Raw genomic sequence first — 115,052 nt, 5'->3', positions numbered from 1 at the left:
AGTACATTCCATGATAAAACAATAAAGACAAGACATTGCCATGACTCTAGACTCACCCAAAACCAATGTGCACTAGATACTAGAGAAGTCTATTTTTTCTTTGGATGGGAGACCTAGACCAGCCACTGCAGCCACATTACTTTCCTAAACTAACCCTCAGCATCCACTCTGGACCTTGCCCAACACAGAGCAGGCTATAGGGCAGGAGGTTTTGTTTTGTTTTTTTTAATTGGAATATAGTTGATTTACAATGTTGTGTTACGTCTGCTGTACAGCAAAGTGACTCAGACACATGTATACATTCTTTTTTATGTTCTTTTCCATTATGGTTTATCCCAGGAGATTGGATACTGTTCCCTGTGCTATACATAAGGACCTTGTTGTTTAACCATTCTATTTTTTTTAAAAGTTTTTACTGAATTTGTTACAATACTGCTTCTGTTTTATGTTTTGGTTGTTTTGGCCGCAAGGCATGTGGGATCTTGGCTCCCTGACCAGGGATCGAACACGCACCCCCTGCATTAGAAGGTGAACTCTAAACCACTGGACCACCAGGGAAGTCCCTAATCCACTCTAAATGTAATAGTTTGCATCTACTAACCCCAAACTCCCAGTCCCTCCCCCACACCTGCCCTCCCTTGGCAACCACCAGTCTGTTCTCTGTGAGTCTGTTTTGTAGATAGGTTCATTTGTGCCATATTTTCGATTCCACATATAAGTGATATCATATGGTGTCTGTCTCTTGCTGACTTACTGCACTTAGTGTAATAATCTCTAGTTGTATCCATGTTGCTGCAAATGGCATTATATCCTTCTTTTTTATGGCTGAGTAGTATTCCATTGTATATATATACACCAGAACTTCTTTATTCATTCCTCTGTCGACAGACATTTAGGTTGCTTCTATGTCCTGGCTATTGTAAATACTGCTGCAATGGACATTAGGGTGTATGTATCTTTTTTTTTTTTCACACACACACACTGTATTTTATTTTTACAAGTGATAAATAAACTGACACCAAGCATTGTAAATGGATGACCACAACAAAAGCAACAATGATTGCAATTACCAAACACGAAACACACTCATACTATGTCATAATATTGACATTCACTAGTAATCCTCCACTGTAACAGCTCCTTTACTTTGCAGTGAAAACTGATTTGTATATTTTTTGCCTCTGAGTCCTTGTGGGATTTTTTTTTTTTTATTCAAACAAAGTCACAAAAGTTATAATCATCCTCAGTTCACTCAGTCCCATGTAATTAATTTTTTTTTTCATCTTGATCTTTTGTTAGCACTTTTATGAATTCATCAGTTTTCCATTAGAGTTCTGAAAATGCTTATTCAGTTCAGCAGTATAGTCAGTTACCAGAAACCTGTACTTGTCAGAGTCTTTTCCATGAATTCCTTGAAGATGAAACACTTTTATAGGAACATTTTTGCAAAAGCATCAGAGTATACCCAGAACTGTCTGTAAATGACAAAAGACTTAAAAATGACCACGGTTAAAGATTTGATGAAAGTTCATAATAATGCAATTGACAAGGAAATTTAGTTATTTCTGAGATATACGTTTTAAAGTAATAACTAGAATTATGACTTATTATACCAGAACATATAAGATTTTTAGAAATTTCATGTATGTCTGAAACATTTATATTAACATATTTCCATACAAATAACCCAAAGAAAGTTTAGTATTAGTTGTTTTGTTTTATACTGCAGGTTCTTACTAGCCATCAATTTTATACACATCAGTGTACACATGTCAATCCCAATCGCCCAATTCAGCACACCACCATCCCCACTCCACTGTGGTTTTCCCCCCTTGGTGTCCATATGTTTGTTCTCTACATCTGTGTCTCAACTTCTGCCCTGTAAACCGGTTCATCTGTACCATTTTTCTAGGTTCCACATACATGCGTTAATATATGGTATTTGTTTTTCTCTTTCTGACTTACTTCACTCTGTATGACAGTCTCTAGATCCATCCACGTCTCAACAAATGACTCAATTTCATTCCTTTTTATGGCTAATATTCCATTGTATATATGTACCACAACTTCTTTATCCATTTGTCTGTCAATGGGCATTTAGGTTGCTTCCACGACCTGGCTATTGTAAATAGTGCTGCAATGAACATTGGGGTGCATGTGTCTTTTTTAATTATGGTTTTCTCTGGGTATATGCCCAGGAGTAGGATTGCTGGATCATATGGTAATTCGATTTTTAGTTTTCTGAGGAACCATCATACTGTTTTCCACAGTGGCTGCACCAACTTACATTCCCACCAACAGTGTAGGAGGGTTCCCTTTTCTCCACACCCTCTCCAGCATGTTACTTGTAGCCTTTTTTTTTTTTTTGTAGACTTTTTAATGATGGCCATTGACTGGTGTGAGATAGTACCTGACTAGTTTTGATCTGCATTTCTCTAATAATTGGTGATGTCGAGCATCTTTTCACGTGCCTATTGGCCATCTGTCGTCTTTTTGGAGAAATGTCCATTTAGGTCTTCTGCCCATTTTTTGATTGGGCTTTTTTTTTTTTGGTGGTGATGTTGAGTTGTATGAGCTGTTTGTATATTTTGGAGATTAAGTAGGGCAGCAGTTCTTAAGGTGGGGGTCCAGGGGACCTCAGACTGGGGCAGGAGATCCCATGAAACTAGTTTCATAATAAGAAGACATTATTTTTTTCACTCACACTCTCATAAATGTACAGTGGAGTTTTCCAAAGGCTACATGACATGTTATATCACACCAGATATGAGATCAACCCATTTCCTATTAAGCCAGACATTAAAGATGTTTGCAAAAATGTAAAATATGCCACTTCTTCTGGAAAATAAGTTTTTCGTAAAATTGTTTAAATCCAATGGATCTGTCATTAACATAAATTGTTAAAATTTCCTTAAATCCAATTTCAGATAGGATAAACATCGAGAGATATAACCTACATAAACAAAAGCTCTCTGGCATCCTCAATTTTAAGTGCAAAGGGGCCATGAAACCAAAAAGTTTGAGAACTACTAATCCAGAGAAGCAACAAAGTCTCGGAGGGCAGATGTCTCTAGGAAGCCGTGCTCAGGGAAAGCAGTTTGTGGAACAGGATACATGAATATAATGCAGGACACAAAGCAGCCAGTGAGATTTTCTGCTGATAACTAAAGATAAAGTTTAAAAATATGAAAAGTCACTATAGACAGCAAATGACAAATAGCAAAGTATGTTGATGGTTATTAGGATAAAGACTGGTTTTAAGACTAATGCCTGTTACACTTGAATTTTCTCTTGAACTCAAGTTGAATAACACAGTTGGGAAGAGGAAAAGCTATCAGGATTTAAGAGGCTGTGCCTTATAGACCATATTCTAGAGCTTAGCACAGTGACCAGCATAGAGAAAGAGATCAGTATTTGTTAAGCAAGCTAATGATGAATGAATGATGAATGAAGTTATGAGGTTGAATAAGGTTGAGAGCAAAATGGCTATATCAGGAAAGGCTCATAACAGGGGGACTTGTGCTAGAATCAGTTTTCAAGAGAGATGAAGAAATGAGAGTAGCTGCAATGCAGAGCCGTCTCACTACCCCCCAAGAAACCTCCCTCCCCTCTTTGCCTCCTCTTGATCCTCTTCACTTTCCTTTTAAAGTCTGATTAAAGGGGGGTGTTAGCAATCATCCCATCTCAAGCATCTTAATATCCTAAACTCAATATGACCTGAATAGAACTCTTAATTCTAACCCCACATCTCCCTCATAGAAATGTGCTTCTCCTGCATACTTCAACTTCATATGGTTCTTGATTCTTCTTTCCCCTTCATGCCTTCCACGTAATCCTCTGGCATGTCCTGTGATTCTACTCCCAAAGCACATACTGAACTTATCCACTTCTCTCCATCCCTACTTGATGACCCTGGTCCAAACCATTTGGATTAATCCTAATAGAACGTAGCTTGTCTCCATGTTTCCCCTTTGGTGCCTCTCCCTTCTCCCAACAATCTATTCTCCCCTGAGGAGCCATAGTAGTTTCCTAAAAATGCCAATCAGAACATGTCACTCCCTTTTTAAAAAATCTACAAAGTTTTCCCACTATACCTAGAATAAAATCCTAACTCCTTACCCTCATCTACAAAGCCCTCTCCATCTGGACTCCCTACTCCTGCCCCACCCCATTCTACTCCCACCTCATCTGCTCCAGCCACACTGGTCTTTCCTATCTTCTAAAATGCAAAACTCCTTCCTAAGCTGGAGCCAGCCTGAGGGCCTAGCATTCTCTGGAACACTCTACCTAAGAATCTTTACTTTGCTGCCCCTTTTTGGCCGTTTAGTTCTCGGCTCACTGTCACTTTCCACCTTTTCAGCAGCCTTTCAGGTCACTGTCGCACCACTTCCCGTTAAACGTCAACCTAGAATTCTGGTTCCTTAATAGCATTCATGAGTTGAAATCTTCTTATCTATTTACTTGCTCCATGAGAATAGGATCTTGCTGATCTTGTTCATTATTGTATCCTCTAAGCCTAGAAAACCGAGAACAGTGTCCAATCCACAGGAGACATTTAATAAATATGAAATATTGAGTGAATTACACACTGCTGTTACACTCAAAGATCTTTTTTTCCTGGCAAACTGATCTCAAAGGAAAAGCAAGGTATTTACCGCACATACATACATGTTACAGAATCTTAGACTTGGCTTCGGAAAGCTTAGGACTAGGTCAACGTACAGAGCTATTCTCTGTATCAAATTTTACAACTGATCTTGATTTTTGCACTGGATAGCGACTTCATTTCAATTCTGCAACCACTTAAAATGACTAACATATACTAACAATGTTATTATGTGCATATCTTTTTTCAACAGTGCTTAAAGCTTAATAGATATACTAGGATCCTCTGAGAAACTGCAGTCAATATAATTTTTCTGGAACATAGTAGTATTTCAAAAAGTATATTCAATGAATAAGATTTTAATGTGTTCTCTCTATACAATGTTACCAAAGAAATATTCTTCTCTGGCTTCAAATAAGGTAATACCCTTTGAAGTATCAAAAATAAACCAACTCTTACAAGAAGACAAAAGAATAAATGGAAGCTTTTATTAGTGAAGCAAGTCAATTTATTATATTTCCAACATGGCCTTCTTCCTCTATAATGAAACAAACTACAATACTTTACAACATAACTTAGTTTTTTAATATTTCAGAAGGGAAAGATTTCTTTGGGAATTTAGGAAAGCAAATATTTTGGGAAGAATAACTACAAGAAGTTATTTTTTCAACTTTAATACAGTAACAGCTTGCCCACCAGGTATATTACCCAGCATTTTTCCTTTTAACGAATCCATCAAGTATTAGCCAACAAAGAACCTACTTTTAGAAAATGAGGCAGAAAAGGTTTATATTTAAATAGGAAACGAGCAATCTAAATACCAATCACATGTCACTTTAACAAGGCAATTTATTTACATAATTAGGTATAAATTATTAATTATGTTGATGAAGGTCCTAGCAAAGATTCAATTGGTCTATCTCAAGTTCAAACAGCACTCATCTGGCTATGAAGGTAGACATCATAATGGAATTGGGCCTGTTTGAATAAGGGGAAAAAATATCTCTTCATTACTGCACACTTTCTGTCATTAAAAACAAGGATTATTAAGTCAGGGACATCTTGGTTCTGAACCTCTCCATTTTTGTTGGAAGAAGACTCACCATCTCTTTGCTAAGTTCTAGTTCAACTTCTATTTCCTGGGCAGCTTCAGGGTGCTTCTCACAGTAATCAACAATAAATTTGTAATGTTCCAATGATGTTGCCAAATTTTCTAGCTCTTTCTTGGGATCTGCAGTGATGATTTTGCCATAGAGACGGGCAACTCGAAACTTAGCTAACATGGCAGGGCGAAGAACATCTTCCCCTATATGCTCAGGAAATACTTTATTTGGGTCTCTCAGGGAGTCTAAGAAGAGCTGGTAGTACTTCAGTGCTGACTTATTAAGACTATTTATTTTTTTCACGACGTGTGAATCAGGATCCCTCAGCTTGTCAGCTATGGCAATCTTCAAATCCATCATATCATAATAAGCATGTGCAACTTCAAACTGAATCTGTCTGTTGACCAACAAATAATACTGTGGATTCAGGTCCACAATTAGGGGCTCTAGCATAGCTATTCTGCGTTTATGCATCTTGCACCGTCTCTCCATGTCAGTTTCAAAGAACGCAAGCACCTTAAACAGAGCACTGTGGTCCTGGACAACTTCAATATGGTCAGTGACATAACCATCAATCTGAAAGAACTCTTTTGCCTCAAAAACATAGTGCTGACCCATTAAGAAAAGCTCTCTGGCTTCTTCAAAATCTGAAGGTCTCAAATAGCTCACTTTCTCTTCCACTGCAGAGATGGCATCACACAGTTCGCCGGTTCCGAACTGCACAGCTTTTTTCCTAACACTTTCTTCCTCATCTAGTTCTTTCTTCCTTAAAGCTCTAAGTTCAGATTGTTTATCAAGATCAAGCTCCCCTATGTTGTCCTGAAAGAAAAAATAAATTATGGTTGAGGAAAGACACTGGTCTCCTGCTGTCAATACTACGGCAAACTTAAGAGTAAAGATAAGAAAACCCTCTTCCCAGCCTGATTTAGGGAGGTGATATAATCACATCTTTTAAAACTTCTTTCTAATTATATTCCACTTATATTAAAAATGAAAGAAACTAGGAAAAAGTAAAACTGCTTATTACTTTCCTCTTTGGGGGAACTAACTCATTTATAGTTACTCTTTCAGGTAAGATAAATGCATATGAAAACTGTAAGAGCCGTGAAACAGTATATACATCTAATACATTATTAGTAGTATTTTAACATTAGAGTAAGATTGAAATCTACATCCTAAAAATATTGTACAGAAATGCAATTAAGATTAACAACATGATGTTTATGCTAAGTTATTTACTGAAATATATTACAGAGAAATGCTCTAGGTCTCTTAAAGATACTAAAATAAAGACAGAGTTAAATCTACTCATAGTTAAAGTTATCTCCCCTACCTCCTGGGGTCAAAAAAAAAAAAAACTAAGATGGTTAAAAAAAAAAAAAAAAAAAAAAAAAGACTAAGCTCATTCTCTTCTTCCTAGACAAGAAAATTAAACATCAGATCCCTCAGTGGACAGCCCCAAGGCCTTCTCTTCTTTTCATTTGAAGTTGTCTCTCTAGATCTGCATTGTTGGAAACAGTAGCCATTTGTTGCGTGTGGATGGCTATTGAGCATCTGAAATGTCCAAACTGAGATGTGATCAGTGTAAAATAATACATAGCCAATTTCCAAGACTTAGTACAAAATTTAAAATAGCTCAACTCTTTAGTATTGATGACAAATAGAAATGATTATATCTTTTTATATTCTAGGCTAAGAAATATAAATTTCACCTGCTTTTTTCCTTTTCTAATGTAGCCACTAGAAAACTTAAAATACCAGCCACGTATGTAATTTTATTTCTATTGGACAGCACTGCTCTACACAGGTGACTCCATCCATACCCACCGCTGCAACTACCATCCATGGGAGGAGGACTCACAAATCTACAGGTACGACCTGGACCTCTTCTCAAGCTCCAGACCCATAACTACAGCTCCCCACACAACATCTCCTTCTCTCAGAAGACTCAGACACCTCATCCTCAACAGGTCCACAAGGGAACTCTTACTCTTCAGCAAACACGTTCCTATTCTAGTCGTAGTTTAGTGAAGGACACTCCATCGATCTGGACAGCCAGCAGTGGAGGAATCATCCTTGAGATGTTCCTCTCCTCTCCCCTTTACCCCACACTTCCAATCCATCACCAAGTCCTTTACATTTTGCCCCCTAAATACCTCCTGAATGCATTCTTTTCCACCATCTCTTTTGCCACCATCCTACACCAAGCTCCCTTCACATCTCACCTCCACTGTTCCAATGGTCTTCTAATCTCCCCCATCCACTCTTGCTTTCCCTCAATTCATTCTCCATTCTGCTACCTAAGTGATCAGTCCAAAAACTCCATTCATTGAAGGCCCTGCTTGTTCTATCCCATTCTTTCTTTCTTTTTTTAAAATTAATTAATTTATTTAGTTTCGGCTGCGTTGGGTCTTCGTTGCGGTGTGCGGGCTTCTCATTGCGGTGACTTCTCTTGTTGCCGAGCACGGGCTCTAGAGCGCAGGCTCAGTAGTTGTGGCGCACAGGATTAGTTGCTCCGCGGCATGTGGGATCTTCCCGGACCAGGGCTCACACCCGTGTCCCCTGCATTGGCAGGCGGATTCTCAACCACTGCGCCAGCAGGGAGGTCCCTGTTCTATCCCCTTCTAACTCTATCGTATATCACATGTGCTCCAGCCTCACAGGCCTTTGTTCCATCCCTTCTAACACCATGCTCCCTATGCCATAGAACTTTTAAACGTGCGGCTTCAGCTCCTCGGAATGCTAGGCCTTCTCATTCCCAGAGCTTCCTTCAGATGTTACTTCCTCCTACTATGACTTCTCGTATCATGTGTCTCTCCTTTGTGGAACTTACTAAAATTACACTTTCATACGAAGTAAAAAAAACCAAGTCTATTTTTGTTCATCATAGTACAATGACTACCATAGAGCTGGCAGAAATAACTTATATTTGTATATGTTATTAAACTTGAAGTAAAGAAGGCTTTTCAGGTAAACAGATGATCAAAGGATAAAGTTAAAGTAACAAAGCCAGATTAAGGAAAATCTGAGTAATTTAGTAGCATGGCAACTATTTGAGTTTAAAGTAACCAGATGATAAACTCTAGTGCCCAGTCTGGAAAACATCAACTAAAGGAAGGGTAAGAGTTAAATCACACAGGGTGTTTTGCTTGACACAATTACTTCAAATGCAGGCCATAAGTCTCTAAATCTTGTTTACTTAATGTGCTTCCTGGCTGCTTGTTTACATGCTTTCTGAGCAGAAGAAAGCTGACAGATTTTCCTGGCAACTTCTCTACACATAAAGCTCCCTAGTTTTTCTCCCTACTTCCTTTCTTTTCCAAACATGCCTCATCTTTACCCTCTACCTCTAAAGTGCTCTCATCTTTGAAAGACCCATGCTTCTGGGAGTTTGTGGCTTGTTTGGTTTTATTTTGTTTAGTAGTTTCACAAGGTTCTATATTTACTAAGACTGATTATACTTCAATGCATGTAAATAGAAAAGCAGCATAATAACTCCTTCAGGAAAGTCTCCAATGTATCTACACTTAGTATGGTGCGTCCAAATGATTTATTTTCCTCTGTAGTGGTTAGGAACTAGAATCCATTAGGTATGGATCAGTAATAACAATACCAATGATGACAGTTAACTTATTGAGGACTTGGCTATGTCTCAGGCACTTTTTCTGAGCCCTTTATATATATTTAACTCTCACAGCAACACTATTAAGTACTATTATTACCCCCATCTTACTTGTGAGGAAACTGAGGCAAAGAGAAGTTAATTGCCATGAATACACAGCTACAAACTAGCAGGGCTGTTTCCAGATACATTTATACTCATACTTTTATCAAATATATATTTACTCTATAAAGTATGTAAAGATTAGTAAGACTTCCTGCCATCAAGTTGCTTATAGTCTAAAAAGAGGTAAAGGAATAAGATAAGAATATGAATAGGGATAACAGGGATAATACAAAGTCAAGTGACTTAGGTAGGGTTCTATGGAATTTAAAGGAGGGAGAAGATATCTGTAGGGGATGAAGAATTATACATTCAATAATTTTTGAGAGGGGCTTCCCTGGTGGCGCAGTGGTTAAGAATCCGCCTGCCAATGCAGGAGACATGGGTTCAAGCCCTGGTCCGGGAAGATCCCACATGCCACGGAGCAACTAAGCCCGTGCACCACAACTGCTGAGCCTGCGCTCTAGAGCCCGTGCTCGGCAACAAGAGAAGTCACCGCAATGAGAAGCCCGTGCTCCCCACAACTAGAGAAAGCCCGTGTGCAGCAACGAAGACCCAAGACAGCCAAAAATAAATTTAAAAAAATAATTTTTGAGAACCTGTTGTGTCTGGAGATTAGTATACGATACGAATAGGATGAAGCCTCCCTCTCATGGAGCTTATGCTCTATCCAAAGGGAAGTCTTGAAGGAAGAGGTGTTATCTGAGATGGCCTCAATTGATGAGTAAGATTTGAAAAGGGTGAGATGGGGAGAACAAGAAACAAACATATATGAGAGCGTTCTGCACGCCTTGAATAATACACAGGCAGTAAGCCCAATGAGCATACTCCCCATTTTAAGTTTTTACTTAACATCCTGCTATTTAAGAAAGAAAAGACCACTTTTGACTGTATTACCTGCATGGAAAGTTGGGCATTCTGCATGAGAGTCAAACAGTATTTGATCCAGCATCTTGCTATTTCCCCTTTTCTTTGGTGATAAAGCTCTGGCACATCTCCTTCAGCTTCAGTAGCTAAAATGATACATGATTTGTATAAGTTAATGGTCACAATTGTAATTTTCATTGTGTACTGCTTTCTTTTTTGTATCACTTCCCCCCCCCCCATTATAAAAGTAACAAGTCCTCACTGAAGCAGTGGGGGAAAAAAAATTCCTACCACCCAGAGGTACTCACTATTATTTGTATATTTCTTTCTAGTTTTTTCTTATGTATTACCTATAGGTAAAAACTAAGGTCACCATGTATATTAAATTTTGAATACAGGCATACCTCAGAGATATTGCAGGATTGATTCCAGACCACTGCGATAAAGCAAGTCACACGAATTTTTTGTTTTCCATAGCATATAGAAGTTACGTTTGCACTATACTGTAGTCTATTAAGTGTGCAATAGCATCATGTCTTAAAAATGTACACATCTTAATTAAAAAATACTTTATTGCTAAAAAATGCTAACCATCATCTGAGGCTTCAGAGAGTCATAAACTTTTTTGCTGGTGGACAGTCCCGCCTCAGTGCTGCTGGCTGCTGACCGATCAGGGTGGTAGTTGCTGAAGGGTGGGGGGGCCGTGGCAATCTCCTAAAACAAGACAGCAGTGACGTGCGCTGCGCTGATGGACTCCTCCTTTCACGAACAATTTCTCTGTAGCGTGCAATGCTGTTTGACAGCATTTCACCCAACGCAGAACTTCTTTCAAAACTGGAGTCCATCCTCTCAAACCCTGCTGCTATTTCATCAAGTAAGTTTATGTACTATTCTAACTCCTTTGTTGTCATTTCAAGAATCTTCACAGCATCTTCACCAGGAGTAGATTCCATCTCAAGAAACCATTCTCTTTGCTCATCCATAAGAAGCAACTCATCTGTCAAAATTTTATGAGATTGCAGCATTTCAGTCACATCTTCAGGCTCGACTTTTAGTTCTCATGCTATTTCTACCGCATCTGCAGTTACTCCCTCCACTGAAGTCTTAAACCCCTCAAAATCATCCCTGAGGGCTGGAGTCAGCTTCTTCCAAACTCCTGTTAATGTTGATATTTTGACCTCTTCCCATGAATCATGAATGTTCTTAATGGCATCTAGAATAGTGAATCCTTTCCAGAAGATTTTCAATTTACTTTGCTCAGATCCATCAGAGGAATCACATCTATGGCAGTGATAGCCTTATGATTTTTTTCTTCAAACAGTAAGACTTGAAAGTCGAAATTACTCCTTGATCCATGGGCTGCAGAATGGATGCTGTATTAGCAAACATGAAAACAACAACAATCGCATTGTGTATCTCCGTCAGAGCTCTTGGATGACACAGGTACATTGTCAATGAGCAGTAATCTCTTGAAAGGAATTTTTTTTTTTGAACAGTAGGTCTCAACAGTGGGCTTAAAATATTGAGTAAACCATGTTGTAAACAGATGTGTTGTCATCCAGGTTTTGTTGTTCCGTTTATAAGGCACAGGTAGCATAACTAGCATAAAGCATAATTAGCACAATTCTCACGGGCCCGAGGATTCTCAGAATGGTAAATGAGCATCAGCTTCAAGTTAAAGTCACCAGCTGCACTAGCCCCTAACAAAAGAGTCAGCCTGTCCTTTGAAGCTTTGAAGCCAGGCACTGACTTCTCTCTAGCTATGAAAGTCCTAGATGGCATCTTCCAATAGAAGGCTGTTTCATCCACATTGAAAATCAGTTTAGTGTAGCCACCTTCATTAATGATCTTAGCTAGATCTTCTGGATAATTTGCTGCTTCACCTTGCACTTTTACGTTATGGAGACAGCTTCTTTCCTTAAATCTCATGAACCAACCTCTGCTAGCTTCAAACTTCTCTTCTGCAGCTTTCTCACCTCTCTCAGCCTCCACAGAAATGAAGAAAGGTAGGGCCTTTCTCTGGATTAGGTTTTGGTTTAAGGGAATGTTGTGACTTGTTTAATCTTCTATCCAGACCACTAAAACTTTCTCCATATCAGCAATAAGGCTGTTTTGCTTTCTTATCATTCATGTGTTCACTGGAGTAGCACTTTCAATTTCCTTCAAGAACTTTTCCTTTGCATTCATAACTTGGCTAACTTGTGCAAGAGGGAGTATCTTTTGGCCTATTTTGACATGCCTTCTTCACTAAGCTTAATCATTCCTAGGTTTTGATGTAAAGTGAGAGATTTGCAACTCTTCCTTTCACTTAGAGATCACTGTAGGGTTATGAACTGACCTAATTTCAATAGTGCTGTGTTCTCAGGAAACGGAGGCCGGAGGAGAGGGAGGAAGACATGGGGGGACAGCCAGCCAGTGGAGTAGTCAGAACACACATTTACCAATTAAGTTCACCATCTTATATGGACACAGTTAGTGGCACCCAAAAACAATTTCTTAGACCTTAGAACAGGTACATGTGGGTGATTAATACCATTATTAATCGAATTAGATTAATAAAAGTATTGTTCATACAGGTTTTTAGAATACTTTAGGATAAGAATTCTATAATTCATGTCTACTTGGATTCTTTTTTTTTTCTTTTCCATTATGGTTTATTACAGGATGTTGAATACAGTTACAATAGGACCTTGTTGTTTATCCATTCTGTATATAATAGATTGCATCTGCTAGTCCCAAACTCCCAATCCAACCCTCCCCAACACCATCCCCCCGGCAACCCCAAATCTATACACGGATTCTTAAGAGGTAGGTTGTTGAAAGCAGTTTCCTCTAATTGTTTAAGCATTTGCTTTTACCACCTTGCCTATGCTATGGTCTCTGTAAATGAAGAAATAGTGTTGAACAAGGTGAAGGTTAGCATAGCTCCTAATCAATATGTCAAATTCCAATTTAGTAGAAGCCAAATTGAAATGGATTTTTCATAAATTAAAAGCAGTCCTGAGTGGAAAGCATCCCCCAAAACAATGTTTGGAATGGTGGGGGTGATTTAATGGTCAAATATTCCATTTTGTAATGAGTCCCACGTCCAGTTTTACCAAAATACTGTTACATCTGTGGAAGGAATTTATTTTTGCAAAGAACAATTTTTAAATTTTTCATGGTTTAAATTATTTTGGTTTTCACTAGTATTTAAAAAAAAATCCTTCGTAACATTTTCAGTCATCATGTTAGATTTAATGCAGTATTGCCATTAACCTGTGTACTTTTCTCTGCCTTTATAATCTTCCTTTTTCCATCAACATGGGTGTGACACAAATGCCAAGTACAGCAGGCACTGCCCAGCTCTACAGGGAGAGAATCAAGCTGCTCACCTCCCAAGCAACATGGAAGCACAACACTGATGTAAGTCACCAGTCAGTTGGATCGTCTCCTTCAGGTGAACATTCAGTTCCGTAGAAAAAGTGGTTTTTAATCCCAACAGTAAAACTTGGATTCTCTTATAAGGAAACAATGTATAGCTGATTCTCATTGGTCCTGGTAGTTATGTTCTATACAGTTGCTGTGAACAGTGAATTAGGGAATGCTAAAACATCACTCCTAGGGCAAATACAGGGTTACGTTCTGATGAGCTTCTGGTCACAATATTTTCATCAACTGATCAATATATAACCTTATTTTAATGTGTTTCTGTTTAAAGACACCTTATTTAATGTATAATTGACTCATTAACATTGACATTAACATTGAACTCAGGGCCAATAGCACTGTAGCTTGTGCCTAAATGAAGCTTATCTAGCACTGTATTTTCCCCAGAAGGCACATCCCAGCCTTCATGTGCTTAGGGACACTAGAGACCACCTCAGCACTACACTTGGGGGCCATTTTAAAGAATGAAATCACCAACAAAATCCAAAAAGAATGTGAAAAATGTGGCACTGAGTAATTTAGACCACAAAAAGGATACCTGTTTATAGGATGAGAGCTGAAACAAGAAGGTAGATCGTTGCCTTGTTCAACCTCAGCTGGTAATGTGCACCTCAGGTGCCTCAAATCCTTTGCTGTCTGCAAATGACCACATGAGTGCCTTGAGTACTGTTTTTGGGGGTTATGAGTAAATTGTGTCAAGTAGGCAAATTCAAACATATGGAATCTACAAATAATGAGGATTGACTGTATTTTGGAACCTGCACTTACATATGAAGTCCTTGATCTTTCCTTTTCAGAAATAGCTTATGGATCTGGGTAATTGACTTCCTTAAGGTTTGGAAGCAAAAGTTACTGGATTGTATACCTTACTAAAATGTGCTCAGAGGTCCTGGTGGGCATATTACTGATTTTATTTATTTTTTGAATGTTTATTTTATATTGGAGTATAGTTAATTAACAAGGTTGTGTTAGTTTCAGGTGCACAGCAGAGTGATTCAGTTATACATAGGATATATTTATCCTTTTTCAAATTCTTTTCCCATTTAGGTTATTACAGATTTTTTTTTTAAGTCCATCCTATGACAAAGGCTTTACTGACAACTTTCCATACAGTTAGTCAAAAAATAAAAAAATACAAAACACAGCAGACAGCATCTCACACACTAGAAACCAATATGACAGGAGTCCCTTCTCAACACTGTAAAAACAAAACAAAACAAAACCAAAAAACCCAAAACTGAGAACTTAGTTTTGGTGGGGGACAGAACTTTGGTCCCCTACCAAATGAACTGAAATATCCCAGCAGAGAATCAAACCAAAGTGGTAAGATGGGGGTGGGGGGTGGGTGTCAGATTTTTAAATAACTGCTTTTGTGACAAACGAGCTGGAAAAGACAGGTTTGGGCTAGGCTGAGTCCCTTACTATAACTATCAGGTTATTACAGACTATTGAGCAGAGTTCCCTGTGCTATAGAGTAGGTCCTTTTTAATTTTTTAAAAAATATTGATTTGGCTGCATTGGGTGGGTCTTAGTTGTGGCACGCGGGATCTTCGTTGTGGCCTGCAGGATCTTTTGTTGTGGTGCGCAGGGCTGCTTTCTAGTTGTGGCGGGCAGGCTCTAGAGCAAACAGGCTTAGCTGCCCCGTGGCATGTTGGATCTTAGTTCCCCAACAAGGGATTGAACCGGCACCCCCTGCATTAGAAGGCGGCTTCTTAACCACTGGACCACCAGGGAAGTCCCTGTAGGTAACCTATTTTAAATATAGCAGTGTGTACATGTCAATCCCAAACTCCCAATCTATCCCTCCCCAGCACCCTTCTCCCCGGTAACCATAAGTTCGATCTCTGTGAGTCTGTTTCTGTTTTGTAAAAAAAAGTTCATTTGTATCATCTTTTTTAGATTCTGCATATAAGTGATATATTTGTCTTTCTCCATCTGACTGACTTCACTTAGTATGATAATCTCCAGGTCAATCCATGTTGCTGCAAATGGCATTATTTCATTCTTTTTAATGGCTGGGTAATATTCCATTGTATATATGTACCACATCTTCTTTATCCATTCATCTGTTGATGAACATTTAGGGTGCTTCCATGTCTTCGCTACTGTAAACAGCACTGCAGTGAACACTGGGGTGCATGTATCCTTTCGAACCATGATTTTCTCCAGAGATATGCCCAGGAGTGGGATTGCTGGGTGGGTCATATGGTAGCTCTATTTTTAGTTTCTTAAACTTCCATACTGTGCTCCCCAGTGGCTGCACCAATTTACATTCCCACCTACAGTGTAGGAGGTTTCCCTTTTCTCCACACCCTCTCCAGAATTTATTTGTAGACTTTTTGATGATGGCCATTCTGACTGGTGTGAGGTGATACCTCATTGTAGTTTTGATTTGCATTTCTCTAATACTTAGCAATGTTGAGCATCTTTTCATGTGCCTGTTGGCCATCTGTATGTCTTCTTTGGAGAAATGTCTGTTTAGGTCTTCTGCCCATTTTGATTAGGTTGTTTTTTTCTGTTGTTGAGCCACATGAGCTGTTTGTAAATTTTGGAGATTAATCCCTTGTCTGTGGTGTCATCTGCAAACATTTTCTCTCATTCTGTGGGTTGTCTTTTTGTTTATGGTTTCATTTGCTGTGCAAAGCTTTTGAATTTAATTAGGTTCCATTTGTTTATTCTTTTTTTATTTCCATTACCCTAGGATTTGGATCGAAAAAGATCTTGCAGTGATTTATGTCAAAGAGTGTTCTGCCTGTATTTTCCTTTAAGAGTTTTACAGTATCCAGTCTTATTTAGGTCTTTAATCCATTTTCAATTTTTAAAAAAATTTTTTTATTGGAATATGGTTGCTTTACAATGTTGTGTTAGTTTCTTGCTGTACAGCAAAGTGAATCAGTCATATGTATACATATATATCCACTCTTTTTTAGATTTCCTTCCCATTTAGGTCACCACAGAGCACTGAGTAGAGTTCCCTGTGCTATACAGTGGGTTCTCATTAGTTATCTACTTTAAGCATTTTAAAAGTCTTAGTATTGGACAGATGAATAGATAAAGAAGATGTGGTGCATATATACAATGGAATATTACCCAGCCATTAAAAAGAATGAAATAATGCTATTTGCAGCAACATGGATGGACCTGGAGATTATCATACTAAGTGAAGGAAGTCAGATGGAGAAAGACAAATATCATATAATATCGCTTAAAAAATGATACAAATGAACTTATTTACAAAACAGACTCACAGAGAACGAACTTATGGTTACCGGGGGGGGGGGGGGCGGGGGGGGTGACAGATTGGGCTTGACATGTACACACTGCTATATTTAAAACAGGTTAACTACAAGGACAGGGACCTCTGCTCAACAGTCTGTAATAACCTAAATGGGAAAAGAATTTGAAAAAGAATAGTTACATGTATACGTATAACTGAATCACTTTGCTGTACACCTGAAACTAACATAACTTTTTTTTTTTTAAGTTTAAGTTAACTTTTTTTTTAATTTATTTATTTATTTATTTTTGGCTGTGTTGGGTCTTCGTTTCTGTGCGAGGGCTTTCTCTAGTTGTGGCAAGTGGGGGCCACTCTTCATCGCGGTGCGCGGGCCTCTCACTATCGCGGCCTCTCTTGTTGTGGAGAACAGGCTCCAGACGCGCAGGCTCAGTAGTTGTGGCTCACGGGCCCAGCTGCTCCGCGGCATGTGGGATCTTCCCAGACCAGGGCTTGAACCCGTGTCCCCTGCATTAGCAGGCAGATTCTCAACCACTGCGCCACCAGGGAAGCCCTAACATAACATTGTTAATCAACTATATTCCAATATAAAATAAAAATTTTAAGGGACTTCCTGGCAGTCCAGTGGTTAAGACTCTGCACTTCCAACGCAAGGGGCGTGGGTTTGATCCCTGGTTGGGGAACAAAGATCCCACTTGCTGTGCAGTGTGGCCAAAAAATTCTTTTAAAAAATAAATAAATAATAATAATAATAAAAATTCCAGAAAGTTCCAAAAAGCAAAACTTGAATTTGCCATGTGCTGCCCATTATTTACATAGCATTTACACTGTATTTGGTATTATAAGTATATTCTAGAGATGATTTAATGTATACAAGAGGATGTGCGTTGGTTATATGCAAATACTATGACATTTTATATAAGGGACTGTAGCATCCATAGATTTTTGGTATCCATGGTGGCCCTGGAACCAATCTCCCATGGATACCAAGGGATGACTGTACCAGTAGTAGAATTGCTGCATCATACATAGCTCTATTTTTAATTTCTTGAGGAACCTCCAAACAGTTTTTCATAGTGGCTACATCAATTTACAATCCTACCACAGTGCACATGGGTCCCCTTTCCTCCACATCTTCACCAACACTTCTTATTTCTTGTCTTCTTGATAATAGTCAATCTAATAGGTGTGAGGTGATAGCTCATTGTGGTTCTGATTTGCTCAAATATACATGTTAACTGTGATTTATAAAACCAAATGAAACACTATAATTAAACTAGATATTTGGACATATCACATATTGTACTCCAACCAAAAATGTATAATCTGAATCTCAGTGTAAAGAAACAGCAAACACCAATTGGAAAAATCTATGAAATAACTGGCCTATATATTTTCAAAAATATCTGTGATGAAAGGCTGAGGAACTGTTCCAGATTAAAGATGACTAAAGAGATGTGACAACTACTGTGGAGAACAGTATGGAGGTTCCTTAAAAAACTAAATACAGAAACTACCATATGATCCTGCAATCCCACTCCTGGGCATATATCCAGAGAAAACCATAATTCGAAATGATATATGCACCTCAGCGTTCACTGCAGCACTACTTACAATAGCCAGGACATGGAAGCAACCTAAACGTCCATCAACAGAGGGAATGGATAAAAAAGATGTGGTACATATATACAACGCAGTATTACTCAGACATAAAAGAACGAAATAATGCCATTTGCAGCAACACCGGTGGACCTAGAGATCGTCGTACTGAGTGCAGTAAGTCAGGCAAAGATAAATATCGTGATATGGCTTAGATGTGGAATGTGGAATCTAAGAAAATGGTACAAATGAACTTATTTACAAAACAGAAATAGCATTACAGATGTAGAAAATAAACTTACAGTTACTGGGGGGCAAGGAGGCGGAGGGATAAATTGGGAGATTGGGATTGACATATACACACTACTACATATAAAATAGATTAACTAATAAGGACCTACTGTATAGCACAGGGAACTCTTCTCAATACTCTGTAATGCCCTATATGGGAAAAAAATCTAAAAAAGAGTGGATACATGTGTAACTGACTCACTTTGCTCTACAGCAGAAACTAACACAACATCGTATATCAACTATATTCCAATAAAAATTTAAAAAAGAGAGATGTGACAACTAAATGCAACCTTGAACTGGATACTCTGGTACTAGAGAAATTGCTATAAAGGACATTATGGGGACAGTTACTAAATATGAATTATAGATGAAAGAATTGTATAACAGTTACATTTCCTGTTCTATGATAATATAAGAAAATACTCTTATTTTTAGGAAAAACACTGAAGTATTAGGGGGTAAAGGAACCTAATGTATGCAATCTTCTCTCAAATGGTTCAGAAAGAAAAAATGTGACTACAAATGAGGCAAATACTAAAAATTGGTAAATTTAGAAGGGCATATGGTAGTTCTTTGTTTCTGTTCTTGAATTTTCTAAAGTTTAACATGATTTTAAAATAAAAATTTTAAAAAGCTATGTAATTAAACACGCACACCTAAACTTACTGTCTTCTGTGGTTCGGATCTTTCCAGTTTGACCAAAAATGACATTAGCAGCTGATAAACAGTGCCTGGCCTCCATAAAGCATTGCTGTTGAGGAAATAAACAAGAATAAATTATCACAAAACCTTATTTGCAATAGACACTTCCATTAAAGTCTTAACAAAATCAGGTAGAAACCACTACTAAGGAGACCCTATATAGTAACTAAACAAGAAGGTATATATTTTAGTATTATCTGGTTAAAAAAAAATCCCTTAAAGATTAAAATAACAATACCCCTAAATTCTTAATAATCCAAACTGGCTAAAAAACAACTGCTGATTGACTACTGAAGGAGAGCTAACTTTTAATCAGCATACAAGAATGGCTATCATCCTAGACTCAAAGTACCTCACGGTCCTTTTAGGTGCAGGCTAAATAGCCAAAGTTCCACGCATGATCAATTTTTAGACCATTTACATTCTGTCAGAGGACTTGAAGATTTAATCTTTCTTAGGCTTAGAGATCCCTTTTACATCCTACCATTCAAAGGCAAACAAGATAAATTTTGATAGAGATATGTCTTCTAAAATCTTTGGAATTTACAATATAATGAGGCTTCCCACCAAGTTTTGAAGTCAGCAGATTTCCACAGATAAACTCTATGGAACTGCTTTACAAACACAGTTAAAGACTTCATAATTCAAACTGGGGCATGGTAAACTTCTCAAACACTTTGAGAACATCTCCTTGTTACTTAAATGCTTTACATTTGTCACGTAAGTCACAGGACTACTCAGCAGAATTACCAAGTCCAACTTTTAGTTGGAAGCCACCCTCATTAAGTATGTCTACTTCATATTAGTAACACTGATTTTTGCTAAGAGGATTTTTAATGGTTGACTATGACTTTAAAATCTCAGCATTAAATGTATCTCCCCATTATGGCAAATTCAGAAGCCATCTTGAGAACAGCTGGGTACCATGTGTAGTATTAGCCCAGCAGTATCTATAGATCAAAATGTTGGTGTTAAACCTCAAACCAAAAGAAAGTTACATAAAGAAGTTTTAATTGTTGCTCTATAATCCCTTACTCATCATTATCACTTCAGCTTTGTCCAGACTGGCTATCTGAAAGCAACCACTGTTAGAAAACAGTGAGTGCCCTGTGCCCTCTAGGTGGCTGGTAAATGTGGGACTTCACCTGCAAGGCAGGGACTCACTAAGTAGCAAAACCTCATGGAACCAGATGAAGATGATAGTGATATAAATGACAATTGCATTTTTAAAAAACATGGATCAAATCTCTTTTTGCAGTATAACTTACCTAGTTATAACAAAACTTGTAAAACATTTTGGTAAAAAAAATAAAAGCACAGAGTGGGGAGGTACTCATGAAATTTACTGCATGCTCAGCATAAGCAGTGCTTAACAACTTAAAATTTTTAATTACACTTTAATATCTAGATATCTTAGTACTGTTAGAATCCGTGGAGTTTTAAATGTTAATTAAAATTACAGCAAATATGTAATTTGAAAGTTGCTAAACAAAACAAAGGGCCTCTGGAAGCTATTTAAAAAAAAAAACCATAAAACGGTGCCACAAGCAGAAGCACCAGGTAACACTTTTTGATGATGATCACAATGAAATGGATTCATGAGATTTAGATTTAACTGAATGCTCTGATATATGCAGTAGCGTTACTTACACGCTTGATCTTAGACCAAAGTCCTAGAAGCGATGCTGCAGTCACCACAGCCCTTTCTCTCCTGCTAATAGCTTTTCTGAATGAAATTCTGTGGGACAATACTTTAAACATAGGGCGCATTTATAGAACCAGCACTAACAAAAAAACTTAGAAAGGATAAAGGCCCAGTAAGGATACAGCAGCAGGTAAACAGAGATCTAAGAAGAAACTCTGATAAGCAAAGAATTACTAAAAGTTCAGAGAGGCTTGTGAATTAATTAGAAATACAAATAAAAGTAATTTCTATCACTGAGATACCTTATTGAGAATTAATAGAAAATCTGGCTGGGAAAGGTGGCTTTAAAGTGTGTTAGCATTAAAAATTCTCTTAAGGGCTAAAAAATTTAAAAGGTCAATTAAGAATATACCAACATGATTCTGAATAATTCTGAAAGCAACTAAGAAGCTCAAATTTGTCCCTGTGTAATACTCCAGAAAAAATATAACAACCTGGAACTCTGAAACTGAGCAGAGATATTCCCAACACAGAAAAAGTACAATAAATGAGTTAATTCTAAAGAATAACTGAAATGCATCACATGCTTTTATCAAAGCCCACATTTAACAGTCAACTTCCTCAGACAAATTCTCAGAGTTACCAGATTACCACTGCATAAAGATAGTTAAGCCTACAAGATAAAATCTGCAATTTAAAGTAACATCTCACTAAAATAGAGATAGCCTGTCTGCATCAAAAAAGAATTGGTCTTAGGCAACGTAGGACATGATAAAATTATTTTAAGATTCAAAAGGATTACTGAAACAAAAAGCTACAAACTACTACACTGGCAAACTGTGCTGCATTTTTCTATCCAGTTTACATTATAAAATACAAGCTACCTGTTTTTAAAAGATGACATTTTCAAGGTACTTTTGGTTCTATTTTTATACACACTATTGGTAACTCTGTTAGATAACTACTTTGAGAAGCTTACCTTATTGATGTAAAATTGTGACAAGGTAGCAGCATTAATAGCCCACTCCATAGGATGGTAGGCATTGTGCTCAAGCTGGCGTTTTAGGGTACTATGGCAATAATGGGCAGCCTTCTCAAACATTTCCATATGCTGGTAGACTTGAGCCAGGTAATATAGGTTATGAGTATAAACCTTCTCAAATCTATGAAGGAAAAAACATTTGTGTAACGGTTTACAATTTATAAGGAACTTTCAAATACATTTATCTTGATCCTCCCACCAACCCCTTCAGTTGGGTATGACTATTGTATCTATTTGACAGATAAGGAAACTGAGCCCCAGATTTGAACAGGGTAACATATCTAGGAAGTGGCAAATGAAGGTTTTAATCCATGTCAGAATCCACATTCTATAACCTTTGAGTGCCTTGAAAGAGAAAGCACTGTGCTTTTTTTGAGCAATCATCTCAAATACACTATGTGGAAATACCTGTGAGGGCTGATTTCTAGACCTACTCACCTTTTTGATCTCTCTTGTTCAGCAAGTTTCTCTTCTTCAGGAAGAAAATGCTCAGTAGGATCAAGAGGAGGACTCCCAATCTGTAATTAAAGAAAAACAAAACTCTAAAATTTTACTGTAAACACCAAGCGCCCTCCTCTGGAGGAACAGGAGAAATCAAATTTTAAAAATTTTTTAATTTTTACTTCATTTTTTACTAGTTCACTTTCATATTATCCAAGAAGTAATTTTCTTACCATAAAATCTAAGAGTCAAACAAATAAAAGGAGACTGCCCTACAAGGTCACACCTGACAAAATTTTAACTGCTGTTGCAGGTGAACTTCAAATACACTAAAAAAAAAGTCTACCATTTTGCTTTAAGAGATGTATAATTCTTTAAGTATTTTAAGTCTTAATTTTGTCTGGTAAAGAAAAGCTCTTTTGAAAACCTACATAAGCATGACAAAAACCAAAAATGTATACATCCTCAGAGCAATATTGTTCTAAACTGACCACTTGAGTACACTGGCAAACTGGGCTGCATTTTTCTATCCAGTTTACGTCATAAAATACAAGCTACTTGTTTTTAAAAGATGACACTTTCAGGATGACATTTGAAAATCAAATCAAAGTTTTTAATATTTATTCTAATATTCTCAAGGGAACAAGAAAAGATTATATACAGATTATACCCTTTCAATACAGGGACATTGAAACCAGTGATTCCATTGTTTATTGCCTTGGGCAAGTCACCCCATCTCTTGTGCTTATGTTTCCTCATGTATAAAATAAGGATGGGACTTCCCTGGTGGCACAGTGGTTAAGAATCTGCCTGCCGGGACTTCCCCGGTGGTCCAGCAGTAAAGAATCCGCCTTCCAATGCAGGGGACACGGGTTCGATCCCTGGCCCGGGAAGATAGCACATGCCGCGGAGCAACTAAGCCTGTGCGCCACAACTACAGAGTCTGTGCTCTAGAGCCCATGAGCCACAGCTACCTGAAACCCGCACGCCTAGAGCCCATGCTCCGCAACAAGAGAAGCCACCGCAATGAGAAGCCCACACACAGGAACGAAGAGTAGCCCCTGCTCGCCGCAAGTTAAGATGTGTAAATCACATAATCTCATCTGAGGTCTTCCAAAAAAGCAGAACTACTTAACCACTGCCTCATTCTACTTCTGTGAGGATGGGCTCCTCAACTTTAAACTGAATTCACTAAACTCCAAATAGCAGCCATGGTTTCCATTTAAAAAAAAAAAATGTTATCTTACATTCTGGATGCAAACATTAAAACCATCACAACTTGGGGGACTTCCCTGGTGGTCCAGTGAGTAAGACTCTGAGCTCCCAATGCAGGGGACCTGGGTTTGATCCCTGGTCAGGGAACTAGATCCCGCATGCATGGTGCAACTAAGAGTCCACATGCTGCAACTAATAAGTCCGCATGCTGCAGTGAAGATTCCACCTGCTGCAACTAAGACCCAGCACAGACAAAAAAAAAGACACTACAACTTGGGTCCCTAGAATTCACAAAAAGTAAAAATGACTAAGCCAGGAAGCAAGGCACAAGGCAAACACAATAGATAAACTATTCTTCAAAGATCTCCTTAAGAAGTTTGAGTGCTGTTTTGTATGCTTAGCCCTATCTTGATGAGGGGAATCAATGTATTTTTTACGTACATACTTCGCTGTTATGACCATCACACTTCATACTGTAACACAGTCAAAATAGTCTCCTCTCTTAACTAAAATATAGGTATAATTAAGTACAAAGAGTTTTGCTATGTGTTTTATGTTTCCATAATAATACCAGGTTTTTTTGTTTTTTTTGGCTGCATTGGGTCTTTGTTGCTGCACGCGGGCTTTCTCTAGTTGTGGTCAGCGGGGGCTACTCTGCGTTGCAGTGTGCGAGCTTCTCATTGCGGTGGCTTCTCTTGTTGCGGTGCACGGGCTCTAGGCGCGCAGGCTAAAGTAGCTGCAGCACACGGGCTCGGCAGTTGTGGCTCGCAGGCTCTAAAGCGCAGGCTCAGTAGTTGTGGCTCATGGGCTCTAGAGCGCAGGCTCGGTAGTTGTGGCACACGGGCTTCGTTGCTCCGCAGCATGTGGGGTCTTCCCGGACCAGGGATTGAACCCGTGTCCCCCGCATTGGCAGGCAGATTCTTAAGCACTGCACCACCAGGGAAGTCCCTTTATACAAGTTTTTAATGAAATATTATAGGTGTTTGGTATCTTCACATTTTAAACTAACAATTTCATGAGTAAGAGTGTGAGCCTAAAGTCACGAAAGGCAACTAACATCTCAGTCTGGCTTTGTGGTGTTCTGCTCCTCTTAGCACTTTAGGAGGAAAGTTAAAACGCCAAGGTAGAAGATCCATGACTTTTAAAATTCTCCAATTTGGGGATATATTCCTTAGAAAAAAAGTATTAAGGGCTATAAACACATATTCTAAATGTACATTCTAACCCAATCAAAAAATGGGCAGGAGACCTAAACAGATATTTCTCCAAAGAAGAAATACAAATGGCCAACAGGTACATGAAAAGATGCTCAACATCACTAATTATTAGAGAAATGCAAATCAAAATTACAATGAGGTATCACCTCACACTGGTTAGAATGGCCACCATCAAAAAAATCTACAAACAACAAATGCTGGAGAGGGTATGGAGAAAAGGAAACTCTTCTACACTGTTGGTGGGAATGTAAACTGGTACAGCCACTATGGAGAACAGTATGGAGATTCCTTAAAAAACTAAAAATAGAGCTACCATATGATCCAGCAATCCCATTCCTGGGCATATATCTGGAGAAAACCATAATTCAAAAGGATACATGCACCCCAGTGTTCACTGCAGCACTATTTACAATAGCCAAGACATGGAAGCAACCTAAATGTCCATCGACAGATGAATGGATAAAGAAGATGTGGTACATATATACAATGGAATACTACTCAGCCATAAAAAAGAATGAAATAATGTCACTGCAGCAACATGGATGCAACTAGAGATTATCATACTAAGTGAAGTAAGTCAGAAAGAGAAAGACAAATACCATATGATACCACTTACATGTGGAATCTAAAACATGGCACAAATTAACCTATCTACAAAACAGAAACAGACTCATAGACATAGAGAACAGACTTGTGGTTGCCAAGGCGGGGTGGGGAGGGAGAGGGATGGACTGGAAGTTTGGGATTGGTAGATGCAAACTATTACATTTAGAATGGATAAACAACAAGGTCCTAATGTATATAGCACAGGGAACTACATTCAATATCCTGTGATAAACCATAATGAAAAAATATTAAAAAAAAGAATGTATATATGTGTATAACTGAGTCACTTTGCTGTACAGCAGATTGGCACCACTGTAAATTAACTATACTTCAATAAGAGAAAGGAAGGGAGGGAGGGAGGAAGAAAGGAAGGAAGGAAGGGAGGGAGGGAGGGAGGGAGGGAAAAGAAAAGAAAGAAAAAAGGAAAGGAAAGAAAAAAGAAAAATAAAATAGATAACCAACAAGGACCTACTGTATAGCACAGGGAACTCTGCTCAACATTCTGTAATAACCTAAATGGGAAAAGAATTTGAAAAAGAATAGATACTTGCATTTGCATAACTGAATCACTTTGCTGTACACCTGAAACTAATACAACATTGTTAATCAATGATACTCCAGTATAAAATAAAAATTAGGGACTTCCCTAGTGGTCCAGTGCTTAAGACTCTGTGCTCCCAATGCAGGGGGCCCGGGTTCAGTCCCTGGTCAGGGAACTAGATCCTGCATGCTGCAACTAAAGATCCCACATGCTGCAACTAAAGATCCCACATGCCGCAACTAAGACCCGGCACAGCCAAATAAATAAATAAATGTTAAAGAATATATATTTGTTTAATAAATAAAATAAAAATTAAAAAAAACAATGTACATTTTAAAATTTCTTGTGGGTGTAATTAACATGTTGATTTGCTCCAATCTTTTTCCTCCAGGGGAAGCTTGTCATGCATCAGGACCATATTTTATTCATATTTGATTCCCTTGCATTATGCATAGTACCTGGCACAAAGTAAAAACAATAAATGTCTAGTGAAGTAAACTGACAAAGCAAACAGGAACGCTTAGTCTATGCACTCTGCTTACAGCACATTTCTTTTATCTGCCATCATTATTTTGGTACAGATATGGAGTCCTCACTACACTACACAGTTCTTAAAGGAGCACTTCACACTTGTGTTTTAGACTAAGTCCAACTACTAAGGGAGGCAGTAGGATATAGTGGTTAAAGGTGTGTGGTGTGGAGTCAGACCATGTAACAATAGGTTGTAATCCCAGCTTCGCCACTTACTGGTGTGTGGACTTGGGCAAGTCATGTAATCTCTTGTGCATCTGTTTCCTCATCTATAAAATAATAAAAATATCTACCTCTTAAGTTGTCGTGAGAATTAAATGAGTTAAAATTTGTAAATCACCTATAACAGTGTCCGCAAGTGCTACTATAAATGTTTGTTAAATAAAGTATCAATCAGTGGGAATACATCAAACATTTAAAAAAAAACTTCTGCACAGCAAAGGAAACCATCAACAAAATGAAAAAGCAACCTATCAAACGGAAGAAAATATGTGCAAATCATATATCCAATAAGGGGTTAATATCCAAAATATATAAAGAACTCATTCAACTCAATAGCCAAAAAAAATCTGATTAAAACATGGGCAGAAGATCTGAATTTTTCCAAAGGAGACATACAGATGGCCAACAGACACATGAAAGCGTGCTCAACATCACTAATCATCAGGGAAATGCAAATCAAAACCACAATGAAATATTATCTCATACCTGTTAGAATGGCTATTATTAAAAACACAAGAAATAACAAGTGTTGACAAGGATGTGGAGAAAAGAGAACCCTGCTGCACTGTTGGTTGGAATGCAAATTGGTGCCACCGCTACAGAAAACAACTGGAGGTTCCTCAAAAAATTAAAAATAGAACTACCATGTGATCCAGCAATTCCGCTTCTGTTTATTTATCCAAGGGAAACAAAAACACTAACTTGAAAAGTTATCTGCACCCCATGTTCACTGCAACATTTACAACAGCCAAACATGGAAACAACTTAGTGTCTATCAATGGATGAATGGATAAAGAAAATGTGTATACACACACACACGGAGTATCATTCAGCCATTAAAGAAAAGAAGAAGGAAATCTTGCCATTTGCAACATGGATAGACCTTGAGGATGTTATGCAAAGTAAAACAAGTCAGACAAGGAAAGACAAATACTACCAGTGATCTCACGTGTGGGATCTTCAACCAACCAACCAACCTCATAGATACATAGAACAGGTTAGATTTGTGGTTGCTAGAAGCAAAAGGTTGGGGAGTGGTCAGAAAGGGCAAATGAAGGCAGTCAAAAGATACAAACTTCCAGTTATAAAATAAATAAGGCCTGGGGATATAATGTATAGCATGGTGACTACAGTTAATAATTCTGTATGATCCAGCAATCCACTCCTGGGCATATATCCAGAGAAAACCATTAACTGGAAAAGATACATGCACCCCAGTGTTCACTGCAGCACTATGTACAATAGCCAGGACATGGAACCAACCTAAATGTCCATCGACAGATGAATGGATAAAGATGTGGTACATATATACAATGGAATATTAGCCATAAAAAGGAGTGAAATAATGCCATTTGCATCAACATCAATGGACCTAGAGATTGTCATACTGGGTGAAGTAAGTCAGACAGAGAAAGACAAATATTATATGATATTGTTTATACGTGGAATCTAAGAAAAGGGTACAAGGACTTCTCTGGTGGTCCAGTGGTTAAGACTCTACCGTTTCCACTGCAGTGGGCACGGGTTCAATCCCTGGTCAAGGAACTAAGATCCTGCACGCCGTGGGGCACAGCCAAAAAAAAAAAAAAAAACAGGTACAAATGTACTTATCTACAAAACAGAAATAGAGTTGCAGGTGTAAAAAACAAACTTATGGTTACTAGGGGGGAAGTGGGGGGAAGGGATAAATTGGAAGATTGGGATTGACATATACACACTACTATATATAAAACAGATAACGAATAAGGACCTACTGTACAGCACAGGGAACTCTACTCAATACTCTGCAATGGCCTTTATGGGAAAAGAATCTAAAAAAGAGTGGATATATGCCTATGTATAACTGATTCACTTTGCTGTACACCTGAAACTAACACAGCATTGTAAATCAACTATACTCCAATAAAAATTTTTTTTTAAATTCTGTATTGTATATCTGAAAGTTGCTAAGAGAGTGGCTTTTAAAAGTTCTCACAAGAAAAAATTGTAAATATGTGTGGTGATGAATATTAACAAGACTTACTGTGGTGATCATTTCATAATATATACATATATTTAATCATTATGTTGTACACCTTTAATATGTCATATGCCAATTATAACTCAATTTTAAAAGATTTAAAATAAAAGAGCAAACAAATTAGCAAGAAAACACAAACTTGAGTAAATAAATGTAAAAAAGCATGAACACTTTCAAAAGAGAAAATACAAACAGAAAATATTTTAAAATTAATCTCTTTAATCAAAGAAATTTGAGCTAAAATGAGACCATTTTGCCTATATTAGCAAAGATTTTGTTTTAAAGCTATATAAGGAAAAGTTGTGAAGGAGATGAGAATTCTCATACATCAGTGGAGTAAGGATACATTGGTAGTCTTTTTGGAAAGCAATTTTATAATGTGTGCCAAATGCTTTTAAAATGGTCATCTTCCAAATACTGTATGGTATCACTTGTACGTGGAATCTTAAAAAAAAAAAAAAAAAATGGTGAACTCCTAGAAACAGAGAGTAGAACAGTGGTTGCCAGGGGCTAAGGTGATGGGGGAAATGGGGATATGTTTGGCAAAGGGTACAAACTTCCAGTTATAAGATTAATAAGTTAATACTACTGTATTGTAGGGACTTCACTGGTGGTCCAGTGGTAAAGAATCTGCCTTCCAATGCAGGGGACACGGGTTTGATCCCTGGTCAGAGAACTAAGATCCCACATGCCGCAGGACAACTAAGCCCACACGCCACAACTACTGAGCTCGAGCGCCTCAACTAGAGAGCCTGTATGCCACAAACTACAGAGCCCACACGCCCTGGAGCCCACATGCCACAACTAGAGAAGAGAAAACCCGCACGCCACAACTAGAGAGAAGCTCGCATGCTGCAATGAAAAATCCCGCATGTCTCAACAAAGATCCCGGGTGCCGCAACTAAGATCCGATGCAGCCAAAAATAAATAAATAAATAATAAATCTTAAAAAAAAACCCACTGTACTGTGTACTCGAAAGTTGCTAAGATAGTAAATCTTAAATTTTCTCACCACAAAAACAAAAACCAAAAAAAAGGTAATTATGTGAGGTGATGGAGGTGTTAACTAACCCTATTATGGTAATCATTTGCAATGTATCTGTGAATCAAATCATCACACTGTACATCTTAAACGTACACAGTATTATATACATCAAGTATATCTCAAATCTGAAAATAAATGAATGAATGAATGTTTAAAATCCCTCTGGCTTATAAGATTGTGTCTCTTTACCACCCACCCACCCAAAACCTACTAATAAAATAACTCTTCACAACTACAGAATACATTTTCTTTTTTATTATTCTATATTTGAGCAATTTTATGGAGAAAAAGAATCCCTTTAATACAGTAACTATTTAACTATAATATTACCTTGGAAGGTAGCATGGTAGAGTAGAAAGAACCAAAGTTTGGGGTCAGACAAACCATATTTAAATTCTGATTGTGTCACATAGTATATGCTAACCTCACTGAATCACAAACTCCTTACCTATAAATGGGAATAACAGTACCTCTTTCATAGTATTGTTGTGAGAATAAAATGTAGCCTGCTTAAGCACTCAATAAATACTAGTTTTTATTAGTTACATCTTCTAAAACTAAAATGTTAGTTTTATATCATCTAGTTCATCTTTGCAGGGCCTTACCAGGAAAAATGTTAATATAGTTGTAATCAAGGTGTACATATTATACACATTTTCCATGTATTGATGATCTAAATATTTATCATTTTAATGGTTATATCACATTCCCTTGCTAAGAGAGTATCGTAATTTATTTAACCATTCTGCAATTATTGGATAGCGTATTTTTAGTGACTCTGCATTAACTACTTTATTATCTGATCCCCGTAACACTTCTGTATTGTTGAGACAGGAGGGGTATCCCCATCTTACAAATGAGGAATAGGTGGCACAGAAAGTTTGAATTCTCCCAAGTCAGTTCGTTACAACCAAAGTCAAACTAGAAATCCCAGGTTTCCTATCTTCAAATTCAGTGATTCTCCACTCTGTTTAGATCTCTCCTTTATCTAGAACCACATTTTGTATCTATCGATTTTTTAAAATGACATTCTAACTTCTGCCACCATTAGGTCAATAATTTATGAAATATTTAAAATATTTTTATTCAGAATTATTAATTATTGACTGATACCAAACAAGTAGAAAACCATATAAGCAATTAAACTTCTCCAACTAAACACTATCTTACATATTTTTAAACTGAAACCCTCCATTAAATTCATTCAAGCATTCACACAGTATTAACACTGTTCTTTTTTTGGTTGATCTGGATGAACAAGGCAGAATATCATTCGTTATCAAGAAATAGATACTGTTCTAGATGCTGCAGTGAATATAATAGTAAAAATATCCTTGTCGTCCTGGAGCTTATATTTCCAGTACTGAAGATGGGTGATAAATAAATCATTAAAATGAATATGTTAGTGATAAGTGCAAAGCAAAAACAGCAGGGAAGGGGGATAGGATAGGAAGTGCTGGGGAGGGGCGGTTTACAGTGTCAGATGAGTGGCCAACGAGTCCTCACTAGATGGGAGATGTCTGACTCAAGATCTGAAAGAAATGAGGGAGTGACCCAGGTAGATATCTAGGGGAAGAGTGGCATTAGCAGAGGAAACAGAGAAGGGCAAAGGCCCTGAGTTGGGAGCTTGTCTGCTATGTTTTAGAGCAACAAGATGGCCAGTATAGCTAGAACAGAACGAGACAGGGGAGAATAGTAGATGAAATTAAAGAAGTAATGGTAGCCAGATCAGATAATGAACTTGCCAAACTTGCCGGTCTTCAAGGGTCTTTGGAGTCTACTGAGTAAGATGGGAAAAATCATTGAAAATTTTGAGGAAAGGAGTGATGTGGTGTGATTTACCTTTGAACTGAAGGGGGTATGAGAGCAGGAAGACCAACCAGGAGACTACAGCAAGAGATGATGGTGACAGCAGTGGTCTGATTCTAGACAGAATTCAAAAGTAAAGCCAACAGAATTTGCTGACGTATTAGATAGAGAGTGTGAGGAGAAGAGGTGTCTCCAAGGTTTTAGGCCTCAACAACTGAAGAAAGAAGCTGGTGTTTACAGCAAGCAAGGTAGGGAGGAGAAGGTTATCAGAAACTCAATGTTAGTAGTTTTAGAGATACCTACCCCATAAACAGTACAAGTGCCAAATCAGCAGTTGGACAGACAAGTCTGGAATTAGAGAGGTACAGACTGGGGATATAATTTGGGAGTCATCAGCACAGAGATGGTATTTAGAACAAGGGAATGAATGTAGATGGAAAGAGGAGACATCCAAACACTTAACTCTGGGTACCCCACTGTTCAGAGGTTGGGGATATAAGGAGGATGCAACAAGGACTGAAAAGAAGGAAAAATAAACAAGCAGAAGCTAAATTTAAAAAGTACGTCAAGGAAGAGAGACTAATCAACTGAGCCAGAGGCTAGATTGATCAACTATGCCAAATGCTACCGATAGGTCAAATGAGGACTAAGAATTTACCACTAAATTTGGCAAAATATAAATCACTGGTGAACTTGATAAGACATTGATTCTTAACCCTGAGCTTGAAAAACCTCAGAATATCTGGTTATTTAAAGAAGTGCCTGGGACTTCCCTGGTGGCGCAGTGGTTAAGAATCTGCCTGCCAATGCAGGAGACACAGGTTCGAGCCCTGGTCTGGGAAGATCCCACATGCCGCGGAGCAACTAAGCCCGTGCGCCACAACTACTGAGCCTGCGCTCTAGAGCCCGTGAGCCACAACTACTGAAGCCTGTGTGCCACAACCACTGAAGCCTGCGTGCTTAGAGCCCATGCTCCACAACAAGGGAAGCCACTGCAATGAGAAGCCCGCGCACTGCAACAAAGAGTAGCCCCCGCTCGTCCCAACTAGAGAAAGCCCACATGCAGCAACGAAGACCCAAAGCGCCAAAAAATATATATATAAAAAAAAAAATTTATAAAAAAAAAAGAAGAAGTGCTACACATAGCCTCAAAACAAAATCAACTAAATCCATTTTAATTTTAGAAGACTGCCAAGTTTTTTTTTAATAGACTTCATTTTTTAGAGCAGTGTTAGGTTCACAGCAGAGCTGAGTGGAAGGTACAGATATTTCCTATCTACCTCCTTGCCCCCAAACATGTATAGCCTCCTCCAGATTGCCAAGTGGTAGGTAAAATTTACTAAGGAAACGAACGGTAACACAGTGGTGTTACAAAATTCACCTTTGTAGGATGGTGACCCTCTAAAGTAAAAGTTTTCAATCTAGGCTCTCCAGAGCCCTAGAAGTTCTACAGCGTCTCTTTTGTACTATACCACAATGGGGAGGGAAGAAGGTTATCTGTAGTGGATTGGGCTCAGGGTTCTTCTGACCTGTTTAACCAGAGTAGCTCAATCAGTTTTTACATACTGTATTTCAAAAGGGTTTTACAGTTAAAAAAAAAAAGTTATTGAAAATCACCGCCCTGAAGCAGTGGTTCTCAAAGTGCAGTACTCAAACCAGCAGCAGCACCTGGCACCTTGTTAAAAATGCAAATTCTCAAGTCCCAACCCAGACCTACTGAATCAGAGTCTGGGGATGAGCATTGTGTGCTAACAAGTCCTCCAGGTGATCCTGATGCATGCTGAAATTTGAGAACCAGTGCCTCCAATATTTCAGATATTTTGCTTAGGTAGTTGTTTGCCTTCCTTTAAGCACTGCTATCCTCAGTGGAAATCAAAACAGAAATTTTAGATTATAGATGAAAATATGCAAATATCAGTATTTTAGGATATTAGAATAATATTTCTTACACAATTATATTTGGATTAAGGCTGCCATTAGACCTTATCCAAGGGTTATTTTTAAGAACCCTGAAGTCTTTAATACAAAACAATTTCAGCTATTAGATGACCACCTAGACAGCTCTACAGAGAGGTCCCAAAGTATACTGAAAAGTCATATTCCAATATTATGAGTGAGCAATTCTTAATGTCAATTCTTGACTAGTTTCAATCAAAGATTAAAATTTAGGGACTTCCCTGGTGGTCCAGCAGTTAAGACTACAGGCTCCCAATGCAGGGGGCCCAGGTTCGATCCCTGGTCAGGGAACTAGATCCCACACGCCGCAACCAGAAGTTCCCGCACACTGCAACGAAGATCCCACGTGCCGCAACCAAGACCCGGCGCAGCCAAACAAATAAATTTTTTTTTTTTTAAAAAGATTAAAATTTATCTGACATGCAACATACCTCTTTCATATACTGATTATATAGAGCTTCTGATGATTCTAGATAAGCTTGTGCAGTTTCAATTTCTTCTCTTTCAGACCACAAGATACCCAGGTTATTCTGGAAAATAAAGAGAAATAATGACAATATAAATCTTCCAATGAAGTAGTTTTCATAGTTTCAAAGTCAATACTTACCTATCAAATAGTATCAATACTACAACCTGATTAACCATGAATTAATTATTCATAATACTACTGTCCTTACGTCGTGGGAGGCAGCCACAAAGATGGGTTCCCTGGTGATTCCTGCCTCCTGGTGCTCACGCCCTGTATAATCTCTTCCCCTTAAGTCTGGGCTGGATTTAGTGACTTGCTTCTAACAAACAGAATATGGCAAAAGTGATAGAAGGTCTCTTCCAACATCAGGTTACAAAACACTGTGGTTCCATTTTGGGTGCTCCCTCTTGCTTGTTCTCTCTGAGGGAAGCCAAATGCCATATTCTGAGCCACCCTACGGAGAGACTCATGTGGTCAGGGAGGTCAACAGCCAGCAAGGAATCGAGGCCCCTCAGACCAACAACCTGTAAGAAACTGAATCCTGCCAACAACCAGGTGAGTGAGCTTGGAAGCAGATTCTCCCCAAGCTGAGCCTTCAAGTGCAGCCCCAAGCGGGCCAACAATCTGATGAGAGACCCTGAGCCAGAAGCAACTAGCTAAGCCATGCCTGGATTCCTGTTATAATAAAAGTTTGTTGTTTCAATCTGCTACATTTAGGGGTACAATGTTACATTTTAAAAACTAAGCCAGTTTTTCCCCTGCCACAGGACTCTTTTTATCAGACTCTGTATAGGGAAAATCAGGCCTGTTTACATGGTCAGAATTCAAGACTAGCTCCCCTTTAGACAATGGGGTTACTCTGCCTCCCAACCCTTGGGACAGCCTTTCAGGCACAGGGATACTTCTGAGGCTGGGCTTCCACCATCTTTTGCTTACCTCCCTAGGGAAGGGAACAGAATAAGGAAACAAAGTTTTTAAAGCAAATTCTTAACCTGGGCCCAAGGGCCCACAAGTTACCCATGAAGAGAATTCAGAGTCTATGAATGTAGATGGAGAACTATTACAAACTTATTTTCACTATGTCCTACGAAACGGTATTACAGTACCTGGGATTTCTGTGGCTTATAGAAATGAAAATATCTTCATATTACAGCTTGCAGATATCTCAAAATACCATTTATATTCATTAGTACTTTAAAATTATGGAAGTTATTAGACACAGATGTTATTTAATGTGTTAATAAGGAAGCTCATATATCACTATATAATACATTTGTTTTAAAAAATATTTTGGGGGGGCTTCCTTGGTGGCGCAGTGGTTGAGAATCTGCCTGCTAATGCAGGGCACACGGGTTCGAGCCCTGGTCTGGGAAGATCCCACATGCCGCGGAGCAACTGGGCCCGTGAACCACAATTACTGAGGCTGCGCGTCTGGAGCCTGTGCTCTGCAACAAGAGAGGCCGCGATAGTGAAGAAGCCCGCGCACCGCAATGAAGAGTGGCCCCCGCTTGCCACAACTAGAGGAAGCCCTCGCACAGAAACGAAGACCCAACAGAGCCAAAAATAAAATATAATAAATAAATAAATAAATAAAATAAAAAATAAAATATTTTGGTAACTTCTATGTTATTGGTTTCTTTTATAACCCCTACATTTTATTTTATACATTTAAAATCATTATTCTGTTTCATGAAATACAGGCTTCAGTAGATTGCAAAAGGGGTACATGACACAAAAAAACATGTTTAGAAACCCTACAGTTTAAAGGTGACATGATCACTGCCCTGGAACACAGACCTCTGGTCTTATGGCTTCACGTAATATACCTATTCTATAATTTTTTTTAAGTGACTTGATCAGTTCTCAGTGTCTAGGACTGCAGGTAGGTCATAGTGATAAACTACTGAGATTGGGCAGTTCTCTCCTCTATATTACTTATGCAATCCTTTGTGGTACCCTGGGGAAGCTTAAAGGGCTCTGGCCCACTACTAATTTACCGATTATTCTGCCCACCTAGCCTCAGAGAATATAATCTCCCTTAATATTCATTTCTTGAATTTAGAAATGAATCCACAAGTCACCTTTTCTCACTCCCTAGGTCAACTTATTTTTCCTCTGACAACAGTCCCTGAGATACTCCATTTGGCCATGACACCAGCACAACCCCAGCAGACTGTACCTAGCCTAGACAGATTAGCGACACACCCACTACCAGGAACTGGTTAGCCACATTTACTCTATTTTGATGGGATGGTGATGCATTTAGGCTGCTAGATCCAGGGTAGGCTGTGCCACAGAAAGCAACAACTCTGGTGTGTGATAAATCTTAAATCAAGTAGAGACCCTAGAGTGTGTCTAGAAATGACTAAGGGTTTTTTTTAACCATAACCTATTGAGGTCCTGAAGTTAAGGACCATGCAAGGGATCTAGAACTGATTTGATTTTTCAAAATTAATAGTGTTAGTGTTTTTTTCAGTGTTTACTCCACAGAGCTGACTGCTTTTGACATTCTACATAAATTATTTTTACAATATAAATCCCATAATACATCAGAAAGTACTGTATCATTCACAAAGCAACATCATGTTCTTGCCCTTGGGATAACAGAATAGGTAAGGAAAAAAAATAAATATAAAACAAAAACAGCTAAAAAAGTACTACTGGTGAATTCTACCAAAAATGTAAGGAAAAAATAATACCAACTCTACACAAATTCATCAAGAAAAGCAAAGAGGAAAGAACACTTCCCATCTCATAGTAAACCAAAGACACAACAAGAAAACTACAGACTGATATCCTTCATGAACAAAGATACAAAAAATATTAACAAAATTTTAGCAAATCCAGTCCAACAATATATAAAAGGGTAATATTTTACTCGTTTGGCTTGGCAAAAACTCCAAGTGGAGTTTATCACAGGAAAGAAAGGTTGGTTTAACATTGGAAAATCAATCAATGTAATTCACCATATTAACAGACTAAAAAAGGAAGAAAAAAAATCATCTCAGATGCAGCAATGAAATAATGATGTGGAGTGAAAGAAGTCAGACCAAAAGAGGAGCATACACCATATGATTCCATTATGAAATTCTAGAAAATGTGGTGGAGGAGGGCAAGGAGAAGGGAGAGAGAATAAAGGAGTGAGAGAGGAATTACAAAGGAACACAAGGAAACTTTTAGTGGTGAAGGATATGTTCATTACCTTGATTGCAGTAACTGTTTCATGAGAATATAAAGATGTCAAAGTTCATCAAATTGTATACTCTAGATATGTGCAGTTTACTGTACATCAATTGTACCTCAATAAAGCTATAAACACACAAAAAACATCCTCCTTATACATATATATCCTGGCAGTGGGGAGAATAATCTACTAATTTGTCAAGTTAAATTTCACTCAGGAAGTGCAAGTGTATATTGCTGATAGCACAAATCAGAAGGAAAACCAGATAAAAACCATTCCTAAGGCCCCCTTCTTCTGGGGAAGGTAGAAGGGGACAGTCTCCCTTGATAATCTAATGTGGGTCCAGGTCCTGTATATCTATAGTTTCCCAGGAAGGAGACACCAGATTGAGACAAAAGAGTCAGAATATCACAAATTCCCATGGACTGATACTTTCAAATTTTTTCCTACACATACATACACACACACAGGTAGTCTTTCGCCAAAATGGAATCACTCTATGTAATTCCAAACGTGCCTTTTAGTCTTCCCTCTCCTCTTAGTATTGATATTATGGTTAACAAGTATAAATCATTATTTCTAATGTCTGCATATTGTTCTTCTGTATGGATGTACCAGTATTTATTTAACTACAGATCTCACTAATGTTTATTCTCTCTTTTTTTTTTGAAACTAACAATGCTGTGACAAACATCCATGTTAACATACCTTTGCATACCTGTCTCAATATTATTTTAGAATATTGATGTGGAATTTTTAAGTCAAAGTCTTTTTTTTTTTTTTTTTTACTACTTATTTATTTATTTTTGGCTGCATTGGGTCTTCGTTGCTGAGCGCGGGCTTTCTCTAGTTGCGGCGAGCGGGGGCTACTCTTTGTCGCGGTGCGTGGGCTTCTCATTGTGCTGGCTTCTCTCGTTGCAGAGCATGGGCTCTAGGCACACGGGCTTAGAGCCGCTTCAGTAGTTGCGGCTCGTGGGCTCAGTAGTTGTGGCTCACAGGCTCTAGAGCACAGGCTCAGTAGTTGTGGTGCACGGGCTTAGCTGCTCCGTGGCATGTGGGATCTTCCCGGACCAGGGCTCAAACCCGTGTCCCCTGCATTGACAGGCGGATTCTTATCACTGCGCCACCAGGGAAGCCCTAAGTCAAAGTCTTGACTCAAGAGTTTTGATACCTACTGATCTCCAGAAAGTTCTATGAATTTATATTTCCACTAGCGATAATGCTAATGGACAGTATCCATCTCCTCATTGTTTCTCCAACAATAAACGTAACCAATATCTTTAATAATCTCTGCCAGTGTGATACAATTTTTCTATCTCATTCTTTCAGTTTGCTTTATTAGTAGTGAGGTCAAATCTCTCATCATATAGCAAATATTAAACGTAATAAAATGCTATAGAGTGGTAATGCCATTGGAATAAACAGATCAACTAAAAAGTAGAGTTCAGAAACAGACTAGCATAAGCCCAATCTAATTAAAATACTATTGCTGTACCTCCCAGGCTAGTTCCAGTGCATTACTTTTCTTTTCATATTTTTATATTCACTTTTCTTTATTCTTTCAGATAAACATATTCATTTTGTCAAGTTCTAAGAAAAAAGAAAGCCTATTGTGATTTCAGCAGGAATTGCATCAGACCTATAAATGAACATCAGGAAAATGATGTTTAATCTTGCCACCTAGGAACATGGTATATCATTCCTTTTAAGATTATCAGTTCTGGGCTTCCCTGGTGGTGCAGTGGTTGAGAGTCTGCCTGCCAATGCAGCGGACACGGGTTCGAGCCCTGGTCTGGGAAGATCCCACATGCCGCGGAGCAACTGGGCCCGTGAGCCACAACTGCTGAGCCTGCGCGTCTGGAGCCTGTGCTTCCAACAAGAGAGGCCACGATAGTGAGAGGCCCGCGCACCGCGATGAAGAGTGGCCCCCGCTCACCACAACTAGAGAAAGCCCTCGCACAGAAACGAAGACCCAACACAGCCAAAAATAAATAAATAAATAAGTAAATTTAAAAAAAAAAAAAAAAGATTATCAGTTCTATTACCCCAATACTGCTCTTTGTAAATGCAATGTCTAAAAATAATATTTTTAACAAGTTTTTGCTTATATACAGAGTATTATTGATATTATATATTTACCTTATATCCTCCTGTTTTATCAAACTGACAGTTCTAAGACTTTTACAGTTGATGACTTTAGGTTTTTTAGGTATACAAAGATCACATATAAAAATGACGATTTTTATTTTTAAAGACTGATACTCTTATTTGCTTTCTATACTATTGCAACGGCCAGAACATCTAATCAAGGTTTTGTTCCTAATAATATCTCTAATAATTTGTTCCTAAAAATATCTCTAATAATTCACCCTTCAGAAAAGGCTGACTGTTCAAAATACTGTAATTCATTGAGCATACGATGTCACAAGTTTTAAGACAATTATTTTATGTATCAACAAGAAAACATTGCCAAGAAAATTATGACACAAAATCAATCAGCTGTAAGATGGATCCTGATTTCAGAAATATTAATATAAGAACATGCATATTAAAATCAATAAAATACAGCAAATACTGGAGATCCTATATTACATTAAGGATGTAACGTTACATTAATGTAATGTTCATTACATTTTTTTAATGCTCATTAAGATTTTAGGCAGCCAAATGGTTGAAGAAAATTTCAAATAACTGAGATTTTGTTTGAATTCAGTATCTTATGGACTTCATTAGATCATTCATCCACTCAACAAATATTCAGAATGGGCCTATTATGTGCCAGGGACTGAGATTACAAATAGTGAGCAAAAAGAGATATAGTTCCTGTTATATGTAGCTTTTCATTTAATTGGGCCATGATAACAGAATATAACCTATACAATTTCCTTTTTAATTTTGAGGTTTTTCTTTGAGACCTACTCACCGTAAGATCAACTGTGATAAATGTTCACTGGATCACATATACTAGGAACTGGAACTACTGAATGTAAGGGTTTGTGAGCTTACTTAAGCAAAGTACCTGACACAATAAGTTCATACAAGGGCTTCCCTGGTGGCACAGTGGTTAAGAATCCACATGCCAATGCAGGGGACACAGGTTCGAGCTCTGGTCCAGGAAGATCCCACATGCCGCGGAGCAACTAAGCCCGTGCGCCATAACTACTGAGCCTGCGCTCTAGAGCCCGTGAGCCACAACTACTGAGCCTGCGTGCCACAACTACAGAGCCGGTGCTCCACAACAAGAGAAGCCACTGCAATGAGAAGCCCGTGCACCGCAGTGAAGAGTAGCCCCCGCTCGCCGCAACTGGAGAAAGCCCGCGCACAGCAACAAAGACCCAACGCAGCCAAAAAATAAATAAGTAAATAAATAAAATATAAATAACTTTAAAAAAAAGTTCATACATATTTGTATTCTGAACTGTTACGTTCCTGACGACAATGTCAGACTTATTTCTTAATAAACCAAGCACCATATGAATAGGAAACACGTATTTTAAGAATTCAAAGGTAGTAGGAAGAGGTCAGTTCAGAACAAAATGATCCAAAGAAAGTTACATGTAAGTATGAGGTGAGTCTTGAGATCGGTTTTGAAGAACGGGCAGGAATTCCCTGGGAAGCAAACGAATGACTATAGCAAGAACAGAAACTGAAGATTTTAGATACTTTGTTTCAAATTAAGAACGTACTCTGGTCATTCTTCATAATTTCCTTGAGACCTTAAATTAAGAAGTAAATTACCTTGGATTTTTCTTAACAGAATGAGCAGGATTTGGAATGGTGGAGAGTTGGAGGGTCTCGGGAAACCAACGCGTTGACCACGACTAAGCGAAGCAATAAGTGATGCTGGTGAAGTGTGCGAAGAGGGTGGAGAGGGAGTTTGGAAGCCGCTTATCACAAAGGTGCGAAAACGTGGGGACAAATCGTGCCTTATACGTTTGCCTTTGGTCTCGGCAAGAGTTGGGGCCCCTCGCCACCCCCTGGCCTCCAGCCAAAGCAGGGCCGAGCTCGCTCTCACCTGAGCCTGGATGTAGAGTGAGACGCAGTCGTGCGACAGGCGGTACTTGCGCAGTAGCCTCAGGCATTTCACCAGATGCTCCTCCCCCGCCGACAGCTCCTCCGTGTCGATGTGATTCACCCCGAGATGGAACTCAATAACCGCCCGCCTCACTGCCCCCTGGGCGACGGGCCCCTCAGCCTCCACCAATTCAGCCGGCAGTCCCAAGGCGTGGTCCCCTGCGCCCAAGCTGTCATCGCCCTGAGGTCGCTCATCCTCGTCTTCAGGCGCAGGGCCCAACAGAGCCTTGACCTCTTCCAGCAGCGCCCGGGCGCTGTATTTGGACTTGTACGGCTCCTTTTCCGGGTTTTTATGCAATTCTACCCGAGACAAGGCTAGCGCAGCCTGGAATTTCTCACGAATCTCGGCCCACGGAGCATCCGCCATAGCGGCCTCCACAGCCTCGGTTTCCTCAGTGTTTGCTAACAGGACTCCCGCCTTCCTTCTGCTTTGCGACACTTCACTTACGGCACCCCCCCCGGCAGCCCTGCGCCTGCGCACTGCAGAACGATATCCAATGACGTCCTCCAGGGGAAAGGCAATATGCTTGGCAGTGACCAATGGGAAGGCGCAGTAGTCACCATAGCAACCGTTGTCATGGAAAAGAACCTGTCCTGGCGATAGTCCCACCTCCAGCCCCGCCCTCTGCGGTGGTGAGTCTATCTCTTGTTGACCCGGTGAAGTTGTAACTACTTAAAAAGATCGATTGAGGAGCTTCCCTAGTGGCGCAGTGGTTGAGAATCTGTCTGCCAATGCTGGGGACACGGGTTCGAGCTCCTGGTCTGGGAGAATCCCACATGCCTCGGAGCAAGTGGGCCCGTGAGCCACAACTGCTGAGCCTGAGCGTCTGGAGTCTCTGCTCCGCAAGAAGAGAGGCCGCGATAGTGAGAGGCCCGCGCACCGCGATGAAGAGTGGCCCCCGCTCTCCGCAACTGGAGAAAGCCCTCACACAGAAACGAAGACCCAACACAGCCAAAATTAAAAATAATAAATAAAAAATTTTTAAAAAATATCGATTGACTTCAACAGATCACAAGGAAATATTGTTTACAAACATAGCTGGTTAAGTACCCTCGTTAATTGATATAAGCTGAAAGGCAGAAACCTTTTGACATTAGTATATAACCCAGCCCATCACTGGATAAAAATGTAACAAGGATCCATGTACTGTTATTAATACATAGCCTCTATGAATGTAAAAAGCACTGAGTGATCGAAAAATATTTTCACTTCAACCCTGAAATACAGGTTGTAGGGATATGTACAACATCTCAAAGTAATACAAGAGTTAAGTGCCAGAGCTGTGACATGACACTTCAAGCAAGGCTTTTCACATTACATAACCTTCCAAAATTATCGTCAAATACGAGGGGCGGTGGCCGGGCCGGAGAAGGTTTTACTATCAAGAGCTGGGTATATAAAATGCTTTGAGATACACAAAGGAGCACTGATTTTGGAAGCTCATAGACACAAAGTTTGAATCTCAGACCTGCTTCAAATTGATTAGCTTCTAATTTTCTAAGCTTCGGGTTTCTCAAGTAAAACATAAATAATAATATTACTTATCTCTACAGAATAATTCTTAGGAATAAATGAAATTAAACATCTGTCCTTTATAAATGTTAGTGCTCCTCAGGATTCTTTCCTAAATTCTGTCCCGGCGAGATCTTACCCACTTCCAAGATTTCCATTACATGGGCTGCTCACTTCCAAAACTTGGGTCTCCAGGCCAGATGGCACTCTGGAGCTCCAGAATGTAATATTCATCTCCCAACTGGAACAACCACTCCTGAATGTTCCACTGACTCCTGTATATCAGTATGTTCAAATTGGAACTCATCAGTTTCCTCTTCACTTACCCCTTCCCTCCCACACCAAAATTTGCTCTTAAGTTCTGCATCTCAGTGAGTGACACCACCATACACCAAGCTGATGATTTCCTGCACTCACTCTCCTTTCTTCTCTCATCCTTAAACGTAAAACCCAGTACTAGCCACCTCCAGTCCACCTTCTAAAAAGCTCTTACATTGGTCTACTTTTCATCTCCAGTGATTTAGACCATCATCTTCTGAATTACTTTTAACAGGTACTCTTGCTGCCAGTCTGGCTTCCTACCAGAGCATTTTCCACAACACTTCAAATGACTAATTCGTTCATTCAATGAATATTTAAAATGTCTGTTATTTGCCAGGCACTGTTCTAGGATCTGGAAATTCAGCAACTAAAAAACTTTCTGCCCTAGTATAGGGAAAGACATTAAATAAACTATATAGTAATGTCAGATAGTAAGTGTTATGGAAACAAAGGAGGAGATAAGGAACGTTAGCAGGTGAGGCAAGGTTGCTATTTTTATTTTATTTATTTATTTGTTTATTTTTGGCTGCATTGGGTCTTTGTTGCTGCGCACAGGCTTCCTCTAGTTGCAGCGAGCAGGGGCTTCTCATTGCGGTGGCTTCTCTTGCTGTGGAGCACAGGCTGTAGGCGCGCAGGCTTCAGTAGTTGTGGCACACGGGCTTAGCTGCTCTGCGGCATGTGAGATCTTCCCACAACTACTGAAGCCTGTGTGCCTAGAGCCTGTGGTCCACAACAAGAAAAGCCACTGCAATGAGAAGCCCGCGCACCGCAATGAAGAGTAGCCCCCGCTTGCTGCAACTAGAGGAAGCCTGTGCGCAGCAACAAAGACCCAATGCAGCCAAAAATAAATTAAAATAAAATAAGTTTATTAAAAAAATCAGTATGGTAAACAAAAAGTCATAGTAGGTGCCCAGTATATATCTGTTTGTGACTAGGAAAGTGATTGGCACATGGTTAATAATGGTATATAATTACTATGAGCCAGTTAACATTCTATATATTTAAATCATCTAATCCTCAGAACAACTCTGTGAGATACTATTATTATTCCCATTCTGCAGATTAGGAATTGAAGTCTAGAGAGATTAATAATTTATCAAAGGTCACATACAATAAATAGGCAGTTTTGCTCCAGAGCCCACACTTTTAATCATTATGCAATACTGTCTTGTAGTAGGAGCTCAATAAACCACCGCGACACACAGTGCTGACCTCTAAAGACCTAGCTGGAAGAACGCCCAGATGAAAACTAAAATAGCCCAGATGAAAATTAAAATAGAGATCTTTTATAAATGTAAGGATAAATCTTTAGACAGACACACCTGAGAAACACAAAGACATGGGACTAGGGAACTCAAGATGGGAGAGTTCTGCCTGCCATTTGGGGAACAGTCCCTGTGGAAATTGTCCAATGAATGGCACAGAGTACAGGTCACCATTAACACAGTGACCTGAGATTTAGGCAATGATCACCTCTTGCTGTTAACATCAAAAGACAGAGGGACAACTGGACACTGGGTACACTTCTCTATCTAATTACCTATTACGTTAGATGCAGAGGGACAAGGAGCTTGTAAACTGACAGATGGAGATGTCTCAGCAAAATTCAGAATGTGGCAGAATCTACAGAACAAATGGGGACTTCCCTGGCAGTCCAGTGGTTGGGACTCTGCCTTCCAATGCAGGGGGTGCGGGTTTGATCCCTGGTCGGGGACCTGGGATCCCACATGCCACTGGGCCAAAAAACCAAAAACATGGAACAGAGGCAATGTTGTAACAAGTTCAATGAAGACTTTAAAAAATTGTCCACATCAAAAAAAAAAAAAAACCCCAAAAAACAAAAAAACTACATATGCACTTATCATTTTTTTTAATTATTTTTTTAATAAATTTATTTTTTTTAATTTTTGGCTGCGTTGGGTCTTCGTTGCTGCGCACGGGCTTTCTCTGGTTGTGGTGAGCAGGGGCTACTCTTCATTGCGGTGCGCAGGCTTCTCATTGTGGTGGCTCCTCTTGTTGCGGAGCACAGGCTCTAGGTGCGCGGGCTTCAGTAGTTGCGGCACGCGGGCTCAGTAGTTGTGGCTCGCGGGCTCTAGAGCGCAGGCTCAGTAGTTGTGGCGCACGGGCTTAGTTGCTCTGCGACATGTGGGATCTTCCCGGACCAGGGGTCAAACCCGTGTTCCCTGCATTGGCAGGCAGATTCTTAACCACAGCGCCACCAGGGAAGTCCCTGCACTTATCTTTTGACTCAGCTGTCCCACTCCTAGGAATCTACTCTGAAGATACCCCTCCAACAGTATGTAAATACATACATAACAAGGTTCCTCACTGCAGCATTGCTTGTAATTGAAAAATATTGGAAACAACCTATGTGTCCATACATGATAAGAAAATGGTTGAATAAACTATAGTATACCCACACAATGGAGTATGATGCAGTTGTAAAACAAACAAAGAATAAGATTGCTATGAACTGATGTGATTTCCAGCATATGCTGTTAAGAAAAAAAAGCTCATGGGGCTTCCCTGCTGGCGCAGTGGTTGAGAATCTGCCTGCCAATGCAGGTGTCAGGGGTTCGAGCCCTGGTCTGGGAAGATCCCACGTGCCGCGGAGCAACTAGGCCCGTGAGCCACAATTACTGAGCCTGCGCGTCTGGAGCCTGTGCTCCGCAACAACAGAGGCCGCGATAATGAGAGGCCCGCGCAGCATCTATAGGATGGTACCCTTCATGTTAATATCCTCGTTTTGATCATTGTACTATGATTATGGAAAACATTAACACTGGTGGAAACTGAGTGTAGAGTATACACAAACTTTCTGTTCTATTCTTGCAACATTTATGTAAGTCTAAAATTATTTCAAAATAAAATCTTTTCAAGAAATGCAAGTGACCAATAAATGTAAGATGTTAATCCTCGCTCAATTAAAAGACACAAATGAAAACGATGTATTAGTTTGCACCTAGCAAAGTGACAAAAGGAAGCCAACACCTAATGTTAGTGCTGTGGGGAAACAGGTTCTCTCCTAGGCTGTAGGGTAGAAACGTAAACTGGAACTGCTTTGGAGAGCAACTTGCATCAAAATTTAAAATACATTCACTTTGACCCTGCACTCCTACAGTGACAATCAGACAAGCACACAAAGATTACACAAAGACATTCATTTTAGGGTTGTTTATAATAATGAAAGATAAAATAACACGTTCGTACTATGAGATACTATGAGATGGCACAGTCATCAAAAATGGCACAGGGACTTCCCTGGTGGTCCAGTGGTTAAGCCTCTGCATTTCCACTGCAGGGGGTGCCGGTTGGATCCCTGGTCAGGGAACTTAAAAAAAAAAAAGGGCACAGATCTGTAAAGGATGCGCATACGGAGGGAAAAGCAATTCACAAAATTGAAGGAATGATTCCAGTTTTGTAAACGAATTCCTGGAAGAGATGCTCACAAATATGTTGGATATGTGGTGACTTGCTTGTTTTTTCTATGTTTGGATTTTTACACCCATCACTTACTATGTTTAAAACAAAAATTTCAAGCTTCAATTTTAGGGAAAAAGTCACCAAAAACATAAATAGTAAATACTAACTTTATTATGGCATAAAGCTGTATTTTTATACATAAACTCAATTTTACAGTAAAACACTTTATGTATAACTGTAAAGAAACTGCTGCACAGATAGTTCCAGCATAAAAATTGGTATTTTAAAAGTTCATTGAATTGTTTGATACATAAATTGGAAAATATTTTCTCTGTAGAAAATAGTAAAAATGCTAACATTTCCCAGGCTAACACAACAAGCCCATTTAAACCGTACAGTAGCTGAATTATTATACATTTATAAATATGGTTTGAATTCTGGGATCCAGGAGAAACTTTAGCTTCATTTACTAAAACAGCCATGTTGTCCTAAGTTGTGTAAAGTGAAATTCCCATTAATCTTCCCCCTTACTCTTGATTTATGCCTGATTATTTCTTCCTAAAGGACAGGTATACTGTCCTTTTAATCTACTTGATAAAGTAACCCATTCTTACCCAAACTTAAATGTTTTGGTTGTTATTTAAGTATGCTCAGTATCTCAGCCAAACCAGAATCTAATAAAACATGATCCACAAGGCACGAGTTGTTGGTCCTCAAATACCTACCTCTCCTTGACTCCCTCTGGCTTGATGGGAAACCACGAGGAGGTCAAGCGATAAAATTGTCAAGTGGATCAAGGAATAAAAGCCAAGAGAATTTGAGAACAGAGAAACATCCAGTCAGGATGCAAGGACAGAATGAAGTCCAAATAGAAAGAGGATGCTGCCTCAAGAATCAAGGAGGTGAGTTGGCTACCTAAGCCCCTTACTGCAAAGGTGACTAAGAAGCAGTTGGATATAAAGACCCAGCCAGAGAAACCAGTGCCTAGAAAGATTTCAGTTGTTCAAAATAATTAAATGAAAACAAGACAGGCCATGTATTTGAACTCCTCCTGTCATAGTTTATTTCCTGAGATTCCCAATACAGAACTTCTAGGGATTAAGGCAAGAAGACAATGTTACTCTAAGCTCCTGCACAAGGTTTCCCAGAGAAATAATACTCGAGACCTCAGAGCAATATCTGGCCAGGGGCTATATTAAGTTCTTCAGTTCCCTCAAAGTAACAACTTAAAAATAACCATATAGAGTTTGTCTTAAAAGGAAGTCTCTAGGTAGCTGCAATCTATCAACAGAGTAGCAGTCTAATAAAAAGAAAGAGATCCTATACGTGGCTATAGGAACTAGGCCTTGACAAACTAAATTGGATCATTCTACCTAAAATTCCCAGCTTGCCCGTTAGAAGTTGAACTCTAGAAACATTAATGACCCATTAAGTTTTCACCATTAAAAGAATGCTTTATCCCACACCTTCACTTGTTCTTTTCTTTGCTTTCAATACATGTTTCCTTCTTGCATGTGGAATATATTTTCAGTGGGATTTTTTTGACTCTTCAGCCATGCAAATCTCTGCCCCCTACTCCTTTAGTTCCTCCTTGGTAAACAATGTTAATCTTCCAACAGGAAGTGGAGTATGTTATCATCAAGCACCATTTATCCCGTCTCCTCACTTATGAAGAAAGTTACTGGGCCATGCTATACACTTGGAATTCCTTAAGGATACTTGCTTTCTAGTAAAATACTTCTATATGTACATATATATTTTTTAAAAATCTGTGAAGAATTCACTGAAGCATGAATCACCTTATATTGAGAAGCTAATAATGTATCAAAATGCACATAACAATGGCTAATCTATATACTATCTCCTATCAAATGTATCACCACCTCCAAATCTAGAGCATATGCTGGCATAAACTGTGTTACATCCCAGCTGAGTTTGAATCTTGCTTCAAAACATTGCTCAGTGTTAATTCTCAGAAGATACATTATAGGACCATAGGAGTAAATGTTAGGCAAGTGGCTGAGGAATACCAATTACAGAACAAAGCCTTGAGTGCTCAAAGTGCTTCTCCAGAAACTGCTGCGTTCCCCATGGTATTTAGGAAGGACACTATTAAGAGACACCTCTAAGTATAAAGACAGGTCAACTTCACAAGTATCAGCAGATACATGCTTGATTTTATCTTATAATCTATAGACACTGCATTAGAATTATGTAATGAATTCACACACCTTTTCCAAAGGAATACCCCATACAGAACTAGCAACAAAGTTATAAATGACAATGATCAGACGAAATAATTTAGATGAAGCTTGTCTCTCTGGAAGAGATGGGGACTGGGCAAGTGGTCAGGAAGGAAATACAATGTGCTTTTAACTTTGTATGAAAAATAATGTTCAGTTTCCTGTTGCCAAACACAGTTCTGTTTTTGCCACATAAATCCCCTACTTCAAATTACTGTCCGAATGCTTTACTAAAACTCCGCTTCTGGCCTTTGTTTTGGAATCTGTTACTTTTGTTGCCACCTCCTGATCGCTGTCCTCTGAAGCTTCTATTTCTTTCCCGCTGTCCCCTGAGACCTCGATTGCCTTCCCGCTGTCCCCTGAAGCTTCTGTTTCCTTCCCGCTGTCCCCTGAAGCTTCGATATCCTTCCCGCGGTCCTTCTAGCTCTGGTTGCTCTGTGGCCACAGAAAGCTGCCAGCGCCGTGAATCATGCCATTTTTCCTGTTTGAGAGATGGTTTCATTTTTACCTGCTTTGATTTTTACTGAATTCGGTTTAAAAAGGCGTGAGAAAGATAACATTTTTTCCTTTTTTCTAAAGAAAAACTTGACTGATAACCTAAGGGCTTAAAAGATCACTGGTCAAAAATAAAATAAGTTTCACTATGAGACATACCCTCATCATTTATTCAATTCAATTACTACAGGGTATCCACAGCTGTCAGGTAGTAAAACATATAAATATACCACTTGCAAACGCATTTCTCACAGCAGTACAGAATAAAGATATAGCAATTAAAAATGTCTATATAAACCCCATGTAACATACACGGGGTTTGTGAAAAAAGCTGGATATTGTTCACAATGCTGTAGAAAGGAAAAAAGGAAAACAGGCAGGCTGAATAAGAAAAATATTAGTATAAATAGGGTAGGAGAAAAAAAATACTAAAATATAATTCTTAATTATTTTTAGTAAAGGGACTAGAGCTATTGTTTCCCTTTCTATTATTCTACATTTTAAATAATAAATATTTTACTGTTTAGATATGTTAACTTCAAAATCTAAGAGAAAAGAATACCTGTACTTCTGTTACTGATGCAGTAGGGATATCAAAGCAAACACCCTAGAAATCAAAACACATGCCAGTTAATCCACACTTTGACAAGAATTATAAAATGCACCTTAAATGATACTCCAAAAGACCAGGTATTATGTAAAAAAAAAACAACCCAAACAAACCAGGTATCCATTTTAGATAAAGTTTAGACCAAGCCCCAACACATAATACCTCCCCAAAGCACAATAATGAAAAGCCAGGGATATTAAAAAAAAGGACTCAAAACTACTTAGAACTGACTAGAGATCATTCTTGGCTTTCACACTGTGCTAATCCTCATGGAGCTATTAGCTACATTTTATAGCTGAGGAAACAGAGGCTTGGAGAGGCTAACTCACTTGTCTAAGGCCCCACAGCTGGTAAGAGCAGCTTTTAAAAGTCTGGTCAGTATGGCTCTTAAATAAAACCTATGGTCTAAAAACATTAAAATACACTGCCTTCCATCAGAAAGACTGAACTAGTAAGGATGACCTAACTAAAAGCAGAAAAATAAATGATCTTATATTGTTTTCTATGTTTATAATTCAGCCTCCTATGAAAAGAGTTTAAAAATTAAATACTTTACAGGACACTAGCTTCGATAACAAGCAGTGCCATCATCTCCAATAAAGTCCTCAATATCTGGTCGGGGAACTAAGATCCTGCAAGTTGCGGGGTGCAGACAAAAAAAAAAAAAAAAATCCTCCTGTTTCTTGGCGTCCACAAAATAATCAAACTCCCCCAGCAACTGACACAGGCACTCCTCTCCCCTGGCTGTCTTTAATTACATTTTGAGGAACATCCCTTCCACCCAACAATTTACCCAATTATAACCACAGGTAGCATCAGGTACTGATGCCATTCGTGGGAATCTTCATTCACATATTTACTAAGTACTCAATACCAGGCACTCATTGCAGTACAGAGACGTCTAGAAAACAGTTTTGGCCCTTGACTCAGCCACAGTGTTCCTGAGGCTGTCAGTCAGTAAGCAAGCACAGCAAGGCAAAACTTACATGAATAAAGCTATGCCTTAAGAACTGTGAAGTAGATGTAGAGGTGCCCCCAACTCTGCCATTAGGCCAGGGGAAGCTTCAAAAAGACTTAAGACCATATGTATAACTGATTCACTTTGTTATAAAGCAGAAACTAACACACCATTGTAAAGTAATAATACTCCAATAAAGATGTTAAAAAAAAAAAAAAGACTTAAGACCAATTCATAAAGGATACCATGGAGATAAGAAATACTATAGAAACAGTGGATTGAGCATAAGGATGAAAGAAAGCAAGATGTACTTGGGCATTGTTGGGAGTGGAGGGCACTGGTGGTGAGGAGACAGAGATGAAGTTGGTCAGGAGGACAGAAGCCAGCTCCATGTGAAAGTTGGGACTTTATCCCATAGATTATGTGGAGTTGCTTAAGGAGGTAAACAACATGGTCAGACAAGCAATGAGCTGAAGATAAACCTGATATGGTTCACAAGCCAGTAGTTCTCCAAGTATAGTCCATGCACCCCTGGAACCATGAGATTTTTTTTGGGAGGGAGGGTTCCACAAAGTCAAAAATATTTTTATAATACTAAAATGTTCTGTCCTTTTCACTCTCTTTAAGGGTAGAGAGGAGTTTACCAGACACTACATTACACGTGATATTGCTCTGATGACTAACAGAAAATGATATTCTTACGCTTTATTAGAATTTCAGTCTTAATTTCTAATACTCTAAATATCAATAGATATAACCCATCTAAACAAAAGCTTTTTGGCGTCCCCAACATTTGTTAAGAATGTAAAGAGGTCCTAAGACCAAAATGTTTTGAGAATTTCTGTGCTAGTCTATGCCATTAACTGAGAGCAGGAGTCAGAAGAAAGAACACCAGGTTTGGAAGGCAAGATTTTAAATTTTGAATAAGTTTGTATTAAGGTGCTTAATAATCCCGATCTGGGTGGAGATGTCAGGGAAGCAGCTGGATCTTCATGTCTGGCACTTCATGCAGATGGTTCAGGTTACAGCTACACAGAGGGTAGCGGTCAATGACTAAGCGGCAACTGAGGGTCATGGATGACAATGCCCAGAGAAGACTATATATAGAGTGAAAACGTGCAGCATCCCCATAGAACAGGGAGAAGCTACCGTACAGTGTTTTATTGCCAGCATGAAGCTAATGAACCAAGGCGAGGTCACAAAAGAAGCCCCAGCCTTACCTGCTTTCCTTTGAGAAAGACCATTCCCTTCACTTTGGAATCAATACCCTCACCCAGTTGCTCTTTAAGTTCTTTCCAAGCATAACTAATATTTGGCATTTCAATTGAGCACTGCAAGATCATGGTCACAAAGCCCTATGGAAGAAAGGGGAACAAAATTAAAGTCTCAGAAACAAACATAAGTGATAAGCACTTGTCCTCATGTTTCTGAAATATTTATGGGAAAGCTCTTCCTAAAAGCATACCCCTCCCACCCCACCATTTTAGTACAAGTAAAACTGGGGTACTCTGAGTAAGACTGGTGGACTGTGCTAGTGTTGGTATCCAGACTGTGATAGTACACGTCTGCAAAATGTCACCACTGGGGGAAACCGGCAAAGTGTACAAGGAATCTCTCTGTATTAACTCTTAAAACTGCATATGAACCTACAATTATCTCAAAAATTTCAACTTAAAAAAGAAAAGCACCACCTTCTTAAGTTTCTAGGTATGCTGGCTAAATGTATCATATGAACTTAGGTGTCCACATGATTGGGTTTTTTTAGGATGAAAAAACTTGACATATAATTCACATACCATAAAATTTGCCATTTTAATGTATACGATTCAGGGGTTTTTAGTATATTCACAAGATTTGCAATCATCACCACTATCTTAAATTCCAGAACATGTCACTATCCACACCCCCCCAAACACAAAAACCCACATCCCCGTTAGCAGTCACTGCCATTCCCTCCTCTAAGGAGACACTGCAACTGCAACCACTAATCTACTTTCTGTCCCTACGGATTTGTGTTTTTATGTATATATCTCAACCTTCATGAAAAAGTTAAAACAACTGGGAAGTTTCAATGGAACACTTTTGAATCCTGCTCAAACTCTAAATTATAAAGTGTCAGGAATTTGACAGGGACCCTTACCACATCTGAGTTGATCAAGGAGCGCTGGTCGACTGACGTGGCACCTGAAATATGGGCCAGGGCTGCTGCCAGGGCTTCCACGGCTCCCTTCTCCTCGATCAGCTTCTCAGCTGACTGCTTGAAGTGACCAATCGCAGTGGGAGGCACAGAATCCAAAAGCCTGTGGTTTGAGAATATATTTATTAGGAGAAACGACAGAAGTGGACAGATTTCATTTTCAAGACAACATCATCTCAAGATAAATCAATATCTTTGAAACCAAATCTTGCATATGTCTAACATCATTTTGATGCAGTGTATAATACTTAGCATTTCTTTTGATCATGAACCCTCCCTGTCTATTTTTTAAATAAGCATCTCACATATTTATAATAGTAATTGTGGAAAGCACTCTAAAAATGTTGCTCAGACTCTGGTTCTGAAGCAGGGGATGTAGCTCACCACCTGGAAACATTTGGAAAACAGTCGGAACCTTTTTGGTTTTCGTAATACCAACGTCACTCACCTCCCAGGAATACACTGCACAACCAGGGATGCTAAACAGCTAAATATCCTTGCAAATCAAAAAAATGGGCAGAAGACCTAAATAGACACTTCTCCACAGAAGGCATATGCATGGCCAACAGGCACATGAACAAATGCTCAACACTGCCAATTACTAGAGAAATGCAAATCAAAACTACAATGAGGTATCACCTCACAGTGGTCAGAAGGGCCATCATCAAAAAGTCTATAAACAATAAATGCTGGAGAGGGTGTGGAGAAAAGAGAACCCTCCTACACTGTTCGTGGGAATGTAAATTGGTACAGCCACTGTGGAAAACAGTACAAAGGTTCCTTAAAAAACTAAAAATAGAAGTACCATATGATAGTTCCCACTGCTGGGCATATATCTGGAGAAAACTCTAATTCAAAAAGATACATGCACCCTAATGTTCATAGCAGCACTATTCACAATAGCCAAGACATGGAAACAAGCTAAGTGTCCAGCAACAGATGACTGGATAAAGATGTGGTACATACATAAATGGAATTTCACTCAGCCATAAAAAAGAATGAAATATTGCCATTTGCAGCAACGTGAACAGACCCAGAGATTATCATACAAATTAAGCCACACAAAGACAAATATCATATATCACTTATATGTGGAATCTAAAAAGTAATGCAAATGAACCTATTTACAAAACAGAAATAGACTCACAGACATAGAAAACAAACATGGTTACCAAAGGTGAAGGCTGGGGGTGGGGAGTGAGGGGTAGAAAGACTAAACTAGGAGTATGGAATTAACAGATACATACTACTATACATAAAATAAACAACAAAGATTTGCTATATGGCACGGGGAACTATGTTCAATGTCTTGTAATAACCTGTAATGGAAAAGAAATCTGCAAAATTATACACACACACACACAAAACTGAATCACTTTGCTATATACCCGAAACTAATACAATATTGTAAATCAACTATAGTTCAATAAAAAATAAAATAATTAAATATTCTTCAACTTGTAGGACAATTGCACAAAATAATTTTCTTGCCCCCATGCCAGTAGCACCTCCAATGACACTCTTAATCTAATCCTCACCATCTAGACACTTACCATAACTTTTTCCTACACGATATGTAAGGTACAGTTACTTAGAATGCCCAAGACAAACCAAACTATTAATAGTGGTTTCCTCTGGTGAACAGGATTGGGTAGGAATGAGTAGAAACAAGAGTTTTTGTTTTCTAAGCACAGCCTATTTTTTTAACAAGCAGGTTATCAATTTTTAAAACAATGAATAAATAAAACAAATTTTAAAAGGCTAAATCTCATTATTGCACAAAAACATGTAATAAATAGACCAAGCACTAAAACAGACCATAGCAGTGGTAGGGAACATACCTGATGGCATCTTTGCTAGAAGCTTTTATTATCTCTGTTGCAGAAGGAACACCTATTCGCTTAAATTTAATTCCCTATAAGAAAATGAACCATAACTTAACATACAACGAGGCCATCAATTGTTTCCATTGAGATTAGTATTCCCCCAATTTTTTAATATTTACCAAACATATTTGTTACATACTTAAAAGATAAACTTTTTATCTTAGAAAGGTTTTAAATTTATAGAAAAGTTGCAAAGATAGCACAGAGTTCTTGTCTACCTGCACCTATTACTTTGTTATTACTTTGGTACATTTGTCATAGTTAAGAAACCAACATTGCTACATTACTATTACCTGAACTCCAGAGTTCATTAGAATTTCACTAGTTTTTCCACTAATACCCTTTTCCTATTGATATTTGACCCAGGACACCACATTACATTTAGTCAACATGTCTTCTTAGTCTAATCTGTGGTAATTTGTCTTTCCTTGGTTTTCAAGACCTTGATGGTTTTAAGGTGTGCTGGTCAGGTATTCTGTAGAATGCCCCTCAATTTGTGAACATCAGTTTTTTACATCCTTAGACTGCGGTTATGGATTTGGGGGGAAGATGACTGGTTTCATTACATCATATCAGGGGCACCTGCTTATCCCTGATGTTGACTATGATCACCTGGCCAGGTAGTGTTCACCTGCTTTCTGCCCTGGAAAGTCCTCCCCCATGACCCTACTCCGCTCTTTGTAAGCAAGTCACTAAGTACCGTCCACTGACGGTGAAGCGGGGAGATTAAGCTCCACCTCCCAGAGGAAGTACCAGCATAAGAATTCCCTTACAAAATTCTTCTGTAAAGAAAATCAATGTCTTCTTTCCCATTTAAAAATTTATCCTTTTAACATATTCTCATCTTCTTGGTTTTCAAGCAATTCTATACCCCCCTAAACCTACACTTAAGTATTTCTGGTGCGTTCACAGTGTATCTGAAAACTGTCTGAAAACCGCCTCTCAAACATAAAAAAGACCTCTTGTCATTATAAATATGAAGACAAAACCATTGCTTTCAAATGCAAAGTATTTAAAATGGGCTGTATATCATAGGACAATATATAAAACACATATCTAACAACAAGCTTTCAGTCATGGCCATGTGCTAGAAATAAAAATAATTTCAAGTTAATAAAAACTGAATAAAGAGACCAAAGACTGACTTTAAAACTCAACGTTTGCTGAGTGAAGGCTTAGAAAACAGTTTTACCGCTTTCTGCTCCACTTGGGCTAACTGATACTCTTCCTTGTGCTGATAAAAGCAGATGCAAATCCCAGTCCTTCCGGCTCTGCCTGTTCGCCCAGAACGATGAATGTAGGACTCCACATCCTATTGAAGTGAAATACGTCAGTGACAGTGAACAACAAAGAGAGACATAGACCTGAGTAGCCTAGGCAGAGGCAAGTGTGGTGGTTATAGACCACGGCTGGGTGAGGCTCCCAAGCACTTCAATTTAAATTAAAGAACTGTAGGGACTTCCTGGTGGCACAGTGGTTAAGAATCCGCCTGCCAATGCAGGGGACATGGGTTCGAGCCCTGGTCCAGGAAGATCCCACATGCCGTGGAGCAACTAAGCCCATGTGCCACAACTACTGAGCCTGCACTCTAGAGCCCACGAGTCACAACTACTGAGCCCACATGCCACAACTACTGAAGCCCATACGCCTAGAGCCCGTGCTCCGCAACAAGAGAAGCCACCGCAATGAGCAGCCTGCGCACCGCAAGGAAGAGTAGCCCCCGCTCGCCACAACTAGAGAAAAGCCTGCGTGCAGCAACGAAGACCCAACGCAGCCAAAAATATAAATTAATTAATTAAAGAACTATAAAAAATTTTTAAAAACCTCTAGAAGAGTGGTCCCTATCCTGTGGGTAAATCTGCAAAAAGCATTATCTAAATAGTGCTGTCCAACAGAACCATATATGTAATTTTAATAGTCAACTTTCTAATAATCACACTAAAAAGTTTTAAAAATTTTATTATTATTTAACCCAATATATCCAAAAGTTTATCATTTCAGTATGCTACCTCTACAGAACAAGTTATCAATGAAATATTACACGTTCTTTTTCCGTAAGTCTTCAAAATCCACTGTGCATAATAAAGTTTGAAATTTTTAAAACTCCACTGTATATTTTATACTTACAGCACACACGTCAATTCAGACGAGCTGCCTTTCAAGTGCTGAACAGCCCCATGTGGCTGTGGCCACCATACTGGACAGCACAGGTATACAGGCTATTTAAACAAGTTGATGGCACACACGTACGGGACTTCCTTTACAAGAAACAGTGGCTTCGCAGTAATGTATTTTTCCATCACTGTGAACAATGTTAATCCTGAGGGATTTGCCAAATTTGGGGGTAATGGGGTATTCACGCTTGAAGTGACGGGAACAAGTTCCGTCAGACTAACTTATATGTAAGTGAAGCATTGTCCACACCATATAAACTATGCTTCAGGGCCCTCTTTGGGCAGTTCCCATCATATACAGACCCAAGCAGTCTTAACTACAGAGGCTGTTAACTACAGGCCTTTTCTCCCTTCTCTGTCCCCTAGCTCACAAGTTTATCTACCCTACCACCACCCCGTCTAAGTCTTACCTATCTTCAAAGTCCAGTTCAAAATTGCACTACCCCCACCCATGCAGCCTTTCAGGACTCCCTCTGACCGGAAACTATCTTGCCAACCTCCGGCCACTCACCGCACTTCCCCTCAACTGTCAGCTCTGAGGAGGTTCATTTTATTTATTTATTTTATTTTATTTTATTTATTTATTCATTCAATTTTTGGCTGCGATTGGTCTTCGTTGCTGCGTGGGCTTTTCTCTAGTTGCGGCGAGCGGGGGCTACTCTTCACTGTGGTGTGCAGGCTTACTGCTGTGGCTTCTCTTGTTGCACAGCATGGGCTCCAGGCGTGTGGGCTTCAGCAGTTATGGCTCATGGGCTCCAGAGCACAGGCTCAGCAGTTGTGGCGCACAGGCCCAGTTGCTCCTGGCACATGGGATCCTCCCGGACCAGGGCTCGAACCCGTCTCCTGCATTGGCAGGCGGACTTTCAACCACTGTGCCACCAGGAAAGCCCCAGGAGGTTCATTTTAAAATCACCCTTAGCAACATAACACCCAAGAGAAAGCTATTACTAATCACGGGAAAGGAAGAGATATAACTTCCAATTTGTTTTAGCACCCAAAAGAAACAACAAAGTAAAATCTAAGTGTAAAACACTTACCTTTGGTGGAGAACTCTGTACAACCAGATCAACCTCGGGGATGTCTAACCCACGTGCAGCAACATTGGTTGCAACCAAAACTCCAAAATCACCATTTCTAAAACCCTTCAGGGTGATTTCCCTTTGCTTCTGTGGAATGTCTCCGTGTAATGACTGGGCATCCTGCCAAAGAAATAAGCTCATTTAAGAATACCAGATCCTACAATACAGGTACTTTTAAAATCACCAATTAGGCCTATAAAGACATTCATATTTTGGTGACACTTCTGCTAAAAATAGTACAAAGGGGAAAAGGTGCCTTACATGGACAAGGCTTAAATTTCCAACCCTTGGTCATGAAATCAACTGTATCCAACTATACTTACAAGATAAAGAACACCAAATATGAGTGATCAAACCTACTTTGTCAGGGTAACGTTGGGTTTAAGCTACCCTTTCTTCATCTGTGAGATGAGATGGGCAGATCGGATGAGCGCTAAGAGGTATACTCTATTAATTGAAAGATGCTTTCTCCCTAAAAGGGAAGAGAGGGGAAGGACCAACCTGCCTTATGGACACATTCTGTGACAACTCCTGGGCTTCTTTCTTGGTTTCACAGAAGATGATAGTGCGCCCTTGGTAACCACTGTACACTCGGATCACGTCCCCAATAACTGCTGCCCTTTGAGTCCAGTGGCACTTGACAGCCAGATGCTTAGGAAAGAAGGAAAAAAAGATTATTTAGTAAAGCCTAGCTGGAATCTAAACTCACCTGCTCAACCCTAATGATACTAGAAGCAATTGTTTAAGCCTGACTAGAGCAAAGTTCTGCCACCACTGTTTAGAGGAAAAAACTAAACCACTAAAGAAGAGAGCCCTTCCCCTTTCTCCAAAGAGTATCTGGCTTCTTTATCCATTTTCTGACCTAATACAGGTAATGTAGGAAAAGAAATACCATTCCCTAGATTGCTACAGGAAACCAAATAACTGACAGGAGAAAAGCCTCTGTGTTTTGTCCTTTCATCCACTTAAAAATGCAGTCAGTAGTCAGTTTCCGTACAGGTCTATTCCTTGGGTGCAACGAATTCATCTAGGTACCAGACCCTAAGATAAAAACAGCTTCAACATAAACACTAGGATTCTCTGCTGCCCTCTAGTGTATAAACTCTAGATGTAATGTCGTCACTCTGCTTACTAATTCAGACAGATTAAGGTTTCAAAAGATTCTGCAATCAGGCTACCAGATGATGAAATTTAGAAAACACAGACACCATATACAACTCAAACAGAAATATAACTTCACATGGCTTTTCACATGGATTTAGTATTCATTTGGAAAAGAAGTTTGTTCTTGCCAGTCTTAATACTATCCGACAGGTAAAAAAAATTATATACAATTTATTACTAATGCCAGCAACTGAATGAATCATTTACCTCTACAGTTATTGCCGTTTTCTGGGTCTTTTTACCAATCAGGTCCACTTGTTCATATGTAGATTTCATGTATTTCTTAGCAACATTATAAACCCAATGAGGGCAAGTTGCAGAAAAAAGCAATGTTTGGGGATTGTCTTCTGAATCTTTGCAGGAAAAAAAAAGTCAGTATGAATAAGTCAAACAAGCCTACACAGTATTTCACCTCACCCAATTCTTCCAGGGCCCATCAGCATTCTACAGAAAACACTTGAGGCCAAGCGAGGCATCAAGGACACAAAAATGCAAGACACGGGCTTCCCTGGTGGCGCAGTGGTTAAGAATCCGCCTGCCAATGCAGGGGACATGGGTCAGATCCCTGGTCCGGGAAGATCCCACATGCCGCGGAGCAACTAAGCCCGTGCGCCACAACTACTGAGCCTGTGCTCTAGAGCCCACGAGCCACAACTACTGAGCCCGCATGTCACGACTACTGAAGCCTGCGTGCCTAGAGCCCGTGCTCTACAAGAGAAGCCACTGCAATGAGAAGCCCGTGCACCACAATGAAGAGTAGCCCCCACTCGCCATAACTAGAGAAAGCCCACACACAGCAACAAAGACCCAACACAGCCAAAAATAAATAAATAAATTAAAAAAAAAAAAAGCAAGACACGGAGGTACCCAATGGGCAAAGAAATGCTGCCTAAATAATTTATGTAAAGGATCCTTGAAATACCCAGAGTACTTTCTCAAGTTGTTTTGCTCTCTAACCATTGGCCTATATGAACCATGAGGGAAATCTGTCCTTTATGAGACCTACTAAGTGGAAAACAATTAATCAAGCCCAGTAACCACTTTAAATCACTAAATAAATAATCTATAATAAACACTGGAACAGATTTTATACTCATCTATATTCCCTAGCATTTCCTCAACACTTTAAGGTTAGAATTCTAGTCTATTCATCCTTTGAGGTCAGGTACTAAAAATAGCTCCCCAACCCCAATTTTTTTTTTAGTTTGCTCTTAGAATACCATTGCATTTTCATATATTTCAAATGGCAGCGTAACTGACAGAACCCTTCTGGAGAGCAAGCTGACAAAGTATATTGAAAAACATGAACTATTTATACCTTTCAATTCAGTAATTTCAATTCTGGAAATCTATCCTTAAGAACTGATGCCAAATACTGATTTTTTTTTTTGTTTTTTTATAAATTTATTTTTTATTTTTATTTTTGGCTGCTTTGGGTCTTCGTTGCTATGTGTGGGCTTCCTCTGGTTGCAGCAAGCAGGGGCTACTCTTCTCTGCTGCGCGGCTTCTCATTGCAGTGGCTTCCCTTGTTGCGGAACATAGGCTCTAGGTGCGTGGGCTTCAGAAGTTGTGGCACATGGGCTCAGCAGTTGTGGCACGCGAGCTTTAGAGCGCAGGATCAGTAGTTGTGGCGCACGGGCTTAGTTGCTCCACAGCATATGGGCTCTTCCCGAGCCAGGGCTTGAATCCGTGTCCCCTGCATTGGCAGGTGGATTCTTAACCACTGCACCACCAGGGAAGCCCCCAAATACTGATGTTTGAAGAAAGCTGTCTACATAAAGATGTCTGCAAGCAGATTTATATTATGTAAAACTTAAAATATGTAGATGGATTAATTCATGGCACAAGCAGTTCAGAGTTTTATATGCACAGTAAGATTACAGTTAACACACACACATGACACAATAGCACAAATCAGGAAGAAATAAACCAAAAGCAAAGTATACTAACCTGGTTTCTTTTATTTTCCCTATTGTAATTATATGCAGTTGATGGGAAAAAAAATTTTTTTTTGGCTGCGCTGAGCGGCATATGGGATCGTAGTTCCCTGACCAGGGATCAAACCCATGTCCCCTGCATTGGAAGCGCAGTCTTAACCACTGGACCACCAGGGAAGTCCCGGTAATTTTTTTTAATTTAAGTTTTCCTGAATAAAATAAGCCACCTGCCAACTTCCTAAGGCTTCATTTAACTTTCAGGAGATAGTTAATCACCACCCTTCCTCCAATCCCTTATACCAGTTCTTGAATGTGGAGTTTACCTTTCTTGTATGCCACACATAAAATCTCTTCCACTTGATCAGCAAAGCCCATGTCCAACATCTGGTCAACTTCATCCAGGACAACATGCTTAAGTTTGGTGAGATCTAGCTTGCCGTTCTGCAGGTGGTCTTTGATACGACCTGGTGTCCCAACCAGGATATCAATCCCATTCCGCATGCGTTCAACTATAAAGAACACCAATGATAAAATATGTTGGATTTTTAATTCCTTTTATTAATCTGGGATACCAAATTAGATATATTTTTATTCTAAAATATTTATTAACTACAAGTACAAGGTAATATGTTAACTACTGAAGATAAAGACGCTCGAGGCACTCCTTGACCTACTGGGGAAACATGTAAGAAGTGACAGTCCAGTGAATTACATGACAAAACAGAAAAATGCACCAGTGGGGGACGGTAGCACCAGGAAAGAATTGATTTCCTTTGCTGGAGGAAGGTATCAAGATTTCACAAAGTGAAAATAAGAATCTTAAAAGAAATGGGAACTTTCTATAAGGTAAGCAGATATAGGGAGAATGACAAGATAGAAGGGCAAAAATTCCAAGAAGGTACAGAGATGTTCAGAAAAATGGAGTTCAATATAACTAGAATGAGATGGTAATGATACAACTTTCTATTGGGTTGCTACTGCAGTCAAGAAATCTACTGCTAGGGAGGATTACTGGACTGAATGTCAATATTATGACATAGTATGAGTGTGTTTTGTGTTTGGTAATTGCAATCATTGTTGCTTTTGTTGTGGTCATCCATTTACAATGCTTGGTGTCAGTTTATTTATCTCTTGTAAAAATAATATACAGTGTGTGTGTGTGTGTGTGTGTGTGTGTGTGTGTGTGTGTGAGCTGTGAGCAAAAAAAGAAAAAAAAAAGAGTTTGTTTGTATAAGGATTACAATTTAAGTATAAATTAGAACAATTTAAATCAGGGAACCTAATTACCGCTCCTTACCATAAAAAGAAATGAAATCGTTTAAAAGTTAAAAAGAAATTATTGTTTCCAGACCTATGTATTATATAGAGCAGAAAGAACAAATGGAATAGTAACTTAACATATTATTATAAAACCTAAGAATAAAAAGGAAATAGCCCATTCACCACACACTGGATTTAATAAAAGGCAAGAATAAAGCAAGTAATACTTTGACACACCATGAGCTAAATTTTTAAATAATATACACTTTTTATAATAAAAGTTTTTTATAATAATAAAAAAAAAGAGATCTACTGCTAGGCACTCTACTTACCCAGTTTCATCCTCACAACACCACTGCAGGGTGAGTTTAGCAAGCCTATTTTATACATGAACAAACTAAAGTGCAAAAAAATCAAGCAACTTGAACTGAAAAATCAGTTACTCTGTGAGCAGAGTTTAGATTAACACCCAGGCCGTTCTGATGCCAAAGCCTATGTTAGTTCCACCAAAGCTGAAAAGAGATAATCACAAGCCTTGTGTGCCAATATTAAGACTTCTATTTTTATCTTTTCATATTATTTTTTAATTTTTATTTTATATTGGAGTATAGTTGATTTACAATGTTGTTTTAGTATCAGGTGTATAGCAAAGTGATTCAGTTATACATATACATATATCTATTCTTTTTCAGATTCTTTTTCCATATAGGTTATTATAGAGTATTGAGTAGAGTTCCCTGTGCTATATAGTAGGTTCTTATTGATGATCTATTTTATATATAGTAGTGTGTACATGTTAATCCCAACCTCCTGATTTATTCACCCCCCTACCTTTCCCCTTTGGAAACCATAAGTTTGTTTTCTGTCTGGGAGTCTGTTTCTGTTTTGTAAATAAGTTCATTTGTATCATTTTTTAAGATTCCATATATAAGTGATATCATGTGATATTTGTCTTTGTCTGTCTTACTTCACTTAGTATGATAATCTCTAGTTGCATCCATGTTGCTGCAAACGGCATTCATTCTTTTTTATGGCTGAGTAGTATTCCATTGTATATATCCACATCTTCTTTACCCATTCATCTGTCCAATGCTAAGGCTTTTAAATGCTTAAATCCCTTCCCAAATTACATATCTAATCTACAAAATAAAGCTTCAAGGTCTTGAACTGGGAAGTAATGGAATAGTACAGCAGGTGCTACAAGATTTGGCCCTCAGGACCAGAGAAAAGAAAGCCTGTCTACAGTAAAAAGAGGCAGAGACCCAAGGTCCTTGACAGATAAAAGAATAACCTTGAATTCTGACTTTCTAGTTCCTGGACTCTGTCCTCTTGGGCTCAGTAAAGTACCATTGCAGCCTTTAGATAAACGCAGATAAATAATACAAAAGTCCTAAGAACCGCATACAGGATTTGATACATCATCATGTAGGACCATGTACTTGACCATCTTTAAACAATAATGACAAAAGAAAACCACCATAAATGACTAGATCAGGTAGGTAAAGCCAGATGTCAAGGTCAGAAGAAATCCAATCAGGGCATCCAACAGTAGATGGCATTTTCCTTCCCTCACAGTGGATTTACTTACTTTGTCCTCCGTAGGGAGTTCCACCATAAAAACAAGCCACTGCCAGCTTTTTTGTGACGTCACTGAAGTCTCTGCTTACTTGACTTGCCAACTCCCTTGTGGGTGTAAGAACCAGTACCTGAAAAGGAAAAACTAATAATGGAATCCTAAGTATTATGCAGTATTTGTTTCTTAACAAATCTGGAATGCACCAGGAGGTTCAACTCATCCTAATAATTATTTTCAAAACATCTATTACGTGCGTTGCAATATACTGTGGTGTGGGAGAATAGTAAATATAATATGGTTTCTGACAAATCTACCCACTAGAAAAGCTTGTGATCTTACCAATCAAAAGAGAAATTGGTACTCAAATTTATGGTGCTCTAGGATGGTTGCACACAGCAAGCTGGAGGAACTGGGATAAGTTTCATGGAGCTGCTAGTACTTAAGGAACAGCGTTCCAAGAAAAGAACAACTTGAGCGAGGAGTAATACTGCTGATGATAATATCAGCTAATATTTGAGCTTTAACTATGTGTCAGGAGCTACTAAATGCTTAATATGCATTATTTTTATTTAATTCTCACAACAAGTTACCTACAACTGCACTGTACAATTGTATTATAATACCTACAATAACATACAACAGCTCTCTAAAACCAAAAGGCAAGCCTGGATTTAAATGCGGGTAGCCAGGCTACAAAACCTAGAGTCTGAACCTCTGCACTACAGTGAATCTGAAGTAGAATGGAAGTCAGAAGAGTAAGGCAGGGCCAACATGGTGAGGGGCTTTGAATCCTACAGCAGTTAACAGGACACGCAACACACAACCACTACAGATCCTCAAATAGTCTAACAACATGAAACAAATATGATTTAAGAACAACTTAGTATATCCATCCAACAGATATTTACTGAAGTGAACATCCACTATGTGCCAGGCACTATTCCAGGTGCTAGAATAATTCGTTTGTTTACTGCTGTTGTAACTGTAGATAAACACAACAGTAAACAAATCTATTAATTAGGACAACATGGCCTCCTCACCTCTGATACCCCTCCTATTCAGACATCTCTATTAAAAATGCTTTCTCCATTTTAGGCAAAACCTGACCAAACCTGTGAGCCCCAGGGACATCTAAGAGTCTGAAAGAAACATGCGAGCATTAATAATACAGGTGATCACAACCATGGGGGCAGATTACAATATTTAAATATATAAGGTTTGTGGTCAACAGTCTTAAAAGAATTATCCTGGTTTACCGTCAGATAAAGATCTCCAGTAAATACCAGAAAAAGGCCTTAAGGAGAACCCAATAAAAAACAATAGGGTATGTAAACGATGCTCAAACAATGACTCTTCCTGTGCAGATTTGGAACCCCTAAGGACGGCTTAAAGATATTTACCTGAGGGGCACGGCCTCTCTTCCGGTCTTGCAGCTCTCCCTGAAGTCTCTCAACCAAAGGGATAGCAAAGGAGAATGTCTTCCCAGTTCCTGTCCGTGCCTGTGCGATCAAGTCCTTCCCACTATAGACGTGGTGAAATGTCTTTGCTTGTATAGGAAACAGGAAGGTCACCCCACGGGCTGTGAACAAATGAAGCATGTTATCTGACACTGCAATTCTTAACGTCCCAGCCATACTGGAGAATGAAAGCATAGCCGCGCTTCTGGTCCTGCAGAATTATGGAATTCTACATTCTGGTCACATCTACAAAGTCAAGTTCAAATATATTCTGGCAAGAATCTGCTTGAAGAAAAGATATCAATAAACTGTAAAGCACCAAATTATAGTAAATACTTATTATCTTAAGAGATTAAGCCCCTTGTCACAAAATCTCATCCAAAGGCCAGTATAAGCCTGAAAATCAGGTGCTTTGTTGTCTGACTGCCACACCTGATTCAGAAAACACCTAAGTTGAGCATCTGTGACTTCCTACCTGGTTCACAGGCACTATGCTAAGATGAGTTCTGAGTCAGGCTGGTATCATTAACCTAGAGATGCCTCAAGAAGTGGAAGAAGGTAAAAAAGAAAATACCGGGCTTCCCTGGTGGCACAGTGGTTAAGAATCCGCCTGCCAATGCAGGAGACACGGGTTCGAGCCCTGGCCTGGGAAGATCCCACATGCCGCGGAGCAACTAGGCCCGAGAGCCACAACTACTGAGCCTGCGCTCTAGAGCCCGCAAGCCACAACTACTGAACCCACGTGCCACAACTAGTGAAGCCTGTGCGCCTAGAGCCCGTGCTCCGCAGCAAGAGAAGCCACGACAATGAGAAGCCCACGCACCGCAATGAAGAGTAGCCCCCGCTCGCCACAACTAGAGAAAGCCCAGGCGCAGCAACGAAGACCCAACACAGCCAAAAAAAATCTTAAAAAACAAATTAAAAAAAAAAAAAGAATTAAAAAAAAAAAAATACCAACATGGTATCAATTGTTTAATTTCACCAGCACTATGAGTCATTACACTTCTGAATATACATATTGTATTGAATAAATTTTAATCACTCTGAGAGGCAGCAAAGGCCATCATCACTAGTTTAGTCCTATACCAAATATACAGATCTACTTCATTATATGGTTGCATATATCATCCTCCAATAAGAACATGTCCCAGTTCATTTCAACAAAAAGCAGTGGAGTGCTTCCAAATAATATGTTCTAACATTATACAATATTTCCAAGAACGGTAATGTTCTTACCTTTGAGAAGTTTAATAGTTTCTTCAGATATGGGAAAATTAGAGAAAGCTCCTTCTTTTTGCTCCACAGTTATCTCCTGTCAAGTAAAGGGCCACAGAAAGAAATCAATAACTTTACCCCTACAAGCTAAATACAGAAAGCCTTTTGAGAAAAACTATTCTAAAATATCTCTTCTAAATCAATTCTAAAACATCTCTTCTAAATCAACCAAAAAGACACAAAAACTTTGGTAGGTAAATCAAGATTTGAAAAGGAAACAGATCAGAGTAATATGTAAAACCCTAACAAAAAAAAAGTTTGTAGCAAATACATAGAGCACATATATACCATGTGTAGCTAGTGAAAGCAGATTCAGTCTCGACTAAGAACTTTTCCACAATCATTCCAAACGAACAATACACTGTTGAACAGGTTATTAACCCCTTCCCATAGCAACATCTTTCATATATACATCCATAGAAAATAAGGAACAAATATTTATGACAAAATGATCACATTGGCACTATTTGATTGCAAACAATCTGAATGCTCAACAGAGGAATAATTAAGTGAATTTCTATACATTTATATGATGTATTATGTAACCATTTAAAATATTTAATATTTAAAAGTGGGAAAAATGCCTATATAAAAATATAGGCAAGATAGGAAAAGGCAAACTACAATATTGCATATAGTACAATCGTAATCTGATTTTTAAAAAAGCTGTATATATTTTTTATAATCAGGAAAAATTTTTAAATGCTGATCATGACCTACAGCAAAGAGAAAATTATTTATTAGATTTAGGATTTTTCTTTGATGACTGAGTTTCTGAAAGACAGCAGTAATAGCTTCCAAAGGGACATTTAAGTATCTTATTCAACTCAAGTTAGTTTATGGCCTATACAAAAAGACTTATGCAATCAAGCAAGCACTTTTTCAGTGGTTCCACTTAATCATGATTTATTAGGTGAAACCCCTAAGACGGAAACTGGAGCATATTTTCATAACCATATCCCTCCTGTTGGATTTCTGACTTGCAAATAAGCAGACCATGTGTGGAGAGAAGACTTTCTCAAAACTTAAACAGATCTGCTCAGTTGCAAAGGAGGCATTCTAACACTGCAGTTTTTAAGATGAAGTCTCACCCTGCAGCTCAATGCAGTGCTGACACATCAAATTTCCTCCCATTATTAAATAATTCGTTTAATAATTACGTACTTATTTACCTGAAACAACATCGAAAGATACATTCTACATATTAAAATGCCACTTTACCTGCTCTAACTCACTGTTACTTTCTTCACTGGCAGCGTCCTTGGAGTCGGAGTCAGGTCCAGAATGAGGGAATCCATTCTTCAGGTTGGGGCTTTTCTCTCCAATTTCTCCATTCATTTCTTTTTCTTTCTTCATCTTCTTGGACTTAGGCGCACCCAAGTCGTCCTCAGAAGGCTCCTCATTTTTTATTAGTTTTTTGGTTTTAGGAGAAACAACTGTCTTTTCACAGGGCTCCTTTGACTTTTTCGCCCTTTTGGTTTTAGGAGATATAATGTCATCTTGAGATGGCTCCTCTTTCTTTTTTGTCTTTTTGGATTTAGGAGAACTCATGTCAGCCTCAGAAGGCCCTGCTTTCTTTTTAACCTTTTTAGCTTTGGGGGAAATCGTTTCTTCCTTTTCTTCTGCTGCCTCTTCAGTCTTATTAGATTTTGGCTTCTCTTTTCTACCTTTCTAAAAAATTAATAAAGACAATACAAACAATGAACAAAACATTGATACACTTGTATAATATATCGATTCTGCATTAATTCAAGATCACATAATTATGAAGAATACAATTTGGGGGCATTTTTCAACATGTGTACTTTCATCTTGCAGTAAGGCAAAAATCAAACGGTATGTTTTTTAATACCATTTCTTGGCTATATGGAAAGAAGAATATATCAATAACTTCATTAGCTTGGAAAAGAACGTGCTTCTTGGTAACTATTCAATTCATGGCGGTCGAACAAGTTGTAAAGTCAATTTTTCACATGGGACTTGGAGTGGCTCACGGGATGCTCCAACATATTGTAAACTACACACACTATAGGAAGTGATCAAGAACAATTTAACTTAATTCTGGTAGAGTAATAAGACCATGTATACCCACAGACAGATGGTGTTAAGCAGATTTCTTTCTCTGCTAGAATTCCCCTCTACAAGTAAGACAGGAATTCATAATATCTGCCTTGTTAATCTCACAAACGCAAATAAATTTACATAAAGACATGTTATGAACCAAAAAGTTATAAAAACCCACAGTCTATCACCCCATGTGTAAAAATGGTGTACCTAATTTAAAGGGAAAATCAAAGAGCACAAGTTACAAGAAAACTGAATGGGTGAAACCTCAAAACCAAACCAGATTACGGCTCCTACTTGAAATGTCTGACCCTCTCCAATTTTTCATATTTCTGAAAACTTAATATTACTGAAAACGTGTTTTACCCTCCGTTAAGACCTCTGTGGCAGAGCCTCAGGCCAATTCCTGAAGTATGGGGACTATTACATTGAGCCACTATTACAGTCTGCCTCCATGAAACTTCAGGCCTGGCCTCTGCTCTTAAAATCATGGATGAACGATAATCTCTCCCATATGACCCATCCTTCAGACATCTGAAAAACAATCTGGTCCACCCCATCCCACGACTTCAATTCTTTCATCCCTTGGTTCCACCAATGAGTGGATTTCCAATCCCGGTGGTCTCCTTTGGAATACAATGGAGTATGTTGGGCATGTCCCTTCTAATTTCAGCATCTCACAACCGAACACGCTGACTAATGCAAGGCAGGTAAAACCAAGACCACTTCCTCCCCACCTGTGGGGACTGTCAGTCTGTGCTACCTCGGCTTCCTACAACAGCAAAATATTCTTTGCCAGAAACAGCAAGGAAAGAACATTCTAAGTCCCGTATAACACAAGTTCAGGGACAATCTTTGTTCTCACTGACCTTATCTCAGAACACAGACTCAGTCACAAGTTAAGTCTCTATCTACGGAAGTAACAGCAAGGAGGCAGACAGCTATCGAGGTAACTTAAGACTACCGCACACTGGCGGCCTATATAAAAAATATGGTGTGCAGTTATCACCACAACCTGTCTACATTTCCACGGGAAATACGACCAATAAACCTTAAGAGGAATTGAACTACTTTATCGTCTAAGGGCCGCTTCCCATAAAACTGTACTCCCACTACTAGGGTAAAAAAAAAGTCACCGCGGACGCCGCCCACGTGTGCGGATGGCTTTATGGTCTCGCCAGTTTAGTCGAAAGCCAGTAGGTCTGAGTCTGGGCCAAAACGTGGGGCCTAACCATGACGGTCCTACTCTGTGCACCGGATGCCGGACGCCCAGATTCAGGGACCACGTGGGACACCCGGCCCGCTCTCCAGTTCCGATCCGCCCAGACCTCTGGGCAGCGCGCCCATCGGCCGCGGAGAGCACCGACCACCCCCGGGCGCGCCTTGGCCGAAACTCACGCGGGTCTCGGGACGAGCCGGGTCCGCGCGGCGCGCCACGCGCCCCCAGCCCGGACCCCTCCTCTTAGCGGCCGGCCCCCCGTCCTGTCTTGCCCCAACTCCCTCGGCCCCCGGCGGTACCTTCTCATTTTGCTTTCGCGGCATCTCCACTTTCGCCATGGCCGTGTCCGACTCCAAATCCGCCTCACTAAGAAGTTTCCCCGGCATCACTCAGGACAAGCAGAACAGACCGACCGCTCTCGGCTACCGCGTGGAGAGGAAGAGAATGCCCAGCTTTCTCTTTAGCCGACCCAGCTTTCGTCACTTCCGGTAGCAAAGCGCATCCTGCGGAAGCGGAAACCGCCGAGAGGCGGGGGCGCACGTGGTAGCTCCACAGCCGCTGCTGCTCAAGGTGGCTGGACTCACTGAATTAGCTGAGTAAGGCGCCTGAACTAGAAGGCACCTACAGAAGGGTAGGAAACCCAGAGGCTGGCTTTATTCTCGTTCTCACTCTGCCCAGATTCTCGCCGGCCCCGGCCTGATAAATGAAGATTTGTAGTTGCTTTTGAGTAGCGCCTCTTCAGTGCTTTATATTAGATTGCTCTCGTTTGTAAGGTCCTTTCACGCGCAGACTCGCGAGATGTGTATTCTTGATCATCTTGGGGAGACGTCGACACTTGAAAGGAGACACCCAGACTCACAAGCCTGGGTGAGAGCTAGAGGTCGGGCGGGTCTGGTCATTCATTCATGCGTGCACTCAACACACATCTCCTGAGCATTCACCGTGTCAGGTGTGAGAAACAAGGTTAGGATTCAGCACAGAAGCCTGTCTTCAATAAGCTTTATGGGCTGGTGGGAGACGGACGAGTGTCAGTTGTTTTGAAGGCACGGAGAGGCACCTAAGCCGGCCTTGGGACCTGTAGAAAGGATCCCCAAACCACGTAGACCTCTATTAGAAAATACAGGGGCTCTTAGTCCTGCAGAATTTGGACATATACTCATTCAAGCGGTTGAGGGAAAGTGGTTCGTTGAATGATGTGTGACAATATCGCTAAACTTTCTGTGAAGAACAAGTGAGGCAAAGAATTGGGAGCCAGTGCATTATAAAATCGGTTTTAAAAATGGGTTGAAATCTTGCCTGGCTTTGAAAACCTGCACCATTTGCTCTGTGATTTTGGACACATCACAAATGTATTTCTTAACCTGAACCTGTGTTTCTCATGCATAATGGGGATAAGAAAACCTACTTCATCAGTTGACAAAATTAAGTAAGATAATGAATGAAAAAGGTTTAGCATTGCCTGGCACACAGAGCACAATAAATAAGAGCTATTAAAACTCATAGGGAGAACTATACTCAACACTTTGTAATAACCTATAAGAGAAAAGAATCTGAAAAAAAATACATATAGATGTATAACTGAATCACTAACCTAAACACAACATTGTAAATCAACTATACTTCAATAAAAAAATAAAATAAAACCATGGGGAAAAAAAAAACCTCATAGGTACATCAAGGTTTTCAGAAAGACAATTCAAAATGTAATCATTTTATGACAAAGGAAAATGCTGGAAGTTCTATTTCTGTATTTCATAAGATTAGTTTTTACTGCACATTTTTTAATCTGACAGTTTAAAGGAAATTTTTCGTGTTTCACAGTGTCAATTTTTTAGAAGATAAATTTATGTAAATATACAACGATGCTTTCACTTACACTGTGATATCCTTGAGCCAGGAGCTTTGATTTCTTTATCTTTGTATCCTTAAGATTTTGGACAATGCCTGGCACACAGTAGCCTACCACTAGTAATGGGATAAGGAAGAAACCCTTTGAAATAAATTTTAGTTGTATGCCCAGGCAGGAAAGCAGTTAGGAACCTGCAGTCTGGTTGATAAACCACAAAATTATGTGATACTGCAGTATATGATACGGCTGTACACAGTGCATGGACATTTTTATTACCAACAGATGTTCAGCAACAGAGTAAGCCCAAAATGCTACTAAATGGAAAATTTTCGTCAAGGCTTATTAGGTATATAAATTCCTTTGTAACATACCTGCACATAGGCACAAGGCCAAAATTCTAAGAGGGAACATGCAAAAGGCCCTTTCTGGCTCAAAGGTGGCCAAATTACTGTATTTAATCTAATCATCAGTACAAAATTCAGTAACAAGTAGAATATATGGGACTTATATCCATTTGATAGGAAACGGGAAGTACTTCTTGAATATTGATTCTGCCAGACCAGTTTCCTCTGATGTAGATGATGTAAAATGTTTTCATAAAATTGGGAGAATTTCTATTTCAGTTTGTATACACACACGCACACACACAGTGAATTCAAAAGTCTATACCACAAAATGTTAGCAGTAATTATCTCTGAGAGAGGTATTATAGGTGGTTTTAATTTTCTTCCATTTGCTTCTCTATTTTTTCAAATTTTCAACAATGGACATATATTACTATTATAATATTTTTTAAAAGGTATAATAGTTTTGGGACTTCCCCGGTGGCGCAGTGGTTAAGAATCCGCCTGCCAATGCAGGGGACATGGGTTCAATCCCTGGTCCCGGAAGATCTGACATGCCGTGGAGCAACTAAGCCCATGCACCACAACTACTGAGCCTGCGCTCTAGAGCCCGCGAGCCACAACTACTGAGCCCGCGTGCCACAACTACTGAAGCCCACATGCCTAGAGCCTGTGCTCCGCAACAAGAGAAGCCACCGCAATGAGGAAGCCCACGCACCACAACGAAGAGTAGCCCCTGCTCACCATAACTAGAGAAAGCCCGCGTGCAGCAACAAAGACCCAATGCAGCCAAAAATAAATAAATAAAAATTTTAAAAATTGTTAAAAAAAAAGGAATATAGTTTTTTTAAAATGACTATTAAGCACTACTCCCAAATTATACAAAACAAAAATAATGTGAGAGAAGGCTCTCAGACATTCACACCTAAATGTGAATTTATTTTTCAAATTTATAATGCTGAAGGGAATAAAACATATTATTTACAAGTTCAAAAGCTGAAGATCAGGGTAATAGATTCAAATTCAAGTAGATATTAAGGGACCACAACATTAGAGTACAGAGTACCAAACAGAAGGCTCTGAATAGCCAAAAGGTGGAGCCATGAATTTGCTGGGCTCTGTGAAGAAGGAGCAGAGTATAGATAAGTGGCTGAATGCAGCCCAAAGCTGAGAATTTGGTGAGGAATTTGCCCTGCCCCCTCCTTCTTTCAGAAGACATGGAAAGGTATTTTATCTTCTTAGGATCTGTCCCCCTTTCCTTGTTAATAGGGAAGCCAGCCTTTAGCAAGAGGACCCCTTAAATCCATCCTCCCCCTTGCTGGCATTTACCTACATGCTTATCTTTTTCACCGTCCTCCCTGAAACCCTTCAGTGGCTGTCCAAAACAAGGCCTATGAAGCCTTCCAAGATATCACACTTAAAAAAAAAAACAAGATATGACACTTGTCGTGTTCTCACCACTGCTTTCCTCATAGTTAAGATCCTGGCAACAAGAGCTACTTACAGTTCGCCACACATAGGCTGTGTTTTATTAGCTATTCTGTGCCTTTGCCTGGATGCACATTCCCACTTCTGTTTCTTTTACCTCACTTAATCCACATTCAGTCATCATGGCCCAAAAGCTTTCTCTGAACTCCCACCCCCATTCCTGGGCTGAGCTAGGCTTCCTTGTTCAGAGCTCTCAAATCATCACACTTAGTCACTGCCATGGACCTAGGTTTATGTGTCTATCTATTTCACTAGATTGTGAGCTCTCAAGGGCAGAGACTGAGCACTCCTTATTCACTTTTATATCCCAAACATAGTGCCTGGGACCTCGAAGGTACACAGCACCTGCAGTAGGTGCTGAAGAACCAAGCACCTCAGTAGGAATGGAGCCCCTATTCCATCTTGGGTATAAATACAGAGCTCACACTTACTCAGATGCAGAGGCAACTGAGATCCCCTCCTCCCAGTCATAGCTATCTGGAATCCCATTGGCTATAATCAAAACTTCCCCCTTTCTCAATCCAGCACTGAGAGTCCTTCTTCCCTCCTTGGTTTAACTGAAATCTGGCTCTTACTGGAAAATACTCCCATATAGCTTTCTCATACATATGTTGCTTATTCCCTCACATTCAGTGTACACTGGTGTCCTCCTCTCTTCCTCAAAGTTTCCTGATTATTAGTCCTTGACTTTCACATAAACGCCCTGGTCCCTTTGAAAATCTGTGGTAATCTCACCTTTTCCCCCTGCTAATTCAGGTAATTTACCAACCTCCACCACTTACTGGTATTTTGGCACCTGGATTAGTCTTCCTCTCCCTCCTCAGTCCTTGTTTGTCTTCATTCGAGAGGACTTCACTGTCCATGAAAACCACCCACATAACACTGGCTTCTCAGTTCTTTGACCACCTCAACTGAAATAACCTTTGCCCCCAACAGGCCTACTACCATACTCTGCAATTGTCTTCTCCTCAACTGCTCCACTCTTGAAATCTCAAATTCAGTCAGCCCTCACTGACCTTCACTCCCGTGCCCCTTCTACGTCCTCCCTGCTATCAACCCCATCTCCACTTCAATCCCTCAGCAGTCTAGACTGCTTGGACCATTACTCTTATCACTTTTGCTGAGTCCTTAACATCTTCACCTTGTCATCCTTTCATCTTACAGAGCAAAACCCCAATCCTCAATCAACTGTCTCCCACCTCCACTCCTACAACTCGATGCTGAGTGTTGTCATAGGAAATCACATAATCACTCTGACTAATGCCACTACAAATTCAGTCTCTCATCTCAGCTGGACCCTCAAAGCTGCCTGTGACCCCCAGTTTGCCTGAGGAGTTCTTCATCACGCTCTGTAGTCAGTACCTGAGCATTTCTCCACTTTCCTCAAATCTCCTAGCCTACTACTTCCCTCTTCACCTTCAGTGGATGACCATGCAAAAATACCACAGGGAAAAAAAAAAACAGAAGACATCAGGCAGGCACTCCCTCAACTTTTTACCTTAATACCTGCAAACACACCTACATGATAATCATACTTTCCTCTGACAAAATGTTAGAGATGTGCTTCTACCATCTAAGGCTAAAATCTCCAGTGTGCTTGAGCTCATCCGTCTGGGTCCTCACAGGGATTTTGCTCCACCATACATTCATTCTGTCTCCTCCTCCCTCCTTTCTGGCCCCCTCCCATATTAGTATTTCAACATGCTCAAATTTCCCTCATCTCTCCACCCCAACAACACAAAATTCTCACTACAATCTCATGTCCTTTCTTCTACGCCCAGCTTTAGCTTATTCTTCCCTTGAATTCACAGCCAAATTTCTGCAAGACGTGTTCATGTTTGTTGTCCCTACTGCTTTATCTCCCATTTCCTGCTTAAGCCACAGTTAAATAGCTTCTACTCTCAATACTCTTATTAATATGGTTGCTCCCCATGTCAATGTCTTTTTGCCAAATCCAAGGGCCATTTCAGACTTGTCTTCTGGTTCCTTTGAAAGCCTTGTATTTCTGGGCTTTATGCCCTCTTCTTGTCATCCCTTCTCAGTGGGATCCCCTTTCCTCTGCTATGCAGTTAAGTACGTTGGTGTGCCTCTGGGTTCTTTTCAGCCCTCTTTCCTTACTATACTTTCCCTGGATCATCTCATCTACTAACTTAACTACAATTACCATTTTTTGTTTATTATTCCCAAATCTTTAGAACAGATCTCTCTCCTGCTTCAGACCTATAAATCCAACTGCCTACTGTTTATCTCCTCTGCCATATCTTATGGACTACTCAATATTAAAATACATCTAATCCTGAACTAATCGTATTCCTACTCTCTCCCCACATAACTTTTCTTGCTTTGTTCTAGTACCTATCTCAGTGACAAAGCCTAGGTTTTATTCTTCTGCCTCTCTTATCTTCCAATTCAAAGCACTAAGTCCTAACAATTCCATTTCCTAAAAACCTCTGAAATCTATCCATGTTCCTCAAAGTCCACTGACACTGTCTAGCACAGTGGTTAAGAGCACTGGTTCAGAAGCTAGACTTCGTTCAAATCCTCACTCCACTATATATTATCCAGCTGTGTGATTCTACACAGGCAACAACTTCTCAAGTGCCTCAGTTCTCATTACTCAAAATATGTTACCTATCATTAGTGCAGACCACCATCACCTCTACCTTGGATTACCCTGACAGCATCTTAAGAGGGCTACTAGTCTCCAGTCTGGCCCTTCTGCAATCCAATCTCCTCAGTGTAGTCAGTAATCTTTCAAAAACACAAATCTCATCATGTTACTCCTTACTGTAAACTCTTTAATGATTCCCCATTGCCTTCAAGAAAACATTTCAACCCCTTAAAGATGCACACAGGACCTTTAAAATCTGGTGCCTAATTCCTTCCCTTATTCCTGTCCTCTATCACATGCAAGCCATACTGAACTATTTGGCGATCCTCAGACTTACGGTGCTATTCTTTGCCTCTGGGCCTCCGCATATACAGGCATCCCTTGGAAATATTGCGGGTTCAGTTCCAGACCACCACAATAAAGCAAATACTGCAGTAAAGTGAGTCACACAAATTTTCTGGCTTCCCAGTGCATATAAAAGTTATGATTACACAATACTAGAGTGTATTAAGTGTATAATAGCATTATCTCTAAAAGAACAATGTACATACCTTAATTAAAAAAATAATGCTGTCAGAAAAATGGGACCAATAGACTTGTTCAACGCAGGATTGCCACAAATCTTCCATTTGTAAAATACACGGTATCTGCGAAATGCAATAAAACAAGGTGTGCCTGTACTGTTCTGACTGCAAACCCTCTCTCCCTACTAAACTGGCTAGGTTAACTTATACTTCTGCTTCACATCTCCTTTTGGGTATCACTTCTTCTAAAAGCCTGACTCCTAAGGCTGGTGAGGTGCACCCCAACTAGATCCTTAGCATTCCATACCTACTTTCATCCTAAATATTAGGTGTTAATCTCAACCATAATTGCTTCTTTAGACTGTAAGTTCCTTGAAGATGGTGACCATGCCTTATTCACTACTACGTCCCTAGGGACTAGGATAGTGATGGGCACATAGTAGACATTCAACCAATACCTGTTGAATAGATTATTGAGTATGCACTGCTTGCACACCTTTTAATTAACTTTATCTAAAATTTAAAATGTTACATCTAACCAATCATGTCACCAGCCTATACAGCCCTTTAATGTAGAAGGGATTTCCTATTTTCTACCATATATCCTATGGAAGGAGTGATCTGAATACAGACACACCACATTTTGTAAAATGCAAGTAACCTTAAGATTGACTTAACTGCCACATTTTAGAAGAAATTTTAAAAGATTACATTGAGAAAATTCTTAACGCACAGTGAAAAGAGACAATAAGAGGAAGTTTTTTTATTCAAAGGTATAACTGGATAAGTAGATTTGTTTACAACCATTCTTGTGAAATACTTTTTAAAAAAATACAACCAACTTCTTTGCCAAAAGCAGACACAGACCTCAACTATGATGACCTAATTTTTGGTGGATAATGTACATGATTAGGCAGAAACAGGCAAGCTCACACTGGAAGATTAACTATCTCAGTCAAAACTCCGTTTGTGGCCCCCGCTTCTTGATCGATTTCTGTTCCCACTTCGTCTTCTACCATCTTGTCGACTTCCTGACCGACTCCCCTGTCGACTCTGTCTACCTGACCGGCCACCAGGTCGACCACCTGACCGGCCACTTGACCAGCCACTCCTCTGTCTGGAATTAGATGTGTTTCCATCATAATATTCTTCAATTTCAGGCAACTTGGCTGGCACTGAGAGTACCCAGTCTGAATCATGCCACTCTGCCTGTTGGGATAATTTACAGGATTAATATAAATGCAAAATAGAAACCATAAGCAAACACGTGAATACAGGAGACTCTTTTCATATCCATTAGCTAAAGGCCATCTAGCCATTAAGTTCAAAGTATCTAGAACAAAACTGAAGACCAGAAAACAAAAACATATTCAAAGCTCATTCACTAAAATTTCTAAGTTTTATGAACAAACAAAACAGAACAGACTCAGATACAGAGAACAAACAGGTGGCTGCCAGAGGAGAGGGAGGTGGGGGGATGAGTGAAACACGTAAGAGAGATCAAGAAGTACAAACTTCCAGTTACAAAATAAATGAATCACAAGGATGAAATGTACAGCATGGGGAACAGAGTCAATTATATTGTAGTATCTTTGAACAGTGACACTAACTAGACTTATCACAGCGATCGTTTTGTAATATATAGAAATACTGAATCACTCTATTGTGTACCTGGAACTAAATAACACAGTTTTGTAGGTCAATTATACTTCAATTTTTTAAAAAATGCAGACAATGGGAGGAAATGCTTCAAAATGCTAATAGTGGTTATCTCTGGGGGGTGAGGATTATGAGTGCTTGTTATTTTTTACTTTATGCTTTCATGTGTTTCTAGTTGTCTGCGATAAACGTGTACTGCTTGTAAAATTAGAAAGAAAATAAATGTCATTAAAAATGAAAAAAATCGATCCTGGTAAAATTTAAATCTCAAATTTAACGTAACAATACAAAGCTTGGTTCCCCTCCCCAATGCCCCCACCATCCCAAAAAAAAAGTTTCTAAAAGCTAAGTTTTAGTCTCAGGAGAAATTTTCAGGCTGATTTTGGGACTCTAAATTCCTACTCAGTTTATACATTTTAAAAGAGAGCACCGGTTTCTCAGCACAAAACGAGTAAGTCACTAATAAGTAGTACATTGTTTTCAGCAGATATATTGACAGAAGCAAGGAGTGTGAGCTGAGATTAAAAATCTGTCAACACCAGCCAGGGACTAAAAAATGTAGCCATTGGAAACAATTTGGTATCGGGGTAAACAACTCAAGATATAAAAATCATTGCAGCTCATAAAAACATCAGTATGTCATATCCTGCTACATTAACTGTTTTTCATTGTGATCATAAGTTGCCAAGGCAAGTTAATATTAAAATACCTTACAGGTAAGAGTGAGCAGAGACAAACAGCCACACACACCACCGGTGGCAATATATGACCAAAGCCTTAAAAATACACACATCTTTTGGCCAGGCAGACATCTTAAGAAGTTCATCTTAAAGAGACAAACATGGCAATGTATAAAGAGTTAGCTATGCCAACATTTAAGGCTGACCTGTTTATAACAGAATATTAGTATTATAAATAATCTAAATGTCAGAAAATAGGACATTGATTCAGTTGGCCACCCAGGTGGCCAAATGCCAGGGAGCCAATAAAAACAAGTAACTGTACAGTTGACAAAGAAATGTGTTTACAATATATTCTGAATTTGTAAAAAGACTTTAAAAACCAAATAATCCCATTTTTGTTTCAAAATATGTATATAAATATGCACAGGGATGTAATAGACAAATTCCACAGTGTAGGAATCTAGTGGACAATCTCTTTCTTCAACAGATAAAATACAAGGGGAATTTTTTTAAAGAAAGAGAGAAAGGAAGGAGAACCTATAAAGAAAACGAGACAAACATCAAATTACAATGTATGAACCTTATGGACCTTCTTATATTTAAAAATATGTAGGAGACAGAGGGAAAATTTAAATAGAAAATTGGATAATATTGAGGAACTATTATTTTGGGGGGTTTAGTTATGGTATTATGATTGTGTTTTTTGAAAGTGTTTTTAGTATTTTAGGTATATAGAGATATTTATGGTTGAAATGATAGACTTCCTAGAATTTGTTTCAAAAGAATACAGGAGAGAGTGGGGAAGTGGATGGAAGTAGACATGAAACACAATTGGCCATGAGTTGATAACTGCGGAAGCTGGGTGATGGGTACATGAGGATTCAGTATGCAATTCTATTTTTTCACATTTGAAATTATTCATAATTTTTAAATGTTTTAAGTTATGATACAGACTGGATATTTATTATTTATTATTATTTTATTAAGGAATTGTTAACTGATTTAGGTATTTAGCCTAAATCAATATCATAATGATATTATGACTATGTTATTTTTAACCCTTATCTTTTAGAGAAACATACTCAACTATTAAACAGATTAAAGTTTTTAAATACCAGGCTTCCCTGGTGGCACACTGGTTAAGAATCCGCCTGCCAATGCAAGGGACACGGGTTCGAGCCCTGGTCCGGGAAGATCCCACATGCCGCGGAGCAATTAGGCCGTGCGCCACAACTACTGAGACTGCGCTCTAGAGCCCTCGAGCCACAATTACTGAGGCCCGCGCACCTAGAGCCCGTGCTCCGCAACAAGAGAAGCCACCGCAGTGAGAAGCCCGTGCACCGCAACAAAGAGTAGCCCCCGCTCGCCGCAACTAGAGAAAGCCCGCGTGCAGCAACGAGGACCCAACACAGCCAAAAATAAATTAAAAAAAAAAAAAAAGACCCAATGCAGCCAAAAATAAAATAAATAATTTATTAAAAAAAAATTTTTTTTTAAAATACCTGTAACCTTTCTGACTCAGTTGTGGGAACATCAAAGCAAACACCCTAAAAGCAAAATGAAAACGTTTTTATTTAGATGCATATGAGTTGATTTTTTTAAATATCTGCTTGTAATCTTACATTAGCTAAGAAAAGATTAAGCTTGTCCCATGATTGCCTATAGGATTAAACCAGCTAATATATAATAATGCATGACACAGAATGGCTGCTAATCGTACTTCCTAAATCTAAAAGTAGACCAGTATCTAATAAGAACTGACTACTACTGAGAATCTACAGTATTCTCTAGAAAAGTTTTTGTAGACACTATAATGTTCCATGTCCCTTGTAAAATGACCCGTCTAATAAATTCCTTTAAAAATTTAGTGCCAGAAACTTTCTCTCGTAAAGAGCTGAAATGTTTATCAGATACTGAGAACGAAGTAACCTAAGATGCTTCCTCTTTGGTTTTGGTTGCTGATAAGTTGGAAGTTAGTTTAATATTCAAGTATAGCTTTGCACTAAGGACCTTGGTATATTTTCCTTCCCCTCCACATTTTTTCTGAATGTACATATTTGTCTCATACTTGCCACAGATCTTTTTTGAAGGTAAGTAATATTAAATTTGAGAAAGATAACTATTTCCAATAAATGAGCTAATAAATTATAGACTAGAATGAACCTATGTTGCCAAGTGAGATGAATAAATATGACATCTTTTCTCAAAACCATTAGAAGAAATCAGTCACTTATATTACAGATGGTCTTAACTTTGCTATTTCATAATTGTATGAAAATACTTAATTCACTTTATTATCCTCATTAACAATCAATAGCAGGCCACTTAAAAACCAATATTGTGTATTCTCCAAAAAATAGAGCTGTTTAGCTGTTGCAATTATAAGTTACTTAATCTTAGAAAATAAACACACATAACCACATGTAATATGTATACAAAGGCAGAAACTTAGAAAACTCGGATATTAGTCAAATTAAGCAGAATGACTTTACAGCTTTCTAGAGGAATGGGTTACTTAAATAACTCCCCAAATTTACAAGTGGAAACATACTAACACATGGAGAACATCCCATTAGGCTTCAAAAAAAAGAAAGAATCTGCTAGTGTTTATAATCGTGTACGGCAGTTGTCTAGAAAAGCCTACCATATTTCCTTTTAGGAGGCACATTCTGGTAATTTGGGACACGGCATTACTACTCAGCTTTCTGTTAAGTTCTTTCCAAGCACAGCTAACATCCTGTATTTCTTCTGGGCTTTCCAGAGTCATGGTCACAAACCCCTTAAGGAATAAAAGTCACATTATGTTTGGGAAAAAAGCAGCAGCAGCAGGACAATGACATTCTAACTTGACAGCCCTTTTTGACTTAACCATGCACTTCTTATGAGCCAACAGTATAACATGACTGCTAAAAAAATAACTTCTTTGAAACTATATTAATAGAAGACTAATGTTTATAGATAACTGAAAGCACCATTCTTCTATACATTGCTGTAAAGACTACATTTAATTCTAACCATCATGCTTTAAGAGGAAATTAAACAAACTAGAGCATCAGAGAAAAGATAAGGTAGTGGAGAATTAAGGAAATGCTGAAGGAATCAAAGTTGGCTTTGAGTGGAAAAACAAGAGGACATAAACCTCTTCAAACTTCTGAAGGATTATTACATAAGCAAAAATTACTTGTTCTGTAGAACTTCACTGGACAACAAAAGGATCAACATGAAGAAGATACAGGGAGGCAGTCATCTAACAAATATTTGAGCGCCCCCTATGTATGTGCCAGAGATGCTCTAGGTGCTAGAGATTCAGCAGTAAATAGTCCTTTGTCTCATGGAGGTTACATTCTAGTGTGTGTGTGGCTTGGAGGCAGTGGATAATGGTGGGAGAGGAGACAGTAAACAAATAAGGAAATAAATATAATGCCAGATAGCAATAAGAATCATGAAAAAAAAATAAAGCAGGGGAAGAAAATGAAAATAGAGTAAAGGGAGGGGTAAGCTATCTTAGACAGTATGATGAGGAAAGACTTCTCTGATACGGTGGTATCTGAGTAGAAACCTGAATGAAATGAAGGAGAGAGCCAAGGTTATTAAAAGGAAAGAACGTTCAAAACAGCACAAATAAGTGTAAAGGCCTTTTGTAGGATTAAGTTTATGTTTGAGTATCAGCAAGTAGGTTAGGGTAGCTGAAAACAAGCAAGGGGAGAGTGATAGGAGATGAGGCCAAAGAGGTAGCAAGGGAAGACCCTACAGGACATTCATGGTAAAGACTGTGGATTTTGGTTTAACCCATAAAAGAAATATCAAACCACTAACACCCTGTTGCTAAGATATTTAGTCAGAGGATAGATCACCCATCTGCCAAAGAGGGATTCTTTTATTAGATAAAAGTTGGGATTAAATTACCTCTCACATACTTCTTAGCTTTAAAAGTCTATCTTCATATTTGCTTAAGAAGTATGGTTTAAATGTTTTCTTGAGAAGTACCTGGTGGGTTATTAGGGATAGGGTGTTTGCTCAGTGCTGAAGTATCACCCCACAGATTACTTACTAATTACAGAGAGCAAAATATACCTTTATAATGGGAATATATAGCTCTGGGTATGGTGTGTTTTGACATCTGATACTGACCCGGCAGGGGGGACAGGTCAGATGGTGTTTTTTACACACACACACACACACACACACACAGACACCCTCCACATATACAAGCAATCCTTACTTTGCATGGTGTTGTGTTAGCTGCACAGAGTCTACTTCTCGATTTGCATGGCTCCAGGGCAAACAAAATGAGGAACAGGTTCTGGTATGCAAGTTTCAGTTGACAAAGTACTGTGCAAAGTGAAGATATCCTATATTTCCCTCCAGATAGAGAGATATCTATGGTTCAATTTTAATCCTTCTCAACCACATGCAATTTTCTCACAGATTTCTACCTTATCAGAGGTGATCAAAGAACGTGGTTCAAAACTTGATGCGCCAGAGATGTGGGCTAATGCTGCAGCCAGTGCATCCACTGCCCCTTTCTCTTCTATCAGTCTCTGAGCTGATGGTCGGAAAAAATCAACAGCAGCATAAGAAACGGAAGCCAGAGACCTATGGTTTAAAAATAGTAAATTTTCTTGGTCAAGACAAAGGGGAAAAATTAAAGATAAGAGAATGAATGGGAAAAGAGAGAAACGTTTTCATATTTTAATATAATTAAATGTCTGCTGGTAAAACTGGTGATTAAATTTTCTGATATGTGAACTAGGAGAGCTTAAAGATGTATAGCCTAATACAAAAGAAAAAAATCATTCAGCAAGGTCAGAAAGCATACCTGATGGCATCCATGCTTTTAGATTTAACTAAATCCATTGTAGAAGGAACACCTACACGTTTAAAAGTAATTCCCTGAAAATGAAAGAATTACATTAAAGAAAAATGGATGTCTTTACACTTAATTCCTAAATTAATCTAGTTTGCTGAATTTCCATTTCTTGGACTTAAAGATTTCCAAGCCCTAGCAGACCAAAAGATTTTCTAATAAATCATCAATTACAAATTCTAGAAAGAGAAAAAAAAATGTTTTTGAATTGTCTCTTAGTTACAATCATGGAATTTCAGTTGCAAAATAAAGCTGATTTAAAGAAAAGAAAAGGATGCTGTTTATATCAATCAACTTTTTTCTTATTATCCTCATTTTACAAAGTATATGAAATAGTGTATGAAAACACACATCATAAAAATAGGAAAAATGTGAAATACCACAAAAACTCCAGACCACAAAAAATGTGTAATTTCTTATAGAAACTGGTTAGTGTACCATTACTCGATATAATCTTAACTATTACACCAAGACAATGTCACAATCATCCGTTTACAATATGGGACTAAGAGGTACTGAAATCACAATGCACTTCTGATTTTAGTATCAAGGGAGAAGTTCAAGGGAAAAATGAGAAAGTCAGCTCTTCTGTCTTCACAATAAAAGCTGTATTAAAACAAAGTCTTGCAGCTAATATAAATTTAGCTCTCCACATGCTTCACATCCAAATGCAGCTTAAACTGAGAAAAGTTATAAAGATCTAATTGTGAGAACAAATACAAAAAGATCTCTTTTCTAAGGCACCATTCAGATAATAAGCCTGAAATAATTTAACTCTACTTACTGCTTTTTGTTCCACATATCTTAGTTGACCTCTTTCTCTTGGTTGATAAAAACATATGCAAATCCCTGTCCGGCCAGCTCTACCTGTGCGTCCAGAGCGATGAATATAGGACTCAACATCCTAGAAATAAAAGAGGTAACTCTTCTTAAAAATCTGGCAAATTAAACAGTCATTCCAGCATCCAAATAATAATAAGAAAAATAACAAAACTACTACTATCAGTAATAACATTTTTATTTCAATCCTGTTGCTCTCTTCAACATCCCAAAGAATTTTTATGCTTGAATTCTGCAATAAAGCGGATAGGATTTAAAACCTTTTTATCCACTCCATCCCAGGGTTCTTTACATGGCAACTTTTTATAATTCCCTTGCATGATTCCATGCCTCAAATCCAAATAAAGAGGTTAATCATTTGCAAAGGCACCAGATTCTGATCAATTTAACATCACACTAACAAAAAATGGCTAAGAGCAAGAAAAGATAACATACTTTTCATATATAAGCAACGTCTTAACAATAAAACAGCAATTTATATAGCTGCTCTTATTTTCTCAAAATCAAATCTCATTTCCTTGAAAATTAAAAACACAATGAGGTATCACGGTACTCCTGTTAGAATGGTCATCATCAAGAAGACAAAAGATAACAAATGCTGCTATGGAAGTGGAGAAAAGATAACTTTGGGCACTGTTGGTGGGATTGTAAATTGGTGCAGTCACTATGGAAAACAGTATGGAGGATCCTCAAAAAATTAAAAATAGAACTACCACATGATCCAGCAATTCCACTTCTGCGTATATATCCACAGGAAACAAAAACACTAATTCAAAAAGATATCTGCACCCCCATGTTCACAGAAACATTATTTACAATAGTCAAGACACGGAAACAACCTACGTGTCCATCAACAGATGAATGAATAAAAAAGTTATGGTATATATATGTATATATATACCATATACATATGGAATATTATTCAGCCATAAAAAAAGAGGAAATCCTACCATTTGTGACAACATGGCTAGACCTTGAAGGCATTATGCTAAGTGAAATAAATCAGAGAAAGACAAATACTGTATGATCTCACTTATATATGGAATCTAAAAAAAAACCAACAACAACAAACAAAAAACTAAACTCATAGAAACAGAGATCAGACTTGTGGTTACCAGAAGCAGAGGGTGGGGGGAGGGAGAAATGAAGGAAGGTGGTCAAAAGATACAAACGTCCAGTTAAACAATAAGTACTATGGGTGTAATGTACAACATGATGACTATAGCTAACACTGCTATATGATATAGTATAGGAAAGTTGTGAAGAGAGTAAAGCGCAAGAGTTCTCCTCACAAAGAGAGAACACTTTTTTTTCTTTTTTTCTTTTCTTCTTTTATACCTACATGACGAGAGGGATATTAGCTGAAGCTACTGTGGCAATCAATTCACAACATATGTAAATCAAACCATCATGCTGTATGGCTTAAACTTATACAGGGATGTATGTCAATTATTTTTCAATAAAACTGGGGGGAAATAATCTCATTTCCTACCTGTGGAGGTGAACTCTGAATCACCAGGTCAACCTCAGGAATGTCCAAACCACGGGCGGCCACATTGGTTGCCACCAAAACTTTAAAACTACCCTCTCTGAAGCCTTTCAGTGTAATTTCTCTTTGTGACTGCGCGATATCGCCATGTAAACACTGGGCATTCTATTTGAAAAAAAAAAAAAGGAAAAGTAAGTGTATAGCACATACTTGCAATTCATAGCACCAAACACCATACAGTCTGTGCTCTTTTTTGTTGCTGTTGTTTTTAAATCTTACCTTCTGATGATTATAAAGATACATGCTTATTGTTTTTAAAAAATCAAACATTACAGAAAAACATTTAACATAAAATGCAAAAGCTTCCCTTAATATCAGCCTCCTAATAATTAACTGCTAACAGTTTGGTGAATATTCCTCCGCATATTATTTTTTAAATACATACACACACACAGACCCCTCACAAATCCTAGCATATAATTTTATGTATTCACCTATAAAAATGGGATTTTACTATATATGTACTGTTTTACAACCTGTTTTATAAATTTTTTATATCTTAGCCATTCTTCTACATCTATAGATATACATCTACTTAATTTTTTAAAACTATACATGATTTCTTCATATGGCTGCAGTATCTTTTTTTTGGCCATGCCACACAGCTTGCAGGATCTTAGTTCCCCGACCAGGGATTGAACCTGGGCCCTGGCAGTGAAAGCACCAAGTCCTAACCATTGGACCGCCAGGGAGTTCCCAGTATCATTTATTTTAGCAGTACCCTACTGATTTGGGTAGGATCCAAACTTTCATCTTCAGAAACAATGCTACAACAAATAACCTTGTACTTACAACTGCAGACCCCTTAGTATATTTCAATAGGTTACATATCTAGAAGTTGAATTTCTGGGTCAAAAATTATAAACATTTAACATTTTAATAGCTATTGCTATTAAGTTAAAACTGTATTATAAAAAGAAGTTGTAAACAAACAAACAGAAACCAGACTCACAGACATAAAGAACAGACTTGTGGTTGCCAAGGGGAATGGGGGGTGGGGGAGGGATGGATTGGGAGGTTGGGGTTAGTAGATGCAAACTATTTCATATAGAATGGATGGACAAAAAGGTCCTACTGTATAGCACAGAGAACTATATTCAATGTCCCGGGATGAACCAAAATGGAAAAGAATATAAAAAAGAACGTATATACATGTATAACTGAGTCACTTTGCTGTACAGCAGAAATTAACACTATATTGTAAATCAACTATACTTCAATTTAAAAAGAAATTGTGCCCATTTACTCTTCAACATTCTATGAGTGTTTATTTCATCTTACCCCCATATATATATATATATATATATATATATATATATATATATATATATATATATATATATATATATATATATATATATACCGCCCACCTGTATACTATGAATCATTATAATCCTTGTAAATCTAATAGGCAAAAATGATTTCCCAATGTTGTTCTAATTTACATTTCTGTAATTTTCAGTGAAGGTGAACCATTTATACTGGGTTGATCTTCCATGTATGCTGCAAATAATTTCCTAGTATTACAAATAAATTTCCTAGTATTCTTAGCCACTATGAAAAGTTAAAAGTTCATAACAATGATTTAACCCCAACAGTATCTAAACTGCAGCATCTAAGCATAACGCATTCATGAGTGAATTCACTGAGCGCTTGCTATGCTCCAGGTACTATGCCAGGTTCTGGAACAATCATAAAGAAACGACCCTGGGACAGACAAGTTGACAAGTATTTTCAATACAGTATGATATGTGCTATAAGAAGGTGCAGGGTGCTATAGAAATACCTAAGAGGGGAACCTAACTCACTCTAGTTTGAAGGGAAGGCAGCACTGAAGCTCAGACCTGACAGATAACAAGGAACTAGTAGTCAGGTTAAAAACAAAAAAAAAAGGAGGAGGTTAGGGAGTTCCAGGAAGAAGAAATATCACATATAATTAATGTTTCTGGGGAACTACAAATATTTGAGTATTGCTGAAGCACAGAGTTAAAAGGAGAAGTGGTGAGAGATGAGACTGAAAAGGAATATGAATTTTATCCTGAGGACAATATGGAACAATTAAATGATTGTAAGCAGAAAATTTTCATGAACATACTTGTATTCTAGAAGGAATATTCTGGCTACAATGTATAGAATATATTAGACAAGGGCAAGGCAAAAGCTAGGGAGACTCAGATAGCAGACTGTTGTAGAAATTCAGGAGAGATATCAGTGGCCTCATTGAGGCAGTGGCAACGACCATTTATTCATTTAACAAATATGTGGTAATCTACACATCAGGTACTAGGGATAAAATGGCAAACAAAAATTAAAACTTTCTCTATCCTCATCGTCTTGATACTCCGGTCAAGGAAATGGGCATTAACCAAGTAATTAGGCACACAAATAAATTTAGCCAACAAGTGTAACTCAAGATGCATGGGTCTAAGAGGCAAAGGGCGTTTAGAAGAGGACAACCTGACCTAGTTTGGGCCAAGGAAGAATTTAAAGAAAAGTACTCTGGACTGATATCTGAAGGATGGGAGCTGCTAGGCAAGACAGACTACAAGTACAAGAGCCCTGTGGTGACAGGAAACATAGCAGGTATGGTGAGAGTGCAAAAATAAGGGAAAAGTGTGGTAAGATGAGGCTGGAAAGGTAAGTGGGGGCTAGGCAGTAAATGAATTCAAGAACTATTAGCAGGGACTTCCCTGGTGGCACAGTGGTTAAGAATCCACCTGCCAATGCAGGGGATACAGGTTCGATCCCTGGTCCAGGAAGATCCCACATGCTGCAGAGCAACTAAGCCCGTGCACCACAACTACTGAAGCCCACGTGCCCTAGAGCCCATGTGCCACAACTACTGAGCCCACGTGCCGCAACTACTGAAGCCTGCATGCCTAGAACCCATGCTCCACAACAATAGAAGCTACCGCAATGAGAAGCCCGCACATCACCACAAAGAGTAGCCCCTGCTCGCTGCAACTAGAGAAAGCCTGTGCACAGCAACAAAGACCCAACACAGCCAAAAAAAAGAAAAAAGAAAAAAATAAATATTAGTATATGAAATTGGGAGGACTTGGTGAAGGGAGTGGAAATGAGGTATAAGGGAAAGAACCATATATATGACTCCCAGATTTTGAGCTCCTGCAACAGAAGTAGGGAAGAAATGGACCATTTTTAACCATAGGAAATAGAATCTAAAATACTTTGTAGTTACCTGGATGGCAAAAGGAAGGAAAAGAAGTCAAGGGTGATATGTAGATTTCTGGCTCGAACTATGGGTATCATTCAACAACAGGGAATGCTGGAGACAGAGTGGGTATAAGTGTATAAAAGAGAATGAACTCAATTTTAGGTACACAGTGGGTTGGGGTGTCTGTGGCCAGTATGATAAACACAAGTCTAGATTTTGGAGACAGAGCTAACGTGGAAAAAGATTTGGACATCATCAGCATATACACAATGACTGGAACCACAGGAGTGATTAGATATATTTATCTATACACATCTCTATACTTCTATATTTCTACACTTATTGACTGCTTATCATAAAGGCACTATACTAAATACTTTAAATGATTTTATTTAAGTCTTAAAAGTATAAAAAAAATTTTAATACCACTTTTTTTTTAAGATTTATTATTTATTCATTTATTTATTTATTTATTTATGGCTGCGTCGGGTCTTAGTTACAGCAGGCAGGATCTCCGTTGAAGCATGCGGGATCTTTCGTTGCGGCACACGGGCCTCTCTCTAGTTGTGGCATGCAGGTTTTTCTCTTCTCTAGTTGTGGCACGTGAGTTCCAGGGCACGTGGGTTCCAGAGCGCATGGGCTCTGTAGTTTGCGGTGTGCAGGCTCTCTAGTTGAGGCATGCGAGCTCAGTAATTGAGGCGCGTGGGCTTAGCTGCCCCTGTAGCATGTGTTATCTTAGTTCCCTGACCAGGGATGGAACCTGTGTCCCCTGCACTGGAAGGCGAATTCTTTACCACTGGACCACCAGGGAAGTCCCTAATACCACTTTTTAAAGAGGAAACATGGGCACTGAAATAGGAAGTTATTTGCCCAAGGTTATACAGCTAGTAAGTAACACAACTGGGATTTAAATCCAGATCTGGGAACTTCCCCAGTGGTCCAGCAGCTAAGACTCCGCGCTCCCAATGCAGGGGGCTCGGGTTCGATCCCTGGTCGGGGAACTAGATCCCGCACGCCGCAACTAAGAGTTCACGTGCTACAACTAAAAAAGATCCTGCGTGCCACAAGTAAGACCCAGTGCAGCCAAATAAATAGATAAATATTTAAAAAAAAAGAGTTAAAAGAAAAAAAAATCTTGATCTGTCAGACTCCAAAGTGCAACTAATCACTATGCTCAGAAAAAATATGTTAAGTGAGAAGAAACAATTACAGAGGTTAGAACTCTGAGGAACGCCAATATTTAAAGTACAAGTAAGGGACTTCCCCGGTGGTGCAGTGGTTAAGAATCCACCTGCCAATGCAAGGGACAGAGGTTCGAGCCCTGGTCCAGGAAGATCCCACATGCTGTGGAGCAACTAAGCCCTTGCGCCACAACTACTCAGCCTGTGCTCTAAAGCCCACGAGCCACAACTACTGAAGCCTGTGTGCCACAACTACTGAAGCCCACGTGCCTAGAGCCCGTGCTCCACAACAAGATAAGCCACCGCAATTACAAGCCCGTGCACCGAAACAAAGAGTAGCTCCCGCTCTCAGCAACTAGAGAAAACCCGCGTGCAGCAGCGAAGACCCAATGTAGCCAAAAATTAAATAAATAAATAAATAAATTTATAAAAACAAACAAACAAAAGAAAAAAACAATAGCTCTGCAAGACAGCTGCTGCTGAGTGTTCTAAAGCAAAGAAAGGAAAGGTAAATTAACTACTCTTCAACATTCTTTCACTATTTAGAGTCTCTGTTTTTACTGGATACAAAGCTAAAGTTACACAATTAATTAAAATGACACTGGAGAAGATGGTGGCTGCATTGTCTTTGAATCTCCAGTTCTCACATAAAAACAAACAGGGCGGGACTTCCCTGGTGGCACAATTGTTAAGAATCCGCCTGCCAAGGCAGGGGACACGGTTGGAGCCCTGGTCCGGGAAAATCCCACATGCCGCGGAGCAACTAAGCCCGTGAGCCACGACTACTGAGCCTGCGCTCTAGAGCCCACAAGCCACAACTACTGAGCCCACATGCCACAACTACAGAAGCCCGTGCGCCTAGAGCCTGCGGTCTGCAACAAGAGAAGCCACTGCAATGAGAAGCCTGCGCACCACAGTGAAGAGTAGCCCCCGCTCACTGCAACTAGAGAAAGCCCGCGTGCAGCAGCAACAAAGACCCAACCCAACCAAAAATAAATAAATAAATTTATTTAAAAAAAAAAAGAAGTAGAAACAAAGGACAAAGACTTTTCATAAATGAAGACTCTATTGGAAGAAATACAAGACTGATTAAACACAACAGATGATGCTTTAATTTTGAAATTTTGAAAATTTTGAAAATTGAAATAAAGAAAAAGATAAAAAAGATCTGAGATAAAGAGACAAAGGATAGAGGAAAAATGAGCCAACATACATATAACAAGAGTCCCTAAAGAAAAAAACCAAAGCAATCAGACAAACCAAATACCAATAAATTAGGATTCAAGAAAATTTTGCTGAAATTAAAAAATACATATATTTGAAACTACAAATTGTGTACACTGTGTACTCAGAAGAACACCACCAAAATATATTCTAGTAAAACTACTGATTTTTAAAGAAAAGGGAAAAAAGCTTTTGTATTCAGGCAAAAAACCGAATCACTTATAAGGGGGAAAAAAAAATCAGACTGGCATCAGACTTTTTACTATAGTATGCTTTATTCCAATGGAAAAACATATTTAAGATACTGAAGGAAAGAAAATATGAACCAAGAATGGTATACCTATCCAAAATGATTTTTAAGGTATAAAGTTACAAACAAGCTATTATCAATAGTGAATATTGTTTCCATGAGCCCTTCCTTGGGAATCTTCTAGATAACAAGTGACAGACAACAAAAAAAACTGGAGAGACACTGACACAAGGACCAATGGTGTTATTATCAATGAATGTTAACATCACAAAAAGAGAAAGAACTACACATTATATACCTCCTGATGGAAGTGCACCACTGCCTAGGAAATAATTTTGCCACAAACAAACAAACAAACCTGAATTTATAGAAAATACAGAAAACAGAAGAGCATGTTAAATTATATCACAGGGAAGCAATACTCTAGATTATGAAAACTTGGTTTCTTAAACAATAATAAAAAGAACTACAAGAAAAAAACAGATGGAAGAATCCATATATTGAAGAGACTTAATGAAATCACACAACATAAGACTCTTATTTGGATCCAGGTTCCAAAAAACAAACTACAGAAGAGAAAACAGAGCATGTATGAGGCAATTGAGAATCTGAAGACTAATTTATATCTGAAGATATTAATTACTATTAATTTTTTAGATGTCATAACAGTACTGTGAGTGTTTTTTTGTTTGTTTTTTTATTTATTTATTATTCACTTTTGGTTGCATTGGGTCTTTGTTGCTGTGCGTGGGCTTTCTCTAGTTACGGCGAGCGGGGCTACTCTTTGCTGTGGTGCGCGGGCCTCTCACTGCAGTGGCCTCTCCCGTTGTGGAGCATTGGTTCTAGATGCATGGGCCTCAGTAGCTGTGGCATGCGGGCCCAGCAGCTGTGGCTCACAGACTCTAGAGCGCAGGCTCAGCAGCTGTGGCGCATGGGCTTAGTTGCTCCGCGGCATGTAGGATCTTCCCGGACCAGGGCTTGAACCCTTGTACCCTGCACTGGCAGGCAGGTTTTCAACCATTGCGCCACCAGGGAAGCCCATATTGTAAGCTTTTTAAAAAATAACCCTTTCCTGGCCTTCCCTGGCAGTCCAGTGGTTAAGACCCCACGCTTCCACTACAGGGGGCACGGGTTCGAACCCTGGTTGGGGAACCAAGATCCCACATGCCACGTGGCGCAGCCAAAAACATAAATTAAGAAAAACAATAATAGGGCTTCCCTGGGGGTGCAGTGGTTAAGAATCCGCCAGCCAGTGCAGGGGACACGGGTTCGAGCCCTGGTCCAGGAAGATCCCACATGCTGCGGAGCAACGAAGCCTGTGCGCCACAACTACTGAGCCTGTGCTCTAGAGCCTGTGAGCCACAACTACTGAGCCTGCGTGCTGCAACTACTGAAACCTGCGTGCCTAGAGCTGGTGCTCCACAACAACAGAAGCCACCGCAATGAGAAGCCTGTCCACCACAACGAACAGTAGCCCCCACTTGACGCAACTAGAGAAAGCCTGTGCGCAGCAACGAAGATCCAGTGCAGCTAAAAATAAAAATAAATAAATTTATTAAAAAAAAAAAAATAATAATAATCCTTTTCCTTTAGAGATACGTACCCAAGTATTTATGGGCATAATAACATGTTATCTAGGGTTTGCATCAGGATAATTCAGGAGCAAGAAGTGAGTGGGCATTTGGATGAAATAAAATAATTGTTGCAGCTGGAAAATGAACACATCGTTACACTGTCAACTTCTGTGTATGTCTTGTATAAGTTTGAAATTTTCTACTATAAAAAGTTAACAGAAAAAAAACACATGGATTTAGTGTTCTGATCCATTCATTCAATAAATATTTGCGATTCTTCTTATACACAACTCTAAAATATGACCCACTCTTACCCACAGAAACTCATTTTGTTTCACTCTTTGTATTTTCAAGATCACATCTGCAAAGTTTTAAGAAAACTTCTGATGAAAACGGATAGAATTCTATCCTGACTTAACAGATCATGAGAGGCTGGCTATAAATTCTTTCTGAATGAGACTCAATTCCAAGAATGACTATCAAACCTAGTCCACAAAGGACATGATTTTTTTTTGCTCAGTGATTCATACCTATAATCTCAATTAGAGAAAGCATGAAAAAAGACGTACCTGTTTTATGTGTGGATTCATGGCCATTTCAGTTACATTCTTTTTTGTCTCACAGAAGATAATAGCCCTCCCTTCAGACCCACTGTAGACTTGAAGGACATCTCCAATAACTGCTGGCCTCTGAGACCAATGGCACTGGATGGCCAGATGCTTTGAAGAAAGAAAATATCAAATATCTGCTTCATTAAAATTATTGAAAAAGATTTCTCTTGGACATTTTTTTTTCTATTTGTTCAAGAATTGGCCTTCCTGGAAGACAATAAGACAACGATTCTCCCCAACCCCATTTGAAAACAGCCATCAGTAGGTGAAAGGATAAGCAAATTGTAGTATACTTATACAGTGGAATACTGTTCAGTGATTAAAAGGAACCAACTACTGATCTATGCAACAATATGGATGAATCTCAAAACATATGCTAGGTGAATGAAGCCTTACAGAAAAAGAGTATACACAATATGATTCCATTTGTCTGAAGCTCTAAAACAGGCAAAACTAATCTATAATCTATGATGGAAAAAAAGCAGAACAGTAGTTGCCTCTGAACGGGGACTGGGCAGGGGCACGGGTGAACTTTCTGTGATCATGGTAATATTCTTTGTTTTGATAGGGGTTTGGGTTACACACATGTATGAATTTGTCAAAATGAAGCAAATGCACACTTAAAATTTTCCATTCTGTTGTATGTAAATCTTATCTCAAAAATTGTAAATATTAGGTGGATGAACCTTGCAAACATTATGCTACATGAAAGAAGCCCGACACAAAAAAAGCCACATGTTGTAATGATTACATTTATACGAAATAACCAGAAGAGGTAAATCCATCGAGACAGAAAGCAGACTGATGGTTGCCAGGGGCTAGGAGAAGGGGGGAATAGGGAGTAAATGCTTAATAATTACAAGATTTCCTTTTCGGGTAATGAAGCGTTTTGGAAGTAGATAGACGCAATGGTTGTATAACACTGTGAATGAACTAAATGACACTGAATTGTACACTTCAAAGTGGTTAATTTTAGTTATGTGAACTTTACTTCAATAAAAAAATTGTAAATATTGAACTCTAGCTAAAGATATGCACACTAAAATACTTATGGGGAATTATACTGATTTCTGCAATTTGAAATAAATAAAAAAATAAGATGGATATAGGGATGAGTAGATATGCAATAAAGCAAATATAGCAAAATATTAATGGCAGAATCTAGCTGGTGGGTATATGCGTGTTCACTGTAAAATTCTCTCAACTTTTCAGCGTGTTTGAAATCTTCATGATAAAATGTTGGGGAAAAAGTATACTGTAACATTTTAAATCTGTGCATTTTAACATATTATATCTCAATAACATTGTTTAAAACAATTAATTACATAACACATGGAAAACAGAGATAAGCACAAAGAAGAAAACTAAGAATCATTTGTACCAGGTATGTCAAAGTCTTGCTTCTTCCTCCCCACCTCTCAAAAATAAAAATAAAAAAGATCCTGAATCTGATCGAGCCTCACAATCTACCATCAACTCACAGGAAAATGAAAACAGAGGAACATGTTAACTAACACCACAGCATTGCAAATCAGCAAAATTGAGACTATGGGAAACTTGTAAGACAAATGATCAGTTCTTTTCAATAAAAAATTGCAAAGAAAAAAAGGGACAGAGGAACCTGTATTTTAAAGGATTTAACAGATGAATGGATAAAGAAGATGTGGGGTATACATACAATGGAATATTACTCAGCCATCAATAAGAAAATGAAAACTTGCCATTTTTGACTACATGGATGAATCTAGAAAGTAAGCCAGACAGAGAAAGACAAATACTGTATGATCTCACTTATATGTGGAATCCTAAAAAACAAAACAAAACAAAATGAAAACAGACACACAGATACAGAGTACAAAATGGTGGTTGCCAAAGTGCAGGCGGGGGAGGCGGGGACCTGAAACAGGTAAAGGAGATTGACAGGTACAAACTTCTAGTTATAAAATACGCCACGGGGATGCAATATACAGCATAAGGAATATGGTCAAAAATATTGCAACAACTTTGTATGGGAACAGATGGTTATTAGACTTATTGTGGTGATCATTTCACAATATATGCAAATATCAAATCACTATGCAGTACACCTGAAACTAACAAAATAGTGTACGTCAACTATATTTCAATTAAAAAAAAAGATGGTGAATAAACGTTCAACACATGGATAAAAAAAGACTTAAGACATATAAATTAGTAGCAATATAAAGATCTTATTTGAATCCATATTCAAACAACCTATTTACAAAAAAAAGACAACTAGCGTAATGTGGACACTAGATATTTAAAGATATTAAAAAATTGGTTTTTTTTACTATGATGGTAACTTTGTGGTTTTTTGTTTGTTTTTAAAGAGTGCTTGTTCTTTTAAAAATATATATAATTATACGAAAATGAAATGATGACTGGACTGCTTCAAATGTAGGGATTAAAGAATGTATGGGGGTATAGAAAAGATCAGTGTTAAAGCCTGGTGATGGGCACATCAGATCCTTTGTACTATTCAACTTTTGTACATGTTTGAAAGTGTCCTTAATAAACTTTTCTCTTTCTTTCCTTTTCTTTTTTTAAGTTATTTTGGCTGCACTAGGTCTTAGTTGCGGCATGCGGGATCTTCGTTGCAACATGCGGGCTCTTAGTTGCTGCATGCATGCGGGATCTAGTTCCCCGACCAGGGATCGAACCCAAGCCCCCTGCATTGGGAGTGCACAATCTTACCCACCCGACTACCAGTGAAGTCCCATTAATAAACTTTTCTTCACTGAGACATTTTATGTTCGTAATGTAAAACTTGCAGCCATTATAAAATACACAAAGCTTCCTTTGACCATCCATACTATAAAAGTCCTCTTTCCCAGAAGTAATCATTATTATCAGTTTGATGTTTATCCTTCCCACCTATCTTTGTACATAAATACCTAAAGAATCCATTTAGGATTATTTGTGTATTTTTTAAAATAGTACGATTCGGTACTTATCATTTTATAATCTGGTTTTTATCAGTCAAATACATTCTTTTTAACCATTACATTGTATTTATAGATTATACTCTTGTTCATCTGGACTATTTTTATTTACGTACACATATATGTACATCTGTCAAATGTAAAAGTGACATATATGGTACATACCTGTCAAAATAATGCAAATACTACCTTTCTTTTTTTTAAAAAAATACTATATGTTTAAATTTTCATGGAGTCAAAATTATAAACCTTTTCCTTTATGGTGCCTTCTTCTGTCTTTATGTTTAGAAAAGCCTTCCCTTTCCTCAAATCAAATAACTGTTGACCTACAATCTGCTGTAAATTATTTTATGGCTTAATTTTTTTAAATCTTTGGGAGTATTTTTGGTATACGGTATGAAATGAGGATCTTTTTTCCACCTAAGCTTTAACAAATTATCCCAACACCAGCAAATTGAGATGAATTACTTCGTTTTTTACATTCTACATACTTTAAGTCTGTCTCTATGGATGCCTGTGTATCTCCTGTTAGGACTTGCTTGTTCACAAACTTTCTTCCCCCTATTTATTTTATTCTGCTCCTGAGTCTCAGACTATAGAAATACATAGGTATCTCATTGACTAAGGGCAAAAAAGAGATATTTGGTCTGAACTGGTACCCAAAACATAAGTTTAGCTTCAACAAATTTCAAAATATCAACTAAAAGCTAAAATCTATCACACTGGAAAGCTACTTACTTCCACAGTAGTTGCAGCCTTTTGAGTCATTTTCCCAACAAGGTCAACCTGTTCATATCTGGATTTCATGTATTTTTTTGCAACTTTGTATACCCACTGTGGGCAAGTTGCAGAAAAAAGTAAAGTCTGAGGATTGTCTTCAGAATCTTAAATAAACAAAAAGAATTCAAATGCTTTCTTAATTTCTTAATATCCCACAATGTAGTCAGCTCTTAAAAATCCCCCCAAACTTCAAAGAAATAATGAAAAATTCAAAACTTGGGGTGAATTTTGAACATATAAACTTTACTGCAATTATCAAAACTTTCAACTTTCAAAACTGAGGGAAAGTATCAATATGAAGAAAACTGAACCTAGAAGGAAGATGAGAATTTAAGAAGTAACAATGAGCAAAGAAATGAGTAAAATGAGTTAGTAAAACTACTTACTATAAAATAATACATGAAAGAAAGCACAGAAAGCTAAGAAAATGGTTAAAGTATGCTATTGTACTTTCTTGTTCAGGAAGAAAACAGATACCAAATACCTTTAGTTTTGTTAGAACACTGGGGACAATGTATTAAAAATCATAAAATAAAAAATTCATAAGCTTTTAGATAAGAAAACAATTGCTAATGTGCTTATTCTGAATTAGGATATACCAGTTTTGTAGGATTCGTGGATAATATCTTCAACTTGTTCAGCAAAACCTAAATCTAACATTTGATCCACTTCATCCAGCACAACGTGGCGCAGTTTAGAAAGATCTAATCGGCCGCTCTGCAGATGATCTTTGATACGGCCAGGGGTCCCAACCAAGATGTCAATACCATTTCGAATATGATTAACTGTGAGAGGAGAGAAATATCAATAATACGTAAAAATTCAAACGTAGATTTTAGATTTGAGTAGCAAATAGATCTTTGTGCTGCCATCATACATATTTACTCACTTTGGCTTTGATATGATGTTCCACCATAAAAACACGCCACACTGAGCTTCCTAGTTATATCTTTGAAGTCTTTGGCTACTTGGTTTGCCAGTTCCCTTGTAGGAGCCAAAACAAGTACCTGAGCAAAAGTTTTCAAAAACAAAAAGATAAGTTTCTGTAGATCTCTAAGTTCAAACTGAGAAGACTATTTTTTAAGGTGCATTTAAAACTAGGAATCTCATCATTAATGTCATAGTATTTAAAGACAGAGCACAAATAACAACAACAAGAACAGCTTATGTTTATTATATCCTCCCTTACTTCCTTAAGGTCTCTTTTCAAAAGTCACTTTCTCAATGAAGTTCCTAACCCTCTTTTCATATCCTCCCAACCGTGCTTAACTGTTTCTCCTTAGCACTTATACCATATAAAATATTTATATTCTACTGATTTGCTCATTGTCTGCCTCACCCACTAAAATGTAAGCTCCATGAAGACAGGGATTTATGCCTGTTTGAGTTACTATTCAATATATTCCCTGAACTTCAAACAGTGCCTGGCACAGAATAGACACTCAAAAAATATTTGTTGAATAAGTGAATGAATGAATGAATGCCCAATATGTGCCATTCTTTAAAAAGAAATAGTTCAATTTATTTGTTAAGTAGAATATGAAACCGAATTTGTAGCTAGTATCAGAGAATGGACTTGACTGTTTGGTGTTTAATGAGAGCAGCTTCTTCTACACAGGATCCCAAGAGACTTACCAAAAAGGGGCAAAGCCCCTTATTAAGCAAATAAAACTCATGTTTCAAACAGGTTATACAAAAATTGATTTACCTCTATTTCTCTTTTTTTGATATTTAGAAAGTGCAGATTTAACAAAAGGTAGCCATAAACTTTCTATGTACAATGCCGATTATAACTCTGCAAACAACAATAGTGCTTTACACGAATTATTTAATTTGATCCTCACAAAAACCCAATGAGGTGGCATTATTTTCCCAATTTTACAAATGAGGAACATGAGTCTTAGAGAAGTTGAGTCTTGCCCAAGATCAAGTAGCTAGAAGTGGTGGAGCTGGAATCTCCAGTAATGTCCTTCTAGCATAAAAGCTTTTTAAAGGCAGTGTTGGGACTGTGTCCTATTTCTATTACTTTCAGAATTCCTAATTTCACCTAAGAAACAGAACTCTCTAAAAAAGATCTGTCCTATTCCAAGACCACTATCATTTAATTACATTCATACAGGTGAATTTACTTTCACACTGTAATAATATTTAGGAGTCTCAAAGAACAAATTACTTTTAGCCACATATCTGTTCAAATTTTGATACTGATTCTTTCTTGTTTTTGGCCGCACTGCACAGCATGCGGGATCTTAGTTCCACAACCAGGGATGGAACCCGTGCCCCCTTCAGTGGAAGTGTGGAGTCTTAACCACTGGACCACCAGGGAAGTCCCAATACTGATTTTTTTCTTCTTCACGTTTATGAACCTGAAAGTGAACATAGGTTCTAAAAGGGTCAAATTTTAGGCTAAAATTTCACTAGGTCCTCTCTGTTCTTTACTATTGATAAATTAAGACAGATCTCCAGTACTCCAACAACACAGGGAGTAGCAGTATCATTTCTATAATACTCTTAAAGTCAATCAGTAAAATAAATATTATTTACTGAATGACCAAATAAATAAATACCTCTTCAGCAAAATCACTGTTTAAAAGCAAAGGTCAGAACTGAAAAAAGAGAAGAAAAAGGTCACTAAATATACTAACCGTAAATACTCCTAAAATTAGATATGCTGGCTTCATAATATACAGTTATCAAAGACATCTATGGATCCATACACATTACATTCATATGCAATAACTCACTTTAGCTTTACTTGAGATTTATCTTAAAAATCAAATTTTTGCTTTAGGACCCAAATTTTTACTTTATGCCCCAGGACTGACTAACTTTTCTATCTTTGGGGTACTTGAACTTAAGACCAGTATATTGTGGTTTGTTTTTTTATTTTTTTGGTCACACTGTGCAGCTTGCAGGATCTTAGTTCCCAGATTCAATCCCTGCTTGGAGACTGAACCCGGGCCACGGCAGTGAAAGCGCCGAGTCCTAACCACTGGACCACCAGGGCATTCCCAAGACCAGTATACTCTTCCTTTCTCTTTCCATTAGAGTAATGTTTAAACCTTTTACTCCCTATAATGGTTACCTTTGGTGAGCGGCTTTTTTTAATTGTCTCTTGATTTCTTTGGAGTCTTTCAATCAAGGGGATGGCAAAAGAGAATGTCTTTCCTGTTCCTGTCCGTGCTTGAGCAATTAAATCTTTTCCTTCATATACAGGACCAAAAGTCTTAACTTGAATAGGAAAGAGATATGTTACCCCTCGACCTGTAAAATGAGATTTCATTGAAATATTTACCTAAGATCAGCATTAGGAAAAAATACATTTATTTGAAAATAACATTCCTGATTCATCAACGTGTGCCTAAAGATACATCACCTAACAACATTTATAGTTATTCCTACCCCAAAGAGGAATTATTTAAAAATTGGTCTGAGGGACTTCCCTGGTGGCGCAGTGGTTAAGAATCCGCCTGCCAATGCAGGGGACACGGATTCGAGCCCTGGTCCGGGAAGATCCCACATGCCGCGGAGCAACTAAGCCTGTGCGCCACAACTACTGAGCCTGCGGTCTAGGGCCCACGAGCCACAACCACTGAAGCCCACGCGCCTAGAGCCCCTGCTCTGCAACAAGAGAAGCCACCACAATGAGAAGCCGGCACACCCGCATGCATCAACAAAGACCCAACACAGCCAAAAATAAATAAATTTATTAAAAAAAAAAAATTGGCCTGAACTTTTGAAAAATACATATAATTCTTTAAAGTTAAAAACCAAACCGAATACCAAAAAAATGATGTAGAAATAACTGCAATTATAAAAGCTATTTCCCTATGCTTTGTATATTCTCCTTGTGGTCAGAAAAGGCACAAGAGTTTTCTAAAATCTAGTTTTAGATTTTCAATTGCATATCCATTAAAATTCATTGTACCTTTCAGAAGCTTTATAGTCTCTTCAGAAATAGGGAAATTGGAGAAGGCTCCTTCTTTCTGTTCACGTGTTAGGGTCTGTCAAAATGAAGTCAAAGATCTAACTGATATAGTTCATATCCGACCAGGTATTTAGAATCTTTCACTCATTTACTGCTTTTAGTTCTACTAAATGAGCTAACAAATCAACTTTAGTTAGTATTTGCAAAAACTGTATAGATTAACTTACAAGATAAATTAATTAGTGGGAAATTCTTTTAATTTCAAAAGTACCTCTTTAAATAACAGGCTTACTTAATACACTTTCCCATAATACATTTAAAAATGATTAATTCACACATAAAACTCTTTAGAAATACATTTACTACATAGATCAAAATATAATTCCACTTGACTGAAGGTATTACAAAAGAGGTATTCAAAAATCTAAATCATATTCACAGATATAGATAATATTAATTACGAAGATTAACACAAGCCTATAAACCTGCCCCAAAAGAAGCTAAGCAATGAGGAAAGTAAATTGTTTCTAAAACTAAAAGTTAAATAAGTTGTTCTATGAATCTAAAAAGCATTTTTTAGGTCACTAATACAAGGAAAAGTTCCTGTAAGCTTGAAAATTTCTCAAACATATATAGAGGTTAGCATGACATTGTCATTTAACATCTATCGAAAACTTTGTGTACTCGTCAATGCATATATAGAACAAAGACAATATATCTACTTAAAAACTTTATTATTGGTTGTTTAAAGAAGGTAGTTCCAAAACCACACACCATAACAAGTTTCAAACTAAGAACCAGATAAAAGACATAACATCAAATTCAAATTTAATCCATTTAAGCAAACCTCAATGTTATCTTTTTAAGATTAAAAGAAAAAAATTTTATTAGAAAAGTACACATTTTCATTGCAGAAATTTTAGAAACCACATATTAAAAGAAAGAAATTGTAAAATTATCTACAATCCAATCAGCTAAAGACACATTTGAAACACACACTGATCTAGGCACATATACATTTTTAAATGAAATAAAATCATATGTATATACTATTTTGTAATTTTTTTTTTCATTTAATAAGATAGACTGAATACCTTTCTAACATATCTATGTCCTTTAAGATCAATGCATTCTATTACACAGGTATAGCATATTTTATCAAACCAATTGCCTACTATCAGACATTTAGGATGTTTAAATTTTTCGCTATTACCAACATCACTGTGATAAGATACTGATTCATACACCTCTGCACACCTCGTGATAATCTCCTTAGGAGGATAAATTCCTAGAAGTAGAACTCCTGAACCCTAACGTAATCTAAACAAAATAATAAACAGTTAAGCTTATTACAATACAGAGCACTATAGCAGGCAAAATCCCAACAGAGCAAGTACACTCTGCTGCTGAGCAATACAGATTTGCAGGGCCTTATTTAGAACAACTCTCTAACATATGTGCTTCCTGACAAATAGCAAACTCACAAATAAAAAAACACCATATTGTAAAGCAAGGATTCAACATTTTTTCTCAAAGTTCCCCAAAGATTACACATTAAATTAAGCTCAAATGTATTTAACAGCAACTATCAGATTTTTTAAATGTAAAGAATTATTAAATACCAAGAGTTATTAAGAATATCAAAGTTGTTTTTTGCTTAAGAGCTGAGTAATTTAATGACAATTTGTAATGCCCAGATAAACCTATGAACTCTGCTAGAGGAAAAGTGCAAGAACAAATTGAGTAAATTCTGTGCAAAAATATACCTACTCTAACAGATACTGGCAAAAGTAATGAGTCCAGGAATGAAGATTCTATACTAAGCATGTTTTCTATACCTCCCAAAAAATTAATACCCAGGAGAACAAATTTCTTCAGATCATTTTTATATGTTTCATTTCTGTTTTAATAAAGCAAACAGCTTTAAGATTGAGTTACAGTAAGACCTAAAAATCATTGAAAGTTGCTATTGTTACAGAAGTACAAGAAACAGAAGGCAAAATATACAAAATCAAGAGGCCTTTATGTACCCTGTTTCAGAAAGTCAGAATTTAATTCATGAGTAATGATGAGGACTGAAATAACCATAAGAAAGGCAAGTAGGTGACCATCAATAAGCAATATGGAAAATCTATTTAGGAACCCAAATGTACACGAAAGGTTTAAACTTGACCAAGTCCCCCCCCCCGCCCCGCACCAACCTCTGCACCAAGAAAAAGGCAATATAATGAAAGAAACAAAAGACAAAGGGGAAAAGGCTCAGGTTTCAGCTGTATAGACTCCCCAGCCCAACTGAGAGTATTGGACACTAAGCAGGAAATATTATAGAATCAATTCTAATTAGTCTAAAATATCAAATTATCCTGTATTTCAAGGATAATGTCAAATGCAAAACAAAAAGTATCCATACCTCTTCTAGTTTATTATCACTTGATTTATGAGTAGAACTATCTAAGGATGACACTCGCTTTGATTTTTTTTCATATTCATCAATATCTCCATTTGACAGATCTTTTCTTCTTGACTTACGAGATTTAGAAAATTCATCTGGAAGTCTATTACATCCTTCCTCAGTGTCACCATTTAGTTTCTCTTTCATTTTAGCTTTTTTGGGTTTGGGAGCATCCAGGTCATCTGCAACACCATTTTCTCTTGTTTCTGATTTCTCATCTGAGTCATAATGGTGCCTTGACTTCCTTCTATCACTCTGTGGAAAAACAAAGAAGCAGTGACAAGAGAGTGACAAGAGGGTCACAAGGTTTGCTTTGCTTTTAAGACTCTAGAGAAGTTAGAGTATGACTCCCTCAACCAGCAAAGCTCAATCTACCGTAATCTTGAAAAGGTACCTGGTAGAAATCCAGACTGGTTGCTAATGCCAAGCCTAAGCTTTACCTATTGCTTTCTTTCTCAACCCAAATCTTGCACTCTTAAGACCTGGCCTCTAGTCCCTCTCTAATCCCATTATAACATTTAAGGGAAACTGAAATAGCTTCTTTTCAGTAAAAGAATGAGAACTCAAGATTTATAAATTAAAAAACAAGCAAAAACTTCTAATATCTCCAAGAAAAAAATTAATATTTTATTGAGTACCTACCCAGCATTGTGTAATATGTTTTCGGCTTATCTTGTTTAAATCTTCATAACAACCCTATAAGGGAAGTACAGGTCCATAATCCCTTATCCAAAATTCCAATATCCATAAAGCTCTGAAAACCGAAAGTTTTTTGTAACTTATTTGGAGACAAAACCTTACCTGACCTGAACTCATTTCGTGGCCAAAATTTGACTTCAACTAATGTGAGACTACTGTAATCTTTATTTATTCCACTTAGTATGAATATTCACATTTAACGTTAAGGTGTTTGATTATAGGTTCGGGGCCCCAAACCCTACAAGGGTGTTACCCTTTTAAAAATCCCCAGAATTTTGAATTCGACAACATATCTAGCCCCAAGGATTTTGGATAAGGGATAGCGAACCTGTATCACCTTTGCCATTTTACAGACGAGGAAACAAGTTCTTAGAGATAAGTAACTTGCCAAAGACCCACATATGGGATTTCTTGCAAGTGAAAGTGCTAGAAATCAAGCCCTGTTTGACTTGAAAACCCATGCTCTTTTCACATCATGCTTCCTCCCTGAACTTTGATAAACAGGTTAAAGAAAAGCCCAATTGTTATACTCCTATAGAAGGACAACTATATTAGTAATCCCAGAAAATTCTTTAAAGTTTTAAAAATTTAGTTAATAGAACTTAAAAAAGGGGGGAGGGGGTGGCTTTCTGCAACTTTAGTTTTGAAATGCCAACTTTTGTTTTAATATTTGCAGACAGCAAGAAATGATTTGGAAATTTAGCACTTCAAAATTACTTGGTCAAATGTTCAAAATAAGTTAGATGGAAGTGTTCAAAATAAATTAGATGGTAGTGACTAGTCTTGGTAAGAACTACCAGCACCAAAATTTTCACCATGATTTACACAGTTTCTACAGAATACTTTCACATACAATTTTCTCATCCATGAAATAAGAGTTGCTATGAAAACTGAATAACATATTTGAAAATGCTTTGTAAACATTAGAATTTTACATTAATATAAGTTATAGTTATATGTTACACCATTTGATCTTTAGTTAACTGAACTATCCCACATCTCCCCAAACCAACAGATTCTTCTATAGAAAAACAAGATTATTTATACAGCAAGCCTCAGGGTTTGAATTGCTCCTGGGCCCTGCACTTCAGGGAGATGAAGCAAGGTAAAATGAGACCTCTAGGTTCAAGCCCAGCAATAACCCAAGGTGATGAAATACATCGTTGCATATCAGATCCACAGTGCTGGACACTCTCTACCTTCTTGGCTTCCAGAGCACACTATATTCCCTCCTTACCCTCTTACCTCTGTCTTCTTCGATGTCTCCTCTCCCTTCTCCTTCTGTGGATGCTCCTTAAGTCTCTGTTCTCTGTGTACACTTTCATACCATTTTCATGGCTTCAACATACACTTCCAGGCTTCCTTCCTAACCTGCACTCCAGTTCTGAGAACCTAAGGCCCAGCTTCATATCTTAACACATCCAAAACCAGTTACCTTCATCTGGATGCCAGACCACTATTTGAATGCTCTATTTCTATTAGTTGGTACTCCAATCTGTTTCCAAATCTTTAGTTATCTTTCATAATGAAAGGAAAATCAACAAGTACCTCTGGAGAAACTAACGTGAAAGCCACTAATTCACAAGGATATAGTGAAATGCAAGCATGGACAAAGATATGGTCATTTCCCTCAAGGATCTTTGGGAAATACTTGGGAAAGATACACTCAGGAAGAATGAGCTAACTTTACAAGGAAGGGCATAATAAATGCCAATCAAATGATAAAGATAGCACTCGAACAAGACTTCAAGGGGGAATGAGATTACTGTATGTGTACACTGGAGTGGTTATAAAAGGCATAAACTAAACCTTGACAGATGTATAGGATATGGATGCAGAAGGAGGAACAAGTATTTTAGAAGGAGCAAAAATTAACATAACTGCTTGGTGATTCCACTTACATGAGTTATCTACAGCAGTCAAATTCATAGAGACAGAAAGGAGAATGGTAGTTGCCAGGGGCTGGGGAGAGAGGGCAACCGAGGAGTTGGTGTTTAATGGGCACAGAGCTTCAGTCTGGGAGAATGAAAAGTTCTGGAGATGAATGAATATGATGTCTGCAGACCAATGTGAGTGTACTTAATGCTACAAAAATGTATACTTTAAAATGGTTAAAATGGTAAATTTTATGGTATGTGTATTTTACCACAATAAAAAATAATAACTGCTTGGCTAAAATGGCAAGTTTACCTTGGTGATAAGGTCAGAAGGGTAGGTTCTGCTCTCTGGGACTACAGAGAATATTTTCATTCTTTTGTCAAATGTCAGCCTTCAAACACTGCTTCCTTACTCTCCAAGCTCTGTTTTCTTTTCTCTAAGTCTCCTTCTTCTTTTGAGGGATGGGGCAGGAAGTCTCTACAACTCTTCTAACAGGCTCCTTGAGGGCAAGGACCTTCTTGGTGCCCAGCAAAGAGTCTGGCATAAATTAGGCTCCACAAACATTTGTGAATTGAATGAAAACACTAACAGAAAAGGCTATTACTAATACAACCCACGCGATCTCCATCACAGCCAAATCCTGGCAATTTTGGCTGTGACACTTTTCCTCAATCCTCTACTGACCCGTTATCGAGGTTTGTAAATCTAAGATCGCTTTCCCCAAGATTCTCGCATACAGGACAGAATGACGGAGAAGTTACACATATTCAAGGCAGTCTTTTTTCTTAATCATCTTCTAAGACGGCCAACGAGAACCAAATGACAGGCCTCGCTGCTTAAGAAGAGGACAGAAAGAACAGATTCCGCGATGAGAACTTGAGTCTGCCCATCTCGTAGGCGCCGACGGGAAGGACGGGGACCACGGGAGGCCGGGCCCAAGCCCAGTGCTGCCCTTCTCCAGGTTAGGGGTGTGGAGGTAGTAATGGTCCCGGAGCGACCTCCCGGGGACGAGGGTGGCGCGAGGAGAAGCCCTCGGATGCTCCGGCCGGGTTGTAACAGGCCATCAGGTAGACAAGACTCCCCTCCCCGCCCAAGCCGGCGCAGCCCAAAAGGAGGCGCGGCCCATCCTCAGCGCACCTTTTGCCTCTCCTTCCTCTGGCTCTCGGTCTCCTCCAAAGGTGCCTCCAGCTCCATAATGTCCCCCCAGAGGAGTTTCCCAGGCATCATTCGCCGCCACCGCTGCCGCCGTCTCCCTCTGGGAACGGCGGCCACAACCACCTATGGGTAGCGACAGGATGAAAGGAAGCGGGGGCAGGGCGGCCTCCCGGCCAAGGCCGTGCGTCACTTCCGGGACACGCACCGCACGGCGGGGGAAAATAATCCCGGATACTCTCCGTTTAAACTCTTTCCTTGCGACTCAGTCTCCCAGCCAATGAATGCGAGGAGTCTCGATTGGCTCACCCTTCTTCTGAAATGATTGGCTTCTAGAGTAAAACCCTGACCAATCTCCATAAAGGAGGCGCGAACTGATTAGCATAAAATGTTCGGATTTTTTTTCTCCCTCTCCCTCTCCCCCTCCCCCACTCCGAACATCTCTCTTTGCCACAGCGGAGATGTTTCGGGGCTTCCCAGCATTCACTGCTGGGGCTAGGAAGCCTCTCAACAGCGGCGGACAGCGGCCGCGCCCGCGCGGCGGACTGGCAGGGGAACCTGCCCGTTGGCGGGGGGCGGGGGTCGATGGGAGCGTCACGCGCCGCGTCGCCTTTCGACGCCGGAAGCTGCGGGCCTCGACCCCGCCCGTTGCGGGGTGAGGCGTTAACGTCTAACAGCTTCGCCCGAGGCCAGCGGCCCTGAGTTGGTGGGAAGGGGCGTCTTGGGGTCTGGAGTGGGCTAGATGGGCTTGAGGTGAAGACTAGGGCCGGACAGTCTTCCCTCAAGTCTTAGGTTTTAGTCATGAAGTTGGTCCTTAGTTTAGTTTAGGTCCTTCCCACCCTCCCCATTTGACATTAGAGGAAACTAACCCCCTAAAAGAGGGATTTACTTGTCTGAAGTCACACAGTTCGTGGCACACAGTCAGGACTAGAAAACTCAACTCCTGAATCCGAGATCGATGCTTTCTCTGCCACACCAACCTTAAAGCTTTGAGCTTACCAAAGCGTTTGGGGGGAAGATGCTCCTATGAAACATAGAATGAATAATGTTAGGAAAATCTGGAGAAACCTAGAGAAAAAACAAGCCTAAATGTCTTTGACAGATTATGTATTTGCAGTGGATAAAAGGATATTAGTTATGGGGATTAACTGGCCCTGAATTACAGCCTTGAACAAAACTGGAAACCTTTTGATAATACAGAGGACTAACTCCTGAGCATGTACCTTTCTTTTCTTACATCACTGGTGCTAGCTGATTGGCTTTCTTTTCAGAGCCATTTCCTTCTAACTCTTCATGATCTCTTCAACCTACTCTTGAGAACAAGAAACCAAACTGCTATGTAGAAGCAGGGGCACTTCACAAACCACTTGACAATGTCTAGCACACCAGCCTTGTAACCTGAGCATCAAACTTATGTCTTACCAAAATTTCAGATTGCTACAAGTCCTGGAGTTTGGGGATTGGTCCTGAATAGCTGAAACCACAAATGATAAATCTGTGATTGCTACAGGCCTCCTGCATAAGTGTGGATTGGCCCAAAGTCAGGGGCTATATGTTTATCTAAATGTTACCTTATGGATTCAATACTGTGAACAAATGGAGTGTTCAGGTGTTGATGGTGAAAAAATGCATCTCTCTCCCTAGATTATGGGACTAGCTATGCATCGCTAGATTGGTCTTTTCTAAAACCTTTTTGTCCCACTCTCTCACACCCACTCCCAATTCTACCACTGTGAAGTCTTTGTAGCCCTACAACAGGGTATGATGTGCATGGAAGCAGGAGTGGGTGTGGCTAAGAATGTCACAGGTATAAAATTGGGATAATAGGAATAGATGTATGTTGTGGTTGAAAATCAAACACAGATGAAGTTTTAGCTCCTCAAGACTATTTTTGGCATTCATTTTTATGTCGGAGGTCATACAGCAGGTCTGAAAAAGGAAAGGACTAGACTGTTGGAGACGGAAGAGACTAATAAGTATATTAGTGTTTTTTAAATGACCTTCTGTGATTTGGGACACTCTATAAACCCTACTTTTCTGAGCACCAAACTCATGTAATCAAAACTCTGGCTGCTGTCTATGTCAGGTGGAAAGGGCAACTGTGTGTAAATTAAACCAAGTCATAAGTAACTTGACCAAACTGTGGCTTAGCTGAAAAAATTGGGGTACCACTACAAATGTGTTCTCAGTGGGCATCAACTAGAAAACTTGGGAATGGGGATGAGGGAATAATTCTTTTTTTCATATTTGGTCCCTATAAGTCTCAAGAGATTTATACTGATGATGAAATTTATTGGGGGGGGGGGCCTTCCCTGGTGGCGCAGTGGTTAAGAATCCACCTGCCAATGCAGGGGACATGGGTTTGAGCCCTGGTCCGGGAAGATCCCACATGCCTCGGAGCAACTAAGCCCGTGCGCCACAACTACTAAGCCTGCACTCTAGAGCCTGCGAGCCACAACTACTGAAGCCCGTGTGCCTAAAGGCCGTGCTCCGCAATGAGAAGCCCGCGCACCGCAATGAAGAGTAGCCCCTGCTCGCTGCAACTAGAGAAAGCCCGTGCGCAGCAACGAAGACCCAACACAGCCAAAAATAATAAATAAATAAAAATAAATGTATTAAAAAAAATTTATTGGGGGGAACATGAAGGGGTAGCATGAATAATTAAAATGTACAAGTAACTCAAAATGTAATCTTATTAGAACATCTTTGTTTTCCAAATATCTTGCCAGAGCCACTGATATAATTTCTTTCTCAAAATTTGACAGTTGGGGTGCCTCATCTGATGGTCTGTTGCAACATTCTATAAAGATTTCCCTTGCCTTTCACTTTGGCTCATTAAACTCTGTAAAAACAAGATGACTTTTTATAAACTTGCCTCTCTCTGGTCATTCTCAGACCTAGAGGGCTAGATTTTAATTTTTATTCCATAGAGAGTAGAAGGTAAAAAGAACCATCATTTTGCATCTGCATGTCAATCTTATATGACAAGAGGAATTGAACTATCATTTTTAAATGTTATGAGACGGAAATAGTTTAAGGGTCAGCTATAAATCGATCAAGAGATACTGGAGGCAGAGAGTGAGGAGAGTACTAAGAAGTAAGAAGAAAATGAAAGAGGGACCAGGAAGGATGTTTCTGCCATTGCTAGCCACATGACCTTGGCCAACTAAACTCGAAAACCTGTTTTTTTGTTAGTAAAGTGGGGGGGGGGGCAAAAATGCCTTCCCTGCTGATAGTTCAGGGAAATTGGGGGGATCCCCTGACATAACAGTACAGCAGAGATGATGTACAGAGGTACTTATATTTCTACTTTTAGCTCCAGGTTTTGACAGTGTTGGTGAGGAGACAGCTTTGAACATATTTAGCATATGTATACTGATGTATGTATCTAGCTCCTAATTCAAATTATTTGGGAAAGCTTTTTAAATGGAGGGAGGAGGTCTGTTTCTCTAATCAATTACTTTGTAGATGCTTTCAATCAAGTGGTGGAAGGGAATAGTCACATCAGTTACTCCAGAAGAGGGCACCATTCCCCAAGAAATAGAATCTGCTCAACTGCTAAAAATGGAACACGTGTCTAAGATTTCAAGTGAGAGAAAGAGCTGTAGAGGCCAGAAAGATAGTCATGAGTTTGTTTTTGATTTATCCCCTCGCCATTCTTGTTTCATGACTCTCATGTCTCTCTTCCACACTCCCTTTAGGCACTAGTCTGTCTTCCCCATTCCTTAAAAGCCTTCTCAGGTAGCTGTAGGATGGGTACTCAAAATACAGTTGATCCCAAATTTTTTCACTGCTACGGCTCTTTCTTCTGTTTTTTCCTCATGGCTCTGACACTTTGAAACATTCTGTCTGCTAAATTGCATTTAATAATAATTGATTCATGATCATTCTCCTAATATATGAATAAGATACAAATGAAGCTTAACAATGTCACACCAGCATGTGATAGTGTTGCATTACCGAGCAGGTGTAATTTCAGTCATTGGCAAAGAAACTGATGTTTTAGTAGCAAGGAGTTAAGCAAAGGGAATGTACAATTTCTATTAGGATTTATGAAATATTGAAAATAGTTTGCAGAAGCCAGCTATTCTGAGGATTCCTAAGGGTCTGAGATCCCAGACGAAAGAGGATGAACATGATCTCACATTATATGAGTAGCCACAATAAGCCCATGCTTTGCATACTTTATCCTATTTATAGCATGAGGTATTAACTGAAAACTTGTTAGCCAAAAGCATAATACCTCCCCCAGGCATATCTGGATTTTGATTAATGATACTTTTCTATAATCTTAACCTAAAGGACTCTCTAAATGGAGGAATTCCAGACAACCTGGCAAAAACAGGGTACCTGTATAGTAGGCCATGTATTAGACAAGTTTTGTGAATCAATATATAAAAATATACACACATATGTTTGTAACAATATTAGGTGCCTCCTCCATTGGGCACTTTCAATAGATTATCCTCAAATCTTACAACAATCCTATAAAGTAGATATCCTTTACAGATGAAAAAAATGAATTAGATAAGTTTGGTAACTTTCTCCATCACACAGCTACCAAGGATTGGAATTGGGATTTAAAGTTATCTGACTCCGAAGCTCAGGTCACCATGCTGTTTCAAGAGAACAGTTTTCTCTTAGCAAACAGACTGCAATGGGAAAGAGAATAAGTAAAATTTCCACACACAAAAATTAATAGTGGGAAAAAATTCAAGTCACCCATTGTAGAGAATAATCTCCCAAAACAACAATTTAATAACACGCACACTCATCTTTAATACCTGTGGTCATATGTTGTGTTTTGTAGAAGGGAGGTTTATTGGTTTCATAATAGGCTTCATTTAATACATTTAGAGAGTGTCATAATGCACCTGGTGGCAAAATTAGATGGATTTCATTGGTCCCTAGAGGTGGATAGAGTCACAAAAGACTTTGGATTCCTTACTCTATTAAGAAAATTGTCCAGGTCCAAGATCAAAGATAGAAGAGTTGCTGGTACTCCTTTTTCCAAGGATTGGTAGGGATAGGCGCAGAAATGAAGAAATGGAAGCAACTTGGGAATCTTGAGTGAGTTCAGTATTTCACAGGATCCTCAATGAATCTTTTTTTTCCTTTTTTTTTAATTGGATATATTTGACATATAACCTTCACTGAGTTTTATAAGCACAGAACCTTACAGTTGGAAGGAATCTTCAAAATCATCTAGTTCAGTCATCCTTTTAAGAAAAGTACTGGAAATACCTCTGCAACATACCCGTCAAGGGATCACCAAGCCTCTGCTTGAATGTCCTAAATAGCGGGAAGTTCATTTGTTTACAAAGCCGCCTATTTCATCTTCAGATAGTTTTGTCTAATGGGAAGTTCTTCATATTGAGCTGAAATTTCTTTCTCCTAACTTCCATTCACTGATGCTGATTCCAAGCTGTAAGGCCCCCTAAACCAATGCCTCCCCCACAAGGCTGTTCTATCCAGATTACTCTTCTTGGTACTTTGCCCCCTGCAACCACAGATAATCTCGGAATGCCACGGTAGGTTGGTCAGAGCCACTGAAAACCAACAGTCAGAAGTGAGTGGTGCAACCACAATGAAACAGAGCAGCGCATCTGATCTCCCCTCCTCTGCACTCCCACAGGGCCTGGAGCCAGCTCTCCACACTGCTGAGCTTCATTCTGGCCTTCACTGTTATCTGGATGGTGAGAGCTGGAAAGAGGCACTCTCTATTCAATCATCCTTGAGCTCTAAGGCTTTGATAATCCTTAGAAACCTCTTAGTAGAAACATCCCCTCAACCAGAAATCAGCATTAGCATCTATCCAACATGCTGAAACCACTCTTGACTGCTCCATGTTCCCCAAACCCAAGAGAACTGACCATTCCACTACTTGGTCTGAAAAGTCCTGCCAGAAAAAATTCTGGCAAGGCTACGGAGGTCTTATCATGAACAGAAGTGGATCAAATGTAGAAAAATTGTCTATCAGCCATCTTCCATCTTTCCTCTAAATCTCTAATTCAGAACCTCCCTTTCACTCACAGCCATCCTGCAACCATTCTGCTTCCCTTCTATCTCCACCATCTGAGAACATCCTGACTTCTCAAAGCCATTTTATAGAGAGAGCCTCAAACGTGGGGAGGAACCAAACAGTTGAGCCATATGTCTACTGCCATGGGTATTTTGGACATTGTCAGTCAATCATAGTGTGGAGCCATTTGTTCATGTTCCAGCTGGTCACAAACGATATCCTTGGCAGCAATGACTGGATAGAAGGAATGCTTGTTGCAAAGTACCCAACACATCTATATAAATTCTTTCTGATGATAGAAGACTTAAGTTGCAAACAACGT

At 38.8% G+C, this 115,052-nt stretch overlaps 3 protein-coding genes across 4 annotated transcripts; all 3 read right to left on the bottom strand.

Moving 5' to 3' along the window:
- Window positions 1-5,111: 5,111 nt before the first annotated feature.
- Window positions 5,112-42,014, bottom strand: KIFBP (kinesin family binding protein). Of its 2 annotated transcripts, none has more exons than XM_068547711.1 (7): window positions 41,518-42,014; window positions 34,281-34,379; window positions 22,685-22,764; window positions 22,184-22,367; window positions 19,512-19,608; window positions 10,331-10,446; window positions 5,112-6,528 (listed from the first exon to the last, which is right to left on the bottom strand). In XM_068547711.1, the coding sequence occupies exons 1-7, from the start codon at window positions 41,941-41,943 to the stop codon at window positions 5,653-5,655; spliced, it is 1,878 nt and encodes a 625-aa protein (XP_068403812.1). In that variant the 5' UTR covers window positions 41,944-42,014; the 3' UTR covers window positions 5,112-5,652. The 2 variants fall into 2 exon arrangements, with proteins under 2 accessions (XP_068403812.1, XP_068403813.1); XM_068547712.1 differs by having other exon boundaries at window positions 19,524-19,608; window positions 41,518-42,013.
- A 5,058-nt stretch (window positions 42,015-47,072) lies between these two features.
- DDX21 (DExD-box helicase 21) lies at window positions 47,073-70,904 on the bottom strand. The gene is made up of 15 exons (XM_068547710.1): window positions 70,727-70,904; window positions 68,366-68,815; window positions 67,106-67,181; window positions 65,813-65,991; window positions 64,425-64,542; window positions 61,900-62,085; window positions 59,847-59,992; window positions 58,977-59,126; window positions 58,434-58,595; window positions 56,415-56,534; window positions 55,178-55,251; window positions 53,280-53,439; window positions 52,360-52,494; window positions 50,134-50,178; window positions 47,073-49,557 (listed from the first exon to the last, which is right to left on the bottom strand). The coding sequence occupies exons 1-15, from the start codon at window positions 70,811-70,813 to the stop codon at window positions 49,288-49,290; spliced, it is 2,358 nt and encodes a 785-aa protein (XP_068403811.1). The 5' UTR covers window positions 70,814-70,904; the 3' UTR covers window positions 47,073-49,287.
- Window positions 70,905-77,978: 7,074 nt separating this feature from the next.
- DDX50 (DExD-box helicase 50) lies at window positions 77,979-108,900 on the bottom strand. Its single transcript, XM_068547708.1, has 15 exons — window positions 108,694-108,900; window positions 104,938-105,234; window positions 102,528-102,603; window positions 101,685-101,863; window positions 99,489-99,606; window positions 99,199-99,384; window positions 98,558-98,703; window positions 94,815-94,964; window positions 86,785-86,946; window positions 85,237-85,356; window positions 84,405-84,478; window positions 84,022-84,181; window positions 82,230-82,364; window positions 81,088-81,132; window positions 77,979-78,452 (listed from the first exon to the last, which is right to left on the bottom strand). The coding sequence occupies exons 1-15, from the start codon at window positions 108,781-108,783 to the stop codon at window positions 78,195-78,197; spliced, it is 2,196 nt and encodes a 731-aa protein (XP_068403809.1). The 5' UTR covers window positions 108,784-108,900; the 3' UTR covers window positions 77,979-78,194.
- Window positions 108,901-115,052: the final 6,152 nt, after the last annotated feature.

This window comes from Eschrichtius robustus, chromosome 7 (assembly GCF_028021215.1).
Source record: "Eschrichtius robustus isolate mEscRob2 chromosome 7, mEscRob2.pri, whole genome shotgun sequence".
Classification (NCBI taxonomy): domain Eukaryota; kingdom Metazoa; phylum Chordata; class Mammalia; order Artiodactyla; family Eschrichtiidae; genus Eschrichtius; species Eschrichtius robustus.
The sequence above is the reverse complement of the archived record's forward strand: the minus strand, read 5'-3'. Positions and strand labels throughout refer to the sequence as shown.

Excerpts from the sequence above, each read along its gene's own strand:
- KIFBP (XM_068547711.1), bottom strand. The coding sequence starts at position 41,943 with ATGGCGGATGCTCCGTGGGCCGAGATTCGTGAGAAATTCCAGGCTGCG. Across the intron at positions 22,765-34,280 it reads ATAATCAGTATATGAAAGAG|ATTGGGAGTCCTCCTCTTGA; the intron begins GTATGTTGCATG and ends CTTTAATTACAG. Across the intron at positions 22,368-22,684 it reads GAACAAGAGAGATCAAAAAG|ATTTGAGAAGGTTTATACTC; the intron begins GTGAGTAGGTCT and ends TTTCCTTCATAG.
- DDX21 (XM_068547710.1), bottom strand. The coding sequence starts at position 70,813 with ATGCCGGGGAAACTTCTTAGTGAGGCGGATTTGGAGTCGGACACGGCC. Across the intron at positions 65,992-67,105 it reads AACTATTAAACTTCTCAAAG|CCCGTGGGGTGACCTTCCTG; the intron begins GTAAGAACATTA and ends ATTTGTTCACAG. Across the intron at positions 56,535-58,433 it reads TACAGAGTTCTCCACCAAAG|GATGTGGAGTCCTACATTCA; the intron begins GTAAGTGTTTTA and ends TCACTTCAATAG.
- DDX50 (XM_068547708.1), bottom strand. The coding sequence starts at position 108,783 with ATGATGCCTGGGAAACTCCTCTGGGGGGACATTATGGAGCTGGAGGCA. Across the intron at positions 86,947-94,814 it reads TGAATCCACACATAAAACAG|AATGCCCAGTGTTTACATGG; the intron begins GTACGTCTTTTT and ends TTTTTCAAATAG. Across the intron at positions 82,365-84,021 it reads CTTTGATCACCTCTGATAAG|GGGTTTGTGACCATGACTCT; the intron begins GTAGAAATCTGT and ends TTATTCCTTAAG.